Source organism: Castor canadensis, chromosome 2 (genome assembly GCF_047511655.1).
Source record: "Castor canadensis chromosome 2, mCasCan1.hap1v2, whole genome shotgun sequence".
Lineage (NCBI taxonomy): Eukaryota > Metazoa > Chordata > Mammalia > Rodentia > Castoridae > Castor > Castor canadensis.
The window spans coordinates 145855702-145999880 of NC_133387.1; the positions used below are offsets into that span (position 1 = coordinate 145855702).

General features: G+C 37.3%; 2 protein-coding genes across 5 annotated transcripts; one reads left to right on the forward strand and one right to left on the reverse strand.

Annotated features, from left to right (window-relative positions):
- The first annotated feature begins 21322 nt into the window (after window positions 1–21322).
- Tex9 (testis expressed 9) lies at window positions 21323–62536 on the forward strand. Of its 4 annotated transcripts, XM_074066011.1 has the most exons (12): window positions 21323–21397; window positions 21483–21574; window positions 36937–37000; window positions 38647–38726; window positions 43249–43297; window positions 44012–44094; window positions 46045–46223; window positions 48279–48361; window positions 48768–48941; window positions 55741–55875; window positions 61625–61759; window positions 62265–62536. In XM_074066011.1, exons 1-12 carry the CDS (start codon window positions 21371–21373, stop codon window positions 62340–62342), a joined length of 1179 nt encoding a protein of 392 aa, XP_073922112.1. In that variant the 5' UTR covers window positions 21323–21370; the 3' UTR covers window positions 62343–62536. The 4 variants fall into 4 exon arrangements, with proteins under 4 accessions (XP_073922112.1, XP_073922114.1, XP_073922113.1 ...); XM_074066013.1 differs by lacking the exon at window positions 55741–55875; XM_074066012.1 differs by lacking the exons at window positions 43249–43297; window positions 44012–44094.
- A 5424-nt stretch (window positions 62537–67960) lies between these two features.
- On the reverse strand, window positions 67961–121234 carry Mns1 (meiosis specific nuclear structural 1). Its single transcript, XM_074066015.1, has 10 exons — window positions 121120–121234; window positions 120222–120443; window positions 103165–103292; window positions 96338–96440; window positions 81036–81265; window positions 80328–80544; window positions 80130–80237; window positions 75870–76127; window positions 73398–73523; window positions 67961–71950 (listed from the first exon to the last, which is right to left on the reverse strand). Exons 1-10 carry the CDS (start codon window positions 121120–121122, stop codon window positions 71858–71860), a joined length of 1488 nt encoding a protein of 495 aa, XP_073922116.1. The 5' UTR covers window positions 121123–121234; the 3' UTR covers window positions 67961–71857.
- Between the last annotated feature and the right edge of the window lie 22945 nt (window positions 121235–144179).

Consider the following 144179-nt stretch of genomic DNA (forward strand, 5'->3'; position numbering starts at 1 on the left):
GGATATGATAGTACTGTTTTTTATCTGAAGATATCTTTATCTTATCCTTATTCTTGTAACACACTATTGATGGATGCATGCATTGTTGTAAACTGAAATTATTTTTTGATCACATCAAACATCCCTAAAACCCTCGCATAATAAAGTTAGCACTTATGATCATTTTCATTTGTGTACAGTAGGCTTACTGCAAAAATTAAAGAAATAAGTAAACTGGTCTTGTTTGAAGCCCCACCAGTCTGGATCTATAATTAAAATCCTTACTCATCCTTATTGTGGCTTGACACCACTGGTGGTGGCTCCAAAATCAATGTTACTAGTGCCAATTTGGATCCTATCTCACAAGCTGGGACTTCCAGGGTAGTGGCATTAATTATAGTAATCACCAACATAGCTGGGGTCCAATTAGTTAGTCTAATCCAGAGGATTTGGGCTAGAAGAATACCAGTAACAAAGGACTTACACTCTCTTCCCTGTTTCCTTAGACAAGGTGCTGACTTTTTCTTACCCTACCTTACCCCTTCCTCCATGTTCTCTCCCCCATCTATTATGAAGATAAAAGTTATTGAGATGGTGGACCACACACAAGTCACTAGCATCTCCAGGGAATAAACTAGAAACAGCTGGAGAGCAGCTATCCTCCAATGGGGGTGACAGTGGGAAGGCACTGATGTTTTAATAGTGAACAGACAAGAGTCATACCAAAAAATAATTCAAAAAATGGAAAGCAGAACAGAAGGGGAGAAAGACTGCTCCAGTGATGTAGGCACAGCAGAGAGCGCAGAATACACACAGCCACAGAGGACAGAAGAAAGACCAAGAGCCTTGGTCTTCAGGTAAAAGAAAGAAAGACCAAGAGCCTCAGAAACATACACTGTAGTTTCAGTTTTGCATAGACACAATTCTTTTTTTTTTTTCCAGTATTGGGGATTTTTCTTGGGGTCTCATGCTTTTAGCTTGTTTTGCAGATAGCGTCTCTAGCTAATGTTGTGCAGGTTGGCGTCAGACCCTGCGTCTCCTACCTCTGCCTCCAGGGTAACTGGGATTATAGACATGATTGTCCAGTCAGAATCTTTTTTTTTTCTTACTTTCAATTTTGTTGTTTTTTTGTGGTTCTAGGGTTTGAACTCAGGGCTTCATGCTTGCTAGGCAGGTGCTCTACACCAGCCCCAAAATCTTAATTAAAAAATGAAAACAAACAAGCAGAAAATTTAGAAAGTAGAACAGGGGTGAGGAAGTGCCTCAGCCCCTCAGGAGTGGGTAGAAGTTCTGCAGTAGAGGGAAGGGAAGGGGCAGGAATGAGAGAAAGCATGAGACTCAGAAAACAGCAGTGGTCTCAATACCTAGCAGATTTGCACCAAGCCAGACAGGGGTCATGGAGTCTGCATAGCATACAAGCACTGGAAAGTTCTCTCCTCTTCCTGGCATTTGGTTGTAGCAAAGTGGTGGCAAGCCATTTTGAAAGGATCCTCCTGGAACCCACAGCAAGGATCAGGTGCTCATCCCACTTAGTGCTGGCCTGCACAGTTGATCTGGCCACAGGGGAAGGACTTTGAGTCACCAGTGGAGAATTCCACGCAGTTGGAAACTGGTCAGAGTCACAGTGGGCAGTGGAAGTAATTTCCCACTTGGGCCATCATTTAGGGAAGCTAGCTACAGGGCTCCAAGAGGGGGAAGGAGTGTTGACAAGTAATTACAGGCAGTAGTTGAGCTTCAGAATGTCAAGATGGAAGATAGTCCACTAGGTGCTGGACACTGCATCCCCATGGGGCTTTCTCACCACAGGACCAGACACTTGAAGGCATCAAAGATGAGGACCCACCAGCGGAAGGCATCTAGTCCTGAGAAGCAGGGTGATAGTCAAGTAATTACAGCTGGCTCCGCTCATCAACCATGCCCTCTGGTTGCTAGGCAAACAACACAAATGAAAACAGATGAAGCCAAATAACAAAGACTCTGTTCTCACCAGGGGCACACAGCCCCAGTGGCCAGAGAAAGAAAAGCAGCTCATCTACATTTTGTACTTCTACCCACAAGATTCCCATCCTTAGAGGATGGGAAACTTGTCCTTTTTTTTATTAAAAAAATTTAAACTTTTATTCTTTATTTTCTTTGATTGTTTGCTTTTCTATAGAGACCTGAACAGTTTGAATATTTACCTGAGGTTGTAATTCTATATTCCTATACAATTTCTTTTCTCTCATTGCTTTTATACTTTTCTATATTATGTCTTCATTTCATATCTAATTTCTTTGCTCTGCTTTGTCCTGTCCTGTGTTTCTTATTGTTCTTTCTTTATTTTTTTGAGATAGGCTCAACCAATAGTTTGGTGCTTTGGTGGGCACTTGTCATCACAAGATATGTGGGAGGCTGAGACTGGGGGGATTGTGATTCTAGGCCAACTAGGGCAAAAAAGTTTGCAAGACCCCATCTTGACAGAAAAAAGCTGGGCATGGTGGCACATGCCTGTCATCTCAGGTACAGTGGGAGGCATAGAATAGTATAATCACAGTCCATGCTGACCTGAGCAAAAATCAAGACCCTCTTTCCAAAATAACCAGAGCAAAAAGGGTCATAGGCATGACTCAAGAGGTAGAGCACTTGCCTAGCAAGTGCAAGGCTCTGAATTCAAATGCCAAAAAAGAGAACCCTCATAAAAACCAGAATGAATTCAAAGAGGATATAAATAAACAGCTGAATGAAGCAAAGAAGACAATGCAGGATACAAAGGAGAATTCAATAAAGAGACAAATTCTAAAAGCAAAATGAAATTAAAATTCTGGAAAAAAAAGCTGAATAAGGTAAAAAGTTGACAGTTTTGCAAATAAGATGGATAAGTGGAAGACAGACTACCAAGTTTGAAGACAAGGTATACCAATTAAAACATACAGGCAAATAAAGAAAATAAATTATGAGTGTTTTTTTTTCTTTTTCTGGTAGGACTGGGGTTTGAACTCAGGGCTTCACACTTGTAAAGCAGATGCTCTACCACTTGAGCCACACCTCCAGTCTGAAAAATAAGAAGTTATGAAAAGAATAGGCAAGACCTCTAGGAAACCATTAAAACACCAAACTTATGAATCATGGGCATGGAGGAAGGAGAAGAGTATAGGCTAAAGACATAGAAAATATATTAAAAAACAATAGAAAATCTCCCAAATATTGGGAAAGAGATGGAAATCTGGGTATGGGAGACTTAGAATGCCAAACAGACAAGAGCAAAAAGAACCTCCCCATATCATACTACCATTCAAATATTAAGTATATAAGATAAGAAAGAATATTGAAAGATGCAAGAGAGAAACACCAAGTCACACATAAAGCCTTTGCAAACCAATCAGAATAACAGCACATTTCTCTAAAAGGCAGGAAGGCAAGGAACAATGTATTTCAAGCCTGAAAGAAAATAACTGCCAATCTAGATGAATGTATCCAGAAAGCTAACCTTCATTATTAAATGATAAATAAAAACTTTCCATGATAAACACAAACTAAAGGAATTCATGACCACTAGGTCAGCATTGCAGAAGATGCTTAAAGGAATTCTACACACAGAGGAGAAACATAAATACAGACAGGAGAATATAAGAAATAATAAATTTCACTAGGAGAATAAACAAATGAGGATTAGGAAAGAACTAAACATTACAAAAACAACAAAGTGACAGAAAATAATACATATCTTTCAATAATAACTCTGTATGTTAATGGTATCAATATCCAATTGAAAATCACAGATTAGTAGATTGGATTTAAAAAAACAAAACAGGACCCAACTGTTTTCAACCTGCAAGAAAAATTACCCCAGGCCAGGATCACACCTGTAGTCTCAGCTACTCAGGAGGCAAGGATCAGGAAGATCATAGTTTGAGGCCAGTCTGGGCAAAAAAATTAGTGAAATTCCATCTTGATAAACCAAGTGTGATGTCACACACCTGTGGTCCCAGCAATGTGGGAGGCCATTGGTGTGATGATCATGGTCCAAGGCCACCCTTGATCAAAACTGCAGGACCCTAACTGAAAAATAACCAAATGAAAAAAAGGCCAGGGCATGATTCAAAGGATAGAGGCAAAGCCCTGAGTTCAAACCCAGTTCTGCTTAAAAAAAAAAAGAATAAAAAAAAGCACATCTCACTGGCAAAGATAAACCCAGCCTGAAGCAAAAGCATGGAATAAGATATTCCAAGCAAGCAGAGACCAAAAACAAGTAGGAGCTATACTCATAAGAGAAAAAGAAGGTCACTTCATATTGATAAATGGAGCAAGCCCTCAGGAAAATAACACTCTTTCTGCTCAGCTTTTCTCCTGTGTAAGAGGCAGCCATGGCACCCAGCTGGAATGGCATGAGCCTGAAGCCCCATTCCCACAAGGGCTGGCCATTTGGTTCAACCAGCCAGCCTGGAAGATCCGTAGATGCAAAAGTGAACCACATCACCCCAAGCCCTGTATCTGGACCCATCAGCCCATGGTGAGGTGCCCCACGATGCAGAACAGGACACTGGAAGGAAAAAATAAAACAATGTTGGAGTCTTGTAATTAACCCTCAGGAGAACATTTGAAAAAAAAGGAAATAATAATTACAGACTATCTATGCACTGAACATTGGTGTATTCAACTTCATAAAATAAACACTACTGGACACAGAGGCACAGACAGACCTCAAAACAGTAATAGTGGATGACTTCTGTGCTACATTCTCACCAGTAGATAGGTCATCCTGACAAAGAATCAAGAAAAAAAAATCAGAGTTAAGTTATATTGTAGATCAAATGAACTTAACAGACATCTACAGAATATTCTACCCAACAGTTGCAGAATACACATTTTTCTCAGAAGCCCATGAAACTTTCTCCAAAATGGATCATATTTTAAGATATAGAGCAAGCCCTAACAAACACAAGAAAATTAACATCACTTCTTGTACTTTATGTGATCACAATGGAACAGAACTAGAAGTCAACAGCAAAGAAAAAACATGAAATATAAAAACACATGGAGGCTGAACAACACACTTTTGAACAATCAGTGGGTCATTGAGTAAATGAGGGAATAAAAGTTAAAATTCCTAGAATCAAATGAAAATTAAAATACAACCTACCAGAAGCCATGGTTCTAACAGGGAATAGCCATATACACCCACAGTATAAGCTCAGAGAGATAAATGAATAGCCTAATGAGGTACCTCAAGGTCATAGAAAAACAAGAACAAACCAATCCTAAAATGAGTAGAAGGAAAAAACAAAATACATTATAGCTGAAATTATGAAATGAAAACTAAAAGCATACTACCAAGGGTCAATGGGACAGAGTTGGTTCTTTGAAAGGGTAAAAAAAATTAATAAACTCAAACTAACCAAAAGAAAGAGAAGACACAAGTTAATAAAATTAGAGATGGAAAAGGAGACATTACACTATAAACTAGTGAAACCCAAAGGGTCATTAGACAATATTTTGAAAACTTACATTCCAAAAAAACTGGAAAATGTAGAAGAAACAGATAAATTTTAAGACGTACGTTACTTGCCAAAGTTGTACAAAGAAGGTTAAAAACCCTAAATAGACAAATAATGAACGATGAGATTGAAGCAATAAATAAAAGTTAAAAAAAAGTCAACAAAAAGAGCCCAGAATTAGATAAATACATTCCTGAATTATATTGTCCTTTTTTTTTTTTTCCAGTATGGAGATTGAACCAAGGGCCTCGTGCTTGCTAGGCAAGCACCACTTAACCTATGAACTCAGGTCTTACATTTTTATTTTGAGATAAGGTTCCCTAACTTTGTCAGGGCTGGCCTTGAACTTCCAACCTTCCTGCATCTGCCTCCTGAGTAGCTGGGCTTATCAGGAATGTGTCACCACATCCATCTTTTTCTTCTAGAACTTTAAGGAAGAACTACCAGCAATGATCCTCAAACTATTCCACAAAATAGAAATGCCAAGAACATTTCCCAAGTCTTTCTGTGAAACTAGTGTTACTCTGATGCCAAAACTGGACAAGGACACTACAACAATAAAAGAAACTGTAGGCCATTTTCCTTGATGATGATAGATGCAAAAAATCCTCAATAGAATACATGTAAATTCAACACCACATTAAAAAGGCCATAGATTATGATCAAATTGAATTCATTCCAGAAATGCAAGGATGGTTCAACATATGCAAACTAATTAATGTAGCAGCACACAAACAGAATCAAGGACAAAAAAATGTGATCATCTCAATAGATGCAGGAAAAGCCTCTGAGAATTTCCAAAATCCCTTCATCATAAGAGCCCTAAAGAAATTAGGAATAGAAGGAAAATGCCTCAACACAATAAATTCTGTATGTGATAGACTTATAGCCAGCATTATCCTGAATGGGGAAAAGCAAAGTATTTTCTCTAAAATCAGAAGTGAGATACTAGTGTCCACTATCACCACTCCTACTCAGTATAGTGCTTAAAATCTTAGCCAATTGCAATAAGACAAAAGAAAGACATGAAAGGGATATAAATAGGAAAAGGAGAAGTCAAATTACCCCTATTTGCAGTTGATATGATCCTATACTTAAAAGACCCTAAATCACCAACAAAAACCTCCTAGACCTGATAAAAACTTTCAGCAAAGCAGCAGGATATAAAAACCTGTAGCTTTTATCTATACACCAACAATGCACTAACTGAAAATTTGGTATATGGTTGATGGACTTCATATACCTACATGAAACAGAACTACAAAACCTCTTGTAATTGCTTTGGGTGGGGTGGGGAGGGGGTTTAGGGGGAGAGGTGATGGGGGAAATGTAAATAATGTACAATATAAGTCTGTCTGGAATTGTCACTTTGAATCACGCCCCCCATATAATGAATATATCCTAATAAAATACTTTATTAAAAAATTTCAGAATGCAGTTCCCCAGTACTTTTAGATTCCTAAAAATTAAAAAGAAAATATGGTAGATAAACACAATGAAGTATTACTCAGTGATAAGGAGGAATGCAGGAAAGTGAATAGCACTGGGGATCACGATGGTAACTGAAATAAGCCAGTCCACAAAGACAAATACCACATTTTTCTCTCATGTCTGCTACCTAGGGAGGAAAGGGAAGGTCATGAATGTAAAAGGGAGACTACGAGGGATTGCTTCCTATAGGTTTTCTTGGTTTTTCCCACCCCCCAATTGGTGTCTTGGAATTTATGATAGGTTAGGAATAAATTTTAAAATTTATCCTCCTTATAATACAGTGTCCTTCTTGAATCTATGTATTTGTTTCTTTTCCAAGTTCTGGAAAATTCTAACCCATTAACTTTTGTAATATTGCTTTTCAATGTCTAAAATCTGTCTTTCTTGGACTCTGGTTGTTCTTCTGTTAAATGTTCTCAGTCTATATTGTTTAGCATTTCTTTCAGATTTTGCAAGTCTCTGTTCATTCTGGATACTTTTATCAGCTACCTTAAGACTTCCTAATTATCTGTGTCTATCTATGTTTGATGTCAAAAAGCTTCATTTGGTTACTTGTCATTTCTATTCAGTCAGTCCTGATAGTTTCTTGTCACTTGATTTTTGTTATAATTCTGTAACAAAAAATATAGTAATAATAATATATATTGATATGTAAATATGATTATAATTCATTTCTTTAAAACAGCTCTACTGTATTTCACAGTTGATAAAATTTAATATCTGAATTTTGTGGAGGTCTAACTTTTTTTTGTTTCTTCTGATTTCTCACTCATGCTTCTTCCTTTATGTTTTGTTTTGCTTTTGTAGTGTTGGAGGCTGAACCCAAGGCTTGTGTGTGCTAAGTGAGCTGTTCCGCTGAGCTACATTCCCAGCCTTGGCTTAGACAAGATCTTACTGTGTGATCTTCCTGCCTCTGCCACCCGAGTGTTGGGATTATTTGTGTGTGTGTTATCATGCCAGCATGGTAGAGATTTATATGGTGAACTCACAGTTTCTTGATCTAAATCTAGGAATCTGGTGGCCTCAGGGTTATTTTTCTCCGAAGACGGTTGCTTTTTGTTTGTTTGTTTGAGATGGTGTCTTGATACATAACCCAGACTGGCCCCATGATCCTCCTTAGTCAGCCTCCTGGCTGCTGGGTGAGAATTGTGTTTGTTCTAGGAACCTTAGGATACTAATTTGTACTAGCTTAGAACAAGGGTCCTGGCTTCAGCTTTTCCATATTGCTGTTGACATAAGCATTGTTTTCTGCTCAAAGTTCAGAATGTAGCTCTTTTGATACATTTTCTCAGGTGACTGTCTTTTGTTCTTAGTAGCTTACTTCCAGAAACAGTGTTGTTTGCTGAGCGGAGAAAGACATAGAGGGGGCAATGTCAGAAGGACACATGGACATTTTTCCTATTTCCATCAAGTTCAGCAATGCATATGTAAGGTTTTTTTTTCACAATCTAGTTGTTTTACAGGAGGAGGGATCAGATCATCTAGCTCATAATTCTATTGGAGCAGAAATTCCTTTTAGCTTTAAAAAATAGACTTTATTTTTTAGAAGTTATTGATTTACATTGAAAATGTGGTAGAAATAAGATCCTATTATAACATCTTACATTAATTTGATTATGCTTGCTATAATTAATGAAGCATTACTGATATATTATTATTAACAAAAGTCTATAGTTTGTTCAGAGTTCCTTTTCTGTTCCACCTTTCTATCTAGGATATTACTTTATACTGGATTGTCAATTCTCCTTAGGCTCCTCTAGTTTGTGACAGTGTCTCAGCCTTTCTTTCTTTTAAGGATGACCTTGATAAGTTTCAGCAATACTCTTCAGGTATTTTGTAGGATGTCCTTCTATCAGATTTTTTATTGTAATAAGATATACACAACATAAAATTTACCATTGTAGTCATTTTAAGAATACGATTTGATGGCATCAGAAACATAATTTTTTACAATGATCACCACTATCCATGTCCAGAACTTTTTCACTATCCCAAACACAACCTCTGCACCCATTAAAAAATAACACTCCCCCACTTCTCTCCCCAGTCTCTGATAACCTCTTATGTATTTTCTGTCTCTATAAATTTGCTGGTTCTGGGTATCACATGTAAATGGAATTATACAATATTTATCTTTTTGTGTCTGGTTTATTTCACTTAGCATAATGTTTTTTCTTTGAAATCATTTTTTATAGTTTTATTACATTTTTGAATTAGCATACATTAGTAATATGAGGGAATTTCATTGTGATACCTCCATACATGTGTATGTATGAGCAAGTTCACCCCTGTGTTATATTCCTATTCTTCCTCTCCCTCTTCCCCCTTACACACAGTGTTTGGTGGGTTTTATAATTAGCATAATGTTTGGAGCTTCACTTGCATTATAGCATATATCTAACCTTCATTCCTTTTTAAGGTTAAGTGTGTGTGTGTGTGTATATATATGCCAACATTTTAAATCAATTTTATTTACTAATTCCAGAAGATTTTCACTATTATTATAGAGTCTTTTGCATGTTCTGTATAGATACTCATGGTATCTGTGAATAAAGACAGTTTATTCCCCCTTTCAATCTGTCTGCAGTTTTTTTTTTTTTCTTTTCTTGCCTTATTGCACTGGATAGAATTACAGGTAACATGTTAAAGAAGAATGATGACAGATGACATCCTTATGTTGTTCTTGCTTTTAGAGAAAAAGTATCTATTTTCTTACCATTAAGTGTTATGCAAGGTCAGAATTGTTTATTTTGTGTAGCTGCTCTTTATCAAGTTGAGAACATACCCCTTTAGACTTAGTTCTCTGATGTCTGTTAAAAGCTTCTTCTTCATCAGTTTACATGATCATTTGATTTTCTTTGTCCTCTTGATATTTTACATTGCTGAATTACATTGATTCTAAAAGGTTGAGCCATCAGCTCAGAATTGGAATAAATCCCACTTGGTCATGTCATATACATATTTATACATCGTTGGGTTCTGCTTGTTCACATTTTGCTGAGGATTTTCCCTTGCATTAATGAAATATACCAGTGTGTCATTTTTCTCTGGTTGCAGTGCCTTTAATCTGCTTTTGGTACATTGGTAATTCTGAACTCAATGAATGAGTTAGAAATTGTTCCTTTTGCTTTTATTTTCTAGACAGGATTGTTAGAAATTGGTATTCTTTCTTAATTATTTGGTAGAATTCACCAGTGAACCATCTGGGCCTGATGATTTCTTTCTTGAAAGGTTATTGACTTAATATCCTCTACTCATATTATCTGTTTCTCCTGGTATGAGTTTTGGTAGTTTGTATCAAGCAATGGTCCATTTCATCTAATTTATTAAATTTGTGGATAGAGAGTTGTTCCTTTGATGTTCAGGAGATAATTAATGACTTCTATGTCATAGCGAATATTGGCATTCCATTGTTTATTTTTTTGTTTTATGTGCATTATGATTTGACATCTTACTAATATTTTCCAGTTGGGTAGAGACTATCCTACATATGGGAAGCTAATTCTTAGAGGGCATGTCTTTGATCTGCCATTACTCTTCTGTCTGGCCCATACATCCCAGGAAGACTTAATTCCTCTACTGTAATCATCTCATGGCCAAGTGCCAGGCAGCTAGTTATAACCTCTCTGTAGCTCAAAGCTTTCTAAAGTTACTCAAATTGCCATTCCTGACTTTTCTCCTCTGTCTCTTGCCTGTCCTGGAGAAATCCTAGCAAAGGCTGTGATTTAAATTTTCTCTTGATGTATATTTTACTTCTTCTGACCACCCTGAAGCTTCCGCATGTAGTCCTGTGTGGCATGGCTTGTCTCCTGTTTCTAAGACCTATGCAATAATAAACCTTGTTTTCCTGGCTTCTCTTATGTAATCTTTTGCTGAATCTGGCTGACCATCACATCAAAGAACACAGAGCAGTTAATTTGTGTCTTCTTTTCTTTTCTTTTTTGAGACAGGGTCTTGCTATGTAGCCCAAGTTGGCCTTGAACTTGTGATCCTCCTGAATGCTGGGATTACAGGCATGAGTTGCTATGCCTAGCTTCTCTTTTTTTTTTTTTGCCCCTTTGATTCGTGTACTAATCTTTTCAAAGAAACAAATTTTGGTTTCTATAATTTTCTCTTTCATTTTACTTTCAGTTCCATTAACTTTTGTTCAAATATTTATTTGCTTATTTATTTATTTGATTCTTTTGCTTTCATTAAACCTAAATTGCTCTTCTTTCTTTTAGGCAACTTGTTTACCTAAATTGTAGAAGTTTAGATTGATAATTTTGTATTTTTCTTTCCTAATGTATAGATTTAATGCTTAGCACTGATTTCACTGCATCCCATGCATTTTGATGAGTTGTATTTTCATTTTAACTTAGTCAAAATTATTTAAAATTTCTCTTGATACTTCTTCGACACATGTGCTATTTATAGGTGTGTGTTTAACTTTCAAATGTTTTGTGGTTTTTTTCCAACTTTAATTTCATTATGGTCTGTAAGCACAGTTTTTATTATTTCTGTTGTTCTATTTCATATCCAAATAGATGTGTTGAAATCCTAACCCCCAGTATTTGTGAATGGGACCTTATTTGGAAATAAGGTCTTTGCAAATGTAATTAAATTAGGATGAAGTCATTAGGGTGGCCCTAATCCAATATGACTGGTGTCCTTATGAGGGGAAAAAGTTCCATATGGAGACAGAAACACAGGGAGAATGCTATATGATTACAGAAGCAGAGAGAGACTGGAGTGATGCAGCTCCAAGCCAAGGAATTCCTAGGAGTGAGAACCACCATTAGAAATGAGAAAGAGAAAGAGGCAAAGAAAGTGTCTCCCCTACAATTTTCGAAAACAGCATGATCTTGTCAACATCATGATTTGAATTTCTAGCCTCCAGAACTGTGAGACAAATTTCTGTTGTTTTAAGCCATCTAGTTTGTGGTACTTTGTTATAGGCATCCATAAAATTTCTACTCTTAAATTAAAGTGGGCTTTATGGGCCAGAACATGGGCTCAGTGAGTGTTCAGTTTAACCTTGAGAAGAATGTGTATTTTGATGATGTTGAATGGACTAGTCTGTAAATGTCAATTGGACCTCATTGATTGACAGTGCTGTGTGGGGTAACAGTATGCTTGCTGATTTTCTGCTTCTTGAACTATCAGTTACTGAAAGAAACATGCTGAAGCCTCCACATGCCATAGTGGATTTATCTATTTCCCCTTACAGTCCTACCAATTTTTGCCTCATTGCCTTTTGACATACACTAAGGATTATTATGTCTCTTTAGGCAAGTGACCTTTTTGACTTTATGTAACACTCCTGTTTGTCCCCAATAATTATTCTGAGACCATCTTTGCTTGAAATTTATTTAGTTACTCCAGCTTTCTTTTGGTCAATGTTAGCATGGTCTATCTTTCTCCATTCCTTCACTTTTAAATATTTTTAAAATGTTTTAACAGTTTGATTGGCGTATTTCACATATATGCCATTCTCTCTTAAAATGTGCCTCTTAGTATATTCACAGAGTTATGCAACCATTCACTGTAATAAATTTTAAATGACTTTTCTTTTTCTTTTAATTTTTCTTTTATTATTCATATCTGCATACAAGGCTTGGTTCATTTCTCCCCCCTGCCCCCACCCTCTCCCTTACCACCCACTCCGCCCCCTCCCTCTCCCCACCAATACCCAGCAGAAACTGTTTTGCCCTTATTTCTAATTTTATTGTAGAGAGAGTATAAGCAATAATAGGAAGGAACAAGGGTTTTTGCTGGTTGAGATAAGGACAGCCATACAGGGCACTGACTCACATTGATTTCCTGTGCGTGGGTGTTACCTTCTAGGTTAATTCTTTTTGATCTAACCTTTTCTCTAGTACCTGTTCCCCTTTTCCTATTGGCCTCAGTTGCTTTTAAGGTATCTGCTTTAGTTTCTCTGCGTTAAGGGCAACAAATGCTATCTAATTTTTTAGGTGTCTTACCTATCCTCACCCCTCCCTTGTGTGCTCTCGCTTTTATCATGTGCTCAAAGTCCAATTCCCTTGTTGTGTTTGCCCTTGATCTAATGTCCACATATGAGGGAGAACATACGATTTTTGGTCTTTTGGGCCAGGCTAACCTCACTAAGAATGATGTTCTCCAATTCCATCCATTTACCAGCGAATGATAACATTTCATTCTTCTTCATGGCTGCATAAAATTCCATTGTGTATAGATACCATATTTTCTTGATCCATTCGTCAGTGGTGGGGCATCTTGGCTGTTTCCATAACTTGGCTATTGTGAATAGTGCCGCAGTAAACATGGGTGTGCAGGTGCCTCTGGACAGGTTACTCTGGAGTAACCTGTGTCACAGTCTTTTGGGTATATCCCCAAGAGTGGTATTGCTGGATCAAATGGTAGATCGATGTCCAGCTTTTTAAGTAGCCTCCAAATTTTTTTCCAGAGTGGTTGTACTAGTCTACATTCCCACCAACAGTGTAAGAGGGTTCCTTTTTTCCCGCATCCTCGCCAACACCTGTTGTTGGTGGTGTTGCTGATGATGGCTATTCTAACAGGGGTGAGGTGGAATCTTAGCGTGGTTTTAATTTGCATTTCCTTTATTGCTAGAGATGGTGAGCATTTTTTCATGTGCTTTTTGGCCATTTGAATTTCTTCTTTTGAGAAAGTTCTGTTTAGTTCAGTTGCCTATTTCTATACTGGTTCATTGATTTTGGGAGAGTTTAGTTTTTTGAGTTCCTTGTATATTCTGGTTATCAGTCTTTGTCTGATGTGTATCTGGCAAATATTTCCTCCCACACTATGGATGGTCTCTTGAGTTTAGAGACCATTTCTTTTGATGAACAGAAGCTTTTTAGTTTTATGAGGTCCCATTTATCTATGCTATCTCTTAGTTGCTGTGCTGCTGGGGTTTCATTGAGAAAGTTCTTACCTATACCTACTAACTCCAGAGTAGTTCCTACTCTTTCTTGTATCAACTTAAGAGTTTGGGGTCTGATATTAAGATCCTTGATCCATTTTGAGTTAATCTTGGTGTAGGGTGATATACATGGATCTAGTTTCAGTTTTTTGCAGACTGCTAACCAGTTTTCCCAGCAGTTTTTGTTGAAGAGGCTGCTATTTCTCCATCGTATATTTTTAGCTCCTTTGTCAAAGATAAGTTGCTTATAGTTGTGTGGCTTCATATCTGGATCCTCTATTCTGTTCCTCTGGTCTTCATGTCTGTTTTTGTGCCAGTACCATGCTGTTTTTATTGTTATTGCTTTGTAATATAGTTTGAAGTCAGGTATTGTGATACCTCCTGCATTGTTCTTTTGACTGAGTATTGCCTTGGCTATTCGTGGCCTCTTGTGTTTCCATATAAATTTAACAGTAGATTTTTCAAACTCTTTCATGAATGTCATTGGAATTTTGATGGGAATTGCATTAAACATGTAGATTACTTTGGGGAGTATCGACATTTTTACTATGTTGATTCTACCAATCCATGAGCATGGGAGATCTCTCCACTTTCTATAGTCTTCCTCAATCTCTTTCTTCAGAAGTGTATAGTTTTCCTTGTAGAGGTCTTTCACATCTTTTGTTAGGTTTACACCTAGGTATTTGATTTTTTTTGAGGCTATTGTAAATGGAATTGTTTTCATACATTCTTTTTCAGTTTGCTCATTGTTAGTGTATAGAAATGCTAATGATTTTTCTATGTTGATTTTATATGCTGCTACCTTGCTATAGCTATTGATGATGTCTAGAAGCTTCTGAGTAGAGTTTTTTGGGTCTTTAAGGTATAGGATCATGTCGTCTGCAAATAGGGATATTTTGGCAGTTTCTTTACCTATTTGTATTCCTTTTATTCCTTCTTCTTGCCTAATTGCTCTGGCTAGGAATTCCAGTACTATGTTGAATAGGAGTGGAGATAGTGGGCATCCTTGTCTGGTTCCTGATTTTAGAGGGAATGGTTTCAGTTTTTCTCCGTTAAGTATAATGCTCGCTGTAGGTTTGTCATATATAGCTTTTATAATGTTGAGGAACTTTCCTTCTATTCCTAGTTTTCTTAGTGCTTTTATCATGAAATGATGTTGGATCTTATAAAAGGTTTTTTTCTGCATCTATTGAGATGATCAAGTGGTTTTTGTCTTTGCTTCTGTTAATGTGGTTTATTACGTTTATTGATTTTCGTATGTTGAACCACCCCTGCATCCCTGGGATGAAGCCTACTTGGTTGTGGTGAATAATCTTTTTGATGTGTTGCTGAATTCGGTTTGCCATTATTTTGTTGAGGATTTTTGCATCAATGTTCATTAAGGAGGTTGGCCTATAGTTCTCCTTTTTGGAGGTGTCTTTGCCTGATTTTGGGATAAGTGTAATACTGGCTTCATAAAATGTGTTTGGCAGTTTTCCTTCCCTTTCTATTTCATGGGACAGTTTAAGGAGGTTTGGTATCAGTTCTTCTTTAAAGGTCTGATAGAATTCAGCAGAGAATCCATCAGGTCCTGGACTTTTCTTTTTGGGGAGACTCTTGATTGCTGCTTCAATTTCATTTTGTGTTATAGGTCTATTCAGGTGATTAATTTCCTCTTGGTTCAGTTTTGGATGATCATATGTATCTAGAAATCTGTCCATTTCTTTTAGATTTTCAAATTTATTTGAATATAGGTCTCAAAGTAGTCTCTGATGATTTCCTGGACTTCCATGGTGTTTGTTGTTATCTCCCCTTTTGCATTCCTAATTCTACTAATTTGGGTTTTTTCTCTCCTCATTTTAGTCAGGTTTGCCAGGGGTCTATCGATCTTGTTTATTTTTTCAAAGAACCAACTTTTTGTTTCATTAATTCTTTGTATGGCTTTTTTGGTTTCTATTTCGTTGATTTCAGCTCTTATTTTTATTATTTCTCTCCTTCTATTTGTTTTGGGATTTGCTTGTTCTTGTTTTTCTAGGAGTTTGAGATGTATCATTAGGTCATTGATTTGAGATCTTTCAATCTTTTTAATATATGCACTCATGGCTATAAACTTTCCTGTCAGGACTGCCTTAGCTGTGTCCCATAGGTTCCGGTAGGTTGTGTTTTCATTTTCATTGATTCCAGGAACTTTTTAATTTCCTCTTTTATTGCATCGATGATCCATTCTTCATTAAGTAATGAGTTATTTAGTTTCCAGCTGTTTGCATGTTTTTTGTCTTTACTTTTGTTGTTGAGTTCTACTTTTACTGCATTGTGGTCAGATAGTATGCACGGTATTATTCCTATTTTCTTATATTTGCTGAGGCTTGCTTTGTGCCCTAGGATATGATCTATTTTGGAGAAGGTTCCATGGGCTGCTGAGAAGAATGTATATTGTGTAGAGGTTGGATGAAATGTTCTGTAGACATCTACTAGGTCCACTTGATCTATTGCATATTTTAGATCTTGGATTTCTTTATTGAGTTTTTGTTTGGATGACCTATCTATTGATGATAATGGAGTGTTAAAGTCTTCCATAACCACTGTGTTGGCATTTATATATGCTTTTAGGTCTTTCAGGTATGTTTCATGAAATTGGGTGTTTTGACATTGGGTGCGTACAGATTGATGATTATTATTTCCTTTTGGTCTATTTCCCCTTTTATTAGTATGGAATGTCCTTCTTTATCTCGTTTGATCAATGTAGGTTTGAAGTCTACTTTGTCAGAGATAAGTATTGCTACTCCTGCCTGTTTTCAGGGGCCATTGGCTTGGTAAATCTTCTTCCAGCCTTTCATCCTAAGCATATGCTTATTTCTGTTGGTGAGATGAGTCTCCTGTAAGCAACAAATTGTTGGATCTTCTTTTTTAATCCATTTTGTCAAACGGTGTCTTTTGATGGGTGAATTAAGTCCATTAACATTTAGCGTTATACTGATAGGTATGTTGTGATTCCTGCCATTTAGTTGTCTTAGTTGTTTGAAGGTTTGATTGTGTGTACCTAACTTGATGTTACTCTCTACTGTCTTGCTTTTTCTTATCCTGTGGTTTGGTGCTGCCTGCCTTTTCATGGTTAAGTTAGGTGTCACTTTCTGTGTGCAGGATCCCTTGCAGAATCCTTTGTAATGGTGGCTTTGTGGTCACATATTGTTTTAGTTTCTGCTTATCATGGAAGACTTTTATTGCTCCATCTATTTTGAATGATAGCTTTGCTGGGTAGAGTATCTTGGGGTTGAAGTTATTTTCATTCAGTGCCCGGAAGATCTCACCCCACGCTCTTCTTGCTTTTAATGTTTCTGTTGAGAAGTCTGCTGTGATTTTGATGGGTTTACCTTTGTATGTTACTTGTTTTTTCTCTCTTACAGCCTTCAATATTCTTTCCTTAGTTTCTGAACTTGTTGTTTTAATGATGATATGTCATGGAGTAGTTCTATTTGATCTGGTCTGTTTGGTGTCCTGGAGGCCTCTTGCATCTGTATGGGACTATCTTTCTCTAGATTTGGGAAATTTTCTGTTATTATTATGTTGAATATATTACGCATTCCCTTCGCTTGCACCTCTTCTCCTTCTTTAATGCCCATGATTCTCAAGTTTGGTCTTTGATGGAGTCAGTAGTTCTTGCATTTTCTTTTCACAGGTCTTGAGTTGTTTAATTAATAGTTCTTCAGTTTTTCCTTTAATTACCATTTCATCTTCAAGTTCTGAGATTCTGTCTTCTGTTTGTTCTATTCTGCTGGATTGGCCTTCCTTTTTGTTTTGCAGTTCTGTTTTGTTCTTTTTTCTGAGGTTTTCCATATCCCGGCAGTTTTCTTCTTTAATTTTGTCTATTTTTGTCCTGAGTTCATTTATCCATTTATTCATTGTGTTCTCTCTTTCACTTTGGTGTTTATACAGTGCTTCTATGGTTTCCTCTATTTCTTCTTTTGCTTTTTCAAATTCTCTATTTTTATTGCCTTGGAATTTCTTGAATGTCTCCTGTACATTTTGGTTGACCCAATCCAGTATCATCTCTATAAAATTCTCATTGAGTACTTGTAGTATGTCTTCTTTTAAATTATTCTTGTGGGCTTCATTGGGTCCTTTGGCATAGTTTATCTTCATTTTGTTGGAGTCTGGATCTGAGTTTCTGTTCTCTTCATTCCCCTCTGGTTCCTGTACTAATGTTTTGCTGTGGGGAAACTGGTTTCCCTGTTTTTTCTGTCTTCCCGTCATTGTCCTTGGTGTTGTTACTGTCCCTGTACTGTGTGCAATTAAGTATTTTCTAGCTTGTAATAATAACAATGGTAATATTTAGAATGGAAGGGTGAGCTGAGATGGAAAGCAAGAAGTTAAAGAAAAGGGGAAAACAAATATACAGACAAGAGGGAGAAAGCAGAACAAGGTATCAGACAAGAGAGTTTCAAAGGTATAAACAGGGAGTGTTAGTGTACTAATCGACAGTAAGCTGAACAGACATTAGAGAGACAGAGAGAGGATTGAAAATCAAAGATAAAAAAAAATAAGTAAATGAAAGAAATATCTATATATAAAAATGAATTAAAATAAAATGGAAAATAGAAAATTAAAAAAAAAAAAAACTTCCAAGTTTATATGTAATGCAGTTTCAGTCTTAATAATTTGGGTGTCCGTCTCAATCTCCAGTCCTGGAGTTGGTTCCTCAGATGTTGTTCTGTAGTTGTCTCATCAAAGGGGATGCATAAAGTAGAACAAAACTACACTCACACACACACACACACACACACACACACACAAAGCCCCACCAAGTGTTCCAAGTTCAAATGCAATACAGTTTCAGTAAATTTTTTGGCTTGCAGGTGTAATTCGGTTGTTCTCTCATCAAAGGTAGGGAGAAAAAGAAAAAAAAGCATCTGGAGACAGTTCTGAGAGTGGAATCTGCAACTGTGGCTTGCCTGCCTGCTGCTCTCAGCCTGTAGCTGGCGGCATTATTTATGCAGATCTCTGGGGTGAGCTAGCACTCACCTGGTCCCACAGGCTTTGTTTGCTCAGAGTTCTACTGTGCGGGAGCCTCTGCTACAGGCTTTCCCCTTTCCAAGCACTGGGAAAGGTGACACTGCCCCCGTGTTGTCAGGCCTGCGTGTTTATTTACAGTTCATGTGGGAGGTGGGTCTTCCCCCCTCTCCTGTGAAGTTTTCCTCCCACTGCCACTTTCAGAAGCTTTCCTGCTCCTGCTTACTGGGCGGTGCTGCTGCTCCTGCTGGCCGCCATGTTTATTTACAGTTCACGTGGGAAGTGGGTCTTCCCTCCTCTCCCATGGAGTTTTCCTCCCTCCTCCACTCTCACAAGCATCCTCGCTCCTGGTTGCTGGGGGGGCACCCCTGCTCCCGCCAGAGGCTCTCCAGCCTGCCTGGCTTGTTTATTTACAGTCCCGGGAAAGATTCCCTTCCCCCAATCTTCAGCGCTCAGGGTGCCCCACCCTCTTTCCAGCGTGTCTTAACTGTTCTTATTGCTTATTACTCAGTTTCTCTTTTTTCCCCGGGTGGAGGTCAGTCTGTCCAGGGGGCTATGCTGCTCTGGCCCAGGCTTGTCTGTGGGGCTACCATGGTACCGCGAAGCTCACCTGGTCCGCCACTGGCGGCCCCGGGGGCCCTCCTCGTTTCTCCGTTTAACGTGGAGTGGAGATTCTCTGCACCGGCTGGAGATGTGGAGGAGTCAAAATTATGCCTTTTCTCAGTGATTATGCCTGCAAAGTGTGTCTCCAGCGTCTCTCCAAGATTTCACTATAGGAGGGTCGCTTTCTGCTTCCTACCTCTAGCCGCCATCTTCTAAATGACTTTTCTTAAAAAGCCTTCAACCCGTTAGCCCATCTGTCATCATCTGCAGGTCTGGGTAACCACTAATCTACTTTCTGTCTGTGTGGATTTGGCTATTCTGGACATTTCATATAAAATGTTGTCATACTGAAACAAAATCAGATAATATGTGGTCTTTTGTGAATGAGATCACATAATATGTGGTCTTGTGAGAACAGCTTTATATTTTCAAGGTTTCATCCATATTGTAGCATGTATTAACACCTCATTTCTTTATATTGTTGAATAATATTCCTTGATGTAAACTCCTGGTATTTCACATGCCAGGTGTGGCCATTCTGCCCTCTATGCCAAATAAACAAGCATGTGAGACATGCCGTGGGAGAGGCAGAGTAAGCACTCAGCCATCTTCTGCCATCTTTGGGGTACAGACAAGAACTATAGGTTTAAACAGGCAAAGAACTAGGGACGGGGGAGAGAGGTAAGGTATGCATAGTTCCAGTCACTGGTGTGGCCTGGCTGGCCATTATCTCAGTTCAAAGGTTCCAAGAAGGGGTCCAGAGAAGATGTTATCATTGTCATCACTAGAGGGAAGCAGTGTGGTTTCCAAGACATGATTATTCCTACTCTAGGGTGCAGCTTGTCTCTGCTGCTCCTTACATGAAGTTTCAGTTCCTTGTCATGAACATGATATCAGTTCTGTCTTTTCTGGAATCCAAGGTGATTGCAAAGTGACTACAAAGGGGATGGCTTAGAGCAAAGAGAGACACAAAATGAAGGACAGATGCCATGATCTTCTCCTGCCTTTAGTTAATTCATGGGCCTGAGTAAGAAGTCCATGCTTTTCAGCAAAAGCAGTTTGAGCACCTCTTATAAATCTATTAGCTAATTCAAGGTCATGAAGATTTACACCTCTGGTTTCATTGTTTTATACTTAGCTCTATAGTTTAGGTGTTCTAAACTATTGAGTTACTTTTTGCACATGGAGCGAGGTAAGAGCCTGATTTCATTCTTTAGCATGTGGCTATCCAGTGTCCGCTCTTCACAAAAGAACACTCTTTGTTCACTGAATGGTCTTGGAATCCTAGCAGAGAGCCAGTTGATCTCCCCTGTGAAGGTTTACTTCTGCATTCTCCATGTATTCCCAAACAACCAGAACTGTGGACTTAACTGTGTTCCAGGCACAATCCTCAGCATGCCTTCATGTGCTCCTGTAATACCTCTGTGAGGCGGGCACTATTACCCATTTTACAGATGAAGTAGCTGAGAGACAGTTATATGGCCAAGGCCACACGGCCAGTAAGTGACAGAGCCAGGATGAGAACTTGGACTATGTGACTTGGGAGCACGAGCTCTTAGCCATGATGCAAATGCTAGAAAATAGATCTTTAGAACTCTCCTGGAGAAGCATTTTAGACAAAAAGCATGGAGCCAGATTGGCCACAAATGTTTGGAAAAGCATAACAGGGTTGAGGGCTACACCAGCTGTTATCACTAGAAATGGACCTGCCTTCTTTGGCTGAAGCCTCCCCAGTTTCCACCTGCCATAGATCAAAGCTTTGAGTCCTCTTCTTGGGCTCCTGGGAGCAGGACCCAGTAGAAGAGGTGGTTTCCACTAGGAGGCAAAGGGTGGGGAGTGGAAGGCTGCCTTGGGAGGGGGGAACTCTCGCGAGAGTTATGAACCCTCGCGGGAAGATGAGTCGTTGCCTCGGTAACCGCGTCGCAGTTACCTAAAGATGGCTGGGCGGAGTGTTGGTCTTGGGGTCAGTTTAATCCCAGACGCCTGTGTAGCTACTTGGACGCTCAGCTTTCTTGACCTTGGGTCTGACCTTTCTGCTTCTTTTACAGAGACGCAGCGTCGCCGGGACTCCACTCCCGCCGAGCGACCGGCCGCCAGCTGCTCGGCGACTGGACCTCCTGGCCAAGGAGGAAGAGTTCAAGTAAGAAGCGGGGCGGCGGGCCAGCTCCTTCCTTCTGTCACTCCACGGGGCCGCTCGCAGTGTCTTCCTGAGACCCGCCGGGCTTTCGGGGCCGCCCGGAGTCCCTGCCTTTCTTCCCGCTCACCGCCCCTCGTCTCTCTCCCCCGACCTGCTCGGCCGCGGGTGGCGGGGACGGAATTTGGGGGGCCGGGGTGTGCCCGAGGACACTTTTTGGCCGCCGAGTGTATTCTTGGGAAGTGACTGGCCACGGTCGGTTCCGTTTCTAGGGCGGGTATCTTGCTCAACTTTAAGTGCCTGGGGAGTAGTGGCTTGCGTCCCTTTGGGGCTCGTTTTCTCAATGAGCGCGCGTTTCCCGGGCAACCGCGTCCTCCCCGCAAGTGGTGGCTTTGGCCGGAAGGTTCGCCTCGCTTATCTGGTAACCACAGCTGTCTTGAAGACGTTCCACTCTCTCTCCCCTGGTCTAAACAGGAGCCCAAACTGTGACCCTGTCATTCCACCTAAACTGGAGCCAAAGCAATGACTGTCATTCCAATGCTTGAAACTGCGTTGGTTCCTTGAGCTCGCGAGGCTCTGACGGATCTGGCTCCTGCCTAGCCTTTTCTCTGATTCTTTTGTCCTCCCCTACCCCGCCTCCTCCTCCTCCTTTTTTTCTTTTCTTTTTACTAAAACTCATCATCCTCACTGCCCTTATTTCTCACGTTTTCCTCTTCTCTTTCCTTGAGGGCAGTCACACAGGCCTTCTTCCTGTAAAGCCCAGAGTAGACTTCTCTGAATTCTAAGTAGGCTCCTCTGTTCTTTTTTTGTTTTTAATTGTATTACATATATATTTACCACTAACATAATTTGTAATGATACATTCACTTGGTTTATGTTTTTCTGTCTCTTCCACTGGACTTTAAGTTCTACAAGGCCTAAGATTTTGCCTGTTTTATTTGCCACCCATACAAAAAAGTATACTTTTATTTTTTATAGAACTGGAGCTTGAACCCAAGGCCTTGTGCATGCCAGGCAAGCACTTGAGCCGCGGTCCCAGACCCAAAAATTATATTTCAACAACTTTAAAAAAAATTTTAAATAACTAATTAAAAAATTTGAAAACAATCTGGCAGTTCCTCAGGGTTAGACTTAACATAAATCTATCCTTAAAATTAAAGCATGTTTAAATTAAAACTGCAGTGTACCGTTTTTGGATGAAGTAGACAAGCTAGCTTGCCACAGTATATAGGAAGGCAATCTTCCTCCTCTCTCTGTTCAAATGGACCTGTTTTTCCAGTTCAAGAAGGTACTTAAGCCACTGACTCTATTGTCCATAGGCAGTTCTGTTTTTAGCTGTGCTGCAATCAAAGCATTACCACTCACCGGATTGCATTGATTAGATTGATTTGTTTTGGTTATTGAGAATCTATTTTGCAGCTGGCTCTGGGGTGTCATTAGGATTTTACAGTCCTGCTGAACAGTAAGAAATCTACAGGAAGTATTCTGTTCTCCAAAGAGTAGTTTAATGGTAAGGGTGGCCAGTTGTTACTTGTTCTGTTATCTTACTCTGAGGTGTACAGATCTGAGGCATACCAACAGGGTAACTCTCCGGCCTGCCTATGTTTCTAGAGCGTGCAGAAGAGTGAAATGTCTGGCCATCCTTCTAGGCAAGAATGCGAGCTCATAAGTATCTACTTTGCTACCTGTGGTCTTGGTATTAAGCATGTTCAATTGGCAAAACACAGCCTTTCCCAAGGACCTTAATCCAGACTCTGTTGCAGTTAGCTCCCGTCTCATAGTTGGAGAAAATCACTATTTGAGAGCATAGGCTAAGGATCAAGCTAATCACTCCAGTCATCAGACCATTCCTGTTATGAAACTGGAGAGCTGAACAATAAGATTGCCTGAAACTAGCAGGGCAAGCCCTCTTCCCCAATAAAGCCCAGCTACATTGGATTTATGTATAATAATTTGCAGAGAACCCAACATCTTTTTTTTTTTGTGGTACTGGGGTTTGAACTCTGGGCCTACACCTTGAGCCTTCCCCCTTTTTTGTGATGGGCTTTTTCAAGATAGGGACTCATGAACTATTTTGCTTGCCTGGCATTGAACCATGATCCTCCTGATCTCTGCCTCCTGAGTAGCTAGGATTACAGTTGTGAGCCACTGGCACCCGGCTTGAGAACCCAATATCTTTATGCTGTTGAATCTTCCCTTCCACGACTATGATGTGTCCCCATTTACACAGGGTTTTTTTGTTCCCTTAATATTTTATCATAAAAGTCATATATATATATATATATATTGTAATTTTTAATTGTACAAACTAATGGGATTTACTGTGATATTTCCATTTATACATAAAATGTTAACTGATCACATCCATTCACCCTTCTATATTTATAAACCTTCTGCCTCACTCTTCCCAGTTGCTAGTAATACCTCTTCTGTTTTCAGGATAACTTCATTATTTTTCTTTTTTGGTTTCCACATATGAGAAAGAATAGTCAATATCTGTCCTTCTGTGTCTGGTTTATTTCACTTAACATGATGTCCTCCAGTTTCATTTTCCTGCAAATGACAGGATTTCATTCTTCTTTTTTTTTTTAATTTATATTAATTTATTCACATGTGCATACATTGTTTTGGGTCATTGCGCCCCCCCCCCCGCCCCCCTCCCTCTCCTCCCCCAGCCTCCCTCGCAGAACCTCTTCTGCCCTCATCTCTAATTTTGTTGGAGAGAAAACAAAAGCAATAATAAGAGAGACAAAGTGTTTTTGCTAGTTGAGTTAAGGATAGCTATACAGAGAGATTCCTAGCATTGCTTCCATGTACCAATGTGTTACATCCCAAGTTGATTATCTCTAACTGACCTTTTCACTAGTTCCTGATCCCCTTCTCATGTTGAGCTCTGTCATTTTAAGGTTCCTGTATTAGTTCCTCTACAGTAGGGACATTAAAAACGTTCATGTTTTAGGTTTCTTACCTATCCCCATACTTCCTGTGAGTGCTCACCCCTTATCATGTGACCCAAGTTCAACTACACTGCTGCACTTGCTCTAGATCTAAAGTCCGCATATGAGGGAGAACATACGAGTTTTGGTCTTCTGAGCCTGGCTAACCTGGCTCAAAATGATGTTCTCCAATTCCATCCATTTACCAGCGAATGATAAGATTTCATTCTTCTTCATGCCTGAGTAAAATTCCATTCTGTATAAATACCACATTTTCTTAATCCATTCGTCAGTAGTGGGGCATCTTGGCTGTTTCCATAACTTGGCGATTGTGAACAGTGCCGCAATAAACATGGGTGTGCAGGTGCTTCTGGAGTAACCTGTGTCACAGTCTTTTGGGTATATCCCCAAGAGTGGTATTGCTGGATCATATGGTAGATCAATGTTTAGATTTTTAAGTAGCCTCCAAATTTTTTTCCAGAGTGGTTGTACTAGTTTACATTCCCACCAACAGTGTAAGAGGGTTCCTTTTTCCCCACATCCTCACCAACACCTGTTGTTCGTGGTGTTGCTAATGATGGCTATTCTAACAGGGGTGAGGTGGAATCTTAGTGTGGTTTTGATTTGCATTTCCTTTATTGCTAGAGATGGTGAGCATTTTTTCATGTATTTTTTGGCCATTTGAATTTCTTCTTTTGAGAAAGTTCTGTTTAGTTCAGTTGCCTATTTCTATACTGGTTCATTGATTTTTGGGAGAGTTTAGTTTTTTGAGTTCCTTGTATATTCTGGTTATCAGTCTTTGTCTGATGTGTATCTGGCAAATATTTCCTCCCACACTATGGATGGTCTCTTGAGTTTAGAGACCATTTCTTTTGTTGTACTGAAGCTTTTTAGTTTTATGAAGTCCCACTTGTCCATACTTTCTCTTAGTTGCTGAGCTGCTGGGGTTCTATTAAGGAAGTCCTTGTCTATGCCTATTATTTCCAGCGTGTTTCCTACTCTTTCCTGTATTAACTTCAGAGTTTTGGGTCTGATATTAAGATCCTTGATCCACTTTGAGTTGAGACTAGTGCAGTGTGATAGCATGGATCTAGTTTCACTTTTTTGCAGATGGATAACCATTTTCCCCAACAACATTTGTTGAAGAGGCTGTCTTATCTCCATTGTATATTTTTAGTGCCCTTGTCAAAAATAAGGTGGGCATAGTTGTGTGGTTTCATGTCCGGGTCCTCTATTCTGTTCCACTGGTCTTCATGTCTGTTTTTGTGTCAGTACCATGCTGTTTTTATTGCTATTGCTTTGTAATATAGTTTGAAGTCGGGTATTGTGATTCATCCAGCATTGCTCTTTTTGCTGAGTATTGCCTTGCTTATTCACAGTCTCTTGTGTTTTCAGATGAACTTTAGGGTAGATTTTTCAATCTTTGTGATGAATGTCATTGGGATTTTGATGGGAATTGCATTAAACATGTAGATTGCTTTTGGTAGTGTAGCCATTTTTACTATGTTGATTTTACCAATCCATGAGCACAGGAGATCTCTCCACCTTCTGTAGTCATCCTCAATCTCTTTCTTCAGGGTTTGTAGTTCTCCTTATAGAGGTCATTCACATCCTTTGTTAAGTTTACTTGTAGGTACTTGATTTTTTCTTTTTTGAGGCTATTGTAAATGGAATTGTTTCCGTATATTCTTTCTCAGTTTGTTTGTTATTGGTGTATAGAAAAGCTAAAGATTTTTGTAAGTTGATTTTTTTATCCTGCCACCTTGCTGTAGCTGTTTATGGTGTCTACGAGTTTTTGGGTAGAGTTTTTTGGGTCTTTAAGGTATAGGATCATATCATCTGCAAATAGGGATATTTTGACAGTTTCTTTACCTATTTGTATTCCTTTTCTTTCTTCTTCTGGTTTAATTGCTCTGGGTAGGAATTCCAGTACTATGTTGAATAGGAGTGGGGATAGTGGGCACCCTTGTCTAGTTCCTGATTTTAGAGGGAATGGTTTCAGTTTTTCACCATTAAGTATGATGTTGGCTATAGGTTTGTCATATGTAGCCTTTATAATGTTGAGGTACATTCCTTCTATTCCTAGTTTTCTTAGAGTTTTTTTTATTGTTTTATTATTCATATGTGCATACAAGGCTTGGGTCATTTCTCCCCCTGCCCCCACCCCCTCCCTTACCACCCACTCCGCCCCCTCCCTCTCCCCCCCAACCCCTCGATACTCGGCAGAAACTATTTTGCCCTTATTTCTAATTTTGTTGAAGAGAGAGTATAAGCAATAATAGGAAGGAACAAGGGTTTTTGCTGGTTGAGATAAGGATAGCTATACAGGGCATTGACTCACATTGATTTCCTGTGCGTGTGTGTTACCTTCTAGGTTAATTCTTTTTGATCTAACCTTTTCTCTAGTTCCTGGTCCCCTTTTCCTATTGGCCTCAGTTGCTTTTAAGGTATCTGCTTTAGTTTCTCTGTGTTAAGGGTAACAAATGCTATCTAATTTTTTAGGTGTCTTACCTATCCTCACCCCTCCTTTGTGTGCTCTCGCTTTTATCATGTGCTCAAAGTCCAATCCCCTTGTTGTGTTTGCCCTTGATCTAATGTCTGCAATATGAGGGAGAACATACGATTTTTGGTCTTTTGGGCCAGGTAACCTCACTCAGAATGATGTTCTCCAATTCCATCCATTTACCAGCGAATGATAACATTTCGTTCTTCTTCATGGCTGCATAAAATTCCATTCTGTATAGATACCACATTTTCTTAATCGATTCATCAGTGGTGGGGCATCTTGGCTGTTTCCATAACTTGGCTAATGTGAATAGTGCTGCAATAAACATGGGTGTGCAGGTGCCTCTGGAGTAACCTGTGTCACAGTCTTTTGGGTATATCCCCAAGAGTGGTATTGCTGGATCAAATGGTAGATCAATGTTTAGCTTTTTAGGTAGCCTCCAAATTTTTTTCCAGAGTGGTTGTACTAGTTTACATTCCCACCAACAGTGTAAGAGGGTTCCTTTTTCCCCCGCATCCTCGCCAACACCTGTTGTTGGTGGTGTTGCTAATGATGGCTATTCTAACAGGGGTGAGGTGGAATCTTAGTGTGGTTTTAATTTACATTTCCTTTATTGCTAGAGATGGTGAGCATTTTTTCATGTATTTTTTGGCCATTTGAATTTCTTCTTTTGAGACAGTTCTGTTTAGTTCACCTGCCCATTTCTTTATTGGTTCATTAGTTTTGGGAGAATTTAGTTTTTTAAGTTCCCTATATATTCTGGTTATCAGTCCTTTGTCTGATGTGTAGCTGGCAAATATTTTCTCCCACTCCGTGAGTGGTCTTTTCAGTTTAGAGACCATTTCTTTTGATGAACAGTAGCTTTTTAGTTTTATGAGGTCCCATTTATCTATGCTGTCTCTTAGTTGCTGTGCTGCTGGGTTCCATTGAGAAAGTTCTTACTTATACCTACTAACTCCAGAGTATTTCCTACTCTTTCCTGTATCAACTTTAGAGTTTGTGGTCTGATATTAAGATCCTTGATCCATTTTGAGTTAATCTTGGTATAGGGTGATATACATGGATCTAGTTTCAGTTTTTTGCAGACTGCTAACCAGTTTTCCCAGCAGTTTTTGTTGAAGAGGCTGCTAGGTGTAAACCTAACAAAAGATGTGAAAGACCTCTACAAGGAAAACTATACACTTCTGAAGAAAGAGATTGAGGAAGACTATAGAAAGTGGAGAGATCTCCCATGCTCATGGATTGGTAGAATCAACATAGTAAAAATGTCTATACTCCCAAAAGTAATCTACATGTTTAATGCAATTCCCATCAAAATTCCAATGACATTCATCAAAGAGATTGAAAAATCTACTGTTAAATTTATATGGAAACACAAGAGGCCACGAATAGCCAAGGCAATACTCAGTCAAAAGAACAATGCAGGAGGTATCACAATACCTGACTTCAAACTATATTACAAAGCAATAATAATAAAAACAGCATGGTACTGGCACAAAAACAGACATGAAGACCAGTGGAACAGAATAGAGGATCCAGATATGAAGCCACACAACTATAAGCAACTTATCTTTGACAAAGGAGCTAAAAATATACGATGGATCTTCTTTTTTTAAGTTTGCCAATTGGTGTCTTTTGATGGGGGAATTAAGTCCGTTAACATTCAGTGTTAGTATTGATAGGTATGTGGTGATTCCTGTCCTTTAGTTGTTTTGTTGTTTAAGGGTTTGATTGTGTGGAGTTAAATCAATGTTACTCTCTACTTTCTTGCCTTTTCTTCTGTGGTTTGGTACTGCCTGCCCTTTCAATGTTCTGTATGCTCTTTTTCTGTATGCAGGATTCCTTGAAGAATGTTTTGTAGTGGTGGCTTAGTGGTCATATACTGTTTTAGTTTCTGGTTATCATGGAAGACTTTTATTGCTCCATCTATTTTGAAAGATAATTTTGCTGGGTAGAGTATCCTAGGGTTGAAGTTATTTTCATTTAGTGCCTGGAATACCTCACTCCATGCTTTTCTTGCTTTTAAGGTTTCTGATGAGAAATCTGCTGTGATTTTGATGAGTTTACCTTTGTATGTTATTTGTTTTTTTCTCTCTTACAGCCTTAAATATTCTTTCTCTATACTCTGTGCTTGTTGTTTTAATGATAATATGTCGTGGGGTAGTTCTATTTTGGTCAAGTATGTTTGGTGTCCTGAAGGCTCCCTGTACCTGAATGGGTATAGTTTTCTCTAGATTTGGGAAATTTTCTGTTATTATTTTGTTGAATATATTGTGAATTCCTTTTGCTTGTACCTCTTCTCTTTCTTTAATGCCCATGATTCTCAGGTTTGGTCTTTTGATGGAGTCGGTGAGTTCTTGCATATTCCTTTCACAGGTTTTGAGTTGTTTGAATAATAGTTCTTCAGTTTTTCCTTTAATTTCCATTTCATCTTCAAGTTCTGAGATTCCATCTTCTGCTTGTTCTAGTCTGCTAGAGTGGCCTTCCATTGTGTTCTGTATTTCTGTTTCATTTTTTTTTTGAGGTTTTCTATGTCATGGATCACTTCCTCTTTAATATTATCAATTTTTGTCCTTAATTCATTTATTTGTCTATTTATAGTGTTCTCTATTTCACTTTGGTATTTATTTAGGGCTCCTATGAATTCACTTATTTGTTTTTGTGTCATCTCATATTCTCTGTTTTTGTTGTCTTGGAATTTCTTGAGTGCTTCCTGTATATTTCGATTGACTTTGTCTAGTAACATCTCTATGAAATTCTCAGAGATTTCTTCTCTCAGGGTAGTCTTGTGGGCTTCCTTGGGTTCCTTGGGATAGTCTGTCTTTGTTTTGTTGGGGTCTGGGACTGGGTATCTGTTTTCTTCATTTCCCTCTGTATCCTGTACTGAATTAGGAGAATGGTTTCCATCCCTTTTTTGTCTTCCCATTGTTCCACTTGGTGCTATTTCTAACACTGTTCTGTGTGTAATTTGGTATTGGCTAACTTACAATATTAAAACTAATAAAATCAGGAAGGGAAGAGAGAAAAGAAAGAGAAAGAAGAAAAAGATAAAGAAAAAAATAAATCAATAGGAGAGATGAACAGTGAACAAGATAAGTACTTAGAGAAAAAAGGAAAAGAAAAAAGAGAAAAAAAAGGAGAACTAAAGAAATCTACAGGGCGAGATGGTGGACTAACACACCTTGAACAAGACAACCACTTAGAAAGAGGAAGAAAAAAAAATCCCATGTTCAGGAACAATGGTATTTCAATCTTAGTAGTTATGGTTTTACTCCAAGCTCAGCAGCCGGGTGCTCCTGTAGGCTGCTTGCTGAAAGTTCGTGTGGAAAGCTGCCCCCTCCCCTTCTCTAGTATGCTCAAAGCACCCCACCCTCTCTGCTGCATGTCCTTTTCAATTTCCAGTTTATTCAGTTTTTTTTTTTTTCCTTTTTGAGGGACGGGGGTCAGTCTGTCCAGGGGGCTATGCTGGCCTTTCCCAGGGGTGGCTGTGGGAGTACCATGTGCCGCTTACCCTCTTACCTGTTGGTTCATGTCCCCCAAGTAGGTTTGGAACTTGCGGTGTCTGGCGTGGAAGCCCTCCTGTTTTCTCAATGTAACATGGTATGGAGAAGCCCTGTAATGGCTGGGAGTTTGGGGTTTCCAAGTTTTGCTTATTCTGGGTTGTTTTTTTTCTGCCAAGTGTGGCTCCAGCAGCTCAGCCAGCTTCCAGATTTATGGAGCTCACCCTGCCAGCTACTTCCCTCTAGTCACCATCTTGAAACTCCTCAATTTCATTCTTCTTTATGGCTGAATAATACTCCATTGTGTTTGTATACATATTTATGTATGTGTATAAAAAGTTTACATATTTTCTTTACCCATTCATCTGTTCATGGGCATTTAGGCTTATTCCATATCTTAACTATTGTGAACAGTGAATAAACATGGACATGCAGGTAGGTATACCTTCGTTTGCTGATTACATTTCCTTTGGATATATACCCAGAAGCAGGAAAGCTGGATCATGCAGCAGTTCTTTTACTTTTTTTGAGGATCCTCTATACTGTTGTCCATAACAGCTGAACTAATTTATATTCCCACCAACAGTGTATAAAGTTCCTTTTTCCCCACATCCTTGCTAGCATTTTTTTAAATAGTAGCCATTTTAACTGGAGTTAGGTGGAATCTCATTGTAGTTTTGCTGTGTGTTTCCCTGATGGCTAATGACATTGAGCATTTTTCATATATTTACTGGCCATTCGTATTTCATCTTTTGAGAAGTGTCTCTTCAGATCATTTGCCCATTTGTTGATTGGATTACTTTTTGTTAAGTTGTTTTGGTTCTTTGTATCTTCTGGATATTAGCTCTCTGGTAGATATTGTCTGTCAGGTATTGTGATGCCTCCAGCTTTCCTGAATTTGCTAAGGATGGCTTTGGCTATTTGGAGTCTATTGTGTTTCCATATGAAGTTGAGGATTCTTTTTTCCTAGTTCTGTGAAGAATGTCATTGGGGTTTTGATGGGGACTGCATTGAATCTATAGATCACTTTGGGTAGCATGGGCATTTTAACATACTAATTTTTCCGGTGCATGAACATGAGAGGTCTTTTCATCTTTTAGTTTTTTTCCTCAGTGTTGTGTAATTTTAATTACAGAGGTTTTTCACTTCCTTAGTTAAGTTTATTACTAGGTGTGTGTATGTGTGTATATTATGAGTGAGATCACTTTCGTTATTGCTTTCTCAGAAAATTAATTATTGGTGTATAGAAAAACTAATTTTTGTATGTTTATTTTGTTTTATGCCACTTTACTGAATTTATTTGTTCTAATCTGTTAGTGGAGCCTAGGTTTTTAATATGTAAAATCATACCATCTGTAGACAGGGATAATTCTGCTTCTTCCTTTCATCTTTGTATTCCTTTTTTCCTCTTGCCTAACAGCTCTTGTTAAAATTTCTAGTACTATAGTGATGAAACTAGACATCCTTGTCCTTTTCCTGATCTTAGAGGAAATGCTTTGAGTTTTTCCCCATCGAGTGTGATGTTGGCTACGGGTTTTGCATCTGTACTGTTTCAAGCTGATTTATAGTTTTGTTTTCTGTGATGGGCTTTTTTTTTTCTATTACATTTGCAGACTTGCTGTTGCATAAGCCACACCTCCAGTCCTCCATTACATTTTCTAGTTTGTTATTTGTATAAGAACATTACTGATTTTTCTGTATTTTGCTACATCTTACATAGACAGATCTTTCACCTTGCTAAGGGACTCATGCTGTAGAGTTCCTTAGATTTTTGGTCAAGACAGTCATATGCAAATTATGATACTTGTGTCCCTTTATAATTTCTCATTCATCTTTTTTGTCTGTTTAGGACAATGTACTATGGAATAGGAAAGGTAATGGTGAACTTCTGTGTCTTCGCTATGGTTTTGAGGAGCCCACTTTTAACAGTTTACATTTGAGTTTTACTATAGGGTTTTGGTAGATTTCCTTTTAATGAGTTTTAAAGAAATTTTTCACTTTAATTCCTAATTTGACTGTTTGAGTTAAAAAAAAGTCAAATTTGTGAAAAAATTTTCCCCCAAATTTATTCAACTCATGTAGGTTTCTTGTGTTCCCTTAAACACTGCTAGATGTGATGCTATAATTTTATGATTTTTTTGTATCTTAGTAAAAGTGAGATTGGTGATATGTTTTCCTTTCTGATTTTCAGGTCAGTATTATCTTAGCCATGTGAAATAAGCAAACGTTTTCTTTTTTCTCTTCTTGGAAGCTTTTTGTAATCAAGTATTATTTGTTCTGTGATTAAAATTGTGAAATTGATTGTCTTTTTTTTGGGGGGGGTCAAGGGAATTTTTTTTATGAGTCAGTTTCTTCAATGATTATTCATCTATTTAGATATATTGTTGCTTCTAGAATAAATGTTATTTGACGGTTTTCTAGAAAAGCATTTGTTTTAAAATGTACAAGCATACATTTAGTGTCTACTCTTACTTTAAATCTTGACTATATCTGTAGCTGAATATACCCCTGCCTTTGGAGCCTTTCCAGTATGTGTATTTCTATCTTATTCTATCGGTCTTCTCAGGTGACTGTCTATTTTATTGCTCTTTTCAAAGAACTAGTTATGGTTTTGTGAATCTATGCTATTTTTCATTTCGTTAGTCTTTATAGAAGTGAATAGAAATCGTCTCTTCTAAATTGTGGTGGATCTATCTTTTAGTTTCTTGAGCTTGTTTTACTTTTTTCTTATTTTTAAATGAATACATTTAAGTCTATAAATTTATTTCCAGCTACACCTTAAGTATTGTAGGACTTATTTTGATATACATTTCTTTTGTGATTATTTAATTCTAAATATTTATGACTTTCATAGTGATTATTTAAAGTGTGTTTTTTAGTTTCCAAGCATGTAGGGTTGTTTGTTCACTAGTTTGTTTTGCTTTGTTTTATTTAAATTGATTTTTAATGGTACTATGTTTAGGGAAATGCATATAATACTGAGTTTAAAAAATATATTTAAGATTTATTTGTGGCCAAGTACATGTTCAATTTTTGGAAATGTCCTATGTATCCTTGGATAGAAAATATGTTATTTGTTGGCAAATGTGTTAGATTAACCTAGTTAATTCCATTTTTCGTGACTTCAGTATCTTCACCATTTTTTTTTGTTTCTGTTAGAGGTATCATCAATTATAATTACAGTTCCTTATAGCTATGGCCATTTTTGCTTAGGAGCTATATTATCTGATTTGCTTAAATCTTCTTGATTATGTTCATTGTTGTGTAGTACCTGTCATGTCTTTTTCTTCCCTTTATTTTCAACCTATGTCATTTAGCTTTATAAGCATTCCTCTTATAACTGATCATGTCTCCTTCCAGTAAGTTAACTTAGTTCACTTCCATTACTAGTTTTTACTAATTTGAAAGTGTCTTACCCACTATTTTTCATATACTCTTATGCATTTTATAATCATGCCTTTTCCTTTTTTGGGTTCTTGTTCATTCTTCTGATGGATTGAATAAGTTTTCATCTGTCTTTATTTTACTTCTTTTGGTTTGGAAAGACATTAAACTTGGTTTCTCTCTGTCCATTAAGTGAGATGACACCTCTTTCTTTGAATTTTTTCATACCCAGTTCGTCAATGGTGTTAGTTTTATATCCTGTTAATTTAGATTTAACATGTTTTCTAATAATCTATTCTTTATTCTTTTTCTCTGAAATGTAGACTCTTTATTGGTTCTTTCTGTGATATGATTTTCAATCTCTTAACTTCCAGGAGATGTTACTTTACACTTATTCTTCAATGACAATTTATTTGCACATAGAATTTAAGATTTCCTACCCCATCCATTAAAGGTGCCCTTTCATTTTCTGTTGACATCTAGAGATTCTACTGGGTTATCTGCTAAAACTTTTTGGTAATTATGCTGGCAAACTGTTTTTCTGTTCTTTTAAAATAATGATTTGGTAGGGTAAAGAATATTCTATTTATCTTTAAAGTCCTGCAGTTTGGGCTGGTGAAGTGGTGCAAGTGGTAAGATTGCCTTGCCTAGCTAGCATGAGGCCCTGAGTTCAAACCCCAATACTGCGCCCCCCCCCCCAAAAAAGATAAAGTCCTGCAATTTCACTATGATGTGTACTAGTGTGGATTTGTTTTCTTTATTCTGCTTGGGATCCATGTCTTCTTTCAGTTTGGAGAATTGTCCACATTATCTTTTCAGATATAGATATTCCCTCTGATTTCCTTCTATAACTTTTATTAAAGAGCAGCTGGACAACAACTGTCTTCATCACATAATCGTCTCCATGGATGCTAACTTCTGTTTTGTGTTTATATCCCTTTGTTTCTCTAACCTCTTCATGTACGATTTCCTCTTCTTACCCATTCATTCCCTCTTCTGTCCATTTGATTGTTCAACCTATCCATTGAGTTTTGTTTTTAATTTCAGTGATTGTTTCTCATTTATGTAATTTATGTTTCTTTTCCAAATTCTACATTCTTTTTTAATGTCTGGGTCTTCCGTAGTTGGCTTCTATTCTTTTTACTTATTTTAATTTTTTTGTAGAACTGGAAACAGAACCCATAATTCTTAGAATATGAGTCTCCCCCCCCCTCCCCCGCTTTATTTGAATCTGGTGAGTGTTCTTTTTTGGTGGTTGGTTTCTTTATGTGGTTTGTTAACTTTTTATGACATCATCGTTAACAGGGTGTGCTTTCTGAGAGAGTCCTCTGTAGTCTAGGTGAGAAAATGTCCCTTCAGGGTAATTTTGAATTTATCTTTATGGATTAGAGTTTTTGTTGGTTCCAGGCCATCTATTCTCTATTGTTTTGCAATAATGTCCCCGAACCATCTGGAGAAGATGATGTTGGACACTACTACTGTGTGTGTTCTAGTTACTCATGAGGTAATCTTCCACCATGCCTCTAGCTGCATTTCTACTCACCTGTGGTGTTTGGGTAGTTTTGTTGTGTGTGTTTTTCAGGTGTTGACCCTTCGTGACTCACATGTGCATCAGCCTCTAGACATGAAGCTATTTTGGCTTTGGTTCCTGTTTACTGCTCTATTTTGAATTGCTGCTTTATTCTTAGTACAAGGGCATTTCCCTGGCCTGACTTTGAGCTTTAGCAGTATTTCCTTACATTTTTTCTGGCACTTTCATGGATTTAGAGTGCAAGGATAGTCTCAGTCATCTTCATCAACTGAATTGGCTTGAAACTTCTACATAAAAGTCCTCCTAATTGTTCTTAAGGAAATCTGAAAATCACCTTAAATATAATTTTAAGTCTTAGATATTTTCCTTTAAGTAATACTAACATATGAAAGTATTTCTTAAAATATTAGAGTGTTTAAGGAAACATCAAAATGTTTTAAGAAAGGCTATGTTGCCACCTCACTCCCTTCCTTAGGGTGAAGATGTAAGTGGCCATATTACTTCTGAGTCACACACCTAAGACTAACAAATTCCTTAACAGGCCTTCTTATGACTTCCAAAGAGCCTTACAGTTTGGAAGTGTAACCTTTCAATAGGAGAAAAAAGTTACAAGCTTTTGAAGGCGTTTATTAGAGGTGTAATCTTTGAAAGTGAAAAGGGGACTTGAACTACTAGTTCAAGTAGAGAAGGGTGTGTACCTTAGGCTAACTGCAGCTCATTGGAATACCACGAGGCTGTGTGAGATGCTAATTATAAAGATCATGTCCTCCTCTAGTGCTGTGAAAGAACAGTACAGCATCGTGCATGTGCTGCAGATGACAGTGAATGTTAACATTCACTGGTGATGCTGGTGGATATGAACAACTTTTTCCTTTTAAAACAAATTTCTTTGTAGCTATTCTTGATTGGGTCAAGAAAATAATATGCCCATTCATTGCTAGAGTCCAGATAGATTGGGGAGTGTGTGTGTGGGGAGGACTGGCAAGTTGAAGTCAAATTAATCCCCTTTATTTCTGATGAAGCTGAGTTGTGAGCCACATAGAGTCTGCTCATGAAACTGCAGATCTAGCTTCCCAAACACAGTACACCCCAACCAGAGCAGGTCTCCCCGACCCCGTACCACTCTTGTCCTTAGGTAGAGTGGGGCAGATCTCTGGAGATGCAAGGTTGGAATTTATGTGCACTGCAGGTAGGACGATCCTGGAACTGAGCTGAACTTGCCCAATTTATTGTTCCTGAATTTATTAATCAGGTAAGTCACTTCACCTGAAGACCTGAGTGAAAGGCTGGAGAAAGGCCAGGACTTAGTGTTTTAGTTCCTGTCACTAGGCGGGAGCAATTGTGGGGATATGGGGATAAGCCTAATAGCTGCATTCATTTTAGAGTAAAAATGTCATGCGTATGTTTTGGCATTTGTTGATTAGGTCTCTTGGTTCAGTGCTATTACTGAAGCTTACTTTCATTTTTGTTAGAATTTCAGCATAACCCAATTACTGGTTCTTTGTTTTTAGGCGTTTAAATGCGGAGTTAGAGGCAAAAACGGCTCACCTGGTTCAGCAAGCTGAGGAAGTAATAGTGAGTAGATGTACAGTTATTCCACATAAATGCCAAATTTTTAACTTTTTCATTTGACGTATAACATACATACAAAAATACCCAAAGCATACATGTTCTGCTCAGTGAATGGTCACAAATTGAACATGAATAAATATGTGTAGGTATAGATAGTATGTATGTGGCTTTGTTAAACATGTGTTGTCTAAAAGCCAGTGGAAAATGTGTTTTCCATTTATATGCTTCAATAATCTAGTTAATAAGAACATTAATATTAATAATCTTTTCTAGTACAAAAATATTAATAGTTGAGAGTGGCTGTGTAGAGTGAACACTGATAGTGCAGTAGGGATAGAAATAGAATGGACTGTAAAAGAGGTAGAACAGATAATAGCAGTCATTGCTAATATTCAATGATAATGTGTTTCCCAAACTCTGCAGGTGGATCCAACTCAGATTTTTAGAGCTAGACTAGGAGTGAGGCAAAATGGTGAGGTACATCTCCAGACAACATATCTAAGCATGATGTTATTCCTTATTCTGGACCCAAATTGGGTCTTCCTGCCTTCAGTGTCCCTCCTCACGCACCAGGGCGCCATTGTTAATTCCTTAGCTGAGTAGAGTGGCTGCTTTCAAACTTACCCCTTTTATCCTAATTTCTTTATGATTTTTATTCAGGCCCTTGTCCCTCAAATGGAGTCAGAGAAGGAAATCTAACAGTACTTTATTTTATTGCCTCATACAAATCCATACTCATTTGTTAGTTTAGGAATAAGAAATGTAACACATAAAACATTTCAGTAACCATTTAATAATAGTTACAGATTTGCTATTTGCCTTTGTAATAAAATATTTTACCAAAATAACTTTTTTATTCTGGCCAGTGTCCGAACAGCAGGAAATACTTATATAGAAGTACTCCACATTATGGTGGAATGGGAGATTCATTATGTATTCTGCTTAAACAGTTTCATATATAGAACCTTTTTACTGCCCGCAAAAAGAGCAGAATAAAAAAACTGAGACGGGCTGGGAAAGGGGAGGGGCATTCTCACTTCTACAGACGCTAACTGAACATGATTTTTGCCAGGTTAGTATTTTGTTTAGTCACCTTCATTTCTCTCTTTTTATTTTTTTGGTGAGACTGGGATTTGAACTCAGGGCTTCACACTTGCAAAGCAGGTGCTCTACTACTTGAGCACCTGCTCCAAACCCTCACTTTCATTTCTTAATAAATCTTTGCTGAAAGTTTTTACTTGTGGTACTTTATTTTCAGCATCTTCTGGTCTTCTCAACATTGAAGTGTTACCTGCTTTGAGACAAGTTCTTTTTCTGTCTATTAAACATACTTATTTTCATTTCTTGTGCCCCTTTCTGATTTCCATTGCATGCTACAGAAGACATAGAGGAGAAGCAGGAGTTACAAGTATTATATAAAGGTCATACATTTCCCCCTTAAGACTGACTTTCTTAACCTCACAACAAATGAAAAGTGAAACTGTAATACACAGATCATATTTTTTTATGCAATAGCATTTTGATTCTGTGCTGTGATATCATAGAAACCATGGGCAACTCTGAAATGATTAGTGTTCTGAGAGGCACTTGAGTATATTCGAGTTTTGTGTGTTTTGTATTACATATGACATCTTTACTCATTTAACTAGCGAGATCAACAAGAGGTACGATCTAGGCCCTTTTCAACACAAGTTAGACCGTGTGAAGAGGAAAGTGATTATAGTACAAGGTAAGTGACTTAAATTCTCAAACACCATTGATTTGGTTTTTTTTTTAATTCAGTAATCTCTGTGAATCTTTTACTATGTAAAATCTTTTTACATGTATGAAAAACCTATAATTAGAAGAAAAATAATGTAATGTGTAAAATAGTAACTGAAGTTTTTACTCATCAGATACGAGGCAAGCCCTTTGCCTATTTTATGTCATATAACTCTTAAAGTATTATTTTAAAATAAATACTATTGTCCTCATTTTAAAAACTGTAGTTTATTGAAGTTTGGTAGTTTGCCCAAGGACATATAAAATGTGTGTTACTTCATTGAGTTTTAAACAACTACAGTTAATGTGATTTCTCAGTCTGTTCTCATGTGCCATATTATCTCTTAAAATTATACATGAAGAATAGGCAGATAAATTAGCAAAGACAACATATGTGTGTGTATATATATAAAATCTTCATATGAACTTCCAATATGACAAGAAAAATTAGGCAGCCGTAAAATAGGGATAAATTTAACAGGAAAGGTAAAGGATCTATATGAATAAAATTATAAAATCTTACTGTAGCAGAGGCAAAGATAATCATTTCAAGTCTTTTTCAATTGTCAGTGGAAAATTCCAGAAATAATTCATAAATTTTAATGCACACTGTTCTAAACAGTTTGATGACATCTCATACTGTCCCACTCCATCCTGACTTGAATGTGAGTCATCCATTGTGCCCACACTGTATGTACTCTTCACCCATATCAGATCACTGCTGTATGACAGTGCTTGCCTGCAAGTAGAATCAATAGTAGCCTAAGACTATGTCACAGTGCCACTGTCATTTACCTGTCAATGCCTTCATCTCATGTCAGGTATTGTGCCATCTCACATTATCACACACATAGGGTATTTTGAGAGAGCGACCAATTCACACAACTTTATTACAGTATGTTAGAATCGTTCTCCCTCATTAGTTATTGTTAATCTCTTACTGTCCCTAGTTTATAAATTAAACTTCACCACAATTATGTCTATAAGGTAAAAAACCTAGTTTATATAGGGTTTGATAATATCATGACTTCAGACATCCACTGGAGGGTCTTGGAATGTATCCTCTGCAGTTAGTGAATGATTTCTGTACAGTAAGGAACTGTTGCCTTAGAAAGAACTGTGGGTATAGTAATGGCACACAGAACTGACTAGAATCAACTCGGTAAGAAACTTGTTAGTTTTTGAGAGAATTACACCAGCCAAGGAACTTGAAGCATAGATTAAAATTGTTGGTGGCTGTACAAGTCTTATAATGACTAGTCACTCAGTGTCCTAAGATCAAGGCTATGAGAGCTGCATAGCCCTAAGTGGGTGTAATGTTTAAATGCCTTACAGAGCTTGGAAGCAAAAAGGGAATGTGTTACTGGAACATTAGTCACTCATTCAAAAATAATTATTGCATATAACCCAGCAATCCCTTTCCTAAATTGTTATCCTAGAGAAATGAAGATATCTTTGTCTTAGGAAAAACCATGCATTCAGGTGTTTAGAGTAGTTTTTTTTTGGTGAGGGGAGGGGACCAAAACTGGAAAGAACTTAAGTATCTATGAAATGGTGAATGGATAAACAAACTATGAGACTGAGTGCTACCTAGCAGGAAAAGGAAATGAATGCTAATACAGCAAAAGTGTGGAAGAGCACAGGGAACTTTTTGGAATGATGGAAAGAATCTCTATCTTGGTTATTATTGTGGTTATAACTACATAGATTTGTTAAAAAATTATTGACGTATATACCAAAAAAGGTGTGTCTTATAATATGTAAATTTTGTCTCAATGAACCTGAAGAAAATGAATGTTCTAAATACCAGGTCTGGCTACTGGCAGTACAATAGTAACTAAATAGATCTGATTCTGATTCCAAGAAGTTAATTAGTACCCCCTGTTGCTTTTGAAGTTTTCCTTTTACTAAATCAATACAGTGTATTTTATATCATTATTTTACACAGCACATATTTGTGTACATATAATATGAAATGTCTTACTATATGTTGTATTATCAAATATTTTATGGAAAAAATAGATTTAAGTAATGAAAATTCCAAAACTTGGAATTTTCCAAGACTAGGCATGATTTTTTTCTAGCAAACTAAAGGTTTGAAATGATGGTAACAGTAGGTGATACCTTGTTTCTGCTGAAGCAAGTGAGAGGCCAATTTCACAAGCATAAAAATAAATCTATTGATTTTCTTTTACTAAGTTTTCCTTTTTCTTTTACTAAGTTTTCCTTCATTGTAAAGTGGTGATGGTGCCTTTTTACCTGGATCAGGAAGATGGTTTTTTTTTTCTTTTTTTATTACATTGATATGTGCATACAATGTTTGGGTCATTTCTCTCCCCTTCCCCTGGCCCTTCCCTTACCCCCCTGCTCCCTCCCTTACCCCCCCAACACCTAGCTACCAGGCAGAAACTGTTTTGCCAGGAGGATGTTTTTTTAATGGTACTGTTTGTACTGGTCACTTTCCTCTGTGAAACCTGGCATTTGATTATTCATTAGGAACTGTTAAAGATGAGAGTTCATTCTGTAGAGAACAACCATTTCAGATTGGAGCAGTGATAACACCTAAAAAATTATAGTCAGGGGCTGGACATGGTAGCTCAAATGTGCAATCCTTGTTACTTGGGAGTTAGAGATGGGGGAGGATTGTGGTTCAAGGCCAGCCTGGGCAAAAAGTACATTAAGACCCCCATCTCAACCAATGGCTGAGTGTGTTGATGTATGCCTGTCATCACAGCTATGCAAGGAAGCACAAATAGGAGCATTGAGTTCCAGTCTGGCCCAGACATAAAGTGAGACCCTATCTCAAAAAATAACCAGTGCAAAAAGGGCTGATGGAGTGGCTCAAGTGGTAGAGCACCTGCCTAGCAAGTGCAAGTTCCTGAGTTCAAACCCCCAGTACCCCCCCCACACAAATTATATACATATATATGTATATATATATACATATATATATATACACACACACACACATATATGTATATGTACAGCCATATATTTTATAATAGGTCTTCAACACCTAGGATTACTGCATCAGAAAATATTGAAAGGCAAACCAGAATTTACTTTCCTGTAGAATAATATCTCCAGTTTGCTGAAAGGAAGATTTACCATCCAAATTATTTCAATCATATTACAAACAAACCTTTCACAGAGAAGTTTAACAATAGTAAGTACAATACTGTGCTGAAGTTCATTTGCATAGAATTACACCAGTAAAACAATACCACTGTGAAGAAACCGGAGGAAGGTGAATGCCTGAGAGATGTCTTTCAGCTGATGTGTTTGTGTGTAGGTGAGGCATGTGGTGAAATGTAAGATGCAGAAAATGTACTAAGATATGGCAAACATTCATTTAATAGCGATTAGATTAGAGAGGATACTTCACAATTTGTGTAATATTTGGAAGCATTTTCATGTTATGTGAGAATGATTCTTTAGTTTCTATAATTTAAAGATATTTTGAAAGCCTTCTTTTCCTTCTAAGAGGTATTTCTAGTAGTTCTTTAAGGGGTTGTACTTAATATTGTCTAAGTATTTCTTTGTGCTTAATATTGAAAAAACCAATTTAGTAGGTTGCATCCAGTGGAAAAAGATTTTTTTGCATGTTATCTACTGTGGCTAGGTGTGCTTAGGAAATATGATGGGTTTTTTTTCCATAGTAATGGTGGTATGTTTTCTGAGATATTAATACAGATGGTATAGACAATTGATCCAGAGTAGGGGAATTTTTCTGTATTTTTGGATTTGTGGGCTAGACAGTCTCTGCCACTATTCAGCTCTACTGTTATAGAGTGAAAACATGGATTGAGTTTGCCATCCCCATAAATATCCCTTTTAAACTACAGGACAAACATATTTTGAAAATCCAAGATAAAGTATGCATAAAAATAAATTAGATTTAGATATATTAATTCATTCAACATATATTGATTTAATGTCTATTTAAGAGTTTATATGTGATCTTCTATGCTATGTTCCATGCATCATGCTACATTCTATGCATCAAGCAAAAAAGCAGATGTGATTCCTGTCCTCATGCAGTTCATGATGTAATGGGAAAAACACACTGACCAAGAATTTAAATGAGTTAGAAGAATGGTAACATTGTTGTGCTTACAGTAAGAAGCCCCATGGTGAATGTTTTTAAAATGGATGACCCCTCTGAATAGCCAATAATCTCTTGTTATGATTTTCATTCATTAAAATTTGTGCTCCATTTTCCTATAAAAATATTGACTCAGTATATCTTCTCAGGGATGAATTATTTAACCAAATTACTTTTAATGACACCCATTTACAATTCCATATGCATATACTTTATTAAATATAATTAATTTTGGAAATATAAATACATAATATATAGAGGCCAAATGTGTGGCTAACTAATGTGTATATTTTTCCTTTTAAAATATAGTTACAGCTGAATTTCATTGTGTCTCAGCCATAGTGTCATTTATTATTAATGTGTAATGTTTATTTTTGATCTGTAGAGGTCTGTTGTCATCTGAAGGGATAACTGATCTACATTCAGAAATTAAGGTATGAAATCAAACTTTCTGTGAGTACAGTACTTTCTGCAGAACTTTGAGATTTTTCAAGACTTAGACACAGGGAGGAGTATGACTTAGTAGACATAGACTATATAAAACTTAAGGCAGAGAAGGGATGCATTTATGAAGTGTTACTCATAAAATAAATAATTTTTGTCCCATAATTTCCCTGAGTAGTTGGAGTACAGTTGACAGAATCCTAAGTGAAATGAGTTTGTAATATGAGGCTTTCAGTTTTCTCTCCGAAGCTTAATCTCATGGAAAGAAGGAGGTTTAAAAGGCCATCCACTCTTAACTATTCAGTGTAGAGATCTTACTTCCAGTACTGCCATCCTGGGGTGCCATTCCCCACCCATGAAGTTATAGGCCAACAGAACTGCATACCGGAAGGCCAGCCTGGGTAATAGTTGGTTAGTGAGAATTAAATTCTGAGTCAGTACATCCACATATACATTCTCATAGCTAGTTTAATATCCTGGAATCTTTGGGACTCATTTTCCTTATTGCTGAATCCTCTGCTTCAAGTGATGTCTAGATTTTTTCCAGGTACGCAGTTCTGGGACTCTTGAAAATACAATTGAGTTAATTACATGAAAATACCAATTCTTATTTGTAGCAATATAGCAATTCCATTTGTTAGATATTTCTTTCTTTGGCAAATGATTAGACTTAATTAATCAACAGTTTGATTCTTTTCATGTAGCCAAAGGCCAAAAACATTGGCCCTATAAACAAGGTTCAAAACAAACTACACTCTGCAAATAAAGGAAGAAAAACAAATTCAAGGTATAGTATAGTTTTAAAACTGTTACTTTCTTTTTTAGTTTCATAATTCACAGTAGTGTCATTCTTAATTATAATTTGTTTCTCCAGTTCTTTTTATACTTCCAAAATATAGTTACACTGCATATATCTTATCCCCATTCAGTAATTTAAAACATTTTCTACCCAGAAATGGCTAGCAGATAATGTACATTTTGTATGTTCAAAGTGCCACATATTATTTTGTTATTTTAAGTAAGATTTTTCTTTTTTTTTAGAACTAGGACTGGAACCCAGGTTTCCCCCTGCCTCCTTTTGGCAGTACTGGGGTTTGAACTCAGGGCTTCACACTTATTAGGCAGGCACCCTACCACTTAAGCCACCCCTCTAGTCCTTTTGGCTCTGTTACTTTGGAAATAAGAGTTTGCTTTTCACGCAGGCTGGCCTGGACTGAGATCCTATTTTAAGCTTCCCACCATAGCTGGAATGACAGGCACATAACACCATGCCCAGTTTTTTTTCCCATTGAGATGGGGTCATGCAAACTTTTCATGTTGGCCTGGAACCACAGTCTTTCCAATCGCAGCCTCCCAAGTAGCTAGAATTACAGTTGTGAACCACTTAGTGCCTGTGTTTTTTGTTTTGTTTTTGTTCTGGTTACTGTGTCTAGTTCTCTCAAACTAAGATAAATGGTCTTCTATTTCTTGAGCAACAGAATGTCACACATTATTGTGTATATTGAGATAAGAATGACTGATATACTATAAATTAAGATTATAATATAATTATGATTCACATTTTATTTTTTGTGAGAATGAATTCAAGACTATCCTTAATATTATAAGCACGAAAGGGGACCCAAGAGACTGTCTAGGATAGGAAATTTTCTAGAAAAGGAAGAATTGGGTTATACCAACCAGTTATTGAATTTATATGTCTCTTACTTACTCAAGCTGAAAATTGCATGATAATTCTGGGAATATCTTTAACTCCTGTATCTTGTTTAAAAACCATCTCCCCCCACCCCCCACCCCGTGGGACTAGGGTTTGAATTCAGGATTTCGCTCTTGCAAAGCAGGCATTCTGCTACTTGAACCACACCTCCAGTCCATTTTTCTCTGGTAATTTTGGAGATGATGCCTCTCAAACTGTTTGCGTGGGCTGGCCTTGAACCACAGTCCTCCTGATCTCAGCCTCTAAAGTAGCTAGGATTAAAGGTGTGAGCCACTGGGCCCAGGTCATTTTTGTTTTTTGTTTTCTTTTTAACAAAAGTGAAGAAAAACAGTGAAGGGAGAGGAAGAGAAAATATGTAATTAGTTGAAGAAAAGAATATATGCTGCATGCATGTATCGCTGGAAAGTTTTTGTCTTCTTTACTTTTTGAATAAAAGGTGGTATTCCAAATAGGATTCTGCAGTCTTTCCCATGTGTTGAGTTTGTTGGTGTGCTAGGCCTGGCCCATTCCCCTGCCTTTGGAAGCGACTTTTATTTTCTGTTTCTTCCTCCGTGTAATTAAAAGCATCAGATCCAACTTAGAATATCTTCCTTTAGGTGGGAAAAATGTTGAGTTTCGTGGAGTGACAGCTATAATTCTTTTCCCAGAGGGCATTATTCTTTGTTTGTAGAATTATGACCAGGGCAATGTCAATTTGTACAGCTTTTATCCATCAACATGTAAAATTAAAATAGCTAGATTTGACATAGGAGGCCGAGTTCAGTACTTAGTATTAATTTCTACTTGTTTGGAGGCCTCATAAAGCCTTCTCCAGCTCTGTGGTTGTGTGATTCATAAAGATTGAAAGTCTAATAAGTCTCTTATATTACAGACCTTCAAAGTATCAACTGTAGATTTCATCATAAACTTAAAATTTATCATAATTTTTATTTGCTTTGTTATTTGGGTAAAATTCCTGTCTCCTTTCTGCCGTTCTATTTCTGTTCATGTGTGTGTATGCATGTGTGTTTTATGTTTTAGTGTTAAATTGAAATACTCTGATGCACAAATGGCCAATGATGTTGCCATTCCAGAGGACTTTGCAGACTTTTCTCTTGCAAAGACAATTAGCAAAATTGAAGGGCAACTTGAAGAAGAAGGCTTTCCTGAACACATAGAGGATGACATTTTCTCAGGTGTTAGCAAAGATATTGGAACAGGTGGGTTTTCTTTGCCCTCTTTTTTTTGTCTTTTGTCTTTATATCATAGTTACTTAGAAAAAGATATCTTTGGGAACTGTTTTTGAACTTAGAAATTTATCCTGATATTTGGATTTGTTTCAGTAGGCTAGTGGGATACGGTGATGGCAGGAAAGCATGAGTATAGATGAAGTGAAATTGACTATGAGTCAGTAATTGATGAGGACGGATGGTGGGTGAGTGGGAGTTGATGGAACTTCTCTCTACTTTAAATATCTGTAGGTATTTGATATTTTCTGTTATAAAAAGCAAAAACTAAGAAGACTAGTATTTGGGGATTATTGGATACCTGTTAGCTAAAATTAAAGCGTCCCGTTGCAGCTGGGTATGAGAGCACTCGGGCTGAGCAGGAGGATCATGAGTTCTGAGCCAGCCTGGGCTGTAAGGCACGATCCTATCTCAAAATAAAATAAAATAAAAATCTTATAGCTTATCATTAAAACAAAAAAGTTCTCTGAATTCCTTTTTATTGTTAGTTATATTTTATTGCATGTTAGGTCAAATACGAAATAGGATAAATAAGTTATTGACTAGCATCAGGTACAATAATTGAGTCTTCTAATGAATATAATCTTACTAACTCATCTGCATAGTGCTAGAAAAAATACTATGTTTATGTCATCTAAAAGCATAACATTAGTTACCAGTAATGCTTCTAATGTTGTTGAAATTTAAGAGGCACTACCTATGTTATTAAAGCAAAAAATAAGACAATCAAGTATGAATGAACATAGTTAATGCTAGACTGTAGAATAGTACAGTAGTGACTCCAGGCAAGCCACGGGTCCCCTCTCAGTTTCTTCATGTGAGAATTTAGCAGTTTGTAATATAATCATAAAGTTTGTCTTCAAAATGTTCTGATTCTGTGAGAAATCCTAACTGTGTGTGTTATGAGCTTGCATACTAGTCAGACATAGTGGGAGTGATTCATTTATGCTCTTGTTACATTTATGGACCAAATGAGCTTGCTGGGGCTTTTGTGGGAAGGGAAGGGAAGTGAAGCAGGAAGTCAGTGGCCTTTCTGTCTGTCTCTTCTTTTTTTCCCCCCATGGTACTGGGGCTTGAACTCAGGGCCTACACCTCGAGCCACTCCACTAGCCCTTTTTTATGATGTTTTTTTTCGAGATAGAGTCTCGCAAACTATTTGCCCATGCTGGCTTCAAACTGCGATCCTCCTTATCTTTGCCTCCTGAGTAGCTAGGATTATAGCTGTAAACCACTGATGCTGGTGCCAGGCCCTTTGTGTCTCTTAAGATGCCTTCAAGGAGGTAATGGCCAAGTGTTGGTTGTTACACAGACACCCATGGCCCTGTTACAGTGTTCCTGCTTCCAGATACAGAGAACCGGGACAAACAGACTTGCCTGAAGTGCTACTTTTGTTTCTTATTGCTGACTACCTCTCTGCACTCAGTAAATTCCCTCTTTGGTAATCTTTGGCCTAGGTTTTTCCTGTCCTGGGAGAATTTTCTCTTATTCCAAATGATTGCTTGGAATAGCTGAGTTATGGTGGGATGGAAAGATGAAGAGGTTGTTGGGGAGCACAGACTGCTTTGCACCATTCAGAGCCTTGTTTTGCTAAAGAGGATTTGTTTGCTTCTATCAAACACTTGGGGACATTACCAATTTGAGACCACTATAAATTTTCTGCTTATTACATTTTACATCACTGCGATAAGTATAAATTCAACCAGAAAACGTGTGTGAGGGCTGGATTGTGGCTACATTTCTTGGGAGGATTTTGCCCTCTTCCCCTTTCTTTTCTCAGTTTCATTGATGAGGTAACTGCTGCTTTCCATTGAGTAGACTTCTCATTTATTTTTATATTAGGAATATTTAATGTCATTAGTGTCCCCTAATAGAGAGCTCCTATTAGTATCCCCTAACAGTGTCCCCTAACATGGAGCTCCTATTAGAGTCACCATTTTGAGCATTTTTCCCTCATAAAATGTCTGTCTTAACAATGGATGATGTCTTTGATTCAGCAAACATGATAATTATAATCATTTAAATCCACAGAGGCACAGATCAGATTTCTAAAGGCCAAACTCCATGTTATGCAGGAGGAATTGGATAGTGTTGTGTGTGAATGCAATAAAAAGGTCAGTTTTTAAAACCTGTGCTAATCAAAGACATTTGAAGGGCAAGTTCAATTACATTTTTAAAAATAGCTTTTTTAGATATACTCCACAGTTAAACTTTGAATTAAAAATTGTATGTAAATACTGAACTTTATTCTGAGTTGTTGAATTATCAAACAGCTAAAGAATTGTAAAAACACAGCTGAAGAATTTTAAAAAGTTGTTGAAACAGAATTCTGTTTTAGACATATAAGGAACTATTAAACACAAAATGTCTGACTTCTGTCTCTCAAGATGAAAATGCGATGCACCTTACTTTGCTTTTATGGGTATAAATATCTCACCAAAGACTGTGAAGCTTCTTTTTTGTGTCCTAATACCAAATCTTGTGTACATTTTCACATGATCTATAACCTTGTAACTCTAGGAGGATGAAATTCAGGATTTAAAGTCTCAAGTGAAAAATTTTGAAGAAGACTGTGTGAGACAGCAGCGAACAATTAGTATGCAGCAGTCCCAAGTAGATAAATATAAGACTCTTTTTGAAGAAGTGAACAAAAAATGTGATGGATTACAACAGCAGCTGTCTTCTGTAGAAAGGGTAATAATTTTGCCTGTTTCCTAACTTAGTGCCAAAGATACACGAAAACTATGAAAGCTACACATCTATATATTCAATGATTGCACCCCACTTACGTATACTTACATATGGAGAAAAGTGTTTTTAATAACTATTGAGATGTAATTCACATACCATGTTTTCTTTTTAAAGTACATAATGCAATGGTTTTTAGCATATTTACAGTTAAGAAACTATAGGCACAATCAATTTTAGTACACTTTCATAACCTCAAAAGGATACTTTCTACCCTTTAGCCAACAATTTGCCTCCCCCAATTAGCCTTTTCTGTCTAAGTGGGTTTGTCTATTCTGGAAATTTCATATACATAGTCTTGTACAATATGTGGTGTTCTGTGACTTAATGTAACATTTTTTTAAGGTTCATCCACATTCCAACACTAATCAGTATTTCATTCCTCTTTATTGGTAAGTATATTCCATTTTATGAATATAACACATTTCTTTAGAAGTGATGGAAATTGAGTCCAGGGCCTCCCACATGCTAAGCACATGCTCTGCCAATGAGCTACAGCCCCAGCCCCCACATATTACATTTATTTATCAATTGGTGGACGTTTGGATTGTTTCTACTGTTAAGCCATTTTGAATGACGCTGCTGTGAGCCTTCCTGTATGAGTATTAATGTGAACTCATGTTTTTATTTCTCTTGATTATATGCCAAGGAGTAATTGGTGGATTGTATGTAACCATGTTTAGCTCTTTGAGGAGCTGCCATCTGTTTTCTAAATGTGCTGCATCATTTTATTCCTACCAGCAGTGAATGAGGGTCCAATTTTACCACATCCTCACCCAACACCTGTTAGATTATCCTTTTAATTATAGTCATTCAACTGGTGTGAAGTAGTTACCTCACTAAGGTCTTGATTTGCATTTCTCTAGTAACTAATTATGTTGTACATCTTTTCAAATGCATACTGGCCATTTATCTAGCTGCGTTAGAGAAATGTCTGTACATATCCTTTGCCCATGTTTTAAATTGGTTATTTTATTATTATTGTGTAATAACAGATCTTTTGTATCCTATTGATAAATCCCTTATAAGACACATAATTTGCAAGTATTTCTCCAGGTCTGTGGGGATTTTATTTCACTTTCTTTAAGGAGTCCTTTGGAGCATAAAAGTTTTTAATTTTGAAGTCCATTTTAAAATGGTGTCATAGCTAAGAAAGAATGTATTGTAAATAAACTTATTTAAAAAATTGTAGAAATTTACCATTGTGATAGTGGAACATACAGAACATTCCATTGTGCAGGATTGATTTGCAAAATTTGGTGATGATAAAAATTATGTAAGATAGTATGTGTGGGATTTGAATAGTAAGAAAATACACCTCCTTCATTATTATAGCATTGCATTTGTCTATAGTTTGTTGATATTGAGAGCCCACTTCTATCATTTTGGTTGTGTATAAGTAGAAGATATTCTATAGTACATTTTAAAATCAGATTTAAAATTTTATATATAGTAAATTTACTTTTTATTATATAATTCTATGAGTTTTGACAAATGAATGCATTATTGTCATAATCGTGATATAGAATGGTTTCATCACCCCAAAAAATTCCTTGTGAATTTAGTCAATTTCTCTTCCTAGTTTCAGGTCCAGGCAACCACTGATCTATTTTTGGTTTTAATTTTGGCCATTTTTAGAATGTCTTGTAAGTAGAATCACATAGGAGGCAGCCTTTGAGGATTTTTTCACTTGAGCATAAAACATTTGAGATGTATCCATGTTCCAGTCCATTCCTGTTGCTTAGTAGTGTGAGCATTGCCATTGCTTATTTGCTCACTTGTCTGGTAATAAAAACTAATTATAGTATATAATTAGCACCAGCATATTAAGCTGATGCTGTCCAATACAGTAACCACCCACATTTGTGGCTTGTCTAGATTGTGTTGTCCTGTGAATATAAACATCAGATTTTGAAGACTAGAACAAAAAAAGAGAAATGCAAAATGTCTCACTCTCTTATTTTTATATCTCAATATCATATTTTGCATATTGAAATAACATTTTCAATATATTGTGTTAAGTGAAATACATTGTTAAAGTGAATTTTACCTGATTCTTTTAAAACTCTTTAACGTAGCTACTAAAATATTTAAAATTGCATATGTAGCTCATATTTTACCTCTCTTGGTCTAATAGACGTAGATGATTGGTCTACAATAATAAGCTGTTGCATCTGAGGCTACCACAATTTAATCAGTCCTGACTACCACTTGTCACCATGCCCCCAGCTCTGGGCACACCATGGCTCTAGTCTGACATAGTCTTGAAACATTTGTTCTTGGCCCTCCTATCCAATCATGTGCGTTCATTTTTCCAAATGTTCTCACTCATCTCTTCATTTTGATTCCTGTTACCACTACTTGGTTCAAGCAGTTATTACCTTCTTTCTATATCCTACTTACTGTTCATTTTGTGTTCATTTTTTTTGTCATCAATTCTATTCTGTAACCTGTCAAGAGGATAAGTGTTCTCAAAGGGTAGCACTGCTGATACCTTCTCTTTGTGTGGAAGAAAGGTGCATCTTTTGAGTGGTAGATACCAGGCAAAACATAGTTTACAGAAAAGGAAAATTAGTCTGAGTGAATATGTATATTAATTTATTTTAGCTGCTGATACTAACAAAAAATCGTCTAAAATACAGCTATTGTTGAACATCTTTTCATTTGCTAATTGGTTGTTCACATACACTATTCTGTGATGTCCATTCAAACCCTTTGCCCATTTGAAAAATACTGAATTGTAAGAGTTCTTTATACTTTCTTATATCATCCCTTTGTTAGAAGCATATTACTGTAATTCTCCTATCAGAATAGGAGAAATAATAATTACATTATTTTTTAACGTGTTTCAAAAAGTGGCAGTTTTAAATTTTGATGAATTCCCTGTATTATTTTCTTGTGGCTTATGCTTTTTCCATTCTATTTAAAAACCTTTGTCTACTTCAAACTCATGAGGATTTTCTCCTGTTACATGTATATATGTAGATATATTTATCATATGTAGCATCTGTTTCAAGTTAATTTTGTATGTAGCATGAGATAAAATGTGTCTTTTTCGTATAGGCAGTGAATAGCATTTGTTGAAAATACTGTTCTTTCCCCATTTGGTTAACCATGTCACCTGTGTGTAGAAAATGGATTGACTGTATATGAGGGTCCATTTTAGGAATCTGTTCTGTTACACTGACCTATATGTTGGTGTGATTCATATGGTATAGTTTGTAGGCAAAACCATAAAAAGCACTGGCCTTTTTGGAAGGATTTTAAAGACCTCTTGAGATCGCACAGTAAAGCTTCTTAAAACAGTTGTCTGTACTCAGTGCCTTTGCTCTTTACTTGTCATTCTTCCTGGAACTATTCCACTTGTGCTTCTATCTATACTTAGCCATGGAAATCATTCTTAACTAGTAATCCACATCGCCAGTTCTAGTAATCAGTTATTAGACTTTATGTCAATTTGTATCTTAGCAATGTTTGACATAGTTTATTACTCCTTCTTTGATATACTATTTGATTCCCAGAGCACTGTGCTCATAATTTTCTTCTTCCCTTTCCTGACCTTATATGTTGGAGTGCCCAAGGCTCAATCCTTAATGTCTTCTCTGTCTACATCCAATTTCTATATACCATCTATATGTTGATCACCCTCACATTTCTATTTATTGACCATACTTTTTGAGCTCCAGACTTTGCCCACTGGATATGTATAATTGGTGTATTAAACTTGATATATCCTAAAGGGAGCTTTTCTCTGTCCTCTTTGTGTCATTTCCTCCTCTTAGTAAAAGATGTCATCCAATATTTAGTCCCAAATTAAGAGTCATCATGATCCTTCTCTTTCCCTAAACATCTAACTTATCAGTGAGTTTTGTCACTTCTGTGCTCAAAATATATAGAATTAATCAATTGTATAGAAATATGCCATATATATATGATATATCTATCTGATAGCTATATATATATATCGCCAAGCCAGGATCTTTTGCTTGTACTATTCCAATAAACTCCTAGATTACTATTCTACTTTGTGTAGGAAACCACATTGTTATGACCAGAGTAATCTGTATAAGATTGAAATCAGAACACACACACACACACTATGAAACTCAGAATAAAATCCAAACTCCTGGTCATCTTTACCTCTTCATGCCCATTTCTCCTATCTTAAAACCCAGCACTCTACCTGTGTCACTCAGCTGAAACCACACTGACCATCTTTGCGGCGATTTTTGAATATACTAAGTAGATTCCTGCTTCGGTGTCTTTGTCTATATTGTTGGTAGTATCTGGAATTCTTCCCTCTGGGATCTTTCATGTGACTCATTCCCTTACTTCATCTGGGAACTTTCCTCTGACCACTTTGTTAAATAATTGTGCCCCTCCTCTATAGCTGTATCCCTTTTACCCTTCTTTTTCTTCATAGTCCTTATATTACCGTGTGTGTGTATGTTTACCATCTGTCTCTTCCGCTAGGACACAAGAAAAGCTTGAGCACATAGTAAGTGCTCAATAAACATTGGATAAATGAATGAAAACTATTAGGTATAGTTATTACTCCCAATTCCAGAAATGGAAACTGAGTCTACCACAGCTGCTAGGATTTCTGACTCCAAATTTATTTTATATTTTTTTAAAATTTAGCTACTTGTTTCTGAAACCTAGTCTGATCATTTATTTACCCTTATTTGATTTTTCCTGATCCTAATTATTATGGTGCTTTGGGTTACTCTGAGAGCATTTACTGCATTTTGTGTTGTGGCTTTTTGTTCCCACTCCATGTCTTTTAGGAATGCTGTAATAATTTTGAGAGGATGGGAAATTATTTCTTCTTAAAGTAAATAGTATTTGAGTTTAAAAGTTAAGTTTAACATATTTATGCTATTTAGCTTTTTTCTATTAAAACGTAAAATTCAGGACTTGACTTTTCATAAAACTTTTGTCTAGCAGTATGTAAAGTTGCTGAATTTTTGGGGTAGTAACAAATTTATTACTGTGACTGTTTTAAGGATGCCAGTAGTGTCCTGTTTCACTAAAAGATACCTGTGTCTGATTGAAAACAAATGTCTTCAAATTTTGGACTAGGTTTTCCCTTTCTTTAGTGGATTTGTTCATCTAGAGAAACTTTCCTACTTTACTATTCTCCTGGCTGTCTTTTTTTTTCATGCCTCCCAAGAAGGGGGAAGTACTGATTCAAAGACGGAGTACCACATGGGGAAGGATGCTCTACAAAAGAGTCACCAGCAAAGGTTCATTTCCATATTCTCATGAGTGGAGTCTGAAATGAGGCAGCAAGAAGTGTGGACTTTGTAGCAATCTTTGCCTTTTCTGTGTGAGCAGTGAGATAAATCCTATGAGCTCCTCATGTAGCTACCACCCACAAAGCTACAAAGAAGGCTGTGATAGCAGATGGTAGCCATACACAGCTTGATTTGTTTAGAAACCTACATAAAGAGCAGCAAGTGTTTTGTTTTTCGCCTTAATTACTCAAAGCCACGGCAATTGGTATTCAAAGATGATGTAGTGAGAGAACCAATAACCAGGAGGGAAAAAAAAGTGTGAAACACAACTATATTTTAAGTGCATTTAAATTCAATATTTATTGAGTATCTGCTTTGTATAAGGCGCTGAATCAAGCCCCATGTTGTTGAGGATATAAAGAACCATGGGTTCAGTATTACAAAGCAATTTCAGTTTAATAAAGATATTATTAGTGCCTTTTATATGCTGGGAATGTAGAAATTAAATCAGTTCCACCCTCAATAAGTTTACAGTAGGGGGAATAAAGCAAATGAATATGGTTTCAGTCCCAGGCCTCAGGCGCTGTGATAAACATGTATGAAGGTGCTACAGAAGCTCTGAAGCAAAGGCACCCGATCCAGCCTGGGTGAATATAGCGAGGTTAAAGAGGGGAAAGTTCCTGGAAGAGGAAAAGCCCTGGTGAGCAACCGAGCAGAGTCTGAAAGGAAGAGGAGATGCTAGCTAGGAAAGACTGAGGAGAGAAAGGGACAGCACTGGAGGAAGAGCATGATGAAAGCCTTGGAGGCTGGAAATGCCGTGGTTTTTGGGAGAAATTCAAGTACTGCTGAAGTCAGTGAAAATAACATCTGTGACAGGAGATGGGGCTGGTTGACAGGTGCCAGATGATAGTGGAGTTCAAGATTTTTCCAGTAGGTTGATGTTTCTTCGGGAGGTTGACCTGTTGATTCTGTGATAGACTATTCTAGAGTATTTGCAGAAATGTAAGTCTGCAGGATATGAAAAATCATTCATATAAGATAGGTTGTTTCTGCTAGAATTGGGATTTTCCTGTGGTAATAATATGGAATGTTCTTCATTTAATGAATATTTCCTCAAATGTTACACTTTGTCAGTTCTACCCAAAAACAGTATTCACGACTTTTTCTTCCATGTGTCTGTTGGGAGGTTCCCCCAAAAAGAAGTACAGCTATAAAGAGTTGCTCATAAAGTATAGTGTCTTGGATCAATAAAAAGAGGAAGAAATTTCCAAACAAAAAGTTGTAAGAGTCCAGTTCACAACTACATTTTTTAGAATATATTTTTCTACTGCCAACTGAGGGCCAGAAATCCCTGAAGATGCCATCACTTTAGGGCTCAGCCTCTAGCTCTGTGTGTGTGTGTGTGTGTGTGTGTGTGTGTGTAATTTGAGAGAAATCAAGGGATATGGGAACTTAACAATGTATTAAAATATAAAAAAGCAATGCCCACATCTTTTTTTACTGCACAGGAATCAGAAAATAAAAGAAGACTACTAAAACAGGCTGCGAGTAGTCAAAGTGCCACAGAAGTTCGCTTGAACAGAGCTCTAGAAGAAGCAGAAAAGTATAAACTGGAGCTAAGTAAATTAAGGCAAAATAACAAGGTATACAAAGATTGAATTGTTTCCATAATGTTCAGTTTTGTTAACTTCCTCTTTCATGCAAGCATCAAAAATGATAGTTTTAATACTATAATTCTTGATGTCATGATTTAGCATTTCTCTTTTGTGAAATATTTATTAGTATTACATATATTTTCATTAACTTAAAATTATATGCTTTAGTTATTATAGTTGAGTGACAGTACAACTCTTTGGATGATTCATTCATTTCTTCATCCAAAAGATCTTGGGCTGGGAGCATGGCTCAAGAGTTAGCGTGCCTACCTAGTAAGCACAGGGCCTTGAATTCAAACCCTAGTATTGCCAATAAATAAATAAATAAATAAATAAGTATAGCAAAAGATCTTTATTATATGCCAGTCACTTTTCTAAGTTCTGAGGATAAGCAGTGAAAAAAATATGTTCTGTATCTCAAGTCTGTTATATTCTGTGAGCCTCAATTTTGTCATATATAAAAAGAGAGGGTCTAGTTTACTGGGCAGGAGTTGTTGACCTTGAATGTGTCAGGATCACCTGGAGGGCTTGTTAAAACAGATTGCTGGCCCAGCGTTGGAGCTTCTCATTCAGTAGATCAGAGGAAGACCAGAGAATTTGCAGGTGCTGGTGGTTCTGAACCATGGTGTACTGACCATACCATTACATAGTTATTGAAGGCTCACCAGCATACCTCCAGGGTCTAGCAGTGCTTGGCATTGGGTGAGCATTCAGTGCCTTAAGTATGTGCTGAATAAATGAAGACTCAAAAGACTGATGTGCATTAGACTGTTGTAGATTCTATGACTATTAACGTTTGGTATCTGTGTCAACCTGGAAGGGTAAAAGGTAGTACTCTACCCTTATGACAGTATTTAATAATCTCACAAGGAGTTGAATGATGACATTAAGAATTACTTTCATTTCACATATAGAAGATACATTTTGGACTGTATTAGTAACAACAGAAGTACAATGACCTTAGACTGCTCAGCCACAATACCTAACTACACGGAATACAATTGACCTTGATTAGTTTAACAAAGTCAAGTATGTAACATAGTGACTACAGAATTGTCTCATAGAGGTTATCTATGTTCAAAAGCCAGCAATGATGCCATAACTGAGCTATTAATAGAAGTTATTAAATGAACAATAATAATTACAGACTTGCCAATAATTAGCATGTTATTAGAGTATCATTTCCAATTTGGTGCATTTTAAAGGGATTTTGAAGAAAATAAAAGGAAGAGTAATTACGTGTATCAGGATTTACTAACGTTGGTTGTGGATTTGATTGTATATTTGAAAGAAAAACTGGTTTCCATGACAGCTAATTACTGTGCTTATTTCTATGCAGCCATTTTGGAAATTCAAGTCATGAGAACTTGGGATGTGAACAACTTAGTGTAAACTGTCAATACTAGAAAAACAACTTAGATTTAAGATACAACTCAGTTTCATTTGATTTTCTATTTTTCTGTCTAATTCATTTATCCGTGCTCTCAAATTATTTTCCTTTTCTGTTAGCTTTGGGCTTTAGTTACTTTTTCTAGCTTCTTAATAAGTAAAGTTTGGTTGACTTGTTCCTTTTAATGTAACATTTACAGCTGTGAATTTTCCTCTTAGCACTGTTAAACTCTTTCCTGTAAGTTCTGGTGTATTGTTTTTGTTCTCATTTGGTTCAAGATTTTCTACTTTCCCTTGCTATTTCTTATTTGAAACATTGTGTCCTACAAAGGCCCATTTCTTGAAGGCTTGGTCGCCTGTCTGTGGGAGGTGATAGAACCACTAGGTGGGGCCTAGTGGAAGGAGGTTAGGTCACTGGGGCATACCCTTGAAGGGGATATTTGGACCCCAGCCCTTTCTTTTTGCTTCCCAGCTGTCATGAGTTCTCAAGACCTCTTCTGTCACACACTCCTGCCTAAAGCAACAGGAACAAGTGACACAGACTGAAACCGTGAGCCAAAATAAACCTTCCCTCCTTATAAGTTGATTATGTCAGGCGTTTTGTCACAATGATGGAAAGTTGACTATGTTAAGTTTCATATGTTTTTATTTCTAATATAATTTCATGGATTGAAAAGATTGAAATCATACAAAATATCCTTTTTGAACTTACCAAGCTTTTTTAGAGTCTACCATGATCTATCCTGAAGAATATTTCATGTATATTTGAGGAAAATGCATCCAGCTATTATCAGAAGTGATATCTTGGATTTCTCTTGGGTCCAGTTGGTCTGTAGTGTTGTTCAAGTCTCCCGTTTCTTTCTTCTCTCCATTTTTGAAAGTGACACATTGATGTTTCCAACTGGTATTGCAGGGCTTTTTGCCTTTACATGTGTTAATGTCTAGGCACTCTGATGTCTGGTGTGTGTATATTTAAAACTGTCATACCTTCTTGGTGAATTGACTGCTCTGCCTTTATGTAATTTACTTCTTTCTTCCAGTTTTGACTTACCATAGCCTTTCCTGCTTTCTTTTACCATTTACATGGAATCTTTTTCCATCCTATTACTTTCAGTCTATGCATGTCTTTAGATTTAAAGTAAATCACTTATAGACAACATATAGTTGGATCCTATTTTTCCAATCAGTGGGGCTTTTTTGCGGGGAGGGGGAGGAGTTTATTACTTACAGGGAAGGATTTGCAGTTGCCATTTTGTTCATTGTTTTCTGTATGTCTTACCCCATTTTTGCCTCTCATTTCCTCCCTTATGCCACCCTTTCTGTTTTGTAATGACACACTTTGGTTCCTTTCTCAATTTCTTATGTGTATGCTCCATATTATTTTAAACTGATAGAGCAAATTAACTTCATTTACAAAAACAATACCTTTAGAGTTCTGCTGCCTCCTGTGGTATTGATGTCATAACTATATCTTTAAGGTACTCCTAACTTCAAATTATAGTAACTTTATATTTATTTTTTGTGATGCTATGGAACAAACCCAGGGCCTTATGTATGCTAAGCAAGTGCTCTATCATTGAGCTACCTCCCCAGTCTGATTTATAGTAATTTTGATGTTTTTATTTTTTTATTGTTGTACTGGGAGTACATTTGATATTTACAAAAGTTCTTACAATGTATCATAGTTGAATTCAACCCCTCCATAATTATTTAATGGTTTTAAATACTGTAAAAGAATTAAAAGTGGAGTTCTAAGACAAAATTATAGTAATATAGAGCTTTATATTACCCATATAGTTGTTTACTTGAAAATATCTGATATTGTTATGGCTTTTGAGTTATTGTCTAACATAACTTCCTTAATTTGAAGCATTCCCTCTTAGCATTTTGTTAGGCAGGTATATATTTTATTTTGTTAAGACAGCTTTTGCTTGACTGAAAATGTCTTAATTTTTTCAATACTTTTAAAAACACTTGTTTTATATATATATATATATAAAACTACATATCTATCTATCTATCTATCTATCTATCTATCTATATATTGTGTGTGTGTGTGTGTGTGTGTGTGTGTGTGTGTGTGTGGTGAGATGATGTTTGAATTCAGGGGTTTGCACTTGCAAAGCAGGCACTCTACTAATTGAGCCACACCTCCAGTCCATTTTGCTCTGGTTATGTTGGAGATGGGGGTCTCTCAAACTATTTCCTGCTGGTGGAGTGGCTCAAGTGGTAGAATGCCTTCCTACCAATCATGAGGCCATGAGTTCAAACCCCAGTACCACAAAAAAAAAGTTCCCAATCAAACTATTTCCTGGGACTGGGTTCAAATTGCAATCTTTCTGATCTCAGCCTCTCAGGTAGCTACGATTACACGTGTGAGCCACTGGTTCCTGGTGGTATTTTTTTTTTTTCCTTTTAGCATTTTAAATAAATCACTCTCTTGCTTTCTGGTTTACAAGTTTCTTCTGAGAAATCTGGTGCATCTTTCAGATGCTCCCTTTTACTGGATGAGTCCTTTATTTTCTCCATTTTTGACTGTTGATTATAATGTGTATCAGCGTGGGTCTCTTTGGGTTGACTGCTTCTTGTATTTGCATATCCACTTGTAGTCTTAAATTTGAGAGGCTTTCAGCTATTTCTTCAAATAAATCCCTGGCCCCTTTCTCTTCTGAGATATATATAATATCCAGTTATAGTGTACCTGGTGCTAACTCCTAAGCCCTGTAGGCGCTGTTCACTTTTCCTTTTGCTCCTCTGACCTGATCAACACAAATGCAGGCTCTCTCCTGGTTCAGTCTGCTGTTGAGTCCATCTTGTGAGTTTTTCAATGCAGTTATTGTAGTCCTCAGTTTCAGCATTTGTACTTTGGGCTCTTTTTAAACTTTTTTCACATAGCATCTTCCTGATTTCATTTAGTCATCAGTGTTCCCGTAGGGTTGGTTCATGGAGATAAATTTTTTTCCATTGAACAAGCCATGTTTGTTTCTTAGGATGCCTTCAAAATGTAAATTTAAGTGTTCTTCTGAAAAAACACCTTCCTCTTCCAGTCTGGTCATGTGCAAGGGAAGAGCTGTGTTACTCAGCATGGAGAAAGGCTCAGGGACCTCTCAGTCCCTTTCTGGGATGCATTGTCCTGGGGCCTTTGCATGTGCTTTAATTCTAGATTTCCATACACATGGCTGCTTTTAAGAAGCCTGTTCCCCTGGAGTGTCAACCCTGCATCCTCTCAGGACTTCAGGAGCAATATTACATTCCCTAGTCCCATGTCTGAAAATATGTTTCTGCAGCCTCCAACCTGACATCCAGATTACGCCATGTCCCTTCACTGCTGTGAGTCAAGCAAGACAGGAGAACCAGTCTCCTGAGCAGCTCTCATGGGTCAGGATGCTATAGGCAAGTTCCACGCTTTTGTTTCCATCTCAAAGGAGGACTTAGGAATCCGTGGCCTGGTGCCCTCTTCCTGACTGTATTGTGTAAGAGAGGGTGTGGGAAAGTTCAGAACAAAACACCATGAAATTTTTGCTCATTTCGAGTGTGGCTTTTGCTTGAGTAGTCATTCCTGGGTTGTTGCTGCTGCCTAATTAACTAGTTTCTGGTATTCTCACAAAGCTACTTTGGTGTGTATGTTCGTATTTCAGTGGGAAAAGCAGGGGACTAGAGCTTCCTAATCTGCCATCTTACTAGTATCATTCTTAGCTTTAAAGATATGTTTTTGTAACATTACTGGCCTGTCTTAAAGTTCACTCATCCCTGTTCTGCACTGTCCAACTTGTAACAAAGCTTATCTACTCAGTTTTTACTGTGGTCACAGGCTTGTGATGAATTCTCTGCTCAGCGCTTTAAAATTACCTTTCACAGGTACCTAGGCATCTCACCCTCTAAGTGGCATTTATGAGTCTTCTAAGATTTCTCACAGGAAATGTCTACCACCTTGGCATCTGCTAAGACTTTGTGCTTCAGGGCTGGCTCTGTGAACACACAAATTGGAAAGTACTCTCAGGAAAAAGATGTCAACCAATGTGCCACTGGTTTTTCAAGGATCACTTCCAGAGTCTGCTTAACTATCAATTACTCATCCATGTTTTCAAATATTATTAAAAGTATGCTTAGGGGAGTTCGTCTATACAAGTTATTTTGCTGTTACAGACTTCAAATGGAAGTGACCTGACCATGGTTAATAGCTCTCATTCTGATAATTTAATAACATAAGGAAATTTGGGTTGTGAATATGGTTCAAGTGATAGAGCTCCTGCTTAGCAAGTGCAAGGCTGAATTCAACCCAAGTACCACCAGAAAAAATGTATGTATATTTGTTAAAAATATTAATATGTGATATTTTTCCTTTTAGGATACTGCAAATGAAGAACTCAAAAAAATTGAATTCTTAAAAACAGAAAATAAGAAGCTAGAAAAACAAAAAGGAGAACTAATGCTAGGGTTCAAGAAACAATTAAAATTAATTGATGTTTTAAAAAGGCAGAAGGTGAGTCTATCTTAAAATGAAAGTTAGATATTATCTGGATATTTCCACTGAAATACTTAGTACTTTTACTTAAGTATGACTAATTTTTGAGTAATAACATTCAAAACTCATCACCCAAGCAAAAGGGATTGTTAAATAAAGACATGACGGTTATGTCCCAAACACAAAAAATGGCGATTGTTTTCGTTTTCAGACCTTAGAGTGAACACTGATTCCAGATCACTATTGTTTTTTTCAATGTGTGGTGACAAGATAGGAATTCAGAGTTCTCCTCCTTTTCCTTCTTACAAAGGTCAGGTATTACAGTGTTCATTTGTTGAGTTAATTCAGTTCCGCTACAGACAAGAAAAGCTTCTTTAGTTTGCACCTTGGATAGAATTATCACTGAGCCTCACAGAATACATCTTCTCACAATAGGACTTGTAGTATATTTTTCACACACTTATACATGAACTGTTCTGTGGTTACTTTTAAGTCTGTTAATATTGATTTTTTTTTAAAACAGATGCACATTGAAGCTGCCAAGATGCTATCTTTCACTGAAGAGGAGTTTATGAAGGCACTTGAATGGGGAAAGTCATAAGTGGCCTATGACAGTATGTGACAGCCATTTTAACTTATTTTTTTTCTATTCATAAGTAATGAAAATATGATTGTGAAATCAAAATAGTTTCAAAGAATTTCCTGTTTAGATATAGGGAGACAAAATTAGTTACTACTCTGATATGTAATTAATGAAAAAGGATTATTATTCAAAATAAAGCAGCAGGAATTTTACTTTTGTCTCTCATGACCTACTTGCCCTTTTTGACTTTTAAAAATATTTTATGTTCTGGAAGAAAGCAGAACAAGATCCACCCTTAACATAGCATTGGTGGACACCAAAAGCCCACAGCTGCTGCAGTCAGTTCACAGTAATTCAAGATGGAACCTGAATCTGTCTTGCAGGAGCCATAGGTTCCCATTTGGAACCAGCGTAGCTGTACTTATCTGGAGTCAGCAGCTGAAATATCCATACACAAAAATACCTTCATAATAAATGGCTATCTGTACTACTAAAAGCAACCTACAGATTCAATCCCCATCGAACTTCCAAAGTTATTCTTCACAGAAATTGAAAAAACAATACTAAAAGACCCCAAATAGACAAAGCAAATCTAGGCAAAAGAGCAACACTGGAGGTAGCACAATATCTGACTTCAAATATTACTACAGAGACATAGTAATAAAACAGCATGGTACTGGCATAAAAACACATACAATGGAGAAAAGAGCCTCTTCAGCAAATGGTGCTTAGAAAACTGGTTATTGATATGCAGAAGACTGAAACTAGACCTCACCCTGAAACTGTCTCTCACCCTATACAACAATCAATTCAAAATGAATAAAGACCTTAATGTAAGATGTGAAACTTTGAAACTACTACAGGAAAACATAGGGAATAGACATAAACAGTGACTTTCTGTACAGCACTCTAGTTGTTCAGGAAATAAAAGGAACAATTGACAAATAGGATTGCATCAAATTAAAAAGCTTCTGTACAGCAAAGGAAACAATTATCAAAATGAAGAGACAACCCACAGAATGGGAGAGATTTCCCAGCTATTCACTGGACAATATATCCAAAATATATGAAAAACTCAAAAAATTAAATGGCAAAAGAAGAATCCAGTTAAATAAATGGACAAATGAGCAGTTCCCAAAAATACAAATAGCTAATAAATAGATGACAATCTTTAGCCATAAAGGAAAAAATGAATCAAACAGATTCCATCTTACCCTAGTCAGAATGGCTGTCATTTAAGAAAACAAGGAGCCTGGGCACTGGTGGTTCACATCTGTAATCCTAGCTACTCAGGAGGCAGAGATCAGGAGGATCACTGTTTAAAGCTAGCTGGGACAAATGTAGTCACAAGCTCATATCTTAAAAATAACCAACACAGAAATGGGATGCAGAGTAGCTCAAGTGGTAGAGTGCCTGCCTAGCAAGGTGAGTCCCTGAGTGAGTTCAAACACTAGTACTGTCAAAAAAAAAAAATATGTATACATACATACACATATATGGGGAGGATGCAAGGGGAAAAAAATCATTGGTGAGAATGTAAATTAGTGCAGGCACTATGGATGTTGGTAGAGAGGTTATTCAACAAAACTAAAAACTACAATATGATCCTGTTATACCACTCCTAGGCATATATCTGAAGGAATGTAAGTCAGCATACAGTAGTGACACCATGCTTATGGCAGCACTGTTCACAATAGCCAAACTATGGAATTAGCCTAGGTGCCCAACAACTGATGAATAGATAAAGAAAATATGTTACATATACACAATGGGTACTATTTAGCTATAGAAAAGAATGAAATTATGTTATTTACAGGAAAATGGATGGAGCTGGAGATTACATTGAACAAAATAAGCCAAGCTCAGAAAGACAAATGTTGTATGTTTTCACTCAGATGTAGAATCTTGACCAATAATAATAATATGACATGGTTGTAAGAGGGGACTGTTTGGAGGGAAAACCAACAGGAGAAGGGAATGAATACAGTTGAAGTATTTTGTATATGTATATGTATATCTATATATGAAAATAATATAATGAAACCCACTGAAGACTTAAAGGGGAGGAGGGAGAAGAGTTAAAGAGTAATAGAGGGGATGAATTTTTCAAAGTACATTATTTGCATGGATGAAAATATCACAATGAAACCCCATCATACAATTAATTTATGCTAATAAAAATAAGTTTAAAAATACCTTCACAAAAACATAGGACACCAGGTGTGAAATCACAGTACCTGTTCCAGCATAAGAGATGCACTGAGGAGGGTATATTTCCTGCACTTTCCCTCCCCAAATCCCAGGTAGCACAACATGGAGAGAGGTACCAACTGCTTGGAAAAAAAAGTACAGAAATTGGCGGTGTTCTCCAATACTTGGCCCACCAAGTAAAACCCAGGATACTCATGGCCTTGCCTTGGTGCCAGACTGGAACCCATGCTCCCTGCAAGATAGACTCAGTTCCAGCCTGCAATATTGCTGGTGCACTACAACAGCCTTAGATAGCGTGCAAACCTCAGTGGCAGGCAGGATTTGACAGCAGCTGTGGTTTCTGGTGCCCCTCCCCCACCCAGTGCTATACCAGCCTCACAGACCACTAGATTGTGGCCTGTACTAAACTGACTGTGGTGTTCCTGGGCTTAAGGTACCCTGTGGTGCTGAAATGGCTAGGGTAGGGGCTTAGTGACCACAAGACATTCTGCCCAGAATATCTGAGCAGACTTACAATTGAAGGGCAAACCAGACTGCACAGACTGGTAATTAGATACTGGTGCAGGACCAGAAGGATCAAGAAGAGCCAGGGAAATAAGACATCACTAAATGGACAAAGCATGGTGCCAGTAACTGACACCAAGGAAATGAAGATGTGTGAACTGCTTGATAAAGAATTTGAAATAGCTAATTTGTGAAAACTCAGTGAACTTCAAAAATGAAAAAAAATCAGAAAGGTTGAGACTGAAGTTATATTAAAAACTGAAGTACAAAGAACAAAATGAAAAATGCAACAGAAAGCATCAACAGCTGACTTGATCAAGTAGAATGAAGAAACTGAACTTGAAGACAGGCTACTTGGAAACATACAAGAGAGGAAAAAGAATGAAAAAAGCTTATGGGACAGCATCAAAACAAATTTATGAGTAATGGCAGTTGAGAGAAAAAGACAAAAATAATAGAAAACTTTTATGTATACTAAGGTCAAAGGTTTCCAGTGAGTCAATCCAAGTAAGACTCCCCATGATGTGTTATAATCAGTCTAAATCAAAAACCAAAAGAAGCAAACCACATTTAAAGGAGTGCTGGTGTACATGGCAGCAGACTTCCCTGAAGAGCCCTCAAGCAGCAGGAGAGGGTGGAATGATACATTAAAGGTGCCAAAAAGAAAAACTGCCAACCATGAATACAGCAGTTAGTAAGGTGTTCTTCAGAAATGAACAAAGGGTTCCCCAAACAAAACCTGAGAGACTTCATCACCATCAAATCTAAATTACAAGAAATACTAAAGGTAGTGCCTCAAGCTGAAAGAAAGAGGCTAGTGAGTACATAAGATCATAAAAGTCATTGGTAAAAGTATACAAATTCAGAATGCTCTCCTATTATAATGCTGGTAATACCTTTAGTAGCAAAGTTAAAGACAAAAGTGTAAAAATAAAAGTGACAGTTTGTTAAGGGATTTACAATATGAAAAGATGTAAATTATGACATCAAACAAAAAATGAGGGGGGTTGTGCATGGTGGCTCATACTTGCAATTCCAGCTACTCAGGAGATAGAGAACGGGAGGATTGCAGTTCAAGGCCAGTGGAGGCAATAAGTTAGCAAGTTCCCATCTCAGCTAGTAAGTCAGGCAGTGATGACATGTTCCTGTCATCCTAGCTCTGCAGGAGGTAGAAGACTCACTATCTGAAGCTGGCCCTGGGAAAAAATGCAAGACCATACTTGGGAAATGAGTAAAGCAAATCAAAGGGCTGTGAACATGGCTCAAGTGGTAGAGCACCTGCCTAGCATGTGTAAGTCCCTGCATTCAAACTCCATTACCACCAAAAACAAAACATGACAAGTGTGGAGTAAAAGTGTGGTTATTTAAGTGATCAAAGTTAAAGTTCTCAGCCTAAAATAACCTGTCATAACTATCTTTTGTGTATGCCTCATAGTAGCCACAAGGAAAATCTTACATATTAAAAATAGAAAAGCAAAGAGTCAAAATATACCATTACAGAGAAAATCATTTAACCACACAGAGACCGTAAGAGAAAAGGAAAAGATCAAAAAATGCAAGCAGAAAACAACACAGTGGGCAGCAGTAAGTTGACCTGAATGTATGGATTAAGTTCTCCAATTTAAGACAGAGTAGCCAAATTGATAGGTAAAATAATCCATCCATATGCTGCCTGTAAGAGGCATGTTTTAACAGTAAGGACACACAGACATTGAAAGTGAAGTGATGACAAGAAGCTATTTCATGCAAATGGAAACCAAGAGAGAAGGGTAGTTATCCTTAGACAAAACAGTCATTAAATCAAAACTATAAAGAGACAAAAAGATCCTTATATAATAGTAAGATAATTATGTCACCAATAAGATATAACATTTGTAAATATATATGCACCCAACACTACAGCACCCAAATACATAAAGCAATTTATATTAGATGATTTGAAGGGAAACTCAGGCTGTAAAATTAAAATCATAGAGGCTGTCCACACCCCTCATTCAACAATGAAGACGTCATCTTCACAGAACATTGGTAAAGAAACATTGGCCTTCAATAGGAGAAGGGAACCAGGAACTAGAGAAAAGGTTAGTTTGAGAAGAATTAACCTAGAAGGTAACACACATACACAGGAAAGCAATGCGAGTCAACTCCCTGTACAGCTATCCTTATCTCAACTAGCAAAAACGCTTGGTCCTTCCTATTATTGCTTATACTCTCTCTTCAACAAAATTAGAGAGAAGGGCAAAATGGTTTCTGCCTGGAAATGAGGGGGTGGGGGAGAGGGAGGGAGTGGCGTGGTTAAGGGAGGGGGTGGGGGGAAGGGGGGAGAAATGACCCAAGCATCGTATGAAAAAAATAATAAAGGGGAAAAAGAAACACTATCAAAAAAAATTGGCCTTGAATTATGGTTTAGTCATACACAAAACAGCCATCGAACAGCAGAGTGCACACAGAATATTCTCCAGGACAGATCACATGTTAGTCCACAAAACAAACAAATTTAAAAGGACTGAGATTATATCAAGTATCTTTTTAGATTACAGCAGAATAAAGGTAGAAATCAATCAACAGGAGAAACTTCAGACACTTTATTATCATGTTCCCAAATAACCAGTTGGTCAATGAACAAAATAAAAGGGAAATTTAAAAATTTTCTCTCAAACAAAAATGGTAACAAAACAAAATGTATGGGACACAGCAAGAGCATATTTATAGCAATATTTATTGCTATAAATGTCTGCCAAAAGATGTCATCTCAGCAATGCAAAAAAACCCCTCAGTCCAAAATAGTATAAGAGAGGAAGCAACTACATCAGAGCAGAAATAACTGGAGATCAGAACAATGCAGGTTAGACATCCTTAATATAAAATGCTCCAAAATCTGAAACATTTGATCACTGACTTAATACCGTAAGTGAAAAATTCTGTACCTAGCTTTATGTGACAGGTTATAAGACACAGGTTCATGAAAAACACTGTAGAAAATCACCTTCAGGCTGTGTCTAAGGTACATTTAAAAATGAATTTTGTGTTTAGACTTTGTTCCCATCTCCAAGACATCTCATTATGTGTATGCAGATATCCCAAAATATGAAAAAATTGAAACACTTCTGGTCCCAAGCATTTTGAATAAAGCATATTTGACATACATAAAATACCAATGAAACAGTTGGTTTTTTGAAAAAATAAAATCAGCAAACCTTTCGCTAGACTAAGAAAAAAATACTCAGATAAAGTCAGAGATGAAGGGCTTGGGGGCATGGCTCAAATTTGCAGAGCAAGTACGAGGTCCTGAATTCAATCCCCAGTATTACCAAAAAAAAAAAAAAAATCAGAGATGAAAAAGGAGACATACCAATGATACCACAGAAATACAAAGGACCATAAGAGATACTTTTGTACAATTATATGCTAATCAATTAGGTAACCTAAATGAAGTGGATACATTCTTGGACACAGACAACCTACCAAGATTGAATTATGAAGACACAGAAGTCTGAACAATACAATAATGGGAAAGATTAAATCCATAATAAAAAGTTCCAAAGAAAAACCTATGGACCTGAAAATGTCATTGCTGAATTCTAAAAACATTTACAGAATAACTAATAACAGTTCTTCCAAAACTGCTAAAAAATTAAAGGAGGAAAAAAAAAAGGAATTCTTCTGGACTCATTCTACTAAACTAGCATTCCCCATGCCAAAACCAGACAATGGCAAAAAAAAAAAAAAAAAAAAAAAAGCAAAAGTACAGGCCAGTATCCCTGCTGAACACACGTGCAGAAATCCTCAACAAAACACCAGCAAACCAAATTAAAAAGATCATTCACTGTGATCAAGTGGGTTTCATCATGGGATGCAAGAATGGTTTACCATATGCAAATCAATAAATGTGATCTGTCACATTAACAAAAATCTGGTAATTTCAACAGAGCAGGAAAAGAAGCACTTAAAAGAATATCCTTTCATAATAAAAACTATAGGAGTGTACCTCAACACAATAAAAGCCATATATGACAAACCTACAGCTAGCAGACCAAATGGTGAAAACTTGAAGCTTTCCTCTAAGATTTGGAACAAGACGAAGGATGCTCACTTTGCCAAGTATATTCAAGATAGCAGTGGAAGTCCTAGCCAGAGCAATTGGACACGGCAAAGAGAAGGCATCCAAATAGGAAAGAGAAAATTAAACTGTCTGTTTGTAGGTAACATCATATATATACACACATATAGGACCCTGAAGACTAAAAAATCTTGTAGACCAAATAAACTTTATAAAGTAATAAAATACAAAAAGGAACATACAAAAATCAGTAGCATTTCAACCCATTAATAGCTGAGGATCTGAGAAAAAAAATCAAGAAAGCAATCCCATTTACAATAGCTACCAAAAAGATACATGTGTAAAATCAACCAAGAAGGTAGAAGGTAGAAAATTTTCACTGAAAACTATAAAACAATGCTGAAGGAAATTGAAAAAGACATAAGTAAAAGGTATTTCATGTGCATGGATTAGAAGAATATCATTGGAATGTCTGTTCTACCCAACAGATCGATAGATTCACTGCAATCCCTATCAAATACCCACAACATTCTTCACAGAAATAGAAAAAAAAAAATCCTAAAATTCACATGAAAAGGCAAGAATCCACATCACTAAAGTATTCTTGAGTAAAAAGAACAAAGCCAGAGACATCATATTGCCTGATTTAAAGCATACTATGAAAAGCTCTGTTAATGTTTTGATAGTATGACACTAGCAAAATAAAAACATCAAACCTGTATACCAATGGAACTGAAAAGAGAGTTCAGAAATAAATCCACACATTTATAGCCCACTGATTTTTGACAAAAGTGCTAAGAACATACAATGGGGAAAGACAGTCTGTATAAAACATGGTGCTGGGAAAACAGATTCACATGCAGGAGAGTGTGAGACTCTTATCTCTTAAGTATTTACAAAAACCAACTTAAAGTAGACCAAAGACTCAAATGTAAGGCCTGCAACCTGGAAACTACTACAAGAGAACAGTGGAAAGGCTCCATGACATTGATCTGGGATATGACCTCAAAAGCACAGGCCACAAAAGCAAAAATAATGATGGATTCCATCAAACTGAAAAACTGCTACAAAGCAAAGGAAACAATGGAGTGAGAGAAAAGGTAAAAAAAAAAAAAATGCAAAGTATAAATCTGATAAGTTAATATCCAAAACTATGTAAGGACCTCAAACAACTCAATAACAACAAAACAAACAGCCCAATTAAAAAATGGGCAAAAAATCCTGAGTAAACATTCCTTGAAGAAGACATAAGCGGCCAATATGAACATGTGAAAAAATTCTCAGCATCACTTACCATCAGGAAAATGCTAAGTAAAACCACACTGAGTTATCACCCACCCAATTAGAATAGCTATTATCAAAAAAAAAAAGTTGGCAAGAATGTGGAGAAAAGGGAACACTTGCACACTGTGGGTGGAAGTGTCAATCATTACAGAAAACAATACAGCCAGCATGTAGATTCCTCATAAACTTGAAAAGAGTTACCTCATTACTGGGGGTACAGCCAAATAAAATGAAATCAGTATGTTGAAGAGACACTTCCCTGTTTATTACAGTACCATTCACAGTAGTCAAGATAGAGAACCAACCTTAGTGTTTATCAGTAGGTAAATGGGTCAAGAAAATGTATATACACAATGGAATAGTATTCAGTCATAAAAATGAAATTCTGTCATTTGTAGCAACACCGTCATTACGTTCTTGAAGCTAGGTACAGAAAGACAAATGCTGTGATCTCACTTATATGTGGAATCTAAAAAAAAAGTTGACCTCTTGGAAATAGCAGAATCCTGGATAGCAGAGGCTAGGAGACAAAAGGGGAGGAGGCACTGGGAGATGTTGGTCAAAGGATCTAGAATTACAGTTAGCTAAATAATAAATGCAGAGAGATTGTACAGTATAGTGACCATACTTAATGATAAAACTGTGTTCTTGAAAACTGCAGAGTAGATGTTAAGTTTTCTCATTGGGAAAATGCTAACTAATGATGTAATGTGTTTCAAATTAGCTAGGATTTAGCCATCCACAATGGATATGTATTTCTAAACATGTTCAACTTTATCTGTGAATTAAATTAAAAAATAAAAGAAAAAAATGTTATGTTCTGGAGAGTGAAGTCCAGTCCATAAATGATAGTTTAGCTGGGAGAAACTTTCTTGATGTGACAGTTAAGCGCATTAGGAAATAAAGCGCTTTAAATTCTTTACTCTTTCCTTTTCTCTTCCCTTACACTAGACAGCAAGATATGGTGTAAACCCAAGCTCTAAATATTTCCCTGGCCAAATCAAGGAATAAAGTTCCTAAACAAGAATACGGACAAGGCTGCCCACTTTGGGCTGGAGCTCTGTATTTGTTAAGAACAGTATCTCCACCCAGCACAACAATAGAAAAAAATTATGTTTCTTTGAAAAAAAAAAAAACAAGACTGTCTTGAGGATGGAGATACAGAAAAGTCTCCCAACAGTACTAGAGGTACTGAGAAGTTAGTATCACTCACACACACACACACATAATTGTAACATGATGTCACAGAATTCAAACTTCAAATTATCAGTATAAAAATAACTAGAAATAATTTTTCAAAGTATTAATGTATTTAATTTTCATCTGACAATTGTTTCTAAATTATGAAATACACTGATGTTTTAGAAAAATCCAAATAAGCAATGGATTCCTACTAGCATTGAATTGTAAAACAGAAGTCACACTGCCATCTAGTGGTCACATGCATAAGAACCTAGGTTTACCAAAAATGGTGTCACTTGTCTTCACAAACCTCACTCCTTTTCTGATAGGCTCTCCTAAACTCTTCGCCAAGCATGTCAACGTCATCCTCTTTCTTAAACACTCCCTACAAGAAAAATTTGTGTGGGTTACTTTCAAATGCCAGAATATTTCACTGAATGCTTTTAAGACTAACATATAGACATGAGCTTAATAAAATTATCCAGGATAATGAAGCCTATTCAGTATGAAACATTTTTGAAAATCAGTATTTTCCAAAAATTATGACTTTATATATATGGAATATTCTTAAATCAGTTTCCTGATTTACCATCTCCAGGGTTGAAATTTGTCACAGGAATCTGGACTCTTCTTCTACTTAATTATAAATACTAGTTTATAGTTAATAAACTGTAAATTAATTGGCTTTGGAAGAAAAGGAATTCCCCTATCTTCAGCACCTCTGTTGACAGGAGGGTGGTGGAGGGGAAGACACAGCTGTGCTGGACTCGTGCATGGGATTCCTTCGACCTGCCTTTGTGCCACTTCATAAACAAACACTGCATCTCGCAGAAAGAATCCAGGTTTGGAGTTAAGTCATTTAGGCAAGCCCCTGAAATGCTTCACTCTTCTAATCTTTTTGCCTACAGTATATAGAGAAAGGTTCCTTTAAACAAAATTAAACTTAAGAATTTATCTTGCAACTTAAAGGATTTAAAGGTCCACTTAGGTTGTCTGGGGCCGTTGGGATCTAGGGGATAAGGTCATAACGTGACATCAGGCTTCTTGGGGGGTCCTCTTGCCTCCACAAAAATATTGAAACCCAAAGACTCTTGGAAAGTACAACCTATTTTTATCAACTACATCGATTATGTGTGGATTTTTATCATTAATACATTGTTTTGTATTCAATCTAACCAATTCAGACTTTAAGGCCCAGTGGCCAGGCAATACTTGTACTCGTAATACTCCCTCCTTCATTAGTACTGCACTGAAGAAAAAATACACACTTCATTGTACCAAGTTAATAAAAAAATCAAATAGCATTTCTGTATTTTAAGTATGGTGATTTTATTTATGATTCTAGGTGTTTGGGTGGCCTATTAATAGTCACAGTGTGTCTCACATGAAAAGTCACTTTCCTCTGGAATTAGTTTTAAGAACCGAGGTTACCGAGTACCTCATTCAACACCACCTTCTGCACTGCACAGTAAGTTTGTCTCACACTTATTGCTAGACTGTGCCTGTCACTGGTGCTACCAATGATAACATTTCACTTACATCATCATCTTTGGTATATCCAGCGTTGTAGTTGTTCTAGGGGAGTTTATTTTTAGATCTTCTATGCTAAAAGGAGAAGGAGCCTCCACGAGAACATAAATTCAATAAATCTAGCTCTTTCCTCTCGTAATGTACCAAGACCAATTCTTATTTGAGACATGTCTAAACTGACTCAGAGAGGTTCAACACCTGCCAAGATCCCACGAGGCTTCCTAACAGGAACAAGCAAATGACATCCGCACCCTTTAACATCCTAACTTCATGTTCTCTTCATTTTTAGAGGTGAGTCTCACCTTGGGGAGATACCCGAGTAGTTTTGTAGCATGTTCTTTGAGAAGTTTCAGTCTTTCTTCCTCAATAATTTCATTAATGCACCCTTGTCTTCTTTGCTGCAACTGCCATTCTTCCAGTTCACGTTTCTGGAAATGCAAATCAAATTTTATTAACTGTTACAAAGCACATTAATCTCTTAGGAAGTTTTCAAATAAAACTATTCTTGCTATGAATTAGATGTTAAAATTGATTATAATACTAAGTTCAAAAAATACTAGTGTTTATCTTTTATATATATTATTTTGTATGTCTGTACAGATCTGTATTTCTTTTACCATCATTATTCCTTTAAAGTTACAAGAACAATGATTATATCATCTAGCTATAACTTAAAATATAATAGCCCTCATATTCTTGAGTTTCTCACTTTTGAAACCTTTGAATTACTTTGATTACTTCCACTAGTCTATGCTATATGGTTAAAAAATGCATACAATTCTCATCTATTCCTCCTTTAAAAAAAGTATTCTTAAAATTCATATTTACATTCTTTCCTGTCTCCTTCTCTTGCTGTATTTATAGCCTATTCCATGTCACCACCTCACTCTTATTTTTTTGGTGAGACTGGGGTTTGAACTCAGGGTTTCTAGCTTGCCAAGCAGGTGCTCTACCACTTGAGCCACACTTCCAGTCCATCACCTCACTCTTGAATTACTATTTTCTCTTTGTTCAAGACTACAATATATTCAGTACTACAGCAATCAGCTTCCTACTGTATTGGATCTAATCTGCCTATCATGGAAGTATGTTGCTGTGATAGAAGTCCACCTGCTGCCAACTTAGAATAGCCTCCTTTTTTCCTTTTATCCTCTTATGCATTTCCACATACACCCACAAAGCTCTGCACAATTAGAAAACTGTACACTACCAAATTCTATAAATGTTTACACTGTACATTGAAGAAATGTATTCTTAGTTTTATGTATAACTTCATTTTCTAGGCACCAATGCCTGGTTTCTGCACTCATCAGAAGTTACCAGAATGAACTTTTATTTGTTTTGGTGTCTCACCAGCACTCATGAGAATGTCTAGCAGGTCAGTGTCTGTTGCTTACAAAAGTATCCTGGGAATTCTGTCTCTCCTTGAAGAAAAAGATCAACACTCTGATATTGATTTATTGATTCAAGCTCTGCCACTTACTTACTGTGAAACCTTGGAGAATATTATATAATCCTCTATGCCTTGGTTTCCACATCTTTAAAATGGAGATGGCAACAATATCCAACTCAAGGGGTTGGAAAATTAAGTCATTACTTTGTAATGAGATTGGAATAGTTAATAATGATTAATAAAAGTCATTATTATTAACACTTGTATTATTTCTTTAAAATATTGACTATTGGCTGGGCATGGTAGTGAATGCCTATAATTGCAGCTAATTATATACATATACACACACACACACACACACACACACACACACACATATACATTGACTATATGCTTAAAACACTGTACTTTTCATATTTAGAACTCTACCTTTTCAAAGCACTTGTACATGATCTCATCTGGTTTTTAAAATGCAACCATCTAGTGACATACATTATATGAATATTCCTTCAGTTTTATTGATTAAATGTAAACTCATTAATCAGTGTGTCCGAAATCAAAGCCTAGTTCCCTCTCTGGCTCCTAAATCCGTATTTCCAACAAGAAATTTTCCCCTTTGGCCTCAAAGTCAATGTGGACCAAATGATATTATAGCTCCCTTCCTTCTTGCTTTAGACATCACCCAGTCATTGAAGATGGAATTAATAGTTGTTTCTTATTAGTAGGAGCCTTAAGTGTTCTCTCACCTTTCCAAATTTAGCGTTACCAAACACCATCAATTCTGTAGCCTAAGTCTCTAAGATGGGTTCCTTCTCTGCATGGGTTTTACCTCTTATCACTGGGATTTAAGAAATTCCTTCCTGGTCTCCCTCTCTGCAGTGTCACTTCCCTCACATCCACGCTCAGTGTTGCTACTCAAATCACCTTTCCAAATGCAGATCCTAGCATGCAGCATTCCTGATTCTTCAGTGGTCCCATTGGAAAAAGCCCACTTTCTCATAATACCATCTGACGTATTCAGAACCTGTCACCCCTTTCTGCCATGCCAACACATACTATTGTAGAATGATCGTCGCATATGCAGATCTTTATCATTGGTTTTTGTGGCTTTTCTTAACCAAGAACATAACTTCACAGATGGTATGGTTTTAGTTTACTTACCTTTATGGTCTCAACACGAACCAGTGTTTAGCACATAGAAAGCATCAATAAATAGTTTCTAGATACCTTGATAAAAAATTGGTCAGAAAATTCATATATCATATGATTGGTAAACATGTGCCTAATATTGTCTGGCACCTAGAAAGTTCTTAGGGAATGTTTCATGGATGAACAGAACTGGTGCTGCTCAATGACAACCAAAAAAACAAATCTTTCTTACTTTGTCTGCAAGGAACTGGTTGCGACGATCTTCGATCAGTTTTTCCACAGCCCGCCTGTGTTCCAGTTGTTTCATTCTTTGTTTCTGAGCATTCATTAATTCTATTCTGTCATCCTCAGCAAGCTTAGCTAACATAGCTTTCCTAAAGATATCCTCTTCTTCTTTTGCAGCCTGTAGGACTAGTTCCTTCAGTGCCATTTGTTCTTCAAAATCTTGCTTCATCTCTTTCTGCTTTCTCAATTTCTCTTCTGCTTCTTCCTAAACAACAATGTAGCTACAAGTTAACTATTTCCTTGCATCATATTTATAAAGAAAGGAGAATAACGTGGGTGTGGTGGTGAACAATTGCAATCCCAGCACTAAGGAGGCAGAGGCAAGGATGGTAGATTTGAGGCCAGCCTGGGCTACACTGCAAGAACCTGTCTCAAAAATACAAAAATGAAACAAAAGAATAGGATAGAGTTTTGTTATGCTTAGCATTACAGTATGAAATCACAGAAACTGAAAAATTAAGCCTTTTCATGATAACACTTTGCCCCACCATTTTTTAAAAACTATTTGAATTAAAGAACAGGTTCCTTTGAATTGCCTTCTATCATTTATCTTAAAACTTTAATTTATGTGTGTATATATATATATATATTTACCATCTTGTTCCTGATGGTAATTAACTCAGAATTAATATATAACTAATTTGAAAAGGGTTAATACAGAAACTTTGTCTTGCACACCTGAGTCTGTTGGTCTTGCTCTGTCATGAATCATTCTAAACTCTTGCCTGAAAGAGATGTTCAACCCACTTATTAGTTTTCATTTCCAACTTCTTTTCCTCATGAAATCACAGCTGCAGTTACCCCTCTGCAGTCTGCTAACACTCCTCCCATTCTTCAAAAATCTCTAACACTTAGAAACAATAATCTAGCAATGACAGAGTTTTAAAGGGAATGTCAAATTTACTTGGAGCAGGTAAATACCTTTTCCAGAAGCTTTTGTTTTCCAAACATTTATGAAAATGTCCAAACAGACCAAAAATATTTTTAAATGTACGGTTATCATCCATATACCTAACACCTAAATTCTATTAATTACATTTTACTATTCTTGTTTATCATCTCTCTGTTCAACCAGGGATGACACAAGTTTAAATCCTTTTCTAATCTAACCAACTTGCCCAGTTATAACACAAGGTCCAGGCAGGTCAGTATCTTCAAGGCAACTAAAATACTGCCTTAACACCAGTATTGGCCAGAATTCTTACTTACAGGTAATAGAAAGTATAAGGGATTTACTACAAGCCATTAGGTATCATTCAGAACTTCCAGAAGAGCTGGGAAACCAAGGAACCCCATTATGGTAACTGGACCAAAACCACCCCAAGTGATCCCTTCCTGTATGTGTCTGGATCTCACTTTGCTCCCTTCCATCTTCCCACCTTGCAGGGGCAGGGGAGATCAGTGTTAGATACAACCTGGGTCACATGAAGAGCCTCAGCTAAAAGAAGAGAGATGAAGTTTTAATTTTTAATTCTTTATAATTATAGTAAGTCGGTCTTTAAAGGGGGGTGGGGTGGGGAATTAAACGTCAGCTGCACGACTTGGCTCATTTTATTTTCTACATTGAGTATGAGGCCTCGCCTTCATTATTACCCCTCTCATCCCCCTCCAGTTCTCTCTCCTCCATAAAGTCTTCTCCGGTCTGACTAACATCCACCTCTCTTTCTGCCCTTTTAATTAAATAGCATTTAATTTCTCCATCACTTCATTATACTTATCTCCTGAAAATGAACTCCTAGGGGACATATTTTGTTTTTCCTTGAGGTCCTGGGCAGTGTTTCGAGAATTCATCTTTTGTGTTATTTATTTACCGTGTTTTACAGAGAAGTCAAAGGTTCATAGAAAGCAGTGTTACTTTCTCATCTTCTCACTTTGAAATTCCTTGAGAATTTATAACATTTTGCACACAGAAATTCTCTATATAGTGTACGAAATTTAAAACATTTATACAGTTAATAGTTCCTGGAATCCATCTTCCATGCAAAATTGTACTTTAATGTGTTGGTGAAGACATCTAGCTAAAAAGCGGGGACATGTTTGGCCAAATATTTTTCAACTACAAAAGTGTTCATGTACTCTTCAATAGGTTTGAATCAGCATTATGCTAGTTATGTGGTACAAACTACATAATTTTGCACCCTTTTCTGTGTTTTAAAACCCATTATGTGGTTACAGAAATAGGTGTTCATTGAAACTTCGAAATAATTTACTATCAAACTACTCTGATCCTGGAAATGAGTATTATCTGAGTTGGGCAATCCTCTGGAAGTTCAGCCTTAAACAAGGACTCATACCTAGATATTTTATTGGGGACACACAATCCCAGAAACAGCAGTGAGAGACAAGCAAAGTAAAATACAGAAGGAAAAAAAGCCAGCACAAAGCTGAGCGTAGTGGTACACATCTGTAATCCCAGCTACTCAGGAGGTGGAGGCAGGAAGATCACAAGTTTCAGGCCAGCTGAGTCAAAGGCAGTAACAAGGCCCTGTCTCATAAACAAAGTAAAAAGGCTGGGGGCATAACTCAAGTGACAGAGTGCTTGCCTAGCATGCACAAGGCCCTGGGTTCAATTCCCAGCATGGGAAAATGATGATGATAAAAAAAAGCCTACACAAGGATGAAACACTGAGCTGATTACAACTCTGGGCAACACAAGCTCAATCCTGTCAGGTCTGTGGGAAGAATGCATGCAGCACCTTCCAGAACTTCCCAGAAAGAGGACAGAGAATTCTCCCATTAGTTGCTATCCTGTTGGTTAGGGATGGGACGGGATGTTAGCTCCTGCTGCCACCCACACCCATGCTCTCGGAAGCTGTCAGCACAGTGGCTCTCAGTGCCCATGAATGTGCTCTGCAGCTGCCTCCAATCTCCAGGGAATTCTTAGTGAAACAGCTGATCTCAGGAGGCGTCACATTATTGCATCCGTCTCTATAACATTCCCAAGGTCTTAAGGTACAATGAGAGATTCACCCAGCTGTAGCACGTGTCAGCATTTCATTCTTTTTAGGGATGAGTAACATTCTGCTACACACACACTGTACTTTGTGCACACATTCATCAATCCATGGACACTGGCTGTTTCCACGTTTTCACTGCCCTGAATAATGCTGCTATGGACATTTACATACATTTTTTGGTGGTACTGGAGTTTGGACTCAGGGCCTCATACTTGCCAGTCAGGCGCTCTACCACTTGAGCCACTCTTCCAGTCCTGAATGTACGAATTTTTGTGTAGACCTAAGAGCACTAATTCTTAACCATTCTTCTTTTCTCGTATACGTACTTAAAGGCATAATCTTCCCACCAAGCAGTCTTCAGCTGCATCCCACATATTCTGGCAAACTCTTACTGTCAGTCCGAAACTTCTAATTTCCATTGATTTCTTCTTTTCTCATTGCTTATTTAAAATATGTATTACTTAACTATTAAATATTTAAGGATTACACAGGTATATTTTCATTACTGATTTCTAATTTAATTTTTGTTGAAGAAAACATTTGGTATGATTTAAAACCTTGTAAATATATTGAGGCTTCCTTTATGTCCTGGATCGTGAGCTGTGTGGTGACCGTCCTGTGCACCTGAGCAGAGCGGTACTCTGCTCCTGCAGGTGAAGCACGCTAATGTACCTGGGAGGTGTGTTGCTGTTGTTGCTCAGCACGTCCCCTGGGTTTGAGTTCTTAGTCTGTGGATGAGTGGGAAAGGAGTATTGAAATCTCACTCCACTCGTGGATTTGTCTCTCTCTCCTGTCAGTCTACCTCGTGTGTGGTGAAGCTCTGTTGTTTAGGTTCATACACCGTTAGACTTAGTACAGTCACTAAATGAATTTATTCTGACAAAACCCCTTTGTCCTAAAGCTGACTTTGTCTCCTATTAATGAAGACACTTCAACCTGCTTTTAATTTGTTACTGTGTGCATGTGTACTTCACCTTTCTGCTTTTAAACTCCGTGTCCTCGTACTGAAATTGTGTTGACTGTGGACCTCACAATCGCATCATCCCTTTTATGGTACAGTTCCTGGCTTGCTACCTGAGTCTAACTTTTTTAATCAGCTTGAAAATTTCAGTCTTTTAACCACAGCATTTACAGCATCCATACACTACATCAACGTCAATACGGCTGTGCTTAAACCCACGATCTTTCACTGCTTCATCTCAAACTTACACTTCTCTACGTCAGCCATTCGTCCCGACTCTGAGACTTACTTTTAGCTTCCTCCTGCACTCCTCGGCCTGCTCCTCCTCATACAGTTCTTGTCGCACTTGTTCCAAGTCTTCACGCTGCCGCAGCATTGCTTCCAATCTCTGAGTCAGCTATTAAATTTAAAAATATATATTTATAGTACCCAAATTCTACAACTGTTTCAGAATTTCATTGGTCTTGAAGGAGGGGGTATTTCATACTGTGTTCTGAAGCTGTAGCCTTTTTTCCTCGGCTTCTTGAACTTTTGCCATTCGCTCTTCTTCTCTTTGCTGTTGTACACTGGCAAACTCGATGATTTTTCTGTTTTCTTCTTCCATCTCCTCACGTTTCTTTTTTCTCCAGAGCACCTGCTCTTTCTGAAACTCTTCAATATATTTTCGAGTTGCATTCATTTTTTCTAGCTTTTGCTGTCTTTCCCTAAAACAGCAACCATTACAGAAATAATAAAATATCGGAAGAGAAAAAGCAATTTCCTTCTGTTGATAATAATGTGGGGGAAATACCCTTTGTATTTATGGTCTGTTCATTCATTAAAGCAATAAACATTTTGTATGCCACTACATGGAAGGCCAGGCATGAATCAAAATATTGGTATGCCTCTCTACTTACCTAATGAAGTTTTCAGAGGCTCATTTTACAAAGGCTACAACCTGTTAACCTTAACAGTGCAATGCTCTATGTGCCTACCAAGGAAATTCACCAGAAAACATGTACTCTGGCATAAAATATGTGCATATTTAGTAAAAACAAAGGTTTTGTTCATCTGGTCACTTATTATCAGATAATTTACTAATGATCATTCTGACAAAGGTGAATGGAGTTGCTTTCAATTGAAGGTATGTATCATAGCTACATTTATTGAGCACTTACTAAGTATCAGGCATATAAGAAAATTGGGATACACCTACAGTTGGTCTTCTTCATAGATCTTCCTCACAATTTCATCAATCATGAGTTTCTCTTTCAGCAGCTCATCATAAGCCTCTTGCTTTTTTCTTTCTTGTTCTTCAAGCTGTTTCTCTAAGTCGTGACAGTACTGTGCCTTTTCTCTGTTTCGCCTGTCTTCTGCAGCATTCTCTTCCTTGACTACTCTCTCATGTTCTTCCATCATGGTTTTGGCTATTTCAGCATTGCGTTTCTGAAATTAAAACAAAACGTAGCTTTCCATTTTCAAGTTTGAGCACAGTATCATAGGCTATCTTAATTATTTTTTTTTTCATTTAAGATTACTTTATTAGCTCCTCTACAGTGGGCACATTAAACACTTTCAAGTTTTAGGTTTGGCCTGTTACATAAAATAAGTATTTTTCATCTGTCTACTACATAAAAACCAAGAATGAGTTGCTGTGACCTGAAGGGGGCAAATGACCAGTCAGACCCCAGAGAGGCTTTCCTGCTATTTCAAGAAGCTCTCTCAGGGCATCACCTGCTAAGAATAATTAAGTCAAGATTCAAAAAAATATACAAAAACATTATTAATAACTATTTTAACTGCTAAAGCGGTACCCATCTTTCCTGCTATTCAGAAGTTGATCTAGGCACTTTCATAGTTTTGAGCCCCACTGTTTGTCAGCTGGTGTCTATAGCACTATAGTATCTGTAGTACTGTCTCTCTCCAGGTCTGCTATTAAGTGACTGAACACCTCTCAAGTTTCTACCAGGCAAAACTTTGGTTCCTGTGATAGCCCTTGAATTTCCTCCTTCTGGTTTATTAAGGGCCCTTTTATATAGCTGAGGTACAAACTTCAACTTACAAAGGTCACATAAGTTTCTGTGCCTGTTTTCTGCAGTTTTTAATTCACTGAATACCATTCTTGCTTAGTTAGAAACAGTTCTTTTCTTGGGTGGATTAAACCCCTTAATTGTTTTGAGCATTTAAAATCACTTAATAAAATAAAATTTAAATTAAATGTACTGGAGCAATTTTTAAAATCATCCTTTGGTTTTAAGATCACAACCCAAATTCAGGAATGATTTAGCACCATCAAAGAGAGTGGAATAGGAATGCTGATTGTCATTGAATGCTGATTGTCATTCCGGATGTAACTGATGCCTTCTGTAATATACCCTGTTAATGTTACTTAATCAGATTTGTTTCTTTTCTTTCTACATGTTGTACTAAGTGCTTTAAAAAATACAAAATGACAAAATCTTACATATAGATTAGTACACTTACAAAAATACAATGTTCTCTTTTAGAGAAAAGAAAACTATGGGAGACAGAGCCAAAACTAGTACCTAGATATCCTGACAGAAGTATTTGGCTCCAAGTGTGTGGGTCAATTTTCATTTAGAAAATAGGAACAACTTTGGGGGATTTCCAAGATGGCGGCTAGAGGGAGGAAGCAAAAAGCGTGTCTCCTAAAGTGAAATCTTGGAGAGACACTGGAGACACACCTTGCAGGCAAGGCCACTGAGAAGAGGCAAAACTTTGACCCCGCCACACATCCAGCCAGCACCAAGAATCTCCACTTCACATTGAATGGAGAAACCAGGAGGGCCGCCAGTCACCCGCGCCCAGACGGCTTGGGAAGACATGGACCACAAGGTGAGCTAAGTGGTACACGGTACTCCCACAGACAACCCTGGGCCAGATCAGCATATCCCCCTGGACAGACTGACCCCCACCCAGGGAAAAAAGAGAAACTTAGTAATAAGCAATAAGAACAATAAAGACACGTAGCAAAGAGGGTGGGGTGCCCTGAGTGCCAAAGAGCGGGGGGAGGAATCCCTCCCGGAACTCTAAATAAACAAGCTGGGCCTGGCCGGAGAGGGTGGGAGTGGGGGCGAGCAACCAGCAACCAGGAGCGGGAAAGCTTGTGAGAGTGGCGGAGGGAGGAAAACTCCACAGGAGAGGGGGGAAGACCCAATTCCCACATGAGCTGTAAATAAACATGCAGGCCTGAGAAAGCGGGTGCAGTGTGACCTCCCCCAGTGTGCTTGGAAAGGGGAAAGCTTGGAGCAGCAGCTCACACACAGGAGAACTCTGGATAAACAAAGCCTGCAGGGCCAGGTGAGTGCTAAGCTCACCCCAGAGATCTGCATAAGTAACGCTGCCAGCTACAGCAGGCTGACAGCAGCGGGCAGGCAAGCCACAGCCACAGATACTACTCTCAGAACTGTCTCCAGATGCTTTTTTTTCTCTCTCCCTACTTTTGATGAGAAAACAACCAAACTACACCTGCATGCTGAAAAACTTACTGAAACTGTATTGCATTTGAACTTGGGACACTTGGTGGGGTTTTTTTTGTGTGTGTGTGTGTGTCGTTTTGTTCTACTTTATGCGTCCCCTTTGATGAGACAGCTACAGAACAACATCTGAGGCACCATCTCCAGGACTGGAGACTGAGACGGACACCCAAATTATTAATACTGAAACTTCATTGCATTTGAACTTGGAGGTTTTTGGGTATTTTTAGTTTTTTGTATTTTTTTTAAATTTTCTATTTTTCATCTTATTTTAATTCATTTTTATATATACATATTTCTTTCATTTACTTACTTTTAATTTTTATTCTTTATTCTTTTTATGTTTTATTTGCAATCCTCTCTCTGTCTCTCTAATGCCTTTTCAGTTTACGGTTGATTAGTATACTGTCTCTTCCTGTTTATATCTTCGAAACTTTTTTTGTTTGTTTCTTTGTTTTGTTTTGGTTTTTTTCTACTTGATTATTTGTTTTTCCCTTTTCCTTTAACTTCTTTGCTTTCCATCCCCTCTCAACCTTCCATTCTAAATATCATTAGTGCTATTATTACAGCCAGAAAATACTTAATTGCACACAGTACAGGGACAATAACAACACCAAGAGCAATGATGGGAAGACAAAAAACAGGGAAACCAGTTTCCCCACAGCAAAAAATTAGTACAGGAACCAGAGGGGAATGAAGAAAACAGATACTCAGATCCAGACTCCAACAAAATGAAGATAAACTATACCAAAGAACCCAATGAAGCCCACAAGAATAATTTAAAAGAAGACATACTACAAGTACTCAATAAGAATTTTATAGAGATGATACTGGATATGGTCAACCAAAATGTACAGGAGACACTCAAGAAATTCCAAGACAACAAAAATAGAGAATTTGAAAAAGCAAAAGAAGAAATAAAGGAAACCATAGAAGCACTGTATAAACACCAAAATGAAACAGAGAACACGATTAATAAAGAGATAAATGAACTCAGGACAAAAATAGACAACATTAAAGAGGAAACAACCCAGGATATGGAAAACCTCAGAAAAAAGAATGAAACAGAATTGCAAAACAAAACGGAAGGCCAATCCAGCAGAATAGAACAAACAGAAGACAGAATCTCAGAACTTGAAGATGAAATGGTAATTAAAGGAACAACCGAAGAACTATTAAACAACTCAAGACCTGTGAAAAGAAAATGCAGGAACTCACTGACTCGATCAAAAGAACAAACTTGAGAATCATGGGCATCGAAGAAGGAAAAGAGGTACAAGCAAAGGGAATGCGTAATATATTTAAGAAAATAATAACGGGAAATTTCCCAAATCTAGAGAAAGATAATCCCATACAGACACAAGAGGCCTCCAGAACACCAAACAGACCACATCAAAATAGAACTACCCCATGACATATCATCATTAAAACAACAAGTTCAGAAACTAAGGAAAGAATATTGAAGGCTGTAAGAGAGAAAAAACAAGTAATATACAAAGGTTAAACCCATCAAAATCACAGCAGACTTCTCAACAGAAACATTAAAAGCAACAAGAGCGTGGGGTGAGATCTTCTGGGCACTGAATGAAAATAACTTCAACCCCAGGATACTCTACCCAGCAAAACTATCATTCAAAATAGATGGAGCAATAAAAGTCTTCTATGATAAGCAGAAACTAAAACAATATGTGACCACAAAGCCACCACTACAAAGGATTCTGCAAGGGATTCTGCACACAGAAAGTGAAACCCAACTTAACCATGAAAGGACAGGCAGCAACAAACTACAGGAAAAGAAAAAGCAAGACAGTAAAGAGTAACCTCAACTTAGGTACACACAATCAAACCTTCAAACAACTAAGACAACTAAATGACAGGAATCACCACATACCTATCAGTACTAACATTTAATGTTAACGGATTTAATTCACCCATCAAAAGGCACTGCTTGATGAAATGGATTAAAAAGAAAGATCCAACAATTTGTTGCTTACAGGAGACCTATCTCACCGACAGAAATAAACATACGCTTAGGATGAAAGGCTGGAAGAAGATTTACCAAGCCAATGGCCCCCAAAAACAGGCAGGAGTAGCAATACTTATCTCTGACAAAGTAGACTTCAAACCTACATTGATCAAACGAGATAAAGAAGGACACTCCCTACTAATAAAAGGGGAAATAGACCAAAAGGAAATAATAATTATCAACCCATATACACCCAATGTCAACGCACCCAATTTCATCAAACATACCCTGAAAGACCTAAAAGCATATATTAACTCCAACACAGTGGTTGTGGGAGACAACCCATTATCATTAATACACAGGTCATCCAAACAAAAATCAATAAAGAAATCAAAGATCTAAAATGTACAATAGATCAAATGGACCTACTTGATGTCTACAGAACATTTCATCCAACCTCTACACAATACACATTCTTCTCAGCAGCCCATGGAACCTTCTCCAAAATAGATCATATCCTAGGGCACAAAGCAAGCCTCAGCAAATATAAGAAAATAGAAATTATACCATGCATAATTTCTGATCACAATGCAATAAAACTAGAACTCAACTACAAAAGTAAAAACAAAAAACATGCAAACAGCTAGAAACTAAATAACTCATTACTTAATAAACAATGGGTCATTGATGAAATAAAAGAGGAAATTAAAAAGTTCCTAGAAGTCAATGAAAATGAAAACACAACCTACCAGAACCTATGGGACACAGCTAAGACAGTCCTGAGAGGAAAGTTTATAGCCATGAGTACATATATTAAAAAGACTGAAAGATCCCATATCAATGACCTAATGATACATCTCAAACTCCTAGAAAAACAAGAACAATGTATGGACATATGAATAATAAAACAATGAAAAAAAAAAAGAACAAGCAAATCCCAAAACAAATAGGAGAGAAATAATAAAAATACGAGCTGAAATCAATGAAATAGAAACCAAAAAAACCATACAAAGAATTAATGGAACAAAAAGTTGGTTCTTTGAAAAAATAAACAAGATCGATAGACCCCTTGCAAACCTGACTAAAATGAGGAGAGAAAAAACCCAAATTAGTAGAATGCAAAAGGGGAGATGACAACAAACACCGTGGAAGTCCACGAAATCATCAGAGACTACTTCAAGAACCTATATTCAAATAAATTTGAAAATCTTAAAGAAATGGACAGATTTCTAGATACATATGATCATCCAAAACTGAACCAAGAGGAAATTAATCACCTGAATAGATCTATAACACAAAATGAAATTGAAGCAGCAATCAAGAATCTCCCCAGAATTCCAAGATGGCGGCTAGAGGTAGGAAGCAGAAAGCGACCCTCCTATAGTGAAATCTTGGAGAGACGCTGGAGACACACTTTGCAGGCATAATCACCGAGAAAAGGCATAACTTTGACTCCTCCACATCTCCAGCCGGCGCAGAGAATCTCCACTTCACGTTAAACGGAGAACTGAGGAGGCCCCCGGGCTGCCAGTGGCCGGCGCCCATACGGCTTGGGAAGACGCGGACCAGCTTACTGTCGATTAGTACACTAACACTCCCTGTTTATACCTTTGAAACTCTCTTGTCTGATACCTTGTTCTGCTTTCTCCCTCTTGTCTGTATGTCTGTTCTCCCCTTTTCTTTAACTTCTTGCTTTCCATCTCAGCTCACTCTTCCATTCTCAATATTACCATTGTTATTATTACAAGCTAGAAAATACTTAATTACACACAGTACAGGGACAGTAACAACACCAAGGACAATGACAGGAAGACAGAAAAAACAAGGAAACCAGTTTCCCCACAGCAAAAAATTAGTACAGGAACCAGAGGGGAATGAAGAGAACAGAAACTCAGAGCCAGACTCCAACAAAATGAAGATAAACTATGCCAAAGGACCCAATGAAGCCTACAAGAATAATTTAAAAGAAGACATACTACAAGTACTCAATGAGAATTTTATAGAGATGATACTGGATAGGGTCAACCAAAATGTACAGGAGACACTCAAGAAATTCCAAGACAATAAAAATAGAGAATTTGAAAAAGCAAAAGAAGAAATAAAGGAAACCATAGAAGCACTGTATAAACACCAAAGTGAAAGAGAGAACACAATGAATAAATGGATAAATGAACTCAGGACAAAAATAGACAACAATAAAGAAGAAAACAGCCAGGATATGGAAAACCTCAGAAAAAAGAACGAAACAGAACTGCAAAACAAAACGGAAGGCCAATCCAGCAGAATAGAACAAACAGAAGACAGAATCTCAGAACTTGAAGATGAAATGGTAATTAAAGGAAAAACTGAAGAACTACTAATTAAACAACTCAAGACCTGTGAAAAGAAAATGCAAGAACTCACTGACTCCATCAAAAGACCAAACTTGAGAATCATGGGCATCGAAGAAGGAGAAGAGGTGCAAGCGAAGGGAATGCGTAATATATTCAACAAAATAATAACAGAAAATTTCCCAAATCTAGAGAAAGATATTCCCATACAAATGCAAGAGGCCTCCAGGACACCAAACAGACCAGATCAAAATAGAACTACTCCACGACATATCATCATTAAAACAAGTTCAGAAACTAAGGAAAGAATATTGAAGGCTGCAAGAGAGAAAAAACAAGTAACATACAAAGGTAAACCCATCAAAATCACAGCAGACTTCTCAACAGAAACATTAAAAGCAAGAAGAGCGTGGGGTGAAATCTTCCGGGCACTGAATGAAAATAACTTCAACCCCAGGATACTCTACCCAGCAAAGCTATCATTCAAAATAGATGGAGCAATAAAAGTCTTCCATGATAAGCAGAAACTAAAACAATATGTGACCACAAAGCCACCATTACAAAAGATTCTGCAAGGGATCCTGCACACAGAAAGTGACACCTAACTTAACCATGAAAAGGCAGGCAGCACCAAACCACAGGATAAGAAAAAGCAAGACAGTAGAGAGTAACATCAAGTTAGGTACACACAATCAAAACTTCAAACAACTAAGATAACAAAATGGCAGGAATCACCACATACCTATCAGTACTAACACTTAATGTTAATGGACTTAATTCACCCATCAAAAGACACCGTTTGACAAAATGGATTAAAAAAGAAGATCCAACAATTTGTTGCTTACAGGAGACTCATCTCACCAACAGAAATAAGCATATGCTTAGGATGAAAGGCTGGAAGAAGATTTACCAAGCCAATGGCCCCCGAAAACAAGCAGGAGTAGCAATACTTATCTCTGACAAAGTAGACTTCAAACCTACATTGATCAAACGAGATAAAGAAGGACATTCCATACTAATAAAAGGGGAAATAGACCAAAAGGAAATAATAATCATCAATCTGTACGCACCCAATGTCAACGCACCCAATTTCATCAAACATACCCTGAAAGACCTAAAACCATATATAAACGCCAACACAGTGGTTGTGGGAGACTTTAACACTCCATTATCATCAATAGATAGGTCATCCAAACAAAAACTCAATAAAGAAATCCAAGATCTAAAATATGCAATAGATCAAGTGGACCTAGTAGATGTCTACAGAACATTTCATCCAACCTCTACACAATATACATTCTTCTCAGCAGCCCATGGAACCTTCTCCAAAATAGATCATATCCTAGGGCACAAAGCAAGCCTCAGCAAATACAAGAAAATAGAAATAATACCATGCATACTATCTGACCACAATGCAGTAAAAGTAGAACTCAACAACAAAAGTAAAGACAAAAAACATGCAAACAGCTGGAAACTAAATAACTCATTACTTAATGAAGAATGGATCATTGATGCAATAAAAGACGAAATTAAAAAGTTCCTAGAAGTCAATGAAAATGAAAACACAACCTACCGGAACCTATGGGACACAGCTAAGGCAGTCCTGACAGGAAAGTTTATAGCCATGAGTGCATATATTAAAAAGATTGAAAGATCCCAAATCAATGACCTAATGATACATCTCAAACTCCTAGAAAAACAAGAACAAGCAAATCCCAAAACAAATAGAAGGAGAGAAATAATAAAAATAAGAGCTGAAATCAACGAAATAGAAACCAAAAAAACCATACAAAGAATTAATGAAACAAAAAGTTGGTTCTTTGAAAAAATAAACAAGATCGATAGACCCCTGGCAAACCTGACTAAAATGAGGAGAGAAAAAACCCAAATTAGTAAAATCAGGAATGCAAAAGGGGAGATAACAACAAACACCATGGAAGTCCAGGAAATCATCAGAGACTACTTTGAGAACCTATATTCAAATAAATTTGAAAATCTCAAAGAAATGGACAGATTTCTAGATACATATGATCATCCAAAACTGAACCAAGAGGAAATTAATCACCTGAATAGACCTATAACACAAAATGAAATTGAAGCAGCAATCAAGAGTCTCCCCAAAAAGAAAAGTCCAGGACCTGATGGATTCTCTGCTGAATTCTATCAGACCTTTAAAGAAGAACTGATACCAACCCTCCTTAAACTGTTCCATGAAATAGAAAGGGAAGGAAAACTGCCAAACACATTTTATGAAGCCAGTATTACACTTATCCCAAAACCAGGCAAAGACACCTCCAAAAAGGAGAACTATAGGCCAATCTCCTTAATGAACACTGATGCAAAAATCCTCAACAAAATAATGGCAAATCGAATTCAGCAACACATCAAAAAGATTATTCACCACGACCAGGTAGGCTTCATCCCAGGGATGCAGGGGTGGTTCAACATACGAAAATCAATAAACGTAATAAACCACATTAACAGAAGCAAAGACAAAAACCACTTGATCATCTCAATAGATGCAGAAAAAGCCTTTGATAAGATCCAACATCATTTCATGATAAAAGCTCTAAGAAAACTAGGAATAGAAGGAAAGTTCCTCAACATTATAAAAGCTATATATGACAAACCTACAGCCAGCATTATACTTAACAGAGAAAAATTAAAACCATTCCCACTAAAATCAGGAACCAGACAAGGATGCCCACTATCTCCACTCCTATTCAACATAGTACTGGAATTCCTAGCCAGAGCAATTAGGCAAGAAGAAGGAATAAAAGGAATACAAATAGGTAAAGAAACTGTCAAAATATCCCTATTTGCAGACGACATGATCCTATACCTTAAAGACCCAAAAAACTCTACTCAGAAGCTTCTAGACATCATCAATAGCTATAGCAAGGTAGCAGGATATAAAATCAACATAGAAAAATCATTAGCATTTCTATACACTAACAATGAGCAAACGGAAAAAGAATGTTTGAAAACAATTCCATTTACAATAGCCTCAAAAAAAATCAAATACCTAGGTGTAAACCTAACAAAAGATGTGAAAGACCTCTACAAGGAAAACTATACACTTCTGAAGAAAGAGATTGAGGAAGAATATAGAAAGTGGAGAGATCTCCCATGCTCATGGATTGGTAGAATCAACATAGTAAAAATGTCAATACTCCCAAAAGTAATCTACATGTTTAATGCAATTCCCATCAAAATTCCAATGACATTCATCAAAGAGATTGAAAAATCTACTGTTAAATTTATATGGAAACACAAGAGGCCACGAATAGCCAAGGCAATACTCAGTCAAAAGAACAATGCAGGAGGTATCACAATACCTGACTTCAAACTATATTACAAAGCAATAATAATAAAAACAGCATGGTACTGGCACAAAAACAGACATGAAGACCAGTGGAACAGAATAGAGGATCCAGATATGAAGCCACACAACTATAAGCAACTTATCTTTGACAAAGGAGCTAAAAATATACGATGGAGAAATAGCAGCCTCTTCAACAAAAACTGCTGGGAAAACTGGTTAGCAGTCTGCAAAAAACTGAAACTAGATCCATGTATATCACCCTATACCAAGATTAACTCAAAATGGATCAAGGATCTTAATATCAGACCCCAAACTCTTAAGTTGATACAAGAAAGAGTAGGAAATACTCTGGAGTTAGTAGGTATAGGTAAGAACTTTCTCAATGAAACCCCAGCAGCACAGCAACTAAGAGATAGCATAGATAAATGGGACCTCATAAAACTAAAAAGCTACTGTTCATCAAAAGAAATGGTCTCTAAACTGAAGAGAACACCCACAGAGTGGGAGAAAATATTTGCCAATTATACATCAGACAAAGGACTGATAACCAGAATATACAGGGAACTTAAAAAACTAAATTCTCCCAAAACTAATGAACCAATAAAAAAATGGGCATGTGAACTAAACAGAACTTTCTCAAAAGAAGAAATTCAAATGGCCAGAAAACACATGAAAAAATGCTCACCATCTCTAGCAATAAAGGAAATGCAAATTAAAACCACACTAAGATTCACCTCACCCCTGTTAGAATAGCCATCATCAGCAACACCACCAACAACAGGTGTTGGCGAGGATGCGGGGAAAAAGGAACCCTCTTACACTGTTGGTGGGAATGTAGACTAGTACAACCACTCTGGAAAAAAATTTGGAGGCTACTTAAAAAGCTGGACATCGATCTACCATTTGATCCAGCAATACCACTCTTGGGGATATACCCAAAAGACTGTTACTCCAGAGGCACCTGCACATCCATGTTTATTGCGGCACTATTCACAATAGCCAAGTTATGGAAACAGCCAAGATGCCCCAGCACTGATGAATGGATTAAGAAAATGTGGTATCTATACACAATGGAATTTTATGCAGCCATGAAGAAGAACGAAATGTTATCATTCGCTGGTAAATGGATGGAATTGGAGAACATCATTCTGAGTGAGGTTAGCCTGGCTCAAAAGACCAAAAATCGTATGTTCTCCCTTATATGTGGATATTAGATCAAGGGCAAACACAACAAGGGGATTGGACTATGAGCACATGATAAAAGCGAGAGCACACAAGGGAGGGGTGAGGATAGGTAAGACACCTAAAAAACTAGCTAGCATTTGTTGCCCTTAATGCAGAGAAACTAAAGCAGATACCTTAAAGCAACTGAGGCCAATAGGAAAAGGGGACCAGGAACTAGAGAAAAGGTTAGATTAAAAAGAATTAACCTAGAAGGTAACACCCATGCACAGGAAATCAATGTGAGTCAATGCCCTGTATAGCTATCCTTATCTCAACCAGCAAAACCCCTTGTTCCTTCCTATTATTGCTTATACTCTCTCTACAACAAAATTAGAGATAAGGGCAAAATAGTTTCTGCTGGGTATTGAGGGGGGGAGCGGGAGGGGGTGGAGTGGGTGGTAAGGGAGGGGGTGGGGGCAGGGGGGAGAAATAAACCAAGCCTTGTATGCACATATGAATAATAAAAGAAAAATGAAAAAAAAAAAAGAATCTCCCCAAAAAGAAAAGTCCAGAACCTGATGAATTCTGCTGAATTCTATCAGACCTTTAAAGAAGAACTGATACCAACCCACCTTAAACTGTTCCATGAAATAGAAAGGGAAGGAAAACTGCCTAACACATTTTATGAAGCCAGTATTACACTTATCCCAAAACCAGGCAAAGATACCTACAAAAAGGAGAACTATAGGCCAATCTCCTTAATGAACACTGATGCAAAAATCCTCTACAAAATAACGGCAAACCGAATTCAACAACACATCAAAAAGATTATTCACCACGACCAAGTAGGCTTCATCCCAGGAATGCAGGGGTGGTTCAACATACGAAAATAAACGTAATAAACCACATTAACAGAAGCAAAGAAAAAAACCACTTGATCATCTCAGTAGATGCAGAAAAAGCTTTAGGTAAGACCCAACACCATTTCATGATAAAAGCTCTAAGAAAACTAGGAATAGAAGGAAACTACCTCAACATTATAAAAGCTATATATGACAAATCTACAGCCAGCATTATACTTAACGGAGAAAAACTGAAATCAGTCCCTCTAAAATCAGGAACCAGACAAGGATGCCCACTATCTCCACTCCTATTCAACATAGAACTGGAATTCCTAGCCAGAGCAATTAGGCAAGAAGAAGGAATAAAAGGAATACAAATAGGTAAAGAAACTGTCAAAATATCCCTATTTGCAGACGACATGATCCTATACCTAAAAGACCCAAAAAACTCTACTCAGAAGCTCCTAGATACCATCAATAGCTACAGCAAGGTAGCAGGATATAAAATCGACATAGAAAAATTATTAGCATTTCTATACACTAATAATGAACAAACTAAAAAAGAATATATGAAAACAATTCCATTTACCATAGCTCAATGAAAATCAAATACCTAGGTGTAAACCTAACAAAAGATGTGAAAGACCTCTACAAGGAAAACTATACACTTCTGAAGAAAGAGATTGAGGAAGACTATAGAAAGTGGAGAGATCTCCCATGCTCATGGATTGGTAGAATCAACATAGTAAAAACGTCTATACTACCAAAAGTAATCTACATGTTTAATGCAATTCCCATCAAAATTCCAATGACATTCATGAAAGCGATTGAAAAATCTATGGTTAAATTTATATGGAAACACAAGAGGCCACGAATAGCCAAGGCAATACTCAGTCAAAAGAACAATGCTGGAGGTATCACAATACCTGACTTCAAACTATATTACAAAGCAATAACAACAAAAACAGCATGGTACTGGCACAAAAACAGACATGAAGACCAGTGGAACAGAATAGAGGACCCAGATATGAAGCCACACAACTATAACCAACTTGTCTTTGACAAAAGTGCTAAAAATATATGATGAAGAAAAAGCAGCCTCTTCAACAAAAACTGCTGGGAAAACTGGTTAGCAGTCTGCAAAAAACTGAAACTAGATCCATGTATATCACCCTATACCAAGATTAACTCAAAATGGATCAAGGATCTTGCTATCAGACCACAAACTCTAAAGTTGATACAGGAAAGAGTAGGAAATACTCTGGAGTTAACAGGTATAGGTAAGAACTTTCTCAATGGAACCCCAGCAACACAGCAACTAAGATTTAGCATAGATAAATGGGACTTCATAAAACTAAAAAGCTACTGTTCATCAAAAAAATGGTCTCTAAACTGAAGAGAACACCCACAGAGTAGGAGAAGATATTTGCCAGCTACACATCAGACAAAGGACTGATAACCAGACTATATAGGGAACTTAAAAAACTAAATTCTCCCAAAACTAATGAACCAATAAAGAAATGGGCAAGTGAACTAAACAGAACTTTCTCAAAAGAAGAAATTCAAATGGCCAAAAAACATGAAAAAATGCTCACCATCTCTAGCAATAAAGGAAATGCAAATTAAAACCACACTAAGATTCCACCTCACCCCTGTTAGAATAGCCATCATTAGCAACACCACCAACAACAGGTGTTGGCAAGGATGCAGGGGAAAAAGGAACCCTCTTACACTGTTGGTGGGAATGTAAACTAGTACAACCACTGTGGAAAAAAATTTGGAGGCTACTTAAAAAGCTAAACATTGATCTACCATTTGATCCAGCAATACCACTCTTGGGGATATACCCAAAAGACTGTGACACAGGTTACTCCAGAGGCACCTGCACACCCATGTTTATTGCGGCACTATTCACAATAGCCAAGTTATGGAAACAGCCAAGATGCCCCAGCACTGACAAATGGATTAAGAAAATGTGGTATCTATACACAATAGAATTTTATGCAGCCATGAAGAAGAATGAAATGTTATCATATGCTGGTAAATGGATGGAATTGGAGAACATCATTCTGAGTGAAGTTAGCCTGGCCCAAAAGACCAAAAATCGTATGTTCTCCCTCATATGTGGACATTAGGTCAAGGGCAAACACAACAAGGGGATTGAACTTTGATCACAAGATAAAAGCGAGTGCACACAAGGGAGATATGAGGATAGGTAAGACACCTAAAAAAGTTAGCTAGCATTTGTTGCCCTCAATGCAGAGAAACTAAAGCAGATACCTTAAAAGTAACTGAGGCCAATAGGAGAAGGGGACCAGGAACTAGAGAAAAGGTTAGATCAAAAAGAATTAACCTAGAAGGTAACACCCACACACAGGAAATCAATGTGAGTCAATGCCCTGTATAGCTATCCTTATCTCAACCAGCAAAACCCTTGTTCCTTCCTATTATTGCTTATACTCTCTCTATAACAAAATTAGAAATAAGGGCAAAATAGTTTCTGCTGGGTATTGGGGGGGGAGAGGGAGGGGGCGGAGTGGGTGGTAAGGGAGGAGGTGGGGGCAGGGGGGGAGAAATGAACCAAGCCTTGTATGCACATATGAATAATAAAAGAAAAAGGAAAAAACAAAAAAAGAAAAGAAAAAAAAAGAATTAACCTAGAAGGTAACACACACGCACAAGAAATTAATGAGAGTCAACTCCCTGTTTGGCTATCCTTATCTCAACCAGCAAAAACCCTTGTTCCTTCCTATTATTGCCTATACTCTCTCTTCAACAAAATTAGAAATAAGGGCAAAATAGTTTCTGCTGGGTATTGGGGGGGGGAGAGGAAGGGGGCAGAGTGGGTGGTAAGGGAGGGGGTGGGAGCAGGGGGGAGAAATGACCCAAGCATTGTATGCACATATGAATAATAAAAAAATTAAAATAAAAAAAAAGAAAATAGGAACAATTCTTTTAGGAGTCAGATTAAAATGTCTACAATGGCTTTGAATAACCTCAACTATCAGGATGATTAAAAAACTACAAACCACTGGACAAATAGTACCTTGTGCTCTATTTTTATTACTGAAAGGATAGACCTAAGTGGCTTAGGCAACAAAGTTTCCCCATCTTTTTCTACCACCTGCCTCACCTCAGGTTATCACCATTAGCAGTATGCTAATGACAGTCAGCACAAAGAAGGATGTGAGCTACCTGGACCTCTGAAAGCTCTAATACTAGGTTAAACAGAGTTCCATATGAAATCACTGAAGATGTTTGATGCCTGGTATTGGGAAAGTCTAACAGTGTAATTTCTTTCTAGAAGACAACAATTCTCCAAAAACCGATATTTTTGGTTTTCTAAATGAAGCTAAAAACATTTAAAAAACATAATGAACAGAAGTAATATTACCATTTGCTCAAATTTAATTGCATCCTTTTCAGCAATCTGGGCTGCCCTCTCTTTATTCATGTAAGCTGCTTTTAATTTCTGCTCCAGTTCTCTGAGTTCAAGACTGTGGAAAAAAAAATACAAATTTGAGGATCCCAAGAGAATTAAGCTTCACAGAAAATTGATTACATTTTTATGTTCTCAAAGACCGTATACAACCAGTATCATTTTAGAGCCACAGGAGAAATAGGTAATTCATTATGTTTTAATGGATGCCTTGGACATCAGGGCTTAAATGCTCTGATTGAGAAGGATTGCTCTATTTTGTTACATTCATCTACTTGTGTGTTCTGTGCCAGTATCTCACTATCTTAACCATTGTAACCATTATATCCTAGAGAAGAAGTCTTCAGTTTTGGTCTTCTGTGAAAACAACATTAAAGAAAATCTTAACAATTTTTGATACTTTGCATTTTCAAACTCACTTTAGAATTAGCTTGTCAAACATCACAATAAATACAGCTAGTTGGGATCTTATTAAGACAGCACTAAATTCATAAATCAATTTGGAGAGTACTGACATCTCTACAATACTGAGTCTTCAATAAACATGGTATAGTTCCTTCCAGTCACTTACATTTTTAAAATGTCTATCAAATATGGCTTATATTTGTGTTTTTTTTTAATTTGGGGTTTTTTTTTCAGTGCTGGGGATCAAACCCAAGGCCTCACACATGCTAGGCAAGCGCACTACCACTAAGTTACATCCTCAGTTCCTGTGTTTTGTTTTGAAATAGTAGTTTATACCTTCCAGTAGATATTTTTTATATTCTTGTACATATTATCACTTTTTTCAAATTTCATTTTCTAATTGTTGATTCACAGGAAATCAATTAATAGTGGCTTCGTATCAACCACACCAATAAAATCATTCTTATTTATCTGTAAGTTCTTTTGATCTTATACACGCACAATCTAGCTGAGAATAATGAAAATTTTATTTCTTTACTACCAATTATAACACCTTTCATTTCTCTTCTTGCCTTACGTCAATGGTTAGTAGGTATAATACAACAATTACTAGCAATTGTTTTTTAAGAGCAGGTGTTCCTGTCTTCTCAATGTCAGAGGGAAAAATATGTAACATTTTGCCATTAAGTAGGTTTCTGTAAGTTTCCTTTTATTTTCAGTTGGCTAAACTTTGTTTTAATAATAGAGTAATATTAATTCGTATTAATTGGCTTTTCCTGCCTATGATTGTGTTAACATACAAGCTACACTTACTGACTTTTAGTGTTAAATCAGTCTTATATTTCTGGAATAATTTAAATTCAATTAGGATGTGTAATCTTTCCTACATACCAATAGATTTGATATTGACTAAAATATTTCAGATTACAGCAAACACGTTTGAGAGAAAACTTAATCTCTACTTGTTCTATAGTATCCTATTCAGGCACTTAGATGTTTAAATTGGAAGATGCTCCCTGTTTTTTATGCTTTGCAAAATTATGTAAAATTGGTGTTACTTCTTCCTGAATGTCTGGTAAAATTCACAAAGCCCTGTAGATTTGTGGACAAGTTTTACCTGGTAGATGTATTATCTGTAAAATTTAAAGAAACAAATGTTGTATTTTATTTCTGTTTTGTCTTATGCCAGTTAGTTGGGTAAAATGTGCTATGTAGCAATTTATTTCATTTAAATTTTTGAATTTATTTGCATAAATTGTTTACAATATCCTGCTATGATTAAATGTCTGCATCATCTAGTGATATCATTCTTAAAATCGATTATTTATGCACATAATCTCTTTCTCATTATTGTCAGGAGGTTATCAACTTTACATCTTTTAAGGGCATATTTCTTGGCCTTTGCTGCTTCTGCTCTACGTTTATGTTCTATTTCTACTTTTATCTTTATAATTGCACTCCTGCTATATTCCTTTTGTAATCATTGCAGATAGAAATTTGCTGATGGTCATTTCAAACATAGTCATTTCAGATTTAAATTTACTCTTGAAGAGCAGCTTAGCAACATCCCACAAGATTTTGGGTGGTCTTTTAATCCTGTAACTGTACTGTAATAAATACTGAGAAACTGCTGTTTTAACAATTTTTTTTCGGTACTGGCATTTGAACTCAGGTCTTGCACTTGGTAGGCAGGCTCTACAACTTGAGTTACAACCCAGCCCTGTTTCAGCAATTTTAAGTGTAAGTTTTACTGGTGTTAATTACATTCACAATGTTCTGAAACCAACACCACTTCCAAAACTTTTTCATCACTCCAAATAGAAATGCTGTACCCACTAAGCAATGCCTCCCTGTTCCTCCTCTCCCTGTAATTCCTAATCTACCTTTTTGTCTACTTGTCTATCCTAGATATTTCACGTAAGTGGAATGATACATGATTTGTCCTTCTTTGTTGGACTCACTTCATTTAGCATGAGGTGTTTCGCGGTTCACTGGCAGGTCAGCATGAGCCAGGACTTCACTTCTTTAACTGAATGATGGTCCTGTGTGTACGTACCACATTTTGTTTATCCACGTACGTGCTCAAGGACACTCAGGTCACTTCCCCCTTTTGGCTCCCGTAATGACACTGCTTTGAACAGGCACACAGGTTTCCATTTGAGTGCAAGTACTCACTGTTTTCCATTGGTCTTACTGTAACTGTCCTAATGCATGTGACGTGGTACCTGGTTGGGGCTCTGATTTTCATTTCCCTCGTGACTAAGAGCTTGAGTATTTTTTCATGTGCTTATTGCTCATTGTGTATCTTCTGGGAGAAATATCTGTTTACATGCTTTGTCTAATTTTGAATTGGGTATTTTGTTGAATCACAGAAGTTATTCATGTATTTTGGATATTAAATCCTTCTCAGAGATTTGTTCTTCTAGCCTAAGTGAGTTCTGAGCTAGATGAACCCCTAGCTCAGAGCCATAGGGGTTCACCCCTGTGTCAGTCCTCCAGGTAGCCTTCAGGTACATTAGAACAGAGATCCATCAGCAGTAAGTTGAAAATAAGCTATGCTCTGCTCCCTCCTGAATCAGGGACCCAGTGTCACACTGGGAGTATAGGCTACAATCTTCAAGTCTGCCCTGAGCTGGGAAGGGAAGGGGTGAGAACAAGTGAAAAGGCACAAAGTTTTAAGTGGTCCTTATCTTGATTTGTTTGTCCTTATTGGCATTTACTTGGTTGCTGTGAGCCTTTGGGTGTTGTCAGAGTTTTTACAAAGTTGGTTCTGACAGTTTGGTAGGCAAGAGGGGTGAGAGTGACAGGAGCTGGAGCTGTCTGTGCGCTGCAAGTTGGCATCACTTCAGTCCTATGTTTACTAAGAGGTACTTTCATTATCACTCAGTTCAAAACACTTACTTTGCCTTTTTGTTTTGTTGTCTTTGTTTTCTGGCAGTGCCAGGGATAGAAGATGACAGGGCTTATCATACTAGGCAAACACTGTACCACTGAGTTCTCCTCCAGCCTGATATTTAAAATACTTTCTAACTTCAATTTTCATTACTTTTGGGGCTAAGGGTTATGTAGAAATACATTTTAAAATATGTAAATATACAAAGATGGTCTAGTGAATTTTTTTAAGTTTTAGTTTAATTACACAGTAGAACATACTGTGTACGAATTAAGCCCTTTAACAATCCGCTGATATTTTAGTTCTAGTACATCATCTATTTTGGTAAATGGTTCCCTTGTGCTTACTACAACTAATATCATTAGGTTTGTCCTCTTTGTTTTGCATTTTCTTTTCTCTCCTCTTTGCTTCTGTGTTGGGGCTTCACAGTGACCCCCAAGTGAGATGGGTTTTTAGGAAGGGCACATAGTCACATTCATGGCTATGACTTACTTGAGAGAAAGGATGCAGAACAAAGCTGGAGAAGGAAAATGACACATGGGGATGCAAACAGGGAGACTAGGGGCGAGCTTCCAAAATCCTCTCCCAAGGGAGTCACGTGGCACATGCGTAATTCCCTCAGGAGTGAGTTGTGACAATACTTGCGAAATGCTGTCACCAGGGAAGCTCACCAGTGTCCACACACCAAAATTTCAGATGGAATATAATGTTCCAAATAAACCAAATTGTTTTTACAAACTGTTTAGGCACAACTCACTCTCACCAGTTGAGGAGGGGTGGTGAGAACCTTCTCAAAACCCAAGTCTCCAGACACCCCAAGGGTCACGTTCCCAAACAGGGTTTTCTATGGCAAGCGGTCTTGGGCACCCCGCTGTGCTAACGCTTCTTCACGGCCTTTTCCTGGAGTCAGCATTTTCTGTTAGCACCATTTACCTCATTAATTTGTTAATTATTTATTCTTCCTCAGTTCTTAAAAACATTTTTATTAGTATATATTAGTTGCACAAGGGGGTTTTGTTATGACATTTCCATATGTGCTTATAATGTACTCCCTTCTTAAAATACTTTCAAGCAGTTTTACTTCTATTTTCATACAAGTATGTAAGGTACATCAACTATATTCCCCAAATTTTAGTGACAGAGATTACAGCACGTTTCTTGGTTCCAAATCTATTAAAATTTATCCCTTATTATTAATTTATTAGACAATAAAAGCTTACTGTCCATTTTAACTTCATTTATTTACTTCCTGTTTCACTTTTTATATTTTTAACTCTCTACATACAGTCCCCAAAAGGCAGTACAGTGAATGTTTTATACATTCAGATTTCCTTAAATTTACTACACATTTACTTCCTGCAGTTCTAAAGTTAAGCCTGAGATCATTTTTTTCTTCTTCTACCTAAAGGATAAATACAACTCTCTAATGCAAGATTCTTAGTGATCAACATTCTGCTTTTTTTGTCTGGAAATGACATTTTATGCTCATTTTTATCCATATCATCTAATTTATTTATGAATTAGTAGCTTGATTATCAGTCTGAAACATAACTGCACGGACTAAGGAAGGAACTGGTGAAAGCATTAATAAGGGAAAACTGTTTCTCTTTAAGCTGGCTTTTGCTGAATTTAAATTTCTCCTCTGTTAATGAGGTACTTGTCTTTGCTTTCACAAAGCTATGTGTTATACAATAAGCAGTGGATTTCATAACTCCACTTAAAACCACTGATCAATTTAATTGTCTTTTGAATATTTTCTTGCATTACAAAATCATGTTCAAAATTAGTAAGTCTCATGGTTTCTGAATTTGAACAAATAGTTTCAATATAAAAGATTCTTTAAAATTTACCTTGCATTTTAGAAATTAAAATACAACCTTTTAAATTCAAAGAACCCAATCTTAATATAGCTGATTTTTAATTACTTAGGATACATTTTAAGTACCGCAGCAAATAGTTCCCTGAATTTAGACCTGCCATTTTTCAGATGAATATGCCAATCTAAAAAATAGTTTCAGCATGTCGGCTGAGATGTCAGCAGGCTCATGCACAAATTTTTTTGAATCTCGGCCATTTGACACTGGCGAGAGGCAGCATACTCTACTTGAGAGAGTACTGAGTAACTGGACAACCAAGTCGCTTTTGCCTTAGGTCGAAGAAAATTTTCGCAAAGTATAGAATTCTGGATGGGCTATAATTTTCTATCAGCTGTTTAAAGCTTTTCATTCTATATCTCTGTTCAAAATTCAGTCCTTAATGTTGCTTCTTTAAAGTTAATAGTCTTTTTGTCTGACTGCTTTATTATTTCTATGACTTTTTCATGTTGGATTTCAAAAGCTTTATGAAGATGAGTTCAGGTCCATTTTTCATCATTTATTGTGCTTTAACCTGTGGTCTTATTAACTTTTGGAAAATTCTTGGCCATCATCTCTTCAAAATAATGCTTATACCTCATGCTCTTTCACCTCTATTACCAGGACTAAAATTATATGTCTGTTAGAACTTTCAACTATAGCCCATGTCTCCTTTAAGGTCTTATCTGTATTTTTCTATCCTTTGATCTCTACATAGTTTATTCTGAATATTTCATATTAACCTTTTACAAAATATCTACTCTTCTGTATCTAATATCCTAGCAAAATCTGACCATACCCGGTACTGAAACAAGACAGTGTACCCTAGCATGCGGCAATCCTGGGCGTAGAGCGGGAAGGAGGCTCACACTGCCATTCTTCTAGAATAGCAGCAACCCCCAGGCCAAATCAGCTACAAATGCAGGCCTGCCATGCTGCTGTGCCTCCTCTTCCAGTTCTTATTTTCTACCTTCTCCAGACTTTCTGTTCTCAGGGGTCTGTTTACTTGAGTCACTTAGACTGCAATGCTAGGGAAGGAAAGCTGTTTTATTGAATTCTGTGAGCAAATTAGACAAAGTCATAAGGAAATACTTATTTGCTCTTCAGATGTTACACAGCCATCAGATCAGTAACTGACTGAGGACCAGGATCTAAAGAGGGTACTTGAGGCTAAAACAGTGTGCAGAAAATTTAAAGTTTTTTCAAGGATTAATAATCTCTTCAAGAATCGGATTAACTTTGTGGACCCGCCCCAAATACACATGAGTATTTACTGACCCCTAAATTTTGATCAACAGTGACATGCCTGCCCCTAAAAAATATTTAATCTTGGGCAGCATTAAGAAATCGATTCTAGGATTGCACAAGTCTGTTTTCATAGAAGTCATTTAAAAATTTATGCTTAAAGAAATGGCAGAAGGACATGATATTTAGTTTTCATTGTAAATAAGAATATTTCTATGAATACAGTATTTTCTCAAATTAATATTTTTGCACTTAGCATACTATTTGCAAGAAAAATGTTAACTAAGTGTAATGACATAAAAAAATTTTTGCTTTCAGGTGCTAAGAATTACATAAAAGTTTAATGATAAAGCCTCAGTAAGTGGAACAAATGGAAACCAAGATACCTGTTTTCTCTTACTTGTTGCCTCATTTTTTCATCCTTCAAACTTTCATGTTTCAGTTTTGCCAATTCCACAGCCAGTTTTTCTTCCTGTGCAAGCTGCAGTTCCCTCAGTCTCTTGTTTTCTTCTGCCTGAATAAAAATGTTAACCTTGGTTATTTGTCCTCCAAAATCAGATTTTTCCTCATCAAGATTCAATTTGTTTTACAGCAGAAAACTAAATGCCTTAAGAACAAAATGTCATTTCAATATAAACTTTTCAAACATTTTATCATGGTTTTTTTCAAATATTACCACTATTAGGAAGAATATTAAATAAATATTAAATACCTCCAGTTATCCATCATCCATCTTTTCAAAAATTACCAACCTTTTGCCCGTCTTTTTCTCCAGTCTTCCATTCTACTCCATTTTCCTTGTTCTCTCTTCATTAGAATATTTTAAAGTAAATACTGGATATAATGTCATTCACCATGGAAATAACTCAATATGAGTACCTGCCTGATGTGAAGTTTTATTAATGGCAATACCTCAGTGATGTCTAATGCCCTGTCTACATTCATGTTTTTCCCAGTTGCTTGTTCAAATCAAAATCCAAACAAGATCCCTATTTTGCATCTAGTCATTATTTCTCTCAAGTCTCCTTAAATCCCATAACGGTCATGAACTACCCCACTCCCTGTCAACACACACACACACATTTTTCTATGCTATGGATCTGCTGTAGAAATTAGAACAGATGTCCCATGGACTGTCTCTTAGGGTATCATTTAACTGGTTTCTCTTTTATATTTTCTATAAAATGGAAGAAAGATCCAAGTGCTGGATTCATTTCCACATTTAAGAAAAAATTAACCCTTGACAAATGTTCAGCATAAGCCGTCAGGAAATTAAAATTACGCTACGCACCTATTGGAATGGCTATGATGAAAAAATAGTAGTGCTGACACCAAATGGTGAGGAAGGCACCTCTCACACACGTGGCTGGGTGTGAATGTAAAGCAGCACAGCAACTGGAGCCATCTGGTAGGTGGTTGGAAAATTCACATGAAACGCTACACAACAGTTGCACTGAGACGCACAGTTCCAGGCAAATGAAATGAATGCTTATTTAAAAACCTGTGGGCTAGAGGTGTGGCTCAAGTGGTAAAGTGCCTGCCTAGCAAGCAAAGCCCTGAGTTCAAACCCCATTACCACAAAATTTATTAAAAACCCTGTGCCAGAATGTTTACAGCAGATTTGCTCATAACAGTCAGTACTGGAAATATCCTGAACGTCCCTCATCAGGTAAAGGGTCAAATAAACAGGTCCATGTGCTCGACAGAATCCTGCTCATGATAAAAAGGAATGAAGAAATGCGAAGGAATATAAGCAAGAACTTGACTGAATTTCTGGGGATTATACAGAGTAAAGAAAGCCAACCCCAAAAAGGTTATTAAACACTCTTTGATGCTACATTCATTCTTGGAACATGTTCTTTTAAAAAATTTTATATGTAATTCACATAGCACAAAATTCACCTCTCACAACTCATGACTTGGTAATTTTAGTATATTTACAGTGTGGTGCAGCCATCATCATTATCTACTTCCACAGCTTTTTAAAAGACAAACTTTACTTTTTGGGTTCAAGCAAAACTGAGCAGAAAAAATGGAGTTCCCATATACCCCCACCTCCACCCACGCACACACAACCCCCCTCATTAGTGTTACATTTGTTACAATCAGTATACCTACATTTACATTTTATAAAACAGGATTACATCCCAAAGTCCATAGTTACAGTAGAGTTCACTCTTGGTGCCATGCATGCTATGGGTTTTGACAAATGTAAAATGACATGTGTCTGCCATTATGGTGTGACACAGAACAACTCCCTACCCTTGAAAATCCTCTGCACTCTGCTATGCAATTCTCCCTCCCCCAGCCCTGGGACACCAGTCTTCTTTTATACAAGTTCATCTTTCCCAGAATGTCCTGCAGTTAAGATGATCCAGAATGCAGCCTCTTCAAATGCTTGTGCATGTCCTTCCAGGGCTTGCTAGTTCTTTTCCTTTTTTTAACTTAGCTTTATTTTTGATTTATCATACATTAACAATACAAGGAGTTTCACTGTGATGATTCCATATATGTGTACAGTGTACTTTGAACAAGCTCACCCTCCACTGTATTCCCATGCCTCCTCTTCTTCCTCCTCTCAGTCAGTGTTCGGTGGGCTTCCCATGCAGCACACCTCTGTTCTCCTCACTTTGTCCACTGTCTGGATATACCATAGTTTATCTCCATTCATCCACAGGAGGACATCTTGGCTGCTCCCAAGTTTTTAGCATTTATAAAGTAATTTGTAGCTACTATACCTAATTATAAATGTTACATATTTTTATAAATGCTGTAGATATTTATAAATGATGTGTGTGCAGGTTTTTGTGTGGACATAAATTTTCAACATCCCAGAATATTTTTACTTCCCCAAAAAGAAACCTATACTTGTTAACAGTTAGTCACTTCCTCTCATCTCTCCTTCAACCTCTTGCACCCACTAATCTACTTTCATTGTTTATGGATTTGCCAGGTCTGGACATTTCATATAAATGAAATTATATACTATGTGGCCTGCTCTGTCTGGATTTTTTCACTCAGCATAATGGTTATGAGGTTTATCCTTGTTGTAGCATATATCAATAATTCATTTTGATGGCTTTATAATATTCCATTGTACAGGTAGAACACATTTTGTTTATTCATTCATCAGCTGCTTAGGATTTGAGTTGTGTCATCTTTCAGGATTTCATGAATAATGCTGCTGTGAATATCTGTGCATAGGTTTTTGTGCAAATAGACATAAGTCTCCAAATCTCTTGGGTGTATGCTTAGGAGGAGAACTGCTGAGTAACGCAGTAATTATGTTAACTTATTCAGGAACTATTTGAGTATTTTCCACAACCACTGTACCACCTTTCCTCTCCAGCATCAAAGTGCAGCTTCCATGTTCCCCACATCCCACCAACACTTATTTTCCATATTTTTATCACAGCAGTCTCATAGTTCTGAAGTGGTTTCTTGTGGTTTTGATTTGCATTAATAAATAATAATGCAAATAACTAATGATGTTGAACATCTTTTCCGTGGAAAGATGGTTATGGAAAGCCTTTGGAGTTTATTGACTTTTTATTGATATGTAAAAAAAATTCTTGAAATGACAAATTACAGAAATGGAGAACAGATCAGTGGTCTCTCAGGTTAGGGATGGCAAGGGGTGGACAGGAAAGATATGAGTATACTTACAAAGACAAAATAAGGGATCCTTATGGTCTTAGAGCTTTTCTGTATCTTATTTCTGAGATACAATCCTACTATGTGATACACAGCACAGACCTAAACACACACACACACACCAGGAAATGAGAACAAGACTGGCAGACTAAGCATTGTTGAATCTTGTCTGCGATGCTGTACTGTACTTTGCATGATGTTGCATTGGGAGACAATGGGTGCAGGATGTACAGGATCTCACTGCATTGTTTCTTATAACTGCATATGAATCTACAGTTATCCAAATTAAAAGTTTAATAAAAGAAAATAGCAATTGCTGATGACAACACAAAGCAACTGCAATTCCCATACTTTATTTGAGGAAATACAAAAATAGTACAATACTTTTAGAAAATGATGAAACAAGTTTCTTATAAAATGAAATATACACCTACCATATGACCCAGTCAGCCAATTCCGAGCAATCTACAGAGAAATGAAAGTTTACATTCACACACAGATCTGTAATCAAATGTTTACAGCAGCTTTATTCACAGTCGCCAAATACTGGAAGCAGCCCAGATTTTCTGGTACAGCTATACAACAGAATACTATGTACCATTCAGAAATTTAAAAAATTGATGCATATAGCACCATGGAACCTTCAATTTGTTTTTCTGAGAAGACAGACTCAAAAGACAATGTGTTGTGTAATGACACTGTGAAAAGGTTGGAAAACTAGGACAAAAAGAAATCAATAGTTTCTCAGGATTGAGGTGAAGGTGGCCAAATCTAGAGGGGTATCATGGAAGGAGATTGGATTGATGAAATTGTTTTGCTTGTGATTGTAGAAACAGAAATCTATGTATTTATTAACATCCAAAAAAACTGTACCTCACAAAGAATGAATTTTATAACATAAATTTAAAAAGAAATCATCTGGTACTATAAATACTACTCAACAACTTGGATGAGTCCCTAGAATGGTATGCTGACTGAAAAAAGTCTACTCAAAAGATCAGAGATGATTCCACAAATGGATAATCACAAACTTGATTACATTTATGTAACACCTAGAGATTCCAAGATGGCGGCTAGAGGGAGGAAGCAGAAAGCGAGTCTCCTATAGTGAAATCTTGGAGAGATGCTGGAGACACACTTTGCAGGCATAATCACTGAGAAGAGGCATAACTTTGACCCCTCCACACCTCCAGCCGGCGCAGAGAATCTCCACTTCACGTTAAACAGAGAAACCAGGAGGGCCCCCAGGCCACCAGTCGCTGGCGCCCAGATGGCTTGGGAAGACGCGGACCAGGTGAGCTTCGTGGTATGCAGTACTCCCACAGACAAGCCTGGGCCAGAGCAGCATAGCCCCATGGACAGACCAACCTCCACCCGGGGAAAAAAAGAGAAACTGAGTAATAAGCAATAACAGCAATAAAGACATGCGGGAAAGAGGGTGGAGCTCACTGAGCACCAAAGATTGGGGGAAGGGAGCCCTTCCCGGGACTGTAAATAAACAAGCCGGGCAGGCCGGAGAGGCTCTGGCAGGAGCAGGGGCACGCGCCCAGCAACCAGGAGCAGGAAAGCTTGTGAGAGTGGCGGAGGGAGGAAAACTCCACAGGAGAGGAGGGAAGACCCACTTCCCACGTGAACTGTAAACAAACATGGTGGCTGGCAGGAGCAGCAGCACCACCCAGTAATCAGACGCAGGTAAGCTTGTGAAAGTGGCGGTGGGAGGAAAACTGCACAGGAGAGGGGGGAAGACCGACCTCCCACATGAACTGTAAATAAACACGCAGGCCTAAGAACGCGGGTGCAGTGTCACCATTCCCAGTGCTTGGAAAGGAGAAAGCGTGTAGCAGAGGCTCACACACAGGAGAAATCTGAGCAAACAAAGCCTGCTCACCCCTGAGATCTGCATAAATAATGCCTCCAGCAACAGCAGGCTGACAGCAGCGGGCAGGCGAGCCACAACTGCAGATACCATTCTCAGAACTGTCTCCGGACTCTTTTTTTCTTTGTCTCCCTACCTTTGATGAGAGAACAACCGAATTACACCTGCAAGCTGAAAAACTTACTGAAACTGTATTGCATTTGAACTTGGGACACTTGGTGGGGTTTTTATTGTGCGTGTGTGTGTAGTTTTGTTCTACTTTATGTGTCCCCTTTGATGAGACAACTACAGAACAACATCTGAGGCACCATCTCCAGGATTGGAGACTGAGACGGACACCCAAATTATTAAGACTAAAACTTCATTGCATTTGAACTTGGAGGGTTTTTGTTTTTTTGGTTTTTTTTAATTTTCTATTTTTTCATTTTAATACATTTTTATATATAGATTTTTCTTTCATTTACTTATTTTTTATTTTTATTCTTATCTTCATTTTTTTTATTTTTGATTTTCAATCCTCTGTCTCTCTAATGTCTGTTCAGCTTACTGTCGATTAGTAAAATAACACTCCCTGTTTATACTTTTGAAACCTTCTTGTCAGATACCCTGTTCTGTTTTCTCCTTCCAGTCTGTGTATTTGTTTTTCCCATTTCTTTAACTTCTTGCTTTCCATCTCAGCTCACCCTTCCATTCTAAATATTACCATTATTATTATTACAAGCTAGAAAATACTTAATTGCACCAAAACAGTAACAACACCAAAGACAATGATGGGAAGACAGAAAAAACAGGGAAACCAGTTTCCCCACAGCAAAAAATTAGTACAGGAACCAGAGGGGAATGAAGAAAACAGGTACTCAGATCCAGACTCCAACAAAATGAAGATAAACTATGCCAAAGGACCCAATGAAGCCCACAAGAATAATTTAAAAGAAGACATACTACAGGTACTCAATGAGAATTTTATAGAGATGATACTGGATAGGGTCAACCAAAATGTACAGGAGACATTCAAGAAATTCCAAGACAACAAAAATAGAGAATTTGAAAAAGCAAAAGAAGAAATAAAGGAAACCATAGAAGCACTGTATAAACACCAAAGTGAAAGAGAGAACACGATGAATAAATGGATAAATGAACTCAGGACAAAAATAGACAACATTAAAGAGGAAACCAGCCAGGATATGGAAAACCTCAGAAAAAAAGAACAAAACAGAACTGCAAAACAAAAAGGAAGGCCAATCCAGCAGAATAGAACAAACAGAAGACAGAATCTCAGAACTTGAAGATGAAATGGTAATTAAAGGAACAACCAAAGAACTATTAATTAAACAACTCAAGACCTGTGAAAAGAAAATGCAAGAACTCACCGACTCCATCAAAAGACCAAACTTGAGAATCATGGGCATCGAAGAAGGAGAAGAGGTACAAGCGAAGGGAATGCGTAATATATTTAAGAAAATAATAACGGGAAATTTCCCAAATCTAGAGAAAGATAATCCCATACAGATGCAAGAGGCCTCCAGAACACCAAACAGACCACATCAAAACAGAACTACCCCACAACATATCATCATTAAAACAACAAGTTCAGAAACTAAGGAATGAATATTGAAGGCTGTAAGAGAGAAAAAACAAGTAATATACAAAGGTTAAACCCATCAAAATCACAGCAGACTTCTCAACAGAAACATTAAAAGCAAGAAGAGCGTGGGGTGAGATCTTCCGGGCACTGAATGAAAATAACTTCAACCCCAGGGTACTCTACCCAGAAAAACTATCATTCAAAATAGATGGAGCAATAAAAGTCTTCTATGATAAGCAGAAACTACAACAATATGTGACCACAAAGCCACCACTACAAAGGATTCTGCAAGGGATTCTGCACACAGAAAGTGAAACCCAACTTAACCATGAAAAGACAGGCAGCACAAAACCACAGGAAAAGAAAAAGCAAGACAGTAGAGAGTAACCTCAACTTAGGTACACACAATCAAACCTTCAAACAACTAAGACAACTAAATGACAGGAATCACCACATAACTATCAGTACTAATGCTTAATGTTAACGGACTAAATTCACCCATCAAAAGGCACTGCTTGACGAAATGGATTAAAAAGAAAGATCCAACAATTTGTTGCTTACAGGAGATACATCTCACCGACAGAAATAAGCATAGGCTAAGGATGAAAGGCTGGAAGAAGATTTACCAAGCCAATAGCACCCGAAAACAGGCAGGAGTAGCAATACTTATCTCTGACAAAGTAGACTTCAAACCTACATTGATCAAACGAGATAAAGAAGGACATTCCCTACTAATAAAAGGGGAAATAGACCAAAAGGAAATAATAATTATCAACCTGTATGCACCCAACTTCAACGCACCCAATTTCATCAAACATACCCTGAAAGACATAAAAGCATATATAAACGCCAACACAGTGGTTGTGGGAGACTTTAACACCCCATTATCATCAATAGATAGGTCATCCAAACAAAAAATCAATAAAAAATCCAAGATCTAAAATATGCAATAGATCAAATGGACCTACTTGATGTCTACACAACATTTCATCCAACCTCTACACAATACACATTCTTCTCAGCAGCCCATGGAACCTTCTCCAAAATAGATCATATCCTAGGGCACAAACCAAGTCTCAGCAAATATAAGAAAACAGAAATTATACCGTGCATACTATCTGATCACAATGCAGTAAAAGTAGAACTCAACAACAAACGTAAAGACAAAAAACATGCAAACAGCTGGAAACTAAATAACTCATTACTTAATGAACAATGGGTCATTGATGAAATAAAAGAGGAAATTAAAAAGTTCCTGGAAGTCAATGAAAATGAAAACACAACCTACCGGAACCTATGGGACACAGCTAAGGCAGTCCTGACAGGAAAGTTTATAGCCATGAGTGCATATATTAAAAAGATTGAAAGATCCCAAATCAATGACCTAATGATACATCTCAAACTCCTAGAAAAACAAGAACAAGCAAATCCCAAAACAAATAGAAGGAGAGAAATAATAAAAATAAGAGCTGAAATCAACGAAATAGAAACCAAAAAAACCATACAAAGAATTAATGAAACAAAAAGTTGGTTCTTTGAAAAAATAAACAAGATCGATAGACCCCTGGCAAACCTGACTAAAATGAGGAGAGAAAAAACCCAAATTAGTAGAATGCAAAAGGGGAGATAACAACAAACACCATGGAAGTCCACGAAATCATCAGAGACTACTTCGAGAACCTATATTCAAACAAATTTGAAAATCTTACAGAAATGGACAGATTTCTAGATACACGTGACCATCCAAAACTGAACCAAGAGGAAATTAATCACCTGAATAGATCTATAACACAAAATGAAATTGAAGCAGCAATCAAGAGTCTCCCCAAAAAGAAAAGTCCAGAACCTGAGGGATTCTCTGCTGAATTCTATCAGACCTTTAAAGAAGAACTGATACCAATCCTCCTTAAACTGTTCCACGAAATAGAAAGGGAAGGAAAACTGCCAAACACATTTTATGAAGCCACTATTACACTTATCCCAAAACCAGGCAAAGACACCTCCAAAAAGGAGAACTATAGGCCAATCTCCTTAATGAACATTGATGCAAAAATCCTCAACAAAATAATGGCAAACCGAATTCAGCAACACATCAAAAAGATTATTCACCATGACCAAGCAGGCTTCATCCCAGGGATGCGGGGGGTGGTTCAACATACGAAAATCAATAAATGTAATAAACCATATTAACAGAAGCAAAGGAAAAAACCACTTGATCATCTCAGTAGATGCAGAAAAAGCCTTTGATAAGATCCAACACCATTTCATGATAAAAGCTCTAAGAAAACTAGGAATAGAAGGAAAGTATCTCAACATTATAAAAGCTATATATGACAAACCTACAGCCAGCATTATACTTAATGGAGAAAAACTGAAACCATTCCCTCTAAAATCAGGAACCAGACAAGGATGCCCACTATCTCCACTCTTATTCAACATAGTACTGGAATCCCAGCCAGAGCAATTAGGCAAGAAGAAGGAATAAAAGGAATACAAATAGGTAAAGAAACTGTCAAAATATCCCTATTTGCAGACGACATGATCCTATACCTTAAAGACCCAAAAAACTCTACTCAGAAGCTTCTAGACATCATCAGTAGCTATAGCAAGGTAGCAGGATATAAAATCAACATAGAAAAATCATTAGCATTTCTATACACTAACAATGAAACACTAACAATCTGAAAAAGAATGTATGAAAACAATTCCATTTACAATAGCCTCAAACAAAATCAAATACCTAGGTGTAAACCTAACAAAAGATGTGAAAGACCTCTATAAGGAAAACTATACACTTCTGAAGAAAGAGATTGAGGAAGACTATAGAAAGTGGAGAGATCTCCCATGCTCATGGATTGGTAGAATCAACATAGTGAAAATGTCTCTACTCCCAAAAGTAATCTACATGTTTAATGCAATTCCCATCAAAATCCCAATGACATTCATTAAAGAGATCGAAAATTCTACTGTGAAATTTATATGGAAACACAAGAGGCCACGAATAGTCAAGGCAATACTCAGTCAAAAGAACAATGCTGGAGGTATCACAATACCTGACTTCAAACTATATTACAAAGCAATAACAATAAAAACAGCATGGTACTGGCAAAAATAGACATGAAGACCAGTGGAACAGAATAGAGGACCCAGATATGAAGCCACACAACTATAACCAACTTGTCTTTGACAAAGGAGCTAAAAATATATGATGGAGAAATAGCAGCCTCTTCAACAAAAAGTGCTGGGAAAACTGGTTAGCAGTCTGCAAAAAACTGAAACTAGATCCATGAATATCACCCTATACCAAGATTAACTCAAAATGGATCAAGGATCTTAATATCAGACCACAAACTCTAAAGGTGATACAGGAAAGAGTAGGAAATACTCTGGAGTTAACAGGTATAGGTAAGAACTTTCTCAATGGAACCCCAGCAGCACAGCAACTAAGAGATAGCATAGATAAATGGGACCTCATAAAACTAAAAAGCTACTGTTCATCAAAAGAAATGGTCTCTAAACTGAAGAGAACACCCACAGACTGGGAGAAAATATATATCAAAGGTCTGGTAACCAGAATATATAGGGAACTTAAAAAACTAAATTCTCCCAAAACTAATGAACCAATAAAGAAATGGGCAAGTGAACTAAACAGAACTTTCTCAAAAGAAGAAATTCAAATGGCCAAAAAACACATGAAAAAATGCTCACCATCTCCAGCAATAAAGGAAATGCAAATTAAAACCACACTAAGATTCCACCTCACCGCGTTAGAATAGCCATCATTAGCAACACCACGAACAACAGGTGTTGGCGAGGATGCAAGGAAAAGGAACCCTTTTACACTGTTGGTGGGAATGTAGACTAGTACAACCACTCTGGAAAAAAATTTGGAGGCTACTTAAAAAGCTAAATATCGATCTACCATTTGATCCAGCAATACCACTCTTGAGGATATACCCAAACACTGTGACACAGGTTACTCCAGAGGCACCTGCACACCTATGTTTATTGCGGCACTATTCACAATAGCCAAGTTATGGAAACAGCCAAGATGCCCCACCACTGACGAATGGATTAAGAAAATGTGGTATCTATACACAATGGAATTTCATGCAGCCATGAAGAAGAACAAAATGTTATCATTCGCTGGTAAATGGATGGAATTAGAGAACATCATTCTGAGTGAGGTTAGCCTGGCCCAAAAGACCAAAAATCTTATGTTCTCCCTCATATGTGGACATTAGATCAAGGGCCAACACAACAAGGGGATTGGACTATGAGCACATGATAAAAGTGAGAGCACACAAGGGAGGGGTGAGGATAGGTAAGACACCTAAAAAACTAGCTAGCATTTGTTGCCCTTAACGCAGAGAAACTAAAGCAGATACCTTAAAGCAACTGAGGCCAATAGGAAAAGGGGAACAGGTACTAGAGAAAAGGTGAGATCAAAAAGAATTAACCTAGAAGGCAACACACACGCACAGGAAATTAATGTGAGTCAACTCCCTGTATAGCTATCCTTATCTCAACCAGCAAAAACCCTTGTTCTTTCCTATTATGGATTATACTCTCTTTACAACAAAATTAGAAGTAAGGGCAAAATAGTTTCTGCTGGGTATTGAGGGGTGGGGGGGAGAGGGAGGGAGCAGGGTGGGTGGTAAGGAAGGGGGTGGGGGCAGGGGGGAGAAATGACCCAAGCCTTGTATGCACATATGAATAAAAAAAATAAAGACCCTATTTCCAACTATGAAAGAAAAATTTATGTAACACGTAAAAATAAAAAAATTTACAGAGCCAGAGAACAAATTGATAGTTGCCAGACATAGTGAGGTTGATGTTATGATTACAGAGTAGCATGCTTGAGATCTTTGTGGTGAAAGAATAGTTTTATATCTTGATTAAGGTTAGTGGTTGCACAAATCTACTCAGAATTTTTAAACCTGTTGAGATCACCATAAAAGGGGACAAGGGTAGAAAGGAGAAAAATAGGGGATGGACCAGTTCGGGTTCAGAAACCAGAACACTAGCCCAGACAGCAAGTAAATGATTAAAAGAAAAAGACAGGAGAAAGTAGAAGACCACAGAAGAAAGGAAATGGAAGTTTCCAAAGACCAAAACTAGAGCAACATGAACAACAGTACCAGATTATAAAGAAAAAGGAAATTCAATCATACTGATTAAACCAATAAATAAAGGAGAAGGGATGACTTTCTTACAGAGGAATTCCAATTAACAAATGAAGAAATGAGACAATTATAGTTAGGACCCCGAAGAATAATTGCTGAAAGCGGCAATCCCAGTGAATGCTGAAGTTGTGGGACTAAGTTTAAACTGGAACAGGACATTCACAGTCTCAGTTTCCCCTTCAGGAAGAACACAGTAAGACACCTTGAAGATTAGGTCTCATACAGCATCCCCTAAAGGAGTTAATGACCATAGAAGAAAAAAACATCCAAGAGCGTGTGATGGACTTAGCTTATGGAGAACCAATTCAGTTTCTGCTGTGCATGCTCATTTGTCACCTGGACCACAGAGATGACTGCTTGAGATCCTTCATGGCCCCAAAAGCCATGGACTGGGAATTAAGACCATGTGCAAAGGTTTCTAAAAATCCCTGAATGGTTGCAGGTGCTGAGGAAAGTGTCTGATACTTTAGAAACTTAAAAGAGGAAAAGTAGGATGGCATTCTTACGTAAAACCTTGACCCAGTGTTTAAAAATGTGATTTTGTATTTAGATCTTATTATTGCTCCAGTACATAGGCATTGCATAAAGCATTACAGAAGCTGTATACATTTAAATTGTGTACGTTGAAGGTTAGGGGAAAAATAGTGGTCATTATTCCTGAATGAAGTAACTTTCTTCTCCCCTCAAAAAAGTAAGTTTCTCCTTCAAAATATTTAGTAATTATAAAATGAAAAAAAAGTAACTTCACAGACAAGAATTCTGATAGATACAACCTTATCTGAGTGATCCAGATTAATATCAATATGAAGTGACATCATCTACCCCCTGATGTGATGCATGAAATCAATGAAGTCTGAGCTGATCAGAAGGGAGACTGCCCTGGACTGGCCTAAGCTAATACAATGATCCCTGAAAATGACAGGGAGGAGCTGTCATGCCCAGTGGGCCTTAGAGGAGCAAACTGCCATGTGTCAGGGAATGGAAGGGACTTAAGGGAAATAAGGACTTCAGTCTTACAACTGTAAGAAAATGACCTGCCAATTTAAATGACGCCAAACTCCACAATGTATCCCAGGCAACACCTTGATTTTGGCCTTGTGAGACTGAGCAGAGAATCTAGCTACATCATACTTAGATTTCTGACCTGCAGAAATGGAAGTTGTTTCAAACCACTAAGTTTATGACAACGTATTACTCACCAGGAGAAAACTACTACAACTGAACTGTACTCTTCAAAATTGTCAAGCTCATCAAAGACAGAAAGAAGTAAAGAACTGTCACAGACTGGAGGGGACAAAGAGAAAGAGATGGGACAACTGAATGCAATCTGTGATACTGGTAGGAAAAAAAGACACTAGAGGAAAAATTGACAAACTATGACTACATCCCCCAAAATAGTTAACATACTGTAGGAAGGCAAACTTCTATATTTTGAACTTTTCTATGATTGTTCATCTTTCTAAGAAAGATGTTAACAAAAGAAGCTGTCAGGTGAAGGATAAAGGGTTCCCTATATTATTTTAAACTTTTCTATAAATACAAACTTATGATAAAAAAAGTTACCCATCAAAAATGCCTGGAATCAATGATAACACACCTAGCACCCAAATTGTCTCTAAATACTTCCCAAAAATGATATTAGAGTACCATGGCTAATTCCAGGTATGGGGAAAAAATATATATGAGATGAGCCTTGAATTATTCAGGATTCTCCAGAGAAAGTGGTTATGGAGACAAGCAAATCCCAAGACCTCAGGATAAGCTGACAAGCTGAAGAGACAATAGCTTCATGCTATTCTGAGACCAAAGGCCTGAGAACCAGTAGAAGAAATATTGTAGCTCCAGTCTGAAGACCAGCAGACTTGAGAACCAGGAAGAGCCAATCAGTGTTTAAGTCCAAAGGCAGGGGAAAAAAAAAGCATATCTATGTCTCCGTTCCAAATTCAGGTAAGCAGAAAGAATTCCCTATTTAGGAAGGATTCATCTTTTTAATTTTTTTGAGGCCTTTAACAGACTGGATGAGGCCCATCCTCACTGTGGGGGGGGGGGGTGGCGATGTGTTTTACTCAATCAACTGATTTAGATGTTAATATTATTCAAAAATGTTCAAGAATAATGTTTAATCAATACCTGATTACCCTATGGCCATCACAATACTGGAACATTCTGTTCTGCCAGAAGCAAGGAAGATATCAAAGATTAAAGGTGTCTTGAAAAAAGGACATAGAAGCAATAAAAAAAGAGCATCTATTGGCCAAGGATAGGACAATTTGAGCATCAAAAGAAAATTATAAATGATCTGGGTGCCAGTGGCTCATGACTGTAATCCTAGCTACTTGGCAGACTGAGCTACTTAGAAAGATCATGATTCCAGGCCAGCCTGGGGAAAAGAATGAATGGTTTGCAAGAGCACATGTCAATGGAAAGAAGCTGGGTATGGTGGTGCATGCCTATCATCCCAGCTACAAAAGGAAGTGTAAAATAGGAGGATCATGGTTCAGGGCAGCCTGGGCAAAAAGTGAGAGCCTATCTCCAAAATATCCACAGCAAAAAGGGCTGGAAGGGGTAAGTCAAGTGGTAGATCACCTGCCTAGCAAGTGTGAAGCCCTGAGTTCAAACCCCAGTACTGGCCCCCAAAAATATAACAAATGCAAGTATAAGAATAAAAAGGGTCATGAGTTTATAAAGTTTTTTTTTAAAGAGAAAAAATCAATCACAGTCCTCTATGTGAGAAAACATCCATATTTTCTCAGATACATACTAAAGTATGCAGGAGAAAGCTGGTATACCTGGGATTTTCTTTAAAATTAAAGACAAGATAAAAAGAGTAGAAAAACTTCAGTCTCTAAGATTTACTTGCTCAGAGTTAAGAGATCACATCTGAGCTTTGGGAATTTTGCACAGAGGGATGAGTAACTTTTAAATCTTGCATTTGCTCTTTGTCACATCATCTTACAAAATGATGTTTTTTTGAGTGCCTGCTGTATCGACAAGAAAACAAACAACAACAAATGCTGCTGAGGATGTGGAGAAAATGAACCCTTCTACACTCTAGGTGGGAATGTAAAGACGTGAAGTCACTATGGAAATCAGTATGCAGGCTTCTCAGAAAACTAAAAATAGACCGTCCTCATAACCCTGCCATACCACTCTTGGGAACATATCTGAAGCTGTGGAATCAGCTGAGGTAGCCAATAACTGATGAATGAATAAAGAAAATATGATATATATACAAATACATACATACATACGCCATTCAAGTATTATTTTGCCATAAAGGAAAATGAAATTATGTCACGTACAGGAAAATGGATGGAACTAGAGATCATCATGCTGAGTGAAATTTTTTAAAAAGCTAAATATTGCATGCTTTCACTCATTTGTGGAATCCAGACCTCAGATCATGATGATGATGACAATGGAACATAATGTGAAAGGGAGGCATCAGCAGGAGCAGGAGGCGGAAAGGAAAGGTACTGAGGAGTGAAGACAATCTACGTATGTAATACTGTGTGTGAAGACAGCATAATAAAACCTACCAAACACTGTTTAAAAATAGGGAGAGGAATGAGGTGGAGAGTAGGGACTATGAGGGAGGGGTGAACTTAGTCAAAGAACATTGTGTACCACCAATGCTTATTGCAGCACTGTTCACAATAGCCAAGCTGTGGAAACAACCCAGATGCCCTACAACTGATGAATGGATCAAGAAAATGGAGTTTTATTCAGCCGTAAGGAAGAATGAAACCATGTGGTTTGAAGGTAAATGGATGCAACTGGAGGCCATCATGTTAAGCAAGCCAGGCTCAGAAAGACAAAGACCACATGTTTTCTCTCATTTGTGAGACAGACACAAAACAAATATAAGCAATATTACAAAAAATAGGTTATGCTAAAGGGAGGTCACTAACAAGAGAGGTAGGGTAAAAGAAGGAAAATGAGGTAGATATGAGTGCTGTGCTTTCTATACAAGAATGAATACAGAATTTTTAGATCTTTTGAAATCACCCTAAGAAGGATACTAAAGTAGAAAGGAGAAAAGTAGAGGAGATGAACCAGTTCAGATTATAATACATATATACATGGAAATTTCACAAGGAAACTCCCTGTGGAGCTATTTTTAAATGCTCTTTTTCAAAAACAGGTAACAGGAAGCTAAAATAGGTCTTGTCTGGGAATTTATACCAGTGGGAGGTGGGAGGATATAAAGAAAGGGTGAAGGAGGCAGAATGTAGTAGAAATATGTACTCGTGTATGAAAATGGAAAAATGAGACCTGTTGATACTACTCCAGGAATGGGGGGAAGGGAGATAAAGAAGAATGATAGAGGAGGTGAATTCAACTATGATATGTTGTAAGAACTTTTGTAAATGTCACAATGTACCCCCAGTACAACTATAATATAATAAAAAACAAAAACAAAGTACATTGTGCACATCCATGGAATTACCACAATGAAACCCTGTCAAATATGAATGTATGGTAATTAAAAAGTAAAGTAAAACTGAAATATGAAAATACCCTTTTCACGTTTATGAGCACTCATTTTTCATGTATCTCATTTCTTAACACTTTCCTGAAAATATTTAGAAATACCACTGATAAATTATCTCGTATTTCAGGAGATATACACAAAATATATGGTAACTGACTCATTCAAGACAGTATTTTGAAAGTAAAAAGAAAATGTCACTTCTACCACTTTATAATGTACATGTTTCATTTCAGTAAATTCTATAAAAGGATCCCTAAATTTTTGTCCTCAGAAACTTATGGAAAGCAACACAATTGTACTTACATGAACACAACTGTGGAAGTTAGCTATTGTGGATTTCATATTTATGTTTTATCCTTGTCAGGCACAAATCTAGGGACTTTACCTACTCATTATTAAAACAATCTTTGGTAGGAGTTACTACTATCATTCACCATGTTATAGAAGCAGCATAAAAAGTAAAAGCAAGTCATCCCAGGTTCTGCAGCTAAGATGCAGAGTACTAATGACAGTGTAGCTCCAAAAAGCCAACTCTGTCACAGAACATGAGGTGGTTCTCTATCTACTCAATTCCAGTGTTAGTGGTTGTCTTTCAAGATTTTCAAGGTACAAGTGAAGAAAGTACAACAGTGAATAGTGAAACTTACTTTTTGGATGGCTTCTTCCATATCCAACTCGAATTGCTCATCCTGTAATATTCTGAGGAATCTCTTGTTCTCAACCCGCTCATCATCTTCGTTCTGCACCACTTGGTTCCTGACTCCACTCTCTAACTTTTTTAGTGCTTCCACATGCAACATTTTGGAAAATTTTTCATCTACTAATCTCTGATGCCTTTCACTACAGCTCAGAACTCTCCTTTTGGAAGCCTATAATGTGAAGGGGGAAAAAAAAGTATGCAGACTTCAATATTCCAAGGCATCATTTTTAAAAAATACATTGATGCAAACCTCTGTACAAATGACACAAAACAGATAACAGTAACGAAAGGTCTTTGGCTCTTTTCCTATGTTCATAGTATTCCTGATAAAAGATTAAACGTAGTAGATCAATACATTGATGTATCACTAACTAGGTACTAATATTCTTTATTTTAAAGATGAAGCATGAGAAGTAAAATAACTAAAGCCAAGGTTCAATTGCTTATAAACAACAGTGGTTGGATCAAAGACAGGCAGTGGTGCTCTCTAAGACCAGCTCTTTACCACTACGTGGGGATCTCCCTCTTTGTTCCACCCACTGCCCCACTCCAGGGTCACCAAGTCCTATTCAGAAGCTGGTTAGGTCTCCCTAATATAAATCTAATAGGTCAACCGCTGCTCCTTATCCATTCACTCTCTCCTGGGCTTTTATTTCCACTCATTTGTGTAGAAGTTCTACACATGTGACTAATACAGTGCGGGGGAAAGGCTGGAACCCACCAGATGCATCCCGAAAGCGAACGCAAGTTTCCCACTTACTTCTCACACTAAGTACTTCGAATTTTAAGAGATAATAAATAAATAAACAAACAAACAAGCAGTTTCGAGTCCCCGTCGGGCTCACCATTTTGGCTGATTAAAAATCCCCCTCTCTGACCGACTCCTGCAGCAGCCACCACCTCCCGCCAGTCTACTCTCAGGCTCCGGTGTTTACGTCGTGTCCAGGCAACGGCCGCGCCAGACCCCGTGCAGGACGCGGCCTTCCATTGGACGCAGCGCGATCCAATCGGCATCGAGCTTCTTGGACCAGGCAGAAGGGCTGCTTCCATAGGCCTGAACTAGCTGGGCGGGAAGTTCATATTGCGCGTCCTGACGCAAGCCCTCTGCAGACTGTAGGAGCTGAAGATTTCCCTCCAGCGGCTAAAGTCTGTAGTTTAGGAGCTAAGTCCAAGCCAGTGGAAACTACTTACAAAGAAAGACACAACTGTGGAGCATCCTGCGCCCCCAGTGCCTGTTCTGCAGGGGTCGGAGACTGAGTTCATTCTCAGCAGGGGGCGTCCTAGTCCTTGTCCACCTTGCTGGGTTTCTGTGAGGTACTGTGAGTACCTGGTGCTTCCAGGAGCCCCCACCGCACCCCTCTCAGCAACCTTTGGCGATAATATGCATGAAGCTGCATGGATCTTATTCTGCAAAAGAGACCATGTCAGAAGAACAAGAATGGATCCAAGAAATTGGTCAAGATACACTGATTTTAAAGATGATGTGTTTTGAGATTCATTGTCAAAACTACATTTGTTTTTAAAGGTAGCTAGCAATATAACTTGATTTAATTTGTGCTAGCCTAATTCAAAGGCTGTGTCATGATATGTCTGCTTATAGATAACAAATAAGACTTCCAGCTTTTTCCACTTGTAAAAAGCTTGAATGTTGTCACTCTCATCTAGGGAAAAAAAAATTGAACTAAATCCATGACTTTCCTTGGATACATCGTAGAAGTAAAATCATCCTGTATCTGTAGAGAGAGAATCTAGAATCAGACAATACCTACTCACCTAGAACAGAAGCCTCTAAAGCCCAAAACTAGTGGGAATACTTAAATGGTGATTTTGAGAAGTTGCCAAAGATTGAATGTGGATTAGCATGAGAGAAACTATCCAGGACACATTCTTTTTTTTTTTTTTTCATTTTTCTTTTATTCATATGTGCATACAAGGCTTGATTCATTTCTCCCCCCTGCCCCCACCCCCTCCCTTACCACCCACTCCGCCCCCTCCCTCTCCCCCCCCCAATACCCAGCAGAAACTATTTTGCCCTTATTTCTAATTTTGTTGTAGAGAGAGTATAAGCAATAATAGGAAGGAACAAGGGTTTTTGCTGGTTGAGATAAGGATAGCTATACAGGGCATTGACTCACATTGATTTCCTGTGCGTGGGTGTTACCGTCTAGGTTAATTCTTTTTGATCTAACCTTTTCTCTAGTACCTGTTCCCCTTTTCCTATTGGCCTCAGTTGCTTTAAGGTATCTGCTTTAGTTTCTCTGCGTTAAGGGCAACAAATGCTAGCTAGTTTTTTAGGTGTCTTACCTATCCTCACCCCTCCCTTGTGTGCTCTCACTTTTATCATGTGCTCATAGTCCAATCCCCTTGTTGTGTTGGCCCTTGATCTAATGTCCACATATGAGGGCAAACATACGATTTTTGGTCTTTTGAGCCAGGCTAACCTCACTCAGAATGATGTTCTCCAATTCCATCCATTTACCAGCAAATGATAACATTTTGTTCTTCTTCATGGCTGCATAAAATTCCATTGTGTATAGATACCACATTTTCTTAATCCATTCGTCAGTGCTGGGGCATCTTGGCTGTTTCCATAACTTGGCTATTGTGAATAGTGCCGCAATAAACATGGTTGTGCAGGTGCCTCTGGAGTAACAGTCTTTTGGGTATATCCCCAAGAGTGGTATTGCTGGATCAAATGGTAGATCGATGTCCAGCTTTTTAAGTAGCCTCCAAATTTTTTTCCAGAGTGGTTGTACTAGTCTACATTCCCACCAACAGTGTAAGAGGGTTCCTTTTTCCCCGCATCCTCGCCAACACCTGTTGTTGGTGGTGTTGCTGATGATGGCTATTCTAACAGGGGTGAGGTGGAATCTTAGCGTGGTTTTAATTTGCATTTCCTTTATTGCTAGAGATGGTGAGCATTTTTTCATGTGTTTTCTGGCCATTTGAATTTCTTCTTTTGAGAAAGTTCTGTTTAGTTCACTTGCCCATTTCTTTATTGGTTCATTAGTTTTGGGAGAATTTAGTTTTTTTAAGTTCCCTGTATATTCTGGTTATCAGCAGGACACATTCTTGAGAGGTGTCCTCACCCTTCCACAGTTGCACCTCCAGAACTCTGGGTTCTCAAAGTGAAGAACCAGAAAGATTTTCTGTAGCTCTGGATGGGATACCAGAGCCCTTTCTCACCTGGGTCAAGAACATTTCTCTGACTACAGACTTCTCTAGCCTTCTTGTCACACCTAAGTGGGGAAGTAAACTAAGAAACACTTGTGACGGTCACCACCCTACTAAAAGACCCCACACACACACACTTCCCATACCAATAGGTACCAGTATTACAGTGAATTACTGGAAGAGCTGGGGGTAGGGAGAACCCACATTCAAACTCCTAGCTATAAGAACACCTCACCTAAAGGCCCAAGTTCCTATTATGTAATGCATCACATCTAGCTTTCAACCACTACAAGGCTAAAGGCAAGTTGCAACAGGTAAAATTAATATTGGAACCAGATTCAGTTATGACAAATTTGAGGATTATTAGATAGAATTTAAAGAAACTAATTAATATGCTAAGGATTGAAAAATGTAGACAGCAGAAGAATAGATGGGTAATATAAGTAGAAAGATGGATGCTTAAAGAAACTTTTAAAATACTAGAAATGAAAAACACTATAATAAAGAATGCCGTTGATGGACTGCTCAGTAAATAAACAAAACTAAGGAACCAGTGAGCATGAAGATATTAACAGAAAGTCAGATAATCCTATTGGACTTTTAAACCTCACCTTAGACTCAATTTTCTGATATGATAAGAGTACTTGTGGGAGGCATGGAGGGGCTTATCAATTATTCTGCCTTTGAGGACCTTATAAACCCAGTTACCACAAATATAAAATTGACTGAAGTGTGTTTACAATGCAAAACATTTTCTATTATTAAAGAAGATTGGATTTTGCTTTTCAGCATCTAGAAGGCTTTTTTTTGAGAGAAAAAAAATTTATTAGTTTCTTAGAATAAAATACTTTAAGCAAATAGGAAAGTATAATAGAAAATACAGAGTATAAAATAGCAAAACTCAGGTACTCATCACCCAGTTTTGAAATGTTAACATTTTAAAATATTTTGTTAAAGAATTTTTTTGATGGTACACAGGTTTAAACTCAGGGCCTTGCACTTGTGACTTGAGACACACCCTCAGCCCTTTTCCTCTTACTTTTCAAATAGGATCTCAGGTGCAAAACATTTTCCATCCATAATGTAACTGTTACATGCATTTAATCCTTTTTTAGTCTAATAATCTCTATAGGAAGTCTACAAAAATATAGTTTATATATAACTTCTCATATACATGTATTTTCAAAATTTATTTTAATGGATATGTAAAAACATAGAAACTTTACATGTTAGTGGGGTACTGTGTAATGCTTTCATACATGTATATATTATATAATATTTAAATCAAGTTAAATATATTGAACACCTATCATTTCTTTGTGTTGAAAACTTTCAAATCCCTCTTTCTAGCTTTATGAAATGTACAGTGCACTATTGTTATCTATAGCCACCCTACTAGGTGCACCAGAACTTCTTATTCCTATCTGTCACTTAGTACCTATCGATAAACCTTTCTCTGTCACCTAACCTCCTAGCCTCTGGTAGTAGCCACCATTCCCACTCTCACCTTCTCTGAGATCAGCTTTTTAAAGTATTTCAGAAATATAGACCTAATAATGTACTTCCTATATAAGAATGAATATAGAGTTTTTAAACCTGTTAAAGTCACCACAAGAAAGGGGCTAAGGTAGAAAGGAGAAAAATAGAAAAGATGAACCAGTTTGGGTTATAATACATATATACATGGAAATGTCAGAAGGAAACTCACTGTATAGCTATCTTAAACAAAGAAAACTGCCATTTCTTTTTTTTCTTTTACAAAATTAGAGAACAAGAGGCAAAACAGGTCCTGTCTAGGGGGTTGGTACCAGTGGAAGGCAGGGGACAGATGTGGGGAAAGGGTGTAGGGGGGTGAATATGGTGTAAATACTGTGTACACATGTATTTAAATGGAAAAAATGAAACCTGTTGAAACTATTCCAGGAATGGGAGGTGGAGATAAAGGAGAGTGATGGAGGGGGTGAATTTAACTATGATAAATTTGATATATTGTAAGAACTTTTGTAAATGCTACAATGTATGCCTGGCACAACAATTTAAAAAATCCTAATATACATGCCAAAAAGTAAGAAAAAATAATAAAGTTTCCCACATATGGATCATATTACACAGTGTTTGTCTTTCTGTATCTGGTATATTTCACTTAACAATGATCTCCAGTTCATCCATGTTGTCATAGCATTCCATAATATTTTCCATGATGGCTATACTAATTTGCATTTCCACTAACAGTGCACAGGAGTTCCCTTTTCTCCATATCCTCACCAGCACTTGTTTTTTTTTTTTATTTCGGTGCTGGGGACCAAACTCAGGGCCTTGCACTTGCCAGGCAAGCGCTCTTCCACTGAGCTAAATCCCCAACCCCATCCAGCACTTGTTAATACTCTTTTTTATAACAGCTATTCTTCCAACTGTGAGGTAATATCTCAGTGTGGTTTTGATTTGCAGTTTCCTGACAAGTAGTGATGTTGAACATTTGATTGTTGGCCATTTGTATTTTTTTCTGAGAAATATTTAGATCAATCGCTCATTTTTTAACTAGTTTTTTTTTTGTTGCACTACTGAGTCTTTGAAGTTCCTTATATATTCTGGACATCACCCTCTTGTCAGATGTACAGTTTGAAAATATTTTCTCCCATTCTGTAGGTTGTCTATACATTCTGTGGTTTCCTTGCTGTGCAGAAGCTTTTTAGTTTTCCATATTCCCATCCATCTATTTTTGCTTTTGTTTCCTAAACTTTTAAGATCTTGTCCAAAAATACATATATATATTTGCCCATTCCAGTATCCTGAAGCAGTCTCCTGAGGTTTTCTTCTAGTAGTGTCATAGTTTCAGATCTTACACTTAATGAATTAAGTCTTTAATCTATTTTGGTGAGAGAGATAGCCATTTAGTTTCATTCTCCTGCATGTGGATATACAATTTTCCCAGTACCACTTACTGAAAATATTGTCCTTTCTCTAACATATGTCTTTGGCACCTTTATCAAGAATTAGTTGTCCATAGACTTAGTTTTTTCAGGAACATCTATTCTGCTCTATTGATCTATATGTCTGTTTTTATTTCAATACCATGCCGTTTTGATTACCACATCTTTGTGATGTGTTTTAGAGGCAGGTAGTAGAATCTAAGGCCTCCCTTTGGTGTTTTTGCTCAAGATGACTTTGGCTTGTAGAGTTAAAACCTGTTCACTGAACTGTCACCAGAAATTCTTTTTAACCCTGATGTATCCTGAGCATTTGGAATAGTGACTGGTTAATAGTAGGTGCTATATTAGTACTTGCTAAATGAACAGATGGTTGAAATGATGTTACTTTCATACCTCTAGAGAAAGCTTTACCCAGAAATTACTGTGAAGAAGCATTGCTCTTCATTGGTTCCAGTAAGGGATCTATTAATTTTACTTGCATTTTCAAAGAACAAATTTTTCCTTCACTTGTTTTTTTCTATTGTTTTTCTATTTCCAAGACTTCCCCTTAGACGTCTTCCTCCTCTACCATTATTTACTTCTGTCAGTTTTTGGTTTAGTTTTCTTTTCCTAGTTTCTTAAGATAGACATTTAAGTATTAGCATTCCTTTTAAATATAAACATACAATACTACAAATTTTCCTTAGCCTTGCTTTAGCTACCCCCCACAGATCTTGACATGTGTATTTATATTCATTCAAAATATCCAGACTTCTTCAACCTTTGAGCTATTTAGAAGTGTTTTACCAGTTTTCCAAATATTTTAGATTGTCCCCATACCTTTTGTTTGTTGACTTTCCACAATGCTCAAAAAAGAACATGTCATATGGCTTCAATTTTTCTGAATTTGAAGGTTTGTTTTATTGTGCAAAATGTAGTCTACCATTGTGAATATCCATATATACTTAAAAAGCATGTGTACACTGATAGTGTTGGGCAGCATGGCCTATAAAGGTCAATAAGGTCAAGTTGGTTGAGAATACTGTTCAATATTCTTACAATATTTTTATTTGTTCATCAATTACTGAGAAGTGTTCAAGTCACCAAGTGTAATTATGAATTTGCTCGTATTTTTTCAGTTCTAAATTTTTGCTGCATGTCTTTTAAGGTTCCATGGTTAGATATACAACCACTAAGATTATTATGTCCTGATAACATTTGATATCAACATTTTGAAGTAATCCTCTTTATCCCTGATAATATTCATTTGTTCTGAAGTCTATTTGATATACTTGTAGCCACTCCAGATTTCTTTTAAGTAGTGTTTTTATATAGTACTTTTTCTGTTTTTACTTTGAACCTATGTCTCTTTATATTTAAGACAGCTTTCCTATATATAGCTCATGGGTTTTTATTGAATCTGACAATTTGACTTTTAATTAGTATGTTTATGCCATTTGCATTTAATGTTATTCTTGATATGGATAGACCAGAATCTACATTTTGCTAATTTTAATATTTGTTGCATCTACTCTTTGTTATTTTCTGTTCTTTCATTATTATCTGTGATTCCAATTTATTTTTAAGGGTTTTTTTTTTAATTGTACTGGGATTTGAACTCAGGGCTGTGCACTTGCTGGGTAGACACTCTACCACTTGAACTCCTTCCCCAGCCCTTTTTGCTTAAGCTATTTTTTATGTAGGGTCTCACTTTTCCCCTTGGGCCAGCCTTGAATTACAGTCCTCCCAATCCCTGCCTCCCAAGTGGCTGGGATTAGAGGCATGTACCACCACACCTGGCCCCCATTTTATTTATACTATTGGCTTATTACTTATATACTCCCTTATCTAATTTTTACTGGTGCCCTAAGACAATATATATTCAAATACTGTAATTCTGCCTCATTTATCATATGCAAACCATAAAACAGTATACTTCTGATTCCTCTGGCCCATCTTTGGGCTATTATATATTTTACTTTTACATATGCTATAAATCCACAACACATAGTTTCCACATGTTACATTTGATATTATCTCAACATTCTCAAATTCTGCATATGCACACAACCATATATTCACCACAGTCAAATTTATGAACTTTCTTTAGCTGCTTCATCCTCTAATGAGCCTGTCAGAGGTGTTTGTGTTTATTATGATTTTTGGATTTTAATCTAACATTTCCATTTAACACATAGTTTTTATCTTTGCTACTGAAATTACCCATCATTTCATGTAAATTGTCTACCTTTTCCATTAGAGCCTTTAATATTTCAATTTTTCCACCTGAGAATTTCACCACTTGGCCATGAGCGAGTTTTTGTGGGCCTCCTAATCTCTTATTGACTATTATACAGATCTGATTTATTGACTGAAATAAATCAGATCTGTACCTGGAAATAAGCACACCGCTTCTAAAAATCCATTAGCGCAGAAGGTCAAGTCAGTGTAGTCAGGCTGGATTTGAATGTTGTTACCATGGTTATTATCTGTATGCCATCACCCTCAAAGTTCTCTGTTATCTTCTGCTTGTGATGGGATGGGGGGACTGTTTTCTAGAAGGTTCTCCCTGTTCCTGATCCAGCCTTCTCTCAGTCTTTCCTGTGCTCCTGCACTTCACAGTGTCTCTCTCCACATTCTTGCTCCTCCTCCTGGCAAGAATTGCTGCTCTCTGTTGCTCATCCTCAGCCAGGTGGTGAGAGGACAGAGGTGGTCTCTGAAGTCCTGGTCCAGTCTCAGTAGCAGGCAAGCCCTGGGATACTGGGTCTCTATGGGGGGAGGGGTATTGCACATTGAAAAATGTTCCTTAATGTTAATATGCATTCCGTTTTCTTGCTGCCTTTAAAGAAAGCTCAAAATTCTTAACCTGATCTACATGTCTACCTCTTCAGGTTTTCTCTTCGAGCTTTAGGCACAATGGCCTTCTTTGAGTTCCTTTTGCCAGAAGCCCTTCACGAGGGTCTGCCTGCCTAGGAGACAGATTACTTAATAAGAGTATGTGACCTGCACCAGCTCTCTTGTCCAGGAGGTAACACATGCTGTGGGATCAGAGCAGAAAAATAGAAGGAACCTTTGTTCTTTAAGACCACAGGGCTGCCACATCAGCCTGGGGCTACCTAACTCCCCATGTCATGCTAGAAATGAAAAATAAGTGCCTGATTCATCTAAGCCTCTTGCCTCTTCTCTCCCTCAAGTCTATTAGTCACATGCAATTCCTACATGATGGGTAGAATGATTAAGAAATACAAAAATTTTGCTGCATTAATTTCATTTTACATCATATTTTGATTCTAAAGATTATTAGTAAGTAGAGTGAAAACCTACAATTTTCTTTTTCACATTTTTGCTGTACCTTTATCTTTCAGAAGCTACAAGACAGTGTCTTTTCCTTAATCCCTGGGCTCAGATTCTAGATCACAACTTTTGATTTTTACTTTTGTTTTCCAAAATATCCACACAACATATTTGCCCATATTTTGACACCTCCCAGAGTCATGTCATTTATAAACTGGAAAAGCATGCATGTAGAGTAGAACTAGAAAACAAAGCCCTGATATATATCACCCGAATATCTCTGTCACTAGAAACAGCAAGCTTCGATTTTGATCATTCAACTAGCTACCAATGCATCAATTTTAATAATATACTATCTGCATTTCTATGACTTTTCTGTAAGAATTTCCTGCAAAATTTTTCCAAAAAAAACTTCAGTAAAGTCCAAATGAATTATGACTTCTTCATTCCCCATATCTAACAAGATCCAGTTGATTTCTTGGCAGTCAAATGTCATTTTGGTTACACAGATTTGAATCAACATTGTTTTCCTTGAAATAGAGCAGTAAATATAAATGTCTTTAAAACATTAAAAAGGTAGAAATCTGATTGCTAAATGTTTAGCTACTTTAAAAAGGTAAGCAAAGTCATGAGGGGGGGGTTGTTAAACCTGACATTATATTGCATTGATATCTATGATATATTAATCATATTAATGTATTATTTTGCCAGGAAATACTTGTAACTTAAAGACTAGTTCATTAATCACATGCACAAAGTGTTTGACTTATCAATACAGAGATTATCAGTTGAGTCAGGCAGTAAAACATACCAATATCATTTGCTTCTTAAAACATGCAATTAATATTTCAGAACACTTTATACAATAATCAATAGTTCACCTGCTTTACTAATTACCTAAATTTACCAATTTTTGTTTAGCACAGATTCCATAATACAGCTTAGCAAATATACATTGAAGGATTAACTACACATTTAGAATGAGGAACCTGAGCGTTAGGATGCTAAGAAGGGTAATTCAGGAGGAGAGTCTATTGTGTAGAAGGGAAAGGCAGCTGAGATACACTAAAGGGAAATCATGTAAGTCAGGCTGAAGTTAGGAAGCAAAAGAGGAAAAGGAGGAATTTTTAAAGACTGGACTATGGAATGGATTGCTTGTTTGCAAATACAAGAGTTAGAAATCCAGAAGTGCAACAGAATTCTGAGGAAGCACAGCAGGAGTTCTTGGTCAAAGAGTGCTAGCTCTGGTACTGGCAAAAGGATCAAGTGACCTTGGCAAAAAGGCCCCCATCTAAATTAAGGTAGTGACATTATAATAAGAAAAATGTGTACTAATAAAGAAAAAAGTAATTAATACATATTGAAGAAACTTCTGGTGAGGATTGTGAGAAATTTTATGTATTTACACATATATGCATATATATAAAATATATATGTATTCATATATACTATATTTTTTCCTCAGGAAAGGCTAAGACCATGGGGTAAAGAATACAAAGAGTGAATTTAAAAAATCTCGAGTTTTGAAAGAATGTCTGGGTGTTGCAGACCTTTTGCTCCTCTCTGACCCTGGGTCATTTATCACAGAGTTCCCTATCTGTTACAACCTCTACTCTTCTACCCATTGGCATTACTGTATGAGAGAAAGAGACAGGCTCAAGCTCACCTTCCTGGTGCTGTGTTTAAATTGATCTGGGATGGAGCAGAGTGGGTGACCTGCTACAGATTTCTCTTCTAGGCATAACCACATCCCCAAAGGGTAGGAGTCTCTAGAGTGGCGTAGGAGATGGAGATGATCAGGGTAAAATAACGAAGAACACATTCAATAGAGTGTGAGTTAGAATTTCATTCCTAATAGCAAAACAGCAGCTTTGCAAAGTATTTTAGCAAACGTGTGTTTTTTCATGTGTGTTTTTGAACTCAGAGCTTTGGACTTGCTAGGCTGGTGTTCTACCACTTGAGCAACACTCACGACCCTTTTGACTTTCATTATTTTCAAATATGGTCTTGTGTTATGCCCAGCTTAGACACTTCCTGGTAGCTGGGATGACAAACACACACCACTACACCTAGCTTTTATTGGTTGACATAATGACATAGGGATCTCACTAACTTCTTGCTTGGACAGGTGGCATGAACCACCATGCCTGGCATTTGCTTTTCTAATTGAAGACCTTTCGCTCTAAAGTAAATTTTAGTTGTAACTCCTTATTTCCAATCTATGCATGGGTAGTATAGAAGGATTCATGCAATTTAATAGGTGGAATCCCCAAGAAAATGATCTTTTGGGGGGGGTGCAGAATCTAGCAGTCATTACATTTTTTCAAGTTAATAGATTTTTAGAGCACTTTTAGGTTTACAGAAAAAATTGACATAATACATTAAATTTCCCTATGTTCCCTGGACCTAAACATTTTTCCCTGTCATTAGCATTACACGTTAGTATGGCACCTTTGCTACAATTGATGAACCACTATTGATAATTATTAATTAAAGTCCCACAGTTTAAAGTTCACTCTTTATTCTGTACAGGCCTGTAAGTTTTGACAAATGTATAATGTCACATATCCACCATTACAGTATCAAACACAACAGATTTGCTTTTGTAAAGATCCTCTATGCTTTATCTATCCATCCCTCCCTCCCTGCTCCCAAGTTCCTGGAAACCACTAAGCTTTCTACTGCCTCTACAGTTTGCCTTTTCCAGAATGTCACCTTGTTGGACTCAGGGTATGTAGCCTTTTCAGACTGGCTTCTTTTTCTCAGCAATATGTATTTAAGGATCTTACAATATTTTGTGGTTTGAGAGTTCATTTATTTTTTATTTCCAAGTAATAGTCTATTCTATGGAATTTTACAGAAGTTATTACATTTAAATATTATTTCTAGTGGTAAATTATTACTGTTTGTAAATGATGTTTATGGCTAAGAGAAAATTTGTGCCCTTCCAGCATGAAGGTGAAATCTGTGGTTTGTTTCCCTTTGGAAAATAGCATTTTACCTACAAGTCTCCATGAAAGCTCTGGAGTACTGAAGAAAAGAAGATTTTGTTAATAACAAATGATGAATTGTACTGATTAATATTTTCCAAAAGCTACAACACAACAGGGTTGAAACATATCAGAGTTGCTGGTCTGAAATAAAGCATGTTAATAGGTACACACTATAACTTGTTAGTGGACAGTAAAAATTCCTTCCAAAACTATATTGCTTTAGAAAATGAAGCAATTAGAACAAAACAATTTTTCTTTCATTCAGAAAAATGCCCAAATCTAACCTAATTTGCTGCAGCTGGACACCACCTGCAGACGACGATGTGAGTACACTGAGCATTACACACTTATCTTTTAAATATTGATAATGCCATTTTTCATTTCCTCGACATGAAATCCCACAGGGAATAATTATGCTAATAAACCTTAATGATTCTCACAAATAAATGATCAAAGCAAATTGCCACTGTTGATTTATATTAATGGATGCCTTTAGGATGAGATTTGCCAGTACAGTGCTGCCTCTTGAATCCCAATTTATCTTACTTAGCTAAAGAGTGCACATAGTTTGTTAGATAGATGAAGTGTTTAAAATATAATGTGTTTGTGCAGTTTGCGTACTTTATAATGTTGCAGCATTACCATCTTGCCTTGTGGCAAATCTGCACTTAATGGCTTCCTTGTGTCGAACTTCCTTTCTCCTTTTTTTTGGTTATAAGCAGTTAGAAAGTGGCTACTGTCTACTTGACTCAGAATAAGCCAGCTTCCATATGTTGATTCTGATTCTTTCACAAAGACAATAAAATCTGTTTCTGGATATTTTAGCGACCATAATCTGGAAATCAGATTGACTATATGATGATGTAACCTAACCACATACCAAATAATTGTTTAGAGGGTAAAAGGACACTATTAAGTGGCTTATCTGTCACCTAGATTGATACATCTTTCTTTCCTGCTCTCACTTCCACTCTTGGTCTGTATCCTCACCAAGTCTATAAGAAACTAGGGATTGCAGACTTTGTGAATTCTAAACTAAGAGTGGAAAAGAATGACATAAGTGTTATACCTTTATTTCCAGGTTTGGGGAGCACTACACAGTAAGTGTTCTTCTTTATTGTGCATGAGAATATAAATGTATCTGGGTACTTTCATAAAAGATTACTTGTACTTAAAACACCATATAACAGAAGAATTACTTCCACCCAGATAATTGCCTCAATTACTCATTTTTGAGCACTGAAAGTCACATTCCAAGCCCAGGAGAGATACAACAGGTGTAGGCACAGAATGGAGTTAAAAAGCTAGGTAAATTAGTCAGAAAATAGGGTACTGGCACATCCATATGATACATGCATACACAGGGTGTAGAACTTGTGGGATCTGATTAGCAGTGAAGAAAAGACGACTACTCTCAACATATCCTGAAGAGCAGAGGAAGCCTGCGTGAGCTATATAATCTCTTATTGGCTAAATTATGTGTGTATGCCTACATGTATGTTTCTGTACATACATATGTTTACCTTTAGAAGGGTTTTCTCTCATTTCTTTAAAAAAATGCCTAATTTGATCCAATTTGATTCAGTTGGGGCATTTTTTTCTAGTGAAAAATTAACCAGCCCAAAAAAATGGGGTGTGTGTGTGAAGTAAATGCAGTGATCAGGGAATGGCTTGTCAGTTACTTCAACTGTGGTCCATGAGCTCTGTGTCTTGAGGGCCAGAGGGCCAGGCCTCTTGGGTGGGGTATCTGAACAGTACCACTGAAAAAGAGACTAGCTGGGCACTCCCAAGCTGAGCACTGACTCAAAGGTCCTGGGAGAAGACAGAGAGACAATAATTTCTGGGAGCAATAACAGATGAAGTAGCCCTCAAGGAGGGAAGTCGAAGAACCCCACGTTGCTGAAAGCACAGGAGCAAGGATGGGGAGTAGTGGAGCAAAACTGTTTACAATGTCCTCATACCTACCCACTTGCTTGGACCATTGCTGAATGATGGGAGAAGACAGGTTGAATCGATGAGCTCAAAGGACAAGGACAAAAGAACAGCCTTGAAGTAATAGAATGATGACGTGTGTAGGGAAACAAGTAGGGAACAGTAGGTTATTAGAAATGTTATCCTGCTACCTTAGCACTCACTGAGCACCAGCTGCATGCCTGCTATCATTTTGCATGTCTTTACTCTTCAGAACAACCCATCCACTTTACATATGAAGCAAATGAGATTCAAAGGAGAGAGCTCACCAAACCCAGGAGAAGGGCCACTAGTGGAACACAGATTTGTACCCAAGCCTGACACCCAGCTCATGATCTGATCAACAGTCCAGTGTTTTCTCAAACTGTGGATCAGAAACAGTGCTTTAAAAAAATGGAGACTCGTCCAGAAAATATTAGATGGCATCAAATCTAGTAAGCTAGGTATTGTTTTCTGAAACTCTTCAGTGACAGAATGCAAACATCAGATCATGTTAAGTATGTCTCTTACTATAGGTCATAATAAAAACAACAACAGGAAAAAAAGCACAGAAGTTTGAGTGCTGAAGATATGGCTCAGTGGTAGAGCATTTGCTTAACATGTCTAAGGCCTTGAGTTCAATACCCAGTACCACAAGAAATTTTTTTAATTTCAAAATTACTCAATTAGACCACATTGCCTTTTCCCACCACAATCTTGGGGCTATTTTATGGATTATTTTCCTCAATCTCAGGCATCACTCTACACCAACTACTTTTCTCAAAGAATCATTGAATCCAACATGTTTGAAGTATTTTCAATGCATCAATTTTTCCAGTGATTACACATAATAAACCAAAGGGACTCTTCACTTACTTATTCTTTCCTAGGCAGACCCAACTTTGTTTCATAATTTTTAATGACTATAAAAGCTCATTAACAACCTATCATAGATATGTGACACTGGGTATAACAAAAGACGTAATATACTGATAGAGTATGTATATCCTATACAGTATTTACACAATAGTATCTGTTGACTGTGTACCCAGTAGCAGTGTTTGTTTCCAGATCAGGAGTAATTATGTTTTCTGAGAGGCAAAGACTTCCTTATTTTGGAAATATGAGGACTGCTGGGAAACTGAGGTAAGCACAAAGGTAGTATTTGGAAAGAAAAGTAACAACAGTTTCAACCCCATTTTAGAAGCAGTCAGTCCCAAGGAATCCAATGAGATCAGCAGGCACACTTATAGAATCCAGGCAACCCATCCATTCATTCAGCCAATCTCCCCAGACACAGTTGGTAAACCTATTTGGTTCTCTACTTGGTGACTTCTGGTCACATATCGACAAGAGTTGAACACAGTGAAAACCTTTGTTACCATAAGGCTTTCATTATGAGAAATGATGTTGGGAGGAAGACAGAATAACTAAAACATTCTGTGTTAGGAAGCATCAGTTATAACAGTAGCAATAAAAAAAATGTTTTTTAAGAGTAGCTAGAGCCAGAAGTAACAAGAGGTTGAATTCTTGTTCCCCATGACTTTAAAATGCTTCCTTGCATCCCTTTCTCTAGCTTAATGTTTTCATATCAGTAGTTACCTACTGTGTCCCCCTTTACCATATCTATTCCTTAGAAGTTTTCTTTTCTTTTCTAGTCAATATGCCTGGAAAACAGTCAACAACACACAAAGGCTAATCCATCACTCCCCTTCTGTGGAGTCTATTATCTGGTGGCCTGAATTTGACAACCACTTCAGGTCCACTAATGTGCTTTACTGAGACTATGAACCACCAAGGTCATGGTACACCATTATTTTATTCATCAATAAAGAAAAATCTCTGCCAATTAAACTGTAGCAAATCATCTATTTTAAGATCCATCCCAAGTTCAGAAAGGTTAAAACTTTTAAAAATATGTCTCATGAGACATGAATTTTTTTCTGAGGAAATAAATTTTTGCCACAATACCTATGTCCTAATGCCATGCCATCATAAGTGAGCACAAATAAGGAACTGTGATAACTACAAAAACCCAACAGAAACCACTGCTGTCAAACCTTCAGCAGCACAGTAAGACCCAAATTCTTCTCAAATTTCATTTTCCTCTCTCTTTGGCATCAACCAAGGCCGCTGGTACATTCTGCTTCAGCTGCAGTCTTCTGAGAAGCAAGTGAAAAGACCCAATTGGATGGTCAAGAGATTTCGGGAGGTGGGGAGGAGGCTTATGAAAGGTATAAGGAGAGGGGCAAGTAGGGGTGAGCAGGGAAAGCCTTCAGACCATACAACAGGCCAGACACCTATAAAAGGAGCAGGAAAACGAGAAGCCTCAAACTACAGCACAATTCTGAGCAAGTCTCTGCCAGAAGAACAGGATGTAGCCAAGTAAAGACTTCCCATTGGAGAGGGCCTAGGTTGCCTAAAAGTCCTGGCTCTCATCTGTGGCTGTGCTCTGGCTTTGACTGGGAGCATCAGGGAGAGTCTGGCCTCAGCAGGACTCAACAGTGAACACAAATATGTACCAGTTGGAGGTTGGTGGGCAGCCACTTTCCTTGCCACAGCTTCCCTTAAGGGCAGATTTGAGCAGGGCACCTCCATGCCTTTCAGGCTGGCACATGCCATGTCACCATGCTTCCCACATTTACAGTGGCTGTCATTTCCTCTGCTCTTCTCATGTGTCATCTTTATTATGATTCCTGCTCCACTAAGGTCTCCCCTAAAAATGCTGCATGTGCTAGCCTGTTCAGCTCATATCTTGGAGTCAGGCACAGAGAATTCTTGAGGGGCAGTGTAGCCTTCCCTGTGCCACCAGGACTGGGTACTACATATGGTATCTACCCATGACCTCTATTGTTCCAGCAGTCCATATGTAGCTGCTCCTCTGCACCAGAGTTCCCTGGACAGGTAAGTAAATTAGGACACAATCCCTCCCCACTCCAGTTTTGCAACCTTTGCTGCAAAAATAGTATGGAAAATGCTTGGAACTGAAAAACTGAAGCTTTGAAACCCTTGCAAAGAAATACTCATGACACGAACTTTCAGGGACTTTATGTCAGGCTAGGTAACAGAAGGACAAAGTGTTCAAACAAAATTCACAATCAAACTCACAGGAACTCGTAAAAGCTTTAGGGCACAATATTGAATCAATTTATAGGGTACAGTGGCAAGGATAGACCGTATCTTCTTTGACCTTGAACAAGTCATTTAACCTCCCTGACATCTGTTTTTTCCTCTATAAAATGAAGAGGGCGGGCTGGATGATCCTTGAGGCCTCTTTCAGTGCTAACATTCTATGAAATAAAAGTCAACTTAGAGATTAATTGGGTTTCTGAGCCTCAAGCAATTAATTACACTGTCACTACCCTTTGGCAGACCCATCACAGAAGAAAATTAGATTCAAATGACATTTTAATCTTCACCAACTCGTGTTAATTTTTAAGTCCAACACTGTTTTTTAAGATTTTCAAATTAATGCTTTCATAAAAGGTTCAATAGCTTTCTGGGCAAGGAATTTAACCTGATAGACAAATGGTGACACCAAGTCCATTCTTTCCATTTTAAAAAGTGGCCATGCTGACTTCTCTTCATGGTACTCAGAACCTCGGCCGGCACTCCATCAGAGCCTGATAAAATGATAGGCTGGCTTTGTGGAATTCTTTACCGACTTCTAAAGTGCCCCAAGGAGTCTGTGCTCTGGAACTTTAATGCTACCCACATGGATTTTAATTCCATTATGGTTTTTCTTTTTTATTATCGTATTATTGTTGTACTGGGGATACACGGTGACATTTACAAATGTTTTTACAATATATCATATATGAACTCACCCCCTCCATCATTCTCCTTTATCACCCCTCCTGCCATTCCTGGAATAGCATTTCAACAGGTCTCATTTTTCCATTGTCATACAGGAAAACGTACACCCAGACAAGGCCTGTTTTACCTTGCTGTTCTCTGATTTTGAAAACAGCCATTATGGTTTTTTTCTGATTCTTCTTTGACTTTCTTTTTAATTCTCTAATTTGTCTTTACCTGTATTTGGGTCAACATTGTATTATTAGTAGAGAAATATGTTAATTTTCTAGCAAACCATAAAGTCAATATTGATTTCTAGTAAAGGAGCTATTTAATTTTACCTTCCCTTTAATGCTTACATATTTTAACAGTTCTGATATTTTCCTATTTTTCTCTTAAATATTATAGTTCATATCTACTCTAGACTTAAAAAGTTAAATCCCATAACTGTTAGCTCAGTGACTTTTGATTCCCAATATTCAGATTCCACTTTTGTGCCATGTCTACATGTGTTGATAATATTTCTGACATCCAGAAAAATATGGAAAACATGAACACATACATTTCTACAACAGGAAAACCCTGCATGCTATTTTTGGGCACCAATCACTTCTCCCTGTCTCATCTCCTCCCCCTGGAGATAATACCATTCTGTAGTCAATCAAGTTTCTTGTTCCAGTTATGTTTTTATATTTTCAGTACTGTGTATCCACCTCTAAACAAGTGATACTATTGTGTTTGCTTTAGTATGATTAACTTAGTCGTACTTCTGCAAATTACTTTTAATTCCATATTGGGTTTGTGAGAGTACTCTGGTGTTATCAACTTCATTTCTGCTAAGTATGGCTTGTGTGCCTACTTTCACTGGATGTCTTTGAATGGATGGAAATTTTAATTTTAATGTAGACAAATTATCAATTATTTCATTTATGTCCTGTGATTTTTGGTCTTATTTAAACAATCTTTTAAAAATGTGATACATAAAACTTTTAATGGTGTACTTTTTAATTCACCTGATATATAGACAAATATAGATAGCTAGATAATATAACGTGAGGTGAATAGTCAATATTATCCTCAGTATACCTTGGAGATATTATGAATTTGATCCTAGATCACTATAATAAAGAGAAATCACAATAAAATGAGTCACATGAATTTTTTTGTTTCCAAGAGCATATCAAGGTTATTTCTACACTGCACTATAGTCCAGTGAATGTATTTATCTAAAATATAATGTACAAACTTTAATTTAAGCAAAAAATGCTAGCTACCATCCAAGGCATTAGCAGGTCTCTCTTGCTGTTGGCCCTGATGCTGATGACGTAATATCCTAGCCCAATCTCACTGCAGCATCTCCATCAGCACTTGCTGCTTCACCTTGCCTGTTTATGTCATGGAGACCTGCTCTTTCCTTAAACCTCATGAATCCAACTCTGCTAGCTATCTTCTTTTCTTCTGTGGCTTCCCAACTTCATAGAATTGAAGACAGTCAGGGCCTTGGCCTGGGTTAGGCTTTGACTTGAAGGCAACATCACGGCTGCTTTGATTTATCCAGACTCCTAAAACTTTCTTCAGATCAGCAAAGAAGTATTTTATTTCCTTGTCATTTGTGTGTTCACTGGAATCTCACTTGTAATTTCCTTCAATTTTTCCTTTGTATGCCCAAATTTGACAGAAGAGGCCCAGCTTTCAGTCCATTTTGGCTTGGTATGCCTCACTCAGATTGTTCATTTCTAGCTTTTTATTTAAAGTGATAGCTAACGGTATAAGTAAAGAGTCCTTACCTAGCAAGCACAAGACCTTAAATTCAATCCCCAGTACCACCAAAAATAAATTAAAAAATGAAGTGAGAGACATTCAATTCCTACTTTCACCTGAACTCTTAAGAAGCCACTATAGTGTTACTAATCAGCCTGATATCAGTACTGTGCTTTCTAAGGAGAGGGCAGAGACAGAACAGCTACGCAGCAGAGCGTCTTAGGTGAGTGTGTTCATAGAGCTCCAAAACAATGAGACCGCTAACATCGAAGGTCTCTAATCACACGTCACAATAGATCATTTTCAAAATGTGAAATACTGAAAATTATCAAATTTCACAGAGACACAAAGTGAGTATATGCTGTTGGGAAAATGGGGTTGGTAAAAGCTCAGTGCCAGATTGCTACCAACTTTTGAATAATAAAAAAATGCAATATCTTCAAAGTTCAAGAAAACAAAAATCTTTTGTTTATATGGATAAACCAGTTGTTTTGACACCATTTTCTTTCCCTCCAGATCCACCATGTACCAATTTCACACAGTTTTAATTATGACACATTTACAGTAATACTTTTTCTCTGGCAGGACAGACCCTTACCTGATTTACTATTCTTCAAAACACTTTTTGAGGTCCGGTTCAGGGGTAAAATGTTTGCCTAGCATGGGCAAGGCCCTTCCTGCCGTGTACATGGTATATCTTTATTATGTCTTCTTCTAAATGTCTTTTAATTATTTTATCATTTTCTCTATAAAAAAAACTCCTCAGGTTTCTTTGTTAGGTTTATTCCTAGATGCTTTAAATTATTTGTTGGTGTCATAAATAATGTCTGTATAACTTGGGGTCCAAGTAGGAAACAGCACCCACAAATTGAGCCACTTAAAAACAAGTAAGCAAGGCTCAAGGAAACTCCAATGAACTATACAGTATCCAGAGGTATGCTACTCCCAAGGCAAGGGGAAGGCAATTTCCCAACATCAGAGGATAGAAATAGCTTTGAGCAGAGAGCTCTTTGGTGAGACCTGTGACTTTTGGTCAAGGGATACAGCCTGCCAGGAACAAACCCACAGGGAGAGAGTTTAGGTAACAAACTCTGTCCTCTTCTCTTCCTTCATTGGGTCTCCCAGTGGTGCTATCACTGACCAAATATAATGAGAACTCAGAGTGCAAAGGAGTCTGATACTCTAGAGCAGCCTCCCAAGGCACCACTGTGCAGAGAGGGTACAGAGTAAATCTGAAAGGCAAATAAAGGATATCAAGCACCATGTCTCCCTCAAAACTAATTTATTGCTCATGTAGAAGAATGCAAAGTATTTCTGTATATTAACTTTATATCCACTAATCGTGCTGGCCTCCATTTAGCATTATAATAATTTATCAGTAGATTCTCTTGAGTTTTCTATGTTCAGAAACATCTTTTTCCTTTTTTTCTTATCCCATTAATAAAAGTCCCTTCCCTCATTGGACTGGCTAGAATGTACGAAAACACAAAGAGAGTAAGAAGAGATGTCCTGAACTGGTATGCTTGTCATCTCACCATGCAGTGAGATGGTAACTGTCATGCTTTGCTTTGCTTTTTTATTGCAAAACTGTGTCTGTATGTACTATAAAGTTACAATATATATTTTATATTTATATACATAAAGGAGCACTGTATTCTGTCACTCAGAGATTACAGCAGTTAGCAAACTGTGCACACACATTTATGATTTTAAGTGGAAGGAGACTGCTGCTGCATATGTGCTGTGATGTGAAGGGGGGAGCCTGCAAACTGCTTCTCATGCTGAAGGCATTTTATTCTCTTTTCCCCCTTATTATGTCATGAAGTGTTTGTATCACAAATGGGAATTCAGCTTTAGAAATTAATTTCTACATTCAGAGAACCATAGTTTTTTGGCAACACTGGGGTTTGAACTCAGGGTCTCACACTTGCTAGGCCTACGCTCTACCACTTGAGCCACTTCACCAGCCCTTTTGTGTGATGGGTTTTTCTTTCTAGATAAGGTCTCATAAATTTATTTGCCAGGGGCTGGCTCGCACCACCATAGTTTTTTTTTTTTTAATTACTCAATGTCCACTAGAATAGTTCCAATAATATTCTTCTTGGTTATTTGAGGAAATTCCTGTGGAGAGGGGGTGAACTTGTTACCTAGAGAGAAAACTTCCTAGCACAATTAACTTTGGGTATATAGATTCTAAAACATAGTATGTTAAAGTGGAAAGGCATCTATTTTGTCTCTGTCATTGTTTTTATTCTAACATTTCTTTCTCTAATCAATATAAGCACAAAGTTTACTGTATTTGATAGTTCTATTATATAAAGTTCTCAGGTATCTAATTTTGCTATATATTTTTCTGCTGACTCAACACTTGGTGATTGTTTCCTTGGATCTCAGTAATTTTTAATTATGAGTTCATTTTCAGAGCTTTATTTATGGGAATGCTGTAAGCTACATTTCAGTTGTATTTTCAGTCCAGGAGGATTTTTGATGGTAGTTGTTCTGGGTACAACTACATAACCAACCCAAGACTGCTTTTAAATACTTATGTCTAGGCCTGATCTTCTTGTTCATTCATGTCTGGGACAATTGGTACATGAAGAAAAAGTAATGAAAATATGGATATATCACCACTGGGTGTCGGCTACTCTACATTTTACATTACCTCCAAAGAGTGAGCTCCATTGGTGAGCATATGTGCATTGTACAAATACTGTCTCTTTACCATTTTAACCCAGGGACATCTGGTATTTGCAGAAGGGGTAGCTGACATGACTTAGTAGTTCTCAGCACCAGAAACATCTGTGGAACTTCAAGTGAAAGTGCAGGTGCCACATGCAAGAGAATAGAGTTGGACCCTTACTTCACAATATAGACAAAAAAGAAAAAATCAACTCAAAATGGAGAGTCTTATAAGGCTCTTGTAATATGAAACAGGAATAAGTTAGTAACATTGAATTTTGTAATGGTTTTTTGCACATGGCGCCCAAGTCATAGGCAACAACAAAAGAAAAATTGGACTACACCAAAATTAAAACTTCTGTAGGTTAAAGGACACAACTAGCAGAGTGAAAAAAGGCAAGCTGTCCAATAAGAGGAAATCATGTATCTGGTAAGGGACTACTATACAGAATAGATAAAGAATCACACAGCTCAGCAACAAAAACAGAAAGAACACATTAAAAAGTGGGCAAGGGACTTCAATTGCTATTTTTCCAAAGAAGATATACAAATGGCCAATAAGCATCATTTGTAAAAGTGCCACTTGAAAAAGTGCCCCAAATCACCAATCATTAGGGAAATACAAAGTCAAAAGTACAATGAGATACATCTCACACCCATTAATACGACTACTATGAAAAAAAGATTTCAACTCAGTATGTTGAAAAGATGTCTGCACTCCCATGTTCACTGTAGCAGGGTTCACAAGGCCACGATACAGAATAATCCTAAATGTCCATCAATGGATAAAGAATATGAGAGATATATGTGTATACACACACACACACACACACACGCACACATACACACACACCCATATCACAATGGAATACTATTCAGCCTTGAAAAAGAACTCTGATGTTTCTAACATGGATAGAATTATATGAGTATATTATGCTAAGTGAAAAAAAAAGCTAAACACAGCAAAGACAAATACTGTATGCTGCCATTTGTGTGTGGAATCTAAAACAATTGAACTCAAAAAGTAGTGGGTAGAATGGTGTTTAACAATAGCAAACAAAAAATCCTCAAGGATGCAGAGAAATTGTTACATTTATGTACTCGTTGGTACGAATTCAAAATGATGTAGCCAATATGGAAATTAGTGATTCCTTTAGAACTTAAAAACGGAATTACTGTTCGACGCAACAATTCTACTTCTGGCCGTGTACTCAGAAGAACTGAAAAGCAGAGGTTTGAAGAGGTATTTGTACACACAAATCAGGAGCCTCCCATCTCTTCCTCTTCCTCCTTTACTGCCTGTCCGTGAGGTGAGTGGCTGGCTTGGCCACACAGTCCCTATCATTCCTG

Bases quoted from the DNA above. Each gene is read 5' to 3' on its own strand.
- Tex9 (XM_074066011.1), top strand. From the start codon at position 21,371: ATGGCTGGGCGGAGTGTTGGTCTTGGG. The intron at 37,001-38,646 runs GTGAGTAGATGT...TCATTTAACTAG, and splicing joins AGCAAGCTGAGGAAGTAATA to CGAGATCAACAAGAGGTACG. The intron at 48,362-48,767 runs GTCAGTTTTTAA...TTGTAACTCTAG, and splicing joins TGTGTGAATGCAATAAAAAG to GAGGATGAAATTCAGGATTT.
- Mns1 (XM_074066015.1), bottom strand. The intron at 80,238-80,327 runs GTATGAAATACC...TAAATTTAATAG, and splicing joins GGCTACAGCTTCAGAACACA to CTGACTCAGAGATTGGAAGC. The intron at 76,128-80,129 runs GTAAGTCTCAGA...ATTGTTGTTTAG, and splicing joins AGTGCAGGAGGAAGCTAAAA to GAAGAAGCAGAAGAGAAATT.